This window comes from Sarcophilus harrisii, chromosome 5 (assembly GCF_902635505.1).
Source record: "Sarcophilus harrisii chromosome 5, mSarHar1.11, whole genome shotgun sequence".
Lineage (NCBI taxonomy): Eukaryota > Metazoa > Chordata > Mammalia > Dasyuromorphia > Dasyuridae > Sarcophilus > Sarcophilus harrisii.
The window spans coordinates 151,777,674-151,921,852 of record NC_045430.1 but is presented as its reverse complement, the minus strand read 5'-3'; the positions used below and the strand labels follow the sequence as shown (position 1 = coordinate 151,921,852).

At 35.6% G+C, this 144,179-nt stretch overlaps 2 protein-coding genes across 5 annotated transcripts; one reads left to right on the top strand and one right to left on the bottom strand.

Annotated features, from left to right (window-relative positions):
• Positions 1 to 91,348: 91,348 nt before the first annotated feature.
• On the top strand, positions 91,349 to 123,176 carry SLC26A3 (solute carrier family 26 member 3). The gene is made up of 19 exons (XM_031938763.1): positions 91,349 to 91,544; positions 92,061 to 92,207; positions 92,317 to 92,427; positions 92,648 to 92,766; positions 94,767 to 94,931; positions 96,644 to 96,796; positions 98,352 to 98,434; positions 100,775 to 100,922; positions 101,052 to 101,165; positions 101,270 to 101,347; positions 104,305 to 104,400; positions 111,488 to 111,594; positions 114,480 to 114,549; positions 114,651 to 114,743; positions 116,491 to 116,586; positions 117,418 to 117,651; positions 120,630 to 120,684; positions 122,781 to 122,923; positions 123,068 to 123,176. Exons 1-19 carry the CDS (start codon positions 91,421 to 91,423, stop codon positions 123,164 to 123,166), a joined length of 2,235 nt encoding a protein of 744 aa, XP_031794623.1. The 5' UTR covers positions 91,349 to 91,420; the 3' UTR covers positions 123,167 to 123,176.
• Positions 123,177 to 129,875: 6,699 nt separating this feature from the next.
• Positions 129,876 to 143,892, bottom strand: CBLL1 (Cbl proto-oncogene like 1). 4 transcript variants are annotated; one of them, XM_012550949.3, is made up of 7 exons: positions 143,594 to 143,892; positions 143,101 to 143,237; positions 139,024 to 139,191; positions 136,502 to 136,599; positions 135,841 to 135,924; positions 134,029 to 134,102; positions 129,876 to 133,466 (listed from the first exon to the last, which is right to left on the bottom strand). In XM_012550949.3, the coding sequence occupies exons 2-7, from the start codon at positions 143,111 to 143,113 to the stop codon at positions 132,431 to 132,433; spliced, it is 1,473 nt and encodes a 490-aa protein (XP_012406403.1). In that variant the 5' UTR covers positions 143,114 to 143,237; positions 143,594 to 143,892; the 3' UTR covers positions 129,876 to 132,430. The 4 variants fall into 4 exon arrangements, with proteins under 4 accessions (XP_012406403.1, XP_031794621.1, XP_031794622.1 ...); XM_031938761.1 differs by having other exon boundaries at positions 136,502 to 136,602; positions 143,594 to 143,891; XM_031938762.1 differs by lacking the exon at positions 143,101 to 143,237 and having other exon boundaries at positions 143,594 to 143,891.
• Positions 143,893 to 144,179: the final 287 nt, after the last annotated feature.

Below are 144,179 nucleotides of genomic sequence, written 5' to 3'. Positions count from 1 at the left end.
TAACATGCTTAACAACTATCATCTCATTTCACTTTCATAACATCCCTGTAAAGTCAATCTTGTTATCATCCTCATTTAATATGTGAAGAAACTAAGTCTTACAGGTAAAGTCAGTCAATCAATAAGCATTTATTATGTGCCAGGTTCTGTGCTAAGTGATAGAGATATAAAGAAAGGCAAAAGACTGTCCTGAGAGGAGTAAGGAGGTAACCAAGAGAAGAGCAGGATGGAGAAATCCAGAGAGTGCAGCTGGGTAGACATGAAGAAATGGCCAACCTGGGCATCCTCTTTAAAATCCGAGAAAGGAAGGGGATCCAAGGGGCAGAGGATACTGAAGAAGTGAGAATTCCAGGCTGAAGTGATCTTAAAGGATAAAACATTTTCTGGGGAAATACAGAGGAATACAGCCATGTTTGGTTGCCTTCCTGAGGATCACACAATTCTTACCCAGTATTTAGAAATGAAAGAGAATTTGAAGGTCCTCTAAACATTTTACAAATGAGAAAACTAAAGTTCAGACAAATGGAACAACTTGTTCAGAGTTATAAGGGTAGCAAATGATAGAGTCAGGATGACTATGAGACAGCCAGGATTGAGTTTGCTATTGGTGGAAGTGATGGTCATTCAGCCAGTGAGAACCAGATAAATTCACATTGATAAAGGACATATCTTATGGGTTCGGGAAGGTAAGGTGAGGGTGGGTTCCATCCCAGTGGAAAAGAATGCCCCCAGATGAGGGATCTAACAGCAATTTGACCTGGTTGTAGCCAGGACCTGTGGGGAACAAAATGATTTTGAGAGGGAGTGAAGAACTCATTTTCCTATGATTTACATCCCTAGAATGCAAAATGTGGGAAACGGGTGGCCTATGTTCTGGTTCTATAATGAGAATGTAACAAAAATCCAACAAGAGCCCTATATTCCCCAACCTCACTTTCCCCCAAGTTGTCCCATGGTTTAAGGTTTTTGCATGAGCCAAGAAGGAGTTTTGAAAAATAGCCATGACCTTCTGCTTTGGAAATTGCCTCCTTGGTCTGCCATTGTGGAAATTGTCTTGGTCTCTCTGTGAGCCTGATAGTAATTACTTTGCTCCAATTCTACCTTTCAAAATGTATGAATTATTTTGTCAGGCTAAAAGGTTAAGGTCTAATTACACATGCTTTATAATAACTTGTAATAACAACATAATGAAATTTTAGAGCTAGAAGTAATCTTAGAGGTCACCTAGTCTTTACCCTTACTTCTCGCTCCATCATTCTGCAGATGAGTTAAAGGGGAAAGGTTAAATGACTTGTATTACATAGGTCACTCTGCAGATTAGTGACAAGACAAAAGCTAGAGCTAGAAGAAGGAAAAGAGGGAGGAAGGGAAGGAGGGAGGGAAGGAGGCATGGGAAAGAGGGAGGGAAGAAGGGATGGAAGGAGAGAGGGAATAAGGGAGAAAGAAAAGGAGGAAAGGAAGAAGGAAAGGAGGAAGGACAGAGAAAGAAGAAGGGAGGGAGAGAGGGAAGGAGAGAGAAAGAAGGAAGAGAGGGAGAGAGAGAGGGAGGGAGAAAGAAAAGGAGGGAGAGGGGCAGGAAGAGAGGAGGGAGGGAGGGGGAAAGATGGAAAGAAGAAAGATGGAAAGGAGGAAAGGAAGAAAGAAGGAAAAGAAGAAAGAAGGAAAGGAGGAAAGGAAGGAGGACAAGAGGAAAGGAAGAAGGGAAGAAAGAAAGGAAGGATGAAAGGAAAGGAAGGAAGGAAGGAAGGAAGGAAGGAAGGAAGGAAGGAAGGAAGGAAGGAAGGAAGGAAGGAAAGAAGGAAGGGGAAGAAAGAAAGAAAGAAAGAAAGAAAGAAAGAAAGAAAGAAAGAAAGAAAGAAAGAAAGAAAGAAAGAAAGAAAGAAAGAAAGAAAAAGAGAGAGGAAGAAAGAAAGAGAGAAAAAGAGAAAGGGAGAAAGGGAAAGAACTAGTAGACTTCAGTCTCTTACATTTAGGAGGAAAGTTACTTTTAGATACAAAACTTGAAGTTCATTGATATAACAAAGTAGAGATTGATTTGCTCCGTGTAGACAGATAAACTGGATAATTCAGCTCACAAGAGCCATGAGTCAGGACATAAATTATCCAGATTGAACATTGACACTATCAAATTAAAATTTACATTCTCAAGTTTTTGATGACTGTGTCACATGCATAATGGACAATAAGTACACAAGAGCCATAATATATTGCCCTTCACAAATTAATCAATCAATAAACATTTAACAGGCACTTATGATATGTCAGGAATGTGTTACAATGGCAGGATATTGATTTGGATTCCAAAGTAAAGGTTATAGGAAGGAATCTATTGAGAAGAGATCCTATCTGGTGAAGATCACTGCATAGTCATATACATGTGTTTTTTTAGCTTAGAGATAGATAACAATATAATAAGTAGTCAGAAACACTGTATGTCTCTAGGCTTAAGAGTAATATATAAAGAATTGTTTTTTTTAATTCTATTCTTGATATTTAATGTGACTTTATATCTTTCTGTCTTTAAACTTAGTTAAACCTCTCCCAATATAAACTATATATGCTCTCTCACGGATTTCTATGGTCTGTTTATGTTTCCAATCCTTAAGTCCTATCACCTTGACCCCTAAAGAAGATTACATTTTTTCCCAGCCAGTACCAGTCTCCTCAGTAAATAAAGTACTCACCTCAGGGGATAAAAAAGGAATCCTTTCTGGAATGTTACGTTCCTGAGACAGTTCTAAAGATTTGAGGGTTTTGTTTTGTTTAAAAACAAGTAACGAATCTTCTCTAAGCACATATCCCTAGCCTTTCAAGAAAAATTTGGCAAGAAATCAGAACTGGGGGAGGTGGGAATGGATGGATTATGTTAAACCAACTCTATAATTTTGTTTTCCAATTTTCTTCTTTATCTTTTATTTTGAGATTTTTTTTGCTGTGAGCTTTTTGGTGTAACAACAAGGATTCACTGAGAAGTTATAAACAATAGTCTAGAGGCAGATATAGTTCAGGATAATTTTTTTATTAAAGCTTTTTATTTACAAAATATATGCCTGGGTAATTTTTCCAACATTGACCCTTGCAAAATCTTCTGTTTCAAATTTTCTCCTCCTTTCTCCCAACCCCTCCCCTAGCTGGCAGGTAGTCCAATACATGTTAAATATGTTAAAATACATGTTAAATCCAATATATGTAAACATATTTATACAGTTATCTTGCTGCACAAAAAAATCAGATCAAGAAGGAAGAAAAAGAAAAACTGAGAAAGAAAACAAAATGCAAGCAAATGACAGCAGAGTGAGAATGCTCTGTAGTGTTCCACACTCTGTTCCCATGATTCTCTCACTGAGTGTAGATGGCTCTCTTCATCACTGAACAAGTGGAACTGGTTTGAATCATCTTGTTGAAGAGAGCCACGCAGGATAATTTTTTAAAGGTAGCAAGTTTTCATTTATATTCATTCATTGATGAGCCAGGGGAGAAAGTGGCAACCACTCATCACATTAAGAGGCTGCTGTAGTAAAGTTTGGTTCAAAGAAGAAATAGGGCTGAGGAGACCCAGAGGATTATCTTCCAGAGCCTGGATAATGACAGTGAAATCAAAGGAAGGGGATGAAGTAAAAGGAAGAGATGTGGCTGAGAGCCTCAGGTCTGCTTACTTCTCTATCCTTTGCTCATCACAGTATTTGAGAATTCAGAGAGACCTCAGGGACCATTTCCAACCTACATAAAAGGAATCACCACCTAAAAAGTAGTGACTTAGTCTCTTTGAGAAGACATCCAAGGAGACAGAATCTATCACCTGTCCATTCACTTTAAGATGGTTCAAATAGTTAGAAAGTTTTTTCTAGCATTAAGTCTAAGTTTTTCTCCTTGTAATTTTCATTTGTTGGTCCTGGTTCTGATCTCTGGAATCAAAGAGAATAGGACTTAATTCCTTCCTTCAGATAACCCTTCGAATACTTGAAGGTAGTCATCATGTCCACCCTGTCCTCCCTTTCTCCCAGGTCTTCTCTCATCCAGGCTAAACATGCCTAATTTCTCTAAGTGATCCTCATAAATCACAGACCAGAGGCCTTCTACCATCTTGGTTGCTCTCTTCTGTGCATCCTCCAACTTACCAGTATCTTTTAAAAATACAAAGCCAGGGATAGCTAAGTGGCTCAGTAGATAAAGCATTGGCTCTGGAGTCCGGAGTATCTGAGTGCAAATAAAACTGTGTGATCTTGGATGAGTCACTTAAACCCAATTGCCTCCAAAAAAAACCCAAATCTCTAAACAAACAAAAAACTATGATACCCAGAACTGAACACAAACTCCAGAAGAGATCTAATGAAGGCAGAGTAAGATTGGGATATAGCTTCCCTATTCCTGACAGCTATACCCCAAATTGCAACATTTTTTCATTCAAAAGCTATATTTTTTTGAATAATTGATTCAGGAAAGCTGCAACTACCTAGAGGAGGATACTACATTCATACTGTTGACATCCAGAACTGAATGTTCGTACAGAGTTGAAAATAACAGAATTGCTCAATTCATGGTGTAAGTTCACAAGTTGTTATCTAGTATAGTACATGTATTGAACGTGCAACATATATATATTTTGTTAAGAATTAAAATCATTATATTCTGGTCATAATATGTAATGAGTAATTTTTTGTTTGATTAGTCTTAGACTGACTGATACCTAACCCTTTTAGATATGATTTTAATTTGAGATTCCCATTTTATAATGAATGCTAAAGATAATCAACAAATACTAATCATATTGCCAAGAAAGACATAAAAATGTGCAATATATTCTGTCCTGGCAGCCCTGCTCCCTCCCAATTTATATTAGTTTCTCCTCCCCACATCAGACTATTTTTACAACCCACTAAGCTCCCTGCATATTCTTCAGAAAGGATCATTTTTACCCCTGTGAAAGCTAAAACTCCCCTCTCTCTCATATCTAGTGAATTTCTGTTAATCAATTGAGAAGCATTTATTAAGCATCCATTGTATGTCAGGTCCTATGCTAGGTGCTGAGGATAAAAAGAATTAATCATTTCCTACAATCTTGCATATAGTATCTAAAACCAAACTTAGCCAGCTAGATAAAATAGGATGATTCTTTGCCAGTAAATATCCACTCAGCCTGGGCCATTCTATCATTATAGCTTCATTCTTCTGAATCTTACTTTTTCCAACATTAAAGGTTCACTTTTACAAAGCAAACACCCCCAGGAAAGGTCAGTTAAATGTTATCAGTTAATTATTAATTCAATTTTAAAATATGTATTATCCTACTATGGGCAAAATACCAAGTTAAGCTCTTAGGACACACACAAAGTCTCTCTTCTTCCAGGATCATAGTCAGTGTGTGTTAAAGAAGAAATCTGAATTCAGGTCTTCCTGAGACTAGCTCCCTAAGCATCATACTGTGCTGTATCTCACATGTCCCCTAAATTCATATGTTATTATGATTATCTTCCCCATTTGCCTCAATTTCCTCATCTGTAAAATGAGCTGGAAAAGGAAATGGCAAATTACTCCAGTATCTCTGCCATGAAAACCCCAAATGGGTCACAAAGAATCAGACAAGACAGAAATGACTGAACAACATTATGATGTATATCATCATCTTCAGTAACCCTTGCCACAGAAGCACAATTTGCCAATTTCTGATCTAGAAGCTGATTAGCCTCTAATCTTTGAGCTTCAGTTACTTGTACTCTGACCATGGTAAATATATATATATATATATATATATATATATATATATATATATATATATATATATAACACTTATAGCTACACCCTTATCAAAAAAAATCTCCTTCCTTTCTTAGTAGGTGTTTGTTAGCTCAGCACTAGCTTCTGAGAGTTTTTGTTGATTTTTTTAATTCCAATTATTACTTCCTTGAATTTGTGCTATAGGTTCTAAACTAATTCTGACTTTCTCAGGCAGACAGATCACAGAGGGGAGTTCCAGAGCTGTGAAGTGTCTTTCCAGGATAAAACAGGAAATAATGAAATCCAGTGATAAGAACATTAAACTGAGGCTCAATTTTCCCAATATCTGGCTGTGCAGTGTTGGGCAACTTTCTGCCCAACTGAGGAAACAGGTAAACAGGGGTGACTTTCCCAGAGTCACACAGCTAGTAAATGACTGATGATGGCATGGATGATACTCAAGTTCTACAATTTGGTGCTCTAGATTTCAGTTAAGAGAAATAAAAATACACTAATAATTGCCTTTTTACCCCTCATATCTACCCAGGGCTATTACTGGCAATTGTGGTGTTTTTGTTGTTGTTTGTGAGTTGCTTTCAGTAGTGTCCAACTCTTTAAGACCCCTTTGGATTTGTTTGTTTGTTTATTTTTTTGGCAAAGATCCTGAAATGATTTACCTTTTGCTTCTCTGGTTCATTTTATAGATGAGGAAACTGAGGCAAAGAGGGTGAAGTGACTTGCTTAGGGTCACACAGCTACTAAGTATCTGGTCCAGCTTTGAATTCCAGTCTTCCTGGATATCATTCTATCCATTGCACCACCTACTTGCTTGAGGTATGTATCCTCCACAATACTATGCATCAAGGACCAAAAAAGGCACCCACAAAATGCCACCAGATCATCATTTCCCATTTTAGCTAATTATCCTAACTAATTGGGTTCTAGGTTTGATTTTGTTGTTGTTGTTGCTTTTTAAAAATCTTCTTTTTAATTTTTTTATTTTTTAATTTAATAAAAATTTTTTAAAAAGAGCAATTTTTAATACCAGAAGACGAAGATAACTTTCAGATCTTCATCCTAGTTACAGATTTGCACATGAGTTAAATTCTTAACTAAGCAGCCAGTTTTTCAAAATAGATAAAAACACAGTGTGGATAACAGCAATATGTCCTTTTAAACAAGTTCATAGATTTAATCTCAGGACAAAAGTATAATGGTGATGAGACCCAGAGTTGAAAGGGACCTTAAATGGCATCTACTCCAGTTTTACAAATGAGGAACTTCAGTCCCAGAGTACAGTTCCCTCCTCAGGTCACACGATGAGCTAGTGACCAATGGTCCTACAAGTCATAACAACTGACTTCTAGGTCTCGGTTCTGCCAGTTTTGCCATCAAAGTCAAGCAGAGATTTGAGAATTATCTCATTGAAGCATATCTTCTACTTTGATGAACTTTGTCCTTTTTGTTTCCCATGAATTTAGGGTTAGAGAAATAAGATTAAAATTCTGGACTTTGAATCGGGACACCTGCATTATAAGCCTATTTCAGATACTTATCAGCAATATGAGCTTGGGAAAGTCACTTACATTTTCAAAGCTTCAGTTTCCTTATCTGTAAAATGGGGATGCTAATTGTATTATCAGTTTCACAAAGCTGTTGTAAGGAAAGTATTTTGCAAAGCTTAAAATGCTATATAAATTTGAATCCTTATTGATGGCTATCTTGAGAAATGTGTATGTATATGTATAGATATATGTATGTGAACACATATCTATCAATAAACAATTATTGAAGTATTTACTATAGACTAATCTTTATCCTAATTACTAAGAATACAAAAAGAGGCGAAAGACCACCCACCCCATCCTCAAGATGCTTATAGTCCAAACTGGTTAATTGGTGTAAGGATTACTTTTGAGTTGGAAACTCAAGCAGGATTACAAATGCTACTTAGTGCATTACATCAGATCAAATCCCTTTATAGTTTCTCATATAAAGACAAAAAATTGAATGTCATATTTACAAAGGTAAAGAAAAGAGAACTGATTAATTAACATTGAGTTCAGCTTGTTCCACTACCAACATTTCTACTATATTTTGGAATTTTGTTCCAGAGCCAAAACTTCAGCCAGACCTGATCAGATCAGAGGGTCTTTAACCTTCTTTGCATCAGAGACCCCCTGTGACAATATGATGAACCCTATGGATTCCTTCTGAGAAGAAGACTTTTAAATTCATAATAAACAAGATTACAAAAAAAACCAAGTAAATTGAAATAAAGATCCATTTTTTTTCCTATCCAGTTCACAGATACCCTAAAATCTGTCTGCAAATCTATAGAAAGTCTGTAGACTCCAGGTTAAAAAATTCTCCATGAGGGGCAGTTAGGTGGTGCAGTGGATAGAGCACCAGCCCTGAAATCAAGAGGACCTGAGTTCAGATATGCCCTCAGACACTTAACGTGTTTTGGCTGTGTGACCCTAGGCAAATCACTTAATTACAATTGCCTCAGCAAAAATAAATAAAAGAATAAAGATAAATTCCTGCATTAAATCCAGAATTTTAGAGCTGTAAAACACCTTAGAGATCAGACTATTTTGTTCAGTCTTGCCATTTTACTGATTGGAAAACTGAGCATCCAAACTTCTTCATAACTTGGCGTACTCCTTCCTTACTCATCCCTGCATTATCTGCATTCCAGGGATGTTAGCTTCCTTGCTGGTTCTCCCACAAGATTCTCTATCTCCTAATTGCATGTATTTTCATGGGCTGTTCCCTCTGCCTAAAATCTCTCCCTCCTCAATCACTTTCCTGGTTTCCCTACCTTTTTTCAAGCCCGAGTTAATACCCCACCTTGTACAAGAAGCCTTTCCTGACATTGCTAATGATAGTACCTTCCTTATTTCCAATTTATCTTGAATCTTTCTTGTACAGTTGCTTTTGTGGTGTTTCCCCCATTAAACTGTGAGCTTCTTAACAATAGGGACTCTTTTCCCATATTTTTGTATTCTGAACACTTAGCACAGTGCTTAGGGAATATAGTAGGGACCTAACAAATTTTAGTTGAATTGTTCTGTCTCCTACCTCCAAAGTCACGGTTAAACAACAATCTAATTAAATTAAATAAATAACTCAAAAGTAATAGACCCGTTCATCTCAGAACACAACATTCTCATTGTTCCACAGTTCCTACTTCTAAGGAAAAACTCTTTTCAGACTCAAATCTGCTTCTTCTTTTTGCCCCCCACCTCCCAGCTCATGAGAAATCAGATTAATATATAAACACTTATCTGCCAGAAATGTGAAATGATGGGGGCCAGCAACAGCATCTGTCACAATACTTGCTAGGAAACTGGCTGCTTGCTTGCTAGCTGGGGATAATTTTAGTTTCTCAGACAATGAGTAAAAATTGAGCTGGATATTACTATTACTATTACTGGCTTTACTGTTTCTGTGAATGCTATGAGATCAGGATCGCCATCTCTAGCGTCCTGAGAGTTCTCCAGAGTTCTAGTTCTCTATTCCGGACTTCAATTCATGCACCTGTCTCTGAAACCCAGCTCTGAAAAGGAAGCACTTCCCAAATGCTCAGAGGCATGAGGTCCCACTTGGCTGTTATAGCTCTGTCACTGAAAATAGCAGGGGTACAGCTACAGCTCTGTTGACCCTGGACATCATTTCTCTGTTTCTCCCTCCCTTTTAAACGCCTTGGGCAGGGATATTAAAACTTGTTAAATCATATCCATGAATCAGTTCAATTCAAGTTAGGGAAGGAGGGAAAAAGAATAAGCATTTAAATAGTTCCCTACTAAGTGCCAGACAGCAAAATCAATTGAAAATTGCTTCAGTCTTAACCTTAGGGAGTCAACTCTTCCCAAGAGACAATCTTCCCTATCCTTAAATAAGATTATCTAATTTTACTTGTTATATTATCACAATCACTGGATTATTTCCTAATCCTTAAATGATTGTGTTATATCAGTCAGCCAATAAACAGCTTTTAAGAATCACCAGTGTACCGAGGGGAAGCTGGGAGGCACAGTGGATAGGATACTGGACCTGGAATCAAGAAGACTCATCTTCCCGAGTTCAAATTTGACCTCAGATACTTACTATGTGACCCTGGCCAAGTCATTTAACCTTATTGCCTTAGTTTTCTCATCTGTAAAATGAGTTGGAGAACAAATAGCGAACTATTCCAGAATCTTTGCCAAAAAAAATCCTCAAAGGGGGTCACAAAGAGTCAGACACAAGTAAAAGTGAATGAACGAAAACAAAACTATATATCAGGCACTGTGCTAAGCACTAGATCTAGTTATATAATAATGGCTTAAAGTTCACATCAGTTTCCTTATAAGCAATTTGAAATAGGTAAGTTAAATATTATTATCTTCATTTTATAGTTGAGAGAACTGAAACTCAGAGAAGTTTAGACATTTATCATAGATCCCATAAGCAGAGATATCAAAGATAGTTTTTCTGACTCCAAGTTGGGTGCTCTGTCCACTATCTTTTCTGAGAACACCTTGTGAGATAACATTTGGTCCTTTATTCAACAAATAGTCACGAAGTGCCTACTAGTCACAGGAGATACAATGAAAACTACTATCCATCTTCTGCTTTTAAGGAACTTGCAACTAAAGAAAGAGAAATAGACAGAGAGAGAGAGAGAGAGAGAGAGAGAGAGAGGGTAGAGGGAAAGAGGGGGAGGGAGGGGGGAAGAGAAGGAGGGAGGAAGGGAGAGAGGGAGGGAGGGAGGGAGAGAGAGGGAGAGACGATGTGCATACTATTTGATTCAGCAATACTACTATTGAGTCTATATCCTAAAAAGATCATAAAAAAGGGAAAGGGAATCACATGTACAAAAATATTTTAGCAGCTGTTTTTGGGGTGGCAAAGAATTGGAAACTGAAGGGACACCAATCAATTGGGGAAAGAGCTGGACAAGTATGGGACATAAATGCGCTGGAATACTATTGTTCTATAAGAAATGATCAACAGGCAGATTCCAGAAAAATCTGGAAAGACTTAGATGAAATGAAATTGAGTGAAGTGGGAAGAATGAGAAGAGCACAAAAACCTGACCAACTATGATAGACTTAGGTCTTCTCAGCAATAAATACAGTGATCTAAGACAATTCTGAAAGATCTGTGATGGAAAATGCCATCCACATCCAATGAGTGCGACCAACACATACAATTTTCACTTTTTAAAGTTTGTTTTGTATTTTTTTCTTTTTTGTGTATTTTCCTTTTTGTCTGATTCTTCTATAACAATATGACTAATACAAAAATATATTTAACATGATTATACATATATGACATATCAGATTGTCTGCTGTCTTGCAAAAGGGGAGAGAAGAGAGGGAGAAAAAATTTGGAATTCTAAGTCTTGTAAAGATGAATGATGAAAACTATTTTTACATGTAATTAAAAAAAATAAAATTATATTAAGTGGGAAAATTTTTTTTAAAAAAGAACTTGCAAATTCTTTAAAGCCCAATTAATTCTAACAGTCATGATTACATAATCAATGATCAATCTCATAGAGAGAGTTGTTCCTCCTTTGGATCCTTGATAGTAGGGACTGTTTGATTCTTTCTGTTTATGACTCTGATACCGAGCATACAACAGGCATTTAATAAGTGCTTATAGATTGATAGAATCCATTCTTTTTTAAGAGGCCTGTATTTTCCATCTCTGTCTCTGTCTGTGTGTGTCTCTCTGTCTCTGTCTCTGTCTGTCTCTTCTCCTTTTCCTCTCTCTTTCTCTGTCTCTCTCTTTCTCTCTCTCTCTCTCTCTCTCTCTCTCTCTCTCTCTCTCTCTCTCTCTCTCTCTCTCTCTCTCTCTCTCTCTCTCTCTCTCTCCTCTCTCTCTCTCTCTCTTTCTCTCTCTCTCTCCCCATCACTCTATTTCTTTCTTCTGACAGTTGTGTCCCTGAGTACTTTTTTAACATTTCAGATTGAAAGATCACAGGTTAATAGATCTAGAGCTAAAAAGGGATCTCATAAGCCATATAGACCAACCCCTCATTTGATAGATGAAGAAAATGAGGTTTAAGGAGACTAAGTGATTTGTCCATGTGCCAGCAGAGAGACTAAAGGCCTGTTTCCTAGAGACCTCCAAACACTGTATTTTACCTGAGTCCCGGGCTCCCTGACTCTCCACAGCTGCACTGTTTTGCCTACAGTCCTGGCTCCACTGATCACTTTGGGCACCCAAGACTGAGGACAAACCAATCAGACCAGAAACAAAGGCCCCCTTCCTTAAGAGGGGAGCAGGGGACAGATGCTTCTCCTCCTCTCCCTGGTTTAGTTCATGGTATCCAATTCATGGTATCCACACTGGGTGCAGCAGAGAAGATTTACTAAAAACAACACAGCTGAAAAGGTGATAGCCAAGAGTGAGCAGCTGGGCCTGACCAGTTTTGGAGATTCAGGCAGCCAATCAAAAGAGGTTACCCCAACCCACGTAGTAGGGAACATAGTGGGTTCCATGTCAGGCAAAGTGGGTGTGCTCAAAAAAAGGAAAACATTCAGGTAGGTGAATAGAATATTGGACTTGAAGTCAGGAAGACCTGAATTCAAATTCAGCCTCAGAAGTGACTTAATTTCTCTCAGGCTCATGTTCCTCATCTCTAAAATGGGGATAATACTAGCACTTACCTCCCAAGATTATCATGAGGATCCAATGAGATGACTTAGGTAAAGCCTCACTAAGCCAAGTCAGCAATCATTGGCTAAGTTCTTGCTAGCTTCTAGCACACTGCTAGATAGGAAAAAGTTCAAAACAGCCACTGTCCTCAAGAAGCTCTCATTCCAGTGTGGGAGACAACGTGTATATATAAGATAAGTACAGGAGAAACTGCAAGTAAGCTCAGAGGGAAGAGATTAAGCATTGAGGGTGACCTGCGAACTTAAATGCTGTCATCATCATCATTAATATCTGGATTCTACTTATAAACAGATTCTACCTGGAGTTAGTACCCAAACTCCAGGCTTTGCCTACATATGTTTAAGTCTTTAGCCAAGTTTTTCTTTAGTTTCTTCCTAGTCAGTGGCACTCAGGCTAATAACACAATGTTCCCAGAAGGCCGCAGATAGATTCAAATAAATCCTTGCTGGTCCTTCCAAAGTCCTATTCGGCTAGAGAACCAGAGAGGAGGAGATTTTGAGGGAGAACTATAATTTAAAAGGAGTCTAAGAAAAAAAAGAACAAATAATAAACTACCCTACTAAATCCCTGTTTTTTGCTCCCAAGAACAGGAACAAAGATTATACCTACCTATGACAGACAAAGAAGTAGCTCCTAGGTAGCAAAAACAGGAAGACTTCTGAAATTATGTTTATTTCCAATTATTGCCACAAAATAGTTTTGATTCTACTGTGCCTCTAATTTAATGAGTAATTATGAATCTGTCATCTGAGATTGTACTTATAATTATATACACAATTATATACCTAAGGGATGTTGGCAAACTGACAGATTTTTAGTGTCAAATAATTCTACATCTCTTAGAAATATGTGACTGTAAAATACAATCTATTAACTTTAAGTGGATTGTTTTGGATAATTTGCCCCAGAAAATCATGCTACTATTAAAATCTTGTTAATTTAGTCTATTGGAACACTATAATTATTTTATTCTGTTGATAAAACCAATAGGATCTTAGGTTCTATCCCAAAGAGAGCCCAGATACCTTTGCTCTCTCCTATAGTCAAATGTTTTATCTTTAACCAATTGCATTCTTCCTCTTGATCGAAATTGGGACTGAGTAAAAGTAGAGGGAGATCAGTAGAATAAAGAGGAGGAGGATAGCTGGAATTTATATAGCACCTTAAGATGTACAAAACATTTAACAAGTATCCCATTTTATCCTCATAATAATCCTTCTGAAATAGTTACTATTATTATCCCCATTTTACAGATGAGGAAACCAAGTTAAAAGTTAAATGACTTGCCCCATTCATACAACTAATAAATGTCTGAGTTTAGATTTGAACCAAGGTGCTGCTGATTCTTTGATACATCCATCTCTATGCACTGCTTCACCTAGCTACCACTGGAAAAGCAATTAAAAGGGCATATAGGTAAGTGATGCAAGGGACAGAGTACTAGCCCTGGAGGACTAGTCAGGAGTTAAAATATAACCTCAGAAACTTAGTAGCTATGTGACCCTGGGCAAGTTACTTAACTCTGATTTTCTCCAAAGAAAGAAAGAAAGGAAGGAAGGAGGAGAGAGAGAGAGAGAGAGAGAGAGAGAGAGAGAGAGAGAGAGAGAGAGAGACAAAGACAGAGAAACAGAGACAGACAGAGAGACAGAAACAGACAGAGAAGGAAGAAAGGAAGGAAGGAAGGAAGGAAGGAAGGAAGGAAGGAAGGAAGGAAGGAAGGAAGGAAGGAAGGAAGGAAGGAAGGAAGGAAGGAAGGAAGGAAGTGTGTGGAGTAGAGATAAAGAGAAGAACTTCCGAGAATGTTTAAATTCCTTTCCTGTATTTTAGTTTCTCTAGGTTTCTGTGACCTGCATAAGTATGTTGAGTATTAGCCAATATTCACTTAGATTTTAGATATATGTATTTAAAATGATGACATTTATTGCTGTTCAAGTTATCAATGTTTAGACAACTAGGTTGCCTGATGTATGGTACCTCCCGGAACCAGGGAATCTGCTGTTTTTAGGCATGCATAACATCCAATTAAGGGGGGGGGCACCTATCCCTTAATGTTCCCCAACCCATGATGTAATCCTTTGTAACTAAAACCTATAAAAACTGTATATCTTTCCCTAGTTCTTTAGCCCTTCTATCGTGAGCTCTCTCTCTCTTTCCCTTCTCATGGTGGAATTGCTCATTCTCATGAGAATTTATTAAATAAACAACTTTTCTGATTTTTACTTCGAGAAGTCTTTGAACTTTTTTGCATAGGATTTTCTATCCCTCAAGGAAGGAAGGAAGGAAGGAAGGAAGGAAGGAAGGAAGGAAGGAAGGAAGGAAGGAGAGAAGGAAGGAAGGAAGGAGAGGAGGAAGGAAGGGAGGGAGGGAGGAAGGAAAGAAGGGAGGGAGGGAGGAATAAAAGAAGGAGGGAGGGAGAGACAGAGAGAGACACAGAAAGACAGAGACAGAGAGACAGAGAAAGATACAGAGACAGAGACAGAGAGAGAGTGAGCGACAACGAGAGAGAGAGAGAGAGAGAGAGAGAGAGAGAGAGAGAGAGAGAGAGAGAATTGAAGTACATGCCATGGGGAATTTGGACAGTGGGGAGTTTATAGAGTTACATTTGTCACAGCCTGAATCCCTGGGAAACAGTCTGAAATCATTCAATTCACTCCAGATAATAATTAAAGTACCTTAAAGCATCTTCTTTGGGTTCCTTCTCAGTATCATCCTTTCTCTCTGTATTTTTTTTGGGCACCCTATGAAGCAAAGTTTCATAATCTCTCAAACTCTTGATAGAATTTTCACTATAAACTTTTCTTTGTGGGATTTCCTCATAAACTAACATTTAAGCCAGTTCTCAAAAGAAAGAAGTCCATCTTCACCTTCTTTCTCTCTGTCACATAGATTTTTCATACATCCTTACATATCACAAATGAAGCATACGTATCTTAGCTTCTTCCTGACTCCAAAAGAAAAGGAATTTCACATTAAACTACTTTCTGATCTGATTCTTCACAAAAACATTTCTCAACTAATTTTTTAAAGTACCAGCATACACTATTAAATCTGTCTCCCAAAGAGATCATAAAAAAGGGAAAATGAACAAAAATGTTTATAGCAGCTCTGTTTGTGGTGGCAACGAATTGGAAAATGAGTGCGTGCCTGTCAATTGAGGAATGCCTAAATAAGTTATGGTATATGAAGGTAATGAAATATTATTGTTCTATAAGAAATGAAGAACAGGTTGAATTCAGAAAAGCCTGGAAAAACTTAAAAGAATTAATGCGGAATAAAGAAAGCAGAACCAGGAATATATTGTACACAGGAACAGCAATATTGTATGATGATTGACTATGACAGACTTCACTCTTCTCAGCAACTCAGTGATACAAGAGAATTCCAAATTTTGGACAGGAAATGTCATCCACATCGAGAGAGCATATTATGGAGACTGAGTGCAGATCAAAGCTGTTTTCACCTTTTTTTCCTTCTGTATTGTTTTTTCCTTTCTTGTGTTTTCCCCTTTTGTTCTGATTTTTCTCTCCCAACATGACTGACTGAAAAATATGTAAAAAAATGAATGTACTTGTATTACCTAAAAAGACAAATAAATTAATGAATGAATGAACAGAGAGGTAAATAAACAAATAAAAATACCATCGAAAACCTACTTTTTTTCCCCCAAGTGTCTATTTTAGCTTTCACCTTAGACAATGGTTACAATAACTGCAGCATCTGTGGGATAGTTATTTGAAACAAGACTTATGTATATGTCATTTAATTTGAACTTCAAAATAGTCCTGTTAGGTACTGTTATTAGTTTTATTAGTTAAATAATAAAAATGAGGAAAGTAAGACTTAAGTGAATTGTCTAAGATCACACAGCAAATAAATTGTGAACTAAAATCCCAGATCTTCCTAACTTCTACTCCAGCCCTCTACAGAAAAATCAAATTGATGTCAGACTACTATCCTAATAATTTGGCCCAAATGGGGAAATTCAGGCCCAGAATATGTTTTAGGACCTCAGAAAAATCAGCCTAAAGATACTGAGTCCTGTTACTGGGGGGCAATAACTGAATGGCAAAATACCAATCTAGAGGCTATCTTCAATCTAGAGCAAAGCTTCTTAAATTCTGGGTTGAGACCCCATATAGGTTCACATAACTGAACACATGGGCTCACAATGGGGATTGCCAAATTATGATTTTTTACCAATAAATATTTGATTTATGTGCCTAGTTTCTATATCTACATATTGAAGTCATGTAAAAATTTCTTGGGTGAAAAGAGGTCACAAGTGGAAAAAATTAAGAAGGCTCGTATATAGGAAACCAGAAAAACCAGGTGAGTTTAAAAGCTGTCTAAAAATCTACTATCTACTGAATAGATAATGAGAATACAGGATCTATAGGCTGGTAATTTTCATGTTTTCAGGGTAATCCTGTAATATGGGTTCTTAGTTCTATCTTCAGAGCTTATATAGTTATAATTATAATGACAATAGTAATAAGCCAATTTTATATAGTGTTTCGAAGTATACAAAGCATTTTTTAAAAATTTGGAGACACTCATACATATGGTCTTAGAGAAATTATTTCCAAAACATGAATGCTATGCATTCTGAGATTGTTTTGCCTTTCAAGGAAGGATGCCAAAAACTAGATTTTTAATTCATTCTTAATAACCTCAGGTCTATACAGTCATCATAAAAGAAAGATGAACTTCCTTCTATGACTATGATATATTTAGTTCCTCAGTGTAATTAAGGTGGCCACAAGAACATAGCTATTTGCCCAGAATCACAAGTAAATAAGTGTCTGAGGCCAGATTTCAACTCAGGTGTTCCAGGCTCCAATATGCTATCCATTGCACCACCTAGCTGCCTCTTGGAGTTTACAAAGCAAAATTTCAACCTCACATTTCTGAGATGTAGGTACTTCTTATTCTTCCCATTTTACCTTTGAGGAAACAGAGGCAAAAGAAGTTAAAGAACCTGGGCTGGGCTTTGCCCACTATTACTAAGGCTAGATTTGAAATCAGTTCTTCCCTACACTAGGTCCAGTGCTTGTCCACACCAACACTTAGTTGATTCCAGAATTGACTCAGGCTATGGCATCACTTGAAAAAGCGTGACCTCTGGTCAGATTTTATTCAAGAGCCCATATAAGCCTGGGCTAACTCAGAGGGAAAGACTAGGCTTTCTGGAACCATTTGCCACTACAGCATTTATTTTCTGATATTTACTACTATTATTATTGATATTTCAATATTTCATTTGAAGCTATAATCCCATTGAAATAAGTATGGCCTTCTCCAGTACTCATCAAAACCAGGCAATATTCTTTCACACACTGAAATTCTGTTTCAAGTCCTTCCATTGAGGATCTACCCAATATGTTGGAAGTCATATCTGGTAAATAGTTCATGGGTACCAATGTAGCTTGATCTCCTTTTCTGGTTAAATGTTCTTTTTGTTTTTTAAAAAATCTTATTTTTATTTATACTCTTTGTTTTTATAGCATCTTCATTACCACATATGCTTTTCCCTCCCCAGTAATTCATCTCTTATAACAAAAATTTTAAAGTGTAGTTCAGAAAAACCAACATATCAACAGTGTCTAATAGAACGTTAAATATTTCTTTTTTTAATTATAGCTTTTTATTGACAGAACATATGCATGGGTAATTTTTCAACATTGACCTTTGCAGAAACTTCTGTTCCAACTTTTCCCTTCCTTCCCTCCACCCCCTCCCCTAGATGGCAGGCAGTCTTATACATGTTAAACATGTTAAAGTATATCTTAAATACAATATATGTGTACATATTTATATAATTCTCTTGTTGCACAAGAAAAAATGGATTTAGAAATAACCTGGGAAGAAAAACAAAAATACAAGCAGTCCACACTTGTTTCCTACTGTTCTTTTGCTGGGTGTAGCTGGTTCTGTTCATCACTGATCAATTGGAACTGAATTAGATCCTCTCATTGCTGAAGATAGCCATGTCCATTAGAATTGATCCTCGTATAGAATTATTGAAGTGTAAGATGTTCTCCTGGTTCTGCTCAGAATGTTAAATATGTCATATCCAAAGCACAGAAAAGGAAAAGAATCATAAGAATATAATGCATTTTTACATAAACTTCTAAAGGGGAAGCCCACCCAATGCTATCCCCCTCCTCAAACCTTCCTTTTGGCCTATGCTACTGGATAATGTTAACACTGATAATGGTACTCTCTCTTTATTGGTGGAGATCAATGGCCCAAAGTTACTAAGTCCTTACCAACCTAAGGACTTAGCAAGTTCCCAGGGGAGCTGGTTAATAGATTTTCTGCCTCAGAACAGTTTCCACATTGAAACCATGTGGACACTCTATTTCAATGCTTCTCAAACTATGGGTTGTGACCCCATATGGGGTCACTTAATTGAATATACAGGTCATGAAAAGTTTGGCAATAGAAAAAGGTATTAAATAATCCAACAAGATTAATCCTTTATGTAAAAATAAACAAGCACATCTATTTTATTCATAATATAAATTAGAAGTTTAAAAATAAATTTCTTTATGATTAATTACCCAAAAATATTTGATTTGTATACTTATTTCATATACCTATATATCTGGGGGTAGAAAAACTTCTCTGGCAAAAAAAGGGTCACAAATGGAAATCCAATTGTATATTGAATTAAGAGACTCTGCTCTATTGCACTTATTCTAGTCAGGCTTGACCTCCCTCATGTCTAGGGTTGCCCAAATAATCATATAACCAAGAGTAGTGCTCAAAAAAAATTTGTATATGAGGGAGAACAAATCAGAACAAAAAAGAAAACAAACAACATTCATTAGAAAGTGGAATTGATCAATACAGTGAAATTATGATATCCAGTGACTTTCTGCCTTAAGAAGTAAGAAGAGCTTCTTACTTAAATACCAGTTCATCAACATTTTTCTCTCCACTCAGAGCTGCATGGTAAAGAAAATGTCTCTGAGGAAACTTGCTTCAAACCACAGCAAAGGGACCCTACTTCCCCACTATTGCAATCAGAGATTCTCAAAATCCTGGCTACAGATATTGGGGATAGAACAAGTATCTCTGAGGGGAGAGATGTCTAATGGCAATGAAGTCTCATTAGTTTTCTCCTGACAATTGAGAATATGTATAGTTTTCCCAAACTCTTTGCCTTTTTCATCTTCTGTTTGTTTCCCTGATTGTTTGAAACAATCTCAGAATGCATGGCATTCATATTTTGGAAATAAATTCTCTAAGACCATGTGTATGATTGTTTTGCCTTTCTAGGAAGGATGCCAAAAAAAAATTAGATTTTTAATTCATTCTTAATAACCCCAGATCTATCCAGTCATCATAAAAGAAATATGAACTTCCTTCTATGACCATGACATATTTAGTTCCTGAATGTAATTAGGGTGGCCACAAGAACATAGCTGTTTACAATTTTATGGATAAATTCATTGAGATTATCCTTGATAAATTAGTATTTACTTGGGGGCAATGCCTGTATGGGAAAACTGAATCAGTTATGGCTAATTCAATTTCAGTTAAATCAATAGTTTGATTTTCTACATGACTAGTTAAATTTTAAAATTTCTATTAAGCCCCTCCTACTTGCTAGACAGTATGCTAAACTCCAAGGATACAAAGAAAGACAAAAAGCAGAGCCAGTTTTCAAGAAATTCAGTTTAGTAGAGGAGATTACATGCAAAGAACTATAAGACTTGAAGGAGGGGAGGGTAAGGGCTGAGACAAGATGGCAGGGAAAAGACAACAACTCATTGGCGCTCAACCCATCTATCATGCCATAAAAAATTCCTGGAGCAACAGAATCCACAAAAGGAGGGATGAAGTAATTTTTCATCCAAAGACAAGTTAGAAGGTCAGTAGGAAGGTCACCTGGGTGAATGTAGAGCACAGGTCTGGCCCCAGCAAACCAGGAGTGGGCCTCGGGAGCCCCTGAATTATAGCAGCAGCCCAGAGCTCTCAGCCCACAAAGCCCACAAGAGGATCAAACAATTGGTGAAAAAGTTACAAGGGGTCTGTTGCTTTGCCCACAACTGTTTGCAGTCCTGGACGACAATCCCAGGGTCCAGAGGAGCACTAGATCTTGCATTCACAGGGAAGCAGGTGCATTTGCCACAGTTTCAGGGCAGAAAAAAGTGCTTGTGTTTGCTTTCAGACCAAAGCACAGGCCATTGCCCGGTTGATAAGCGATCAGAAGATATGAACAGTTTTCAGATGAAGTAATCAAAGCTATCTCTGGCCATATGAAAAAAATGCTCTAAGACTCACATGAACGGATGCTGAGTGAAATGAGAAGAACCACATCATTGTACACAGCAACAAGATTATAGGATGATCGATTCTGATGGATATGACTCTCTTCAACAATGAGGTGATTCAGGACATTCCAATGGTCTTATAATGGAGAGAGCCATCTACATCCAGAAAGAGAAATGTGAGGACTGAGTGTAGATCACAACATAGCATTTCCACTCTTTTTGTTGTTGTTTGCTTGCATTTTGTTTTCTTATTCATTTTTTTTCCTTTTTGATCCGATTTTTCTTGTGCAGCAAGAGAATTATATAAATATATATATATACATATATATAGGATTTTAACGTATATTTTAACATGTTTAACACATATTGGATTACTTGCTATCTAGGGTAGGCAGTGGGGGGAAGGAGGGGAAAATTTGGAACACAAAGTTTTGCAAAGGTCAATGTTGAAAAATTATCCATGTACATGTTTTGAAAATGAAAAGCTTTAATTTTTAAAAAATGCTCTAACTCACTATTGATTGTTTTTACATGTAACTGGGAAAAGTTAAATACTAAATAAAAAATTTTTAGAAAATATACACAGGACAAATTGGAGATAATTTCGGCTAGAAGACACTTGCTTTCTTTTTTTTTAATTGCTTTTTATTTACAAGTTATATGCATGAATAATTTTACAGCATTGACAATTGCCAAATCTTTTGTTCCAATTTTTTCCCTCTTTCCCCCCACCCCCTCCCCTAGATGGCAGGATGACCAATACATGTTAAATGTGTTAAATTATAAATTAAATATAAAATAAGTATACATGTCCAAACAGTTATTTTGCTGTACAAAAAGAATCAGACTCTGAAATATTGTACAATTAGCCTGTGAAGGAAATCCAAAATGCAGGCGGGCAAAAATATAAGGATTGGGGATTCTATGTAATGGTTCTTAGTCATCTCCCAGAGTTCTTTCGCTGAGTGTAGCTGGTTCAGTTCATTACTGCTCTATTGGAACTGATTTGGTTCATCTCATTGCTGAGGATGGCCAGGTCCATCAGAATTGGTCATCATATAGTATTGTTGTTGAAGTATATAATGATCTCCTGGCCCTGCTCGTTTCACTCAGCATCAGTTCTTGTAGGTCTCTCCAGGCCTTTTTGAAATCATTCTGCTGGTTATTTCTTACAGAACAATAATATTCCATAATATTCATACACGATAATTTATTCAGCCATTCTCCAATTGATGGGCATTCATTCAGTTTCCAGTTTCTGGCCACTACAAAAGGGCTGTGACAAAAATTTTTTGCACATACAGGTCCCTTTCCCTCCTTTAAGATCTGTTTGGGATATAAGCCAGGAGTAACACTTCTGGGTCAAAGGGTGTGCACAGTTTGATAGTTTTTTGAGCATAGTTGCAAATTGCTCTCCAGAATGGTTGGATATATTCAAAATTCCACCAACAATGCATTAGTGTCCCGGTTTTCCCACATCCCCTCCAACATTCTGCATTATCTTTCCCTGTTATTCTAGTCAATCTGACAGGTGTGTAGTGGTATCTCAGAGTTGTCTTAATTTGCATTTTTCTGATTAATAATGACTTGGAGCATCTTTTCATATGGCTAGAAATAGTTTCAATTTCTTTGAGAATTGTCTGTTCATATCCTTTGACCATTTATCAATTGGAGAATGGTTTGATTTCTTATAGAGTCAATTCTCTATATATTTTAGAAATGAGGCCTTTATCAGAACCTTTGACTGTAAAACTGTTTTCCCATTTTTTGCTTCCCTTCTAATCTTGTCTGCATTAATTTTGTTTGTATAAAAACTTTTAATTTGATATAATCAAAATTTTCTATTTTGTGATCAGTAATGATCTCTAGTTCTTCTTTGGTCATAAATTCCTTCCTCTTTCACAGGTCTGAAAGGTAAACTATCCTGTGTTCCTCTAATTTATTTATAATCTCATTCTTTATGCCTAGGTCATGAACCCATTTTGACCTTATCTTGGTGTATGGTGTTAAGTGTGGGTGAATGTCTAGTTTCTGCCATACTAGTTTCCAATTTTCCTAGCAATTTTTGTCAAACAGTGAGTTCTTATCCCAAAAGCTGGGGTCTCTGGGTTTGTCAAACACTAGAGTATTAAAGTTATTGACTGTTTTGTCCTTTGAACCGAACCTATTGATCAACTAATCTATTACTTAGCCATTACCGAATGGTTTTGATAACCGTTGCTTTATAATATAGTTTTAGATCTGGTACAGCTAGGCCACCTCCATTTAATTTTTTTTTCATTAATTCCCTTGAAATTCTTGACCTTTTGTTTTTCCATATGAATTTTGTTGTTATTTTTTCTAGCTCATTAAAATAGTTTTTTGGGAGTCTGATTGGTATAGCACTAAATAAATAGATTAGTTTAAGTAATATTGTCATCTTTATTATATTTGCTCGCCTTATCCAAGGGCATTTAATATTTTTCCAGTTGGTTAGATCAGACTTAATTTGTGTGGAAAGTGTTTTGTAGTTTTGCTCATAAAGTTTGTGATTTTCCCTTGGCAGATAGAAGACACTTGCTTTCAGTGGAACCAGGAGAGACTTCTTGGAGAAGCTGGGATTTTAGCTGAGATGTTGTTTGTCCTTCATTCTTGAGGAGCACCATGACATCAGGGAAGGGATGCCATGACATGCAAGTGAAGTGGATTTAATTGAGGGAGGGCTATGCAAGGTCATCAGCCTCACATTCCCTTCTAGAACCATCTGGGTCCAGTGGCAAAATATAGATCAGGATGACTGGACATGACTTGGATACAGCGGGAAAGTTTGGCCTTTTGAAGCTAAAGTCTTCAGTAGATCATAGTTTGACTAACACAACACCCAATCAGTGATTAAGGCTAAGTAACAAGGAGCCACTGGAGATTATTGAATGAGCCAAGGAGGGGTTGTTATAATTAAACAACTAGCTGAATAATAGTTTTTTGGGATACCTTTTAAGTCCCAAATTTTCATACCTTCTCTTTCCTCTATCCATATAGGATATCATACTCTTATCTGTGCATGCTCTGCCTAAAGTTACAACAAAAGAGGTAACTAGTGTAATGGACAGTTCATCATAATTGAAATCAGGAGACCTAGGATCTCAGTTTTCTCATCTGTAGGGGGTTGGACTGGATAGCCTCCCAAAACCCTTCCAACTTTAAAACTATGCTCTGTGGTCTACATTTATGATTGATATATAACTTATTTATATATGTATATATCCAATATATATACATATATATACAAGCATATAAATATATACACATATAAATACACACTCACATATATGCATATATTGCCAACACAAATAATGCAAAAAAAAAATGCTACACAGAAACTTCCTTTTCTGCTATGAAGGACTTCTAAAGTCAAGTCCTTGGGGTTTGGGTGGAACCTCGAGATACTTATTACACATGAGAACATACTGGTGATTTGCTTATATTTACAATATCATTGCCTAATCTAATTCTTCAACACTAAACTCATTCAAAATGTGGGTGGATTGTATCTGAAAGATAAAGTAAGCAAAAACTAGAGTCGGTGACTGATTAATAAGTTAAATTTTCTTCCTAATAAAAAAATCAATTAAGTCAAGCAATAACCCTAATTAAAGCAGAGCTTGGGAGTCATATATTGATTGTTTCTCTGATTGTTAGTCAGAAGTCTAAATTCTACGCTTACATATTAACTAAAAGTTGTTTTTTCCTCCAACAAGGACTGTTATCTATACACGCTGCCAAATTGTATATTTCTTTAGATACTAATAGTCAATATTCATATGATAACAAGATTTATATAGTGTTTTGAGCTTTACAAAGTACTTAATATATTATATATATGTATATAAGATCTATATCTATATATACTTTATATATGTATATGCCCATATATATGTATTTATATCTTATTTGATCCTCAAACCAACTCTATGAGGTACTTAGTATTATTATTTACATTTTATTGATGAGGAATCAAGGGTCAAGAGAGGTCAAATGGCCTATTCAGAATAATAGCTAGTAAGTGTCCAGGTGGCAGGATTCAAATAGGTTTTCATGACTACAAGTTCAGCATTTTATTCTTACTGCTACCTGACTTTGACACAAATTAACTAATTCATTAGATTACAAAAGAGTCTTAATTTCAATTTGTCAAACATCAGCAAAAACTGTCAGCATCTACCAGATCAATGGTTTTTTTATAGCTAAGCAGAGTGAGTTTGTTTTCTTGATTGACTATTGTGACATATAAAGCAGGTAATAACTTGGTGAGTGAGTCAGGAGATGGGTTCTAGTCCCAGCTTTGAAACTTATTAACTACTTGACCTTGGGCAAATCACTTCTTTCAGCCTCAATAATCTAATCTGTGAAAGAACTATAATAATATTTGCACTAACTGGTTCATAGACTTGCAATGAGTCAAGTACTCTATGTAACAAGATCTTGGAATGGGGGATAACACTAAGCTTTCCCTGATTCATTCCTATAAACCTTGACTCAGGTATAAATGAAAGACAAATAATTTTGTATTTGTCCCTTCCTCGGAAAGATCAAAGGATCAAAAGAGCAAGAGTAGAGAATGTGAGAGGATATTGGCATTTGGTGGATAAGAATCAGAAATCAAACTAAGAAATGAAGGGTTTCCGAAAAACAAGGCTCATCCTACACCTTCAACGAGGCCAAAAGTCAGCAGAACTTTACCCTGCAGAACAATCCCAGAATGGGATTCTTATGAGAATGGCTTTGGTCTTGGATGATGTGAGCAGAAAAAGACAAGGAAGTCCCCACATCCCTGGTCCAGACAAAGGATTTCTAGGAACATTTCCTCCTGGTTGTGAAGTAAAATAATACCTACAGAGCAAATGAAATTATATTTTTGGCAGAAAGGTTGCAATGCACGTTCTAACAGGGTAGTGAGACCCATTTCCCAAATCAATGAAGAACAAGCAAAGGATGATATTGGCTGCCATCTTCTGGGAATCAAGGAGAGTTGCAGGCCAAGAAAGGGGGTGGTCCTATATGATTATTATTATATGTCAATTCATCAAGGATCTGTGATTTCATCAATGGGAGAATTTTTTCCTCCAACCTAGATCGCCATTGATTCTAAGTTAATAATAAACCAGAGTTGCCTGAGGCTCAAGGAAATTAAATTATTTACCTATGGTCACACAGTAAGTATTAATGGCAAAATTTGAATCTATATCTTTCTTACTTCAGAAATCCAATATTCATAATGCTATGATTATTCTTATAGTAAATGCAAAACTAAAATATCATTATCAAAGCCATGTGTGCTCCACTTGATAAAAACCTAGACAATTAAAATTTCTATTTATAAAACTCATACCTCAGAGTATATTTACTCAATCATTTGCATTTAAAATGAGTATTTTTTCACTTCAAAAACATTTTACAATCATGTAATTTTTATCATTTAAATTGCCTATGTGTCAGGGGATTCTGAGTATCTTTTGTGAAACTTCTCACTTCTCAGTCTTATGACTATCTTGACATTCCCCACCCAGATAACCTGTGGAGTTCAATATCTGACACCATCACTTCTACCTCTCCAGAGTGATAGTAGCCAAATCCCCTTACAAGAATGCAGAATCATAGGCTTAAAACATGAAAAGGTTTATATAGAAGTTAAGAAAAATCTAATAGAATTGATGTCATAAACTGTATAAAGTTCCAATTAGGAAATCTTCCTCAAAGATCTACATAGTCTCAGTCAATCGGACTGAGCCTGACTCCAACTCCAAATCCATTTGGACGTTTTTCACCGAGATGTAGTTTACTTGTTCCTAGTGACTAGGACTCCTCAAGGGCACCAAATGTTCTCTTAGATTCTTGCTACATATCTGCTTGTTAGTCAATTTTGTTTTGTCCTTTATAGTTCAAAGATCATTCTCCCTGGTAAAGAAAACCAAGACAAAATGAGAAGTAGACAAATAATGCTTTTTCTCTGTCACCTACTAACATTCATCCATCCCCTCATCATCATTGGTATGCCTTATATTTCCTTTCATCTCTTATTCTCATGTAGCTAATTTAAAAACTCTTTGTTGTCCTAATTTTCTTCACCAATCTCAGCTCATTCTGAGTGTTAAGTCTTCTCCACATTATTTTACATGACCATGATATGCTTTTGTAGTAATCTTCATTGCCTTTTCTTGTTTCCATCTTCTTTATATTTTTCTTTAAAATTTGAGCTGGTCAATGAGATCCCTAGATATCCACATGAATTTTTTTTTAAAACACCCCCCCTTTCTCTGCTCAGGATTTCTACTCTTTATGTCTTTAGCATTTCATTTTTAAAAGTTTTCAATCTCCCTATGGCTGATTTCCCCTACAGGATTTTAAGGTATGGTAGTTTTCTGATCCTTTCTCTGAACTTTCTGAAATCTGCTTTTCCAAGTATACAATGAATATCAAACTTTGCCCAGTTTTCTTCTCTTCTATAATTTTAAGAATGGTTATAGATATGATGCTAAATTGCAAAGATATCACCTTATTGACAAAGGTCCAAATTGTCAAAGTTATGATTTTTCCAATAGCAACATATGGCTATGAGTGTTAGATTATAAGGAAAGCTAAACTCAGAAGAATGGACACTTCTGAATTGAATTGAATTTGAACTAAATATGAATTTTGAATTAATTGAATTGAGCACTTTCAACTCTCAAAAGTCAAATCAGTCAATACTTAAAACTAATTCGATTTATTCAGTGAAAGATCAAATGTTGAAGCTGAAGCTTAAATATTTTTGGCCACATAATGAGGAGGCAGGACTCATTGGAAACTGATCAGTACTAATATTGGGAAAGATTAAAGGTAAAAGGAAAAGGGAATGATAGAGTATGAGATGTATAAATAGCATCATAGAAACAATAAATTTGGACAGACTTTGAGAGATAATGGAGTTTAGAAGGACCTGCTCTGCTATGTATGGTCCATTGGGTCATGAAAAGTCGGACATAACTGAATGACTGAATGACAAAAAAAAATCTGTAATAATACTTCTATAGTTTATGCCAGAGGGTTGTTGGGTTGTAAGTTTTGATGGTGTTATGAAGATATAAAGTTTTGTTGTCATTAAAATAATACCTAATTTCAAAAAGAAAGAAGATGGAAATGGTTATTGCTCCTCAAAGTTGCCATTATCTGACTCCAAAATGAAGTTCCTTTTTGTTACAATAGATCTAGAAGAGAAATTTCTTTTATTGTTTCCTATATCTTTTGTAAGATGAAATTATTGTTAACATGTCAATAAATATTAGGTGCTTTGCTTTAGGTAAATACTTGGGTACAACACTGGTTTCTATTGCTTCCATGGCAGACATTCATGAACTATTTCCTTTGTCTTTCTAGGTATCCTCCAGCAAATGATAATATTGGGGGTTTTTTTCTGCCTTCATTTCTCTTCAATATATTAGAATTATTCTCATCTGGGATATATGCCTTTCAATAGAGCTTCTTGAACTAAACAAATGACATTCAGAGACTAGAATTTTAAGCACCATTAAGGAAATAAAGAAGCATTTGGAGAATATGCAAGCTGGTTAATCTGTCCACTTCTAAGAAAAAAAAAAGGCAGATTAATAGACAACTAGAATGGCTGATGAATATCCATGAGTTTAGATCCTGATACCAAGAGAACTCTACTAATCCCTATGTTTAACTTCATTTCACCTGCTGATGGTCAATGTTCCAATGATAGCTGAAGTTTATTTTTCTCATTTTGATGCATTGGTATGAAGTTCCAGCTTCTTCTTTCTACTCCATATAAATCCACATATTCCCTAACCAGTATCCATACTCAATCTTGTAACTTTATCCTTGGCTACAGTTATATGTTTGCAGAATTGTAACTATGGTGAAGTGACTTAAAAATCCTTGAAAGGATTTCCCATAAGCACCCAAAACTTAGAAGGCACAAAAATAACTAAAATAATTGTTTTTTTTTAATTATGCAACTTTTAAATTTGTTACATTTACATTTTAACATCACTATCATTCCCTCAGAGAGATTCAACTAGATTAACCTAGGAAATTAGATTATATTATACTTTTTTCCTCTCTAGCCCATCCCCCAAAGGCCACAAGCCAGATGAGTTCATCCTCAGATGATGATCTTCCTAGTAACAGCCTGAAAAATATCCCAGAGTCGCTGTCTCTTCTCCCCTCATGGCTGATTTGAGAGCATGTGAATGTTTATTACCTTGGGTGCCAAAACTGCTAGTTACAGCCCTGGGTTTCTTAATTTCCCTGAGCCAAGTCAAAGCTTATATCCTGCTGTGGCTGAGTATGTACACTAAATTGGTTGATATATTATTACATATATCAAATCAAGTTGGCTCATACATTATTAATAAATTGCATATTCATCTGAGTGTGAAGCTTTGTTTCTCTTCCTTGAAATCTTTGATTTGTACACACTCTGACTTCATAGGATCATATGATATATCATATGATAATATGAAATATATTAAATCTGGAAAGCAGCTTAGATGCCTCTTACTTTTACAGATGAGAAATTGAGCAAATGGTGATTTGCACAATTTCTTACACGTGGTGTGAACTGGGATTAAAACTTCTTGCTGTTGCTTACAGGTGACATTCAATCATCTGTCTCTGTGCTTTTGCCCAGATTGGTTTCTATACTAGGAATGCCCTCCCTTCTCACTTCCACTTTCTCTTCTTTTAAAGCTCAATTCAAATACCATTTTCTCCATTCTTTCAGGTATGCCCTCAACACACACACACACACACACACACACACACACACATGCTTATATTTGTGTACTTTGTTTATATTTTATATTTTATAGTTACTTCTCTGCATATATTTTGTTTCTATGAGAAGATAAGTTCCATGTGGGCAAGAACTGTTTCATTTTTGCCTTTGTATCTTCAAATAGCCTTTGTATCTGGTATAGCATCTGAAACATGAATGAATGAAAAAAGGATTGATTAAATCCTTATTATATGTAAGGCATTATGTTAAATGCTGGATATAAAAAATATAAATAAACTGATTTTGGCGACTTCAGCAGTCTCAAATTAATGCACATTTCTTAGTGACCTTGAAGATGCTTTGGGAATTTATCCATGGGCAAAGTTTTAGTTGCAGTTTAGTTTCTGTCTTGCCCTTCATAGACAGACATTGTTCCTGATTTCTCTGGTTCCCCATGTTTATTTGTCCTATGTGTTATACTTCAGGACTTGTCTCATCTGAGAGATAATCTGTTAAATTAATCTAAGACTCTGTTAATGAGTGCTAATAGCTTTAGGTGTTGACTTTCCTGGGTCATAGTTTGCTTATTCACTTGAGTTTTCTAGACACAGAATCTTTTTTTTTTATTATTAAAGCTTTTTATTTTCAAAACATATGCACAGATAATTTTTCAACACTAACCCTTGCATAGCCTTGTGTTTCAGATTTCCCCCTCCTTCTTCCTACCCCTTCCCCTAGATGGCAAGCAATCCAATATGTGTTACACATGTTAAATAAAGTATATGTATACCTATTTATACAATTATCTTGCTGCACAAGAAAGATCAGATCAAAAAGGAAAGAAAATGAGTAAGAAAACAAAATGCAAACAAACAACAACAAAAAGAGTGAGAATGCTATGTTGTGATCCACACTCAGTTCCCACAGTCCTCTCTCTGGGTGCAGATGGATCTCTTCATCACAAGACTACTGGAACTGACTTGGATCAGTTGAAGAGAGCCACATCCATCAGACTTGATCATCGTATAGTCTTGTTGTTGCTGTATATAATGATCTCCTGGTTCTGCTCATTTCTCTCAGCATCACTTCATGTAAGTCTCGCCAATCCTCTCTGTATTCATCCTGCTGGTCATTTCTTACAGAACAAAAATATTCCATAACATTCATATACTATAACTTATTCAGCCATTCTCCAACTGATGGGCATCCACTCAGTTTCCACTTTCTTGCCACTGCAAAAAGGGATGCCACAAACATTTTGGCACATAAAGGTCCCTTTTCCTCCTTTAAGATTTCTTTGGTATATAATCCCAGTAGAAACACTGCTGGATCAAAGGGTATGTACAATTTGATATAGACACAGAAATGTAATCTAATTGATATTTTAACTTTCCAACATTCAATAGGGGAACTATTTTTGGCAAGGAGACTTGCCTCTCAAATAAATCTACATTCCTCCATATGCTAGCCAAACCAAACCTCAGAATGGATATATATAGTTTGGGAATGGAAAAATGCCCTGCATAATATAGTGTATGTTTCCCATTGGCTCTACCCCCTGTCTACTTTCAACCATACTCCTCAATGGAGCCATGAACTAAAAGGCATGCACCTATATTTTGATCTGTTATATTAGCAATGCATGGTAACACAAAAGAACATTTTCCCTTAAAGTGATTCCTCAGAAACTTCTTTCCATAGATTGATAAATACACTGTCTCTACCCCATAGGTCAGAAAGCCAGGTACATCATTATTACCCCAGATCTAAAGATAACTACTAGAATTAACCTTATAACTCTGTTCATCACTGACCCCTGTGCCCTGTTAACATTTCTCTTTCCTTTTAATATTACTTCTTCCTTTTCCTATCTTTATATCTCAACTTTTAATAATAGATCAAGGATCTGTGATTTCATTGCTATGGGAACTCCCACCATGGACAATTGGTTGGTCTCAGGGAAATTAAATGACTTGTTCATGATCACATAGCTAGTAATCATTAAAAGTGGGACCAGAAATAGGTACTCAGCAACTTAATCATTGATTCAGAAGGACCCTAGAGAAGTTCTTTTCGAGAAAGCAAATGGGTAGAATGAAGAGTAGTTATCTTTACATATGGCATTCTGACTTTTTTTTTATCTCATTTTTTTTATTTGTATGATCCTTTTCCTAATGGACAGTTTTTTATATGAGCAATATAATATTGAAATTTAGATTTTATGTAAAAAAAAAAAAGAAGTGGGGTCATAAACTTAGAGGTGGAAGGAACATCAAAAAGAACCATTGAGACCATTTCATTTTAAATGGAACCGGCCAATGAAATAGACCCAGTTATGGGAGCAGGGGTCACACAGGAATGGGTGACGATCCTGCTTCTAGAAGTAAGTGATGAAACAGAATGGAAAAGCCTATTTCTCCACCTCAGAGCCTGTTTAGGTATACTCTGTTTTCTGACTACTTACTACAAAGTGGTTGAAATGGGATACAAAAAGTCACTAACCGATCAAATCTCTCATCTCTCCCTGGCAGTTAGAGGGCAGAGGAAGATGTGTGATAAGTCTCTGGGTGGGATTCCTTCTCCACCTGTGTGGTTCCAAAGTTACATGAGTTTTATCAATTAGATGATATTGGGTGATTGATATTGAGAGGAAACCCTGGAATTAATACAATAATATTTAAAAAGATCCTCTAACACTCACTCCCATCCCAGGGAGTACTCCTATAATCTAAGAGGAAAAATGTAAATGCTAGGGAGAGATTCAATTAGCCAGGAGAAATAGGAGTTATATGTTCTGAATGGACCCCTCAGTTCTTTATCATCATACACTGCAAAAAAAAAAAAAAACTCACCAAATATCCACAGGGCATCCCCCTGTGCACACTCCCAGGACTGGGCTTTTAACCAGGAAAGTCACATACAGATGCAAAAATTAGGTCCAGACAGGTTAAGGAACTTGCCCAAAGCTACAAAAGTGGAGATTACAAAAGAGACATTTAAACCATAGGTCCCTCTACCTAATCATACCAACTCTCAATTCAATCTTTCCTAACCTTTAAGTATTTCAAATTGTCAAGTAGCTTTCAACCCAGCTGCCAGAAGATCTATTTGGATGTGGTATGAACAGATATGGGCATTTTGTGAGGAACAATGCAAATTACTTTCATATAAGTATGTATTTACATAAAATAGCACTTTTATAATTACAAACTCTTGTTACTATAAATTATCTAAACTGATGATAAGCAGCCAAGTTTTATTCTACAGATGAGGAAATGGAGGCTGGAAGAAGTTAAGCAATTTTAATAATTAAGTAAAGCTAGTATATGGCAGGTCTGAGATTGTAACTAGCTTCTAAGGTTTCATTGTTACATTCTTGGGCAATTCTATGAGCATCTTGGAGAGAATGTACTTGACATGGATCCAGGTATTTCACTTTTCTCTCATAACTTCACTAAACAGGTGAAAACAAATTTCACTTAGCTTAATTAACAGATGGATAGATAAGTGTACAAATGAATAAAGAAGCATACAAATAAAACTATCCTGTTAGTAGCTTGCATAAAAGGGGGAAAATTATTTTGTTTCTAAAATCAATTTCTGTTACAAAATCAAAAAATTTGTCTTTTTGGTGAGTTTTTTTTTAATCTGTCCCTAAGTAAATATAATTTTTCATGTTTCAGAAACTAAATATGGAAGATATTCCTCGAAAATATCTTTTAGACAACAAATCCCAACCTAGGATAAAACATATTAAGGAAAAGAATAAATTTCTACATTGTTATTGTTCTTTGATGATGTGATTTAATTTAAAATATTAATTAAAAATAAATTAAAATATTTAAAAATTGATCATGTGATTTAAACTATTAAAAATAAAAATTAGAAAAATTAAAGAATTAATTTAAAATAAAATAATTTAAATAAAATATGGTTATAGGTATGTATACCTATTTACATACATACATATTTAAATTCCTCATTTTAAGAGATTTACATTTTATATGGGGAACCTAAGGTCTGCTACTTAGGTTCCCCATATAAAATTCAGGAATTCAGATACTTCCTAGCTGTGTGACTCTGGATAAGTCACTTAACCCTATTCACCTCAGTTTCCTCACCTTAATCATTCCTCATCAGTAAAATGAGCTGAAGAAGGAAATGTCAAATCATTCTATTACCTTGTGCCAAACAAAGTCATGAAGAGTTAAACATAACTGAAAAATGATCTAGCCACAGCAATAGAATATTTTATATGGTAGAGTTGAGCATTACAAGACCTCATTCCCTATTATTGTTCGGTAAGAAATGACCAACAGGATGAATACAGAGAGTATTGGAGAGACTTGCACGAACTGATGCTGAATGAAATGAGCAGGGCCAGGAGATTATTATGTACTTCAATAACAATACTATATGATGATCAATTCTGATGGGCCTGGCCATCTTCAGCAATGAGATGAACCAAATCATTTCCAATGGAGCAGTAATGAACTGAACCAGCTACACCCAGAGAAAGAACTCTGGGAGATGACTAAAAACCATTACATTGAATTCCCAATCCCTATATTTATGCCCACCTGCATTTTTGATTTCCTTCACAAGCTAATTGTACAATATTTCAGAGTCTGATTCTTTTTGTACAGCAAAATAATGGTTTGGTTATATATACTCATTATGTATCTAATTTATACTTTAATGTATCTAATGTATACTTTAATATATTTAACATCTACTGGTTGTTTTGCCATCTAGGGGAGGGGTGGGGGGAAGGAGGGGAAAAATTGGAACAAAAGGTTTGGGAATTGTCAATGTTGTAAAATTACCCATACATATATATAACTTGTAAATAAAAAGCTACGAAATTAAAAAAAAAAGACCTCATTCCCTTGAAACCCTGACCACAGATGCTTGTCTTTAGTGTTCTACCTCTGTGGTCTGGCGTTATAAAATCTGTTGGTCAAGCAAGCAGCAATTAAACACTAAGCTTATACTAGGCAAGAGGTAGTGTTCGGAAGTAGATTAAGACTAACTGGTCAGGAAGACCCAGCTTCAAGCCTTGCCTCTGACACATACTGGGCATGTATCCTGGGCAAGTCATTTAATCTTTCACTGGTCCCCAAGCAATTCTCTAATAAGTCTATAAATTGCATAGAAGTTGCTAATCTTTTTTGAAAGAGCAATTTCCTTTCCTAAGAGTTTTGTCTTTTGAAATCATAGGTAGTCTCTATTTCTATTTTATTTGTCAAGCATTAGGGATATAAAGAAAAAGCAAAAATAATTCCTGACCTCAAAGAGCTTACATTCTAATGGAAGAAACCACATAAACATAGTTACTTTCAAGATATATACAAAATAAGCTAGCTAGGTAATCATGGGAGCTAGTGATCAAAGATAATAATAATACATATTTATATAGTATCTTAAAAGGTATAAAGCACTATCTTCACAATAACCAATGGAAATAGGCAATTCAAGATCATTATTTCTCGTTTTACAAATGAAAACACTGAGACAAAAAGAAGTAATTGGCCTAGGTCACTCAACTAAAAAAGAATTAAGTTGGGACTAGAATTCAGGGTTTTTGAAGCCAAGACCAAAGATCTTTCCATTATACCTTGAAAGTTGGATAAGGAGGTTTATTTGGCCTGGATTTGGGTACTGAGTATCATTTGAAGCTGTTATAGTAGAAATCTATTATTCCCCAATTGTGGGAAAAGTACTTATCGTCCAAGTACTCTGACCATAAGACTGGAAAATACCTTCTATATAAGTAAGCTTTTCCTAAACAAGGAATTAAACCTTCCTAGAGACTTAATTTGTCTAGGAAAATGAGGCTGAAACCACTGATAGTCTCTGCATAGTTTAACATATAACACTTTGGTATCCAAATGGTCTATATCCCAGCTTCTTAAACTGTGATTTTTTACCTTATACGGGGTCTCGTAAATGAATGTGGGGGTCATGAAATTATGATTTAGTATCAGTAAAGTTTGATTTGTGTATTTTAAATAACTATATACCTGGGGTTACAGAAAAATTTCTCAAGTGAAAACAGGTCACAAGTGGAAAAAGTTTAAGAAACCCTGATCTGCATCATCTCAGACTTGTTCTCACTGCCATTTTTAGTAAATATATTCTTCTGATAGAATGTTGTTGTTCAAACATTTTTCAGTCTTTTCTGACCCTTCATGACCTCATTTGGTGTTTTCTTTGCAAAAAATAGTGGATTGGTTTGACATTTCCTTCTCCAGTTCATTTTATAGATGAGAAAAACACAGTTAAGTGACTTTGCCCAGTGTCACACAGCAAGTAACTGATGATTGATTTGAATTCAGGAAGATGAGTCTTCCTGACTCCAGATCTATCACTCTATCCACTGGGCCACCCAGCAGCTCAAAACAGATAAGATTGGAACCATAACAAAGATGAAAAACTGAAGGAGAGAGAAGTAAATGATTTTCCCAAATTCACACTTTACTAGGGGGCTTAAAGCCAGGTTCTCTGACTTCAAATCCAAAATGCTTTCCAGTGAACCACATTGCCTCTGCAACTTTCCTTCCCCTTTACCCACACCGTCAAATCACACCCACACCCACACACACACCCCACCAAGATCTATGGCAAGATACCTTACACTTTCTGGCCAACTCAGTCTTTCATAAGGAAAGTGACTAGGCCGGATATTCAGTAATAAGGTTTATTGAGTAGGTTCAAAGCTGATTAACTTGTGACCAGGAAAGAGATAAAAGGACAATTTTAGTATAAGGTAAACACTTAGAAAGATATTCATATCCTGATAAAGTTAACATGACAAGACATTTTTGCATTTATGATTGAGGTCATTCTCTTCCAAACATTTCAGAAAGTATTTCCTAGCTCCAAAGCAGAAAAGGCTTCTTCTGGAGCAGAAGTTCTTAATTGTTGTGTATTGATGATCCCTTTAGCAGTTCTGTGAAACCTGTGAATACCTTCTCAGAATAACGTTTTTAATATATAAAATGAAATATATAGGATCAAAAAGGAAATCAACTATATTGAAATATGATTTTCAGAATACCTCCCTCTGTCCCCCACCAAAAAATCCACAAATTTGTGGTCTCTGGATTAACAAACTGTGTTTCAGGTTCTCTTCTTTCAGTATTCACTTTCAGAACCAACTATAAAATCCAAATGACTGTCAACCCATGAAAATGGCAACTACTGGATTACACATATTTAATCTATATCAAATGGCTTGCTGTCTAGGGAAGGGGGAAGATAAGAGAGAAAGGGAGAGAAATTTTGAATACAAAGTTTTACAAAAATGTGTGTTGAAAATCATATTTGCATATATTTGAAAAAATAAATTACTATAAAAAAGAGAAAGAAAAGAAAGGAAAGAAGAAAGGAAGAAAGAAAGAAAGAAAGAAAAAAAGAAAGAAAGAAAGAAAGAAAGAAAGAAAGAAAGAAAGAAAGAAAGAAAGAAAGAAAGAGAGAGAGAGAGGGAGGGAGGGAGGAAGGAGAAGGAAGGAAGGAAGGAAGGAAGGAAGGAAGGAAGGAAGGAAGGAAGGAAGGAAGGAAGGAAGGAAGGAAGGAAGGAAGGAAGGAAGGAAGGAAGGAAGGAAGGAAGGAAGGAAGTAGGGGGGAAGGAAAGAAAGAAGAAGGTAGGGGGGGAAGAAGGTAAGGAGGGAGGAAGGAAGGAAGAAATGGCAACTACCAAAGTTTTCTACAAGTAGTACAAAGAAAGTGACCCAAGATAATGCTAGAAGAGAGAACTAGGGTACAGGGGTATAAAGAGCTGAACAGTCTAGTGGACTGGGGTGTATAAGGCTGCCCTGCTCTGAGGGGGAGGGAAACAAATTCTCCCACCCCTCACATGATAAGCCCAAGTTTGTTTTTCCTCCAGGGTTTTATGAGCCCACAGTCCAACCTTCGAACTTTTAATAATTTATTGGGTTGAATATAACTACTTAGAGGATAGGGATTGAACATGTGATTTCATTGATATAAAGAAGTACCAGGTGAGGGAATTCTTTCTGTCAATGCAGGTTAGCATCATCTTGGTAACTTATAGTTACAGAAGGTTAACTAGAATAGTGGATCAAAATCCAATAGAAACAGAGTCACCAATCTGTACATAAGGATCCTGCAGACCTTGTGGCAACTTAATTTTAAAATATATTAGTTATGTTTTATTGTATTTTGTTAAATATTTCCTAATTACATTTTAATCTGGTTTGAGGAACACAGAGCCTCATTCATTGACACTCTGGCCCTAGTGTACTGAGAAGTAAAGTGACTTGGCCAGAGTAATACAAGCCAATACAATAATACAATACAAGCCACACTTGAACCCAGGTCTTCCTGTTCTGAGACCAGATGTCTATGTATTGCATCCTCACTGGCTCCCATAAAGTTATGAAGACATAGTAGTTTTTTAAAAATAATATTTATCTAACTGAGAAGGAATCTTATAAATTCATATCAATAAGACAGTTAAAAAGTCCTTAGATGTGCCTACTATGTGCCAGGCTGAGAAAATAGACATGATTGACATAGTTTTTGCCTGTCCATTCCAGAAACTAATTTTTTTGCTTCCCTACAATCACAGTATAAAAAGAAACCTCCTTGGTTGGTACAAAGCTTTCCTGGGGTCCAGTCTGACATATCAAAGTCAAAAGGCTTTGCTAGTATTAAATTAAACTTATGACCGCTCCTGAATGTCTCCTGGGATATTGTTTTAATCAAGACAGCTACTCAGATTCCCAATCTAAGTGCCAAGGCACTTATCTTTTGAAGCTGTTTCAAAGTTAACCATTAAATCATTAGGCCATTCAGAGCCACTCCTAGGATTGTTTTGGAGAAAAGTAGCAAACTACATACACACAATCTTCTTTCAAAATGGTTCTCTATATCTGAGGCCCCAGGGTTGATAAGATATTATTTAGGCAGAGTAACTAGAGAATCTATGTAATATTGATGGTATCATCTGCTCAATGTACCCCATCTTATGCAGGGCTCTAATTCTGCCTATTAAAGATAACATAAATTCATTAACAAGCATTTATTAAGTACCTATTAGGTGCCAGACACTGTGTTTGGCAAGATTACAGAGATAAAATAAAACAATCCCTACCTTCAAGGAGTTTAATGAAGATTTCTTTTCTCCCTTTATTTTTTTCTTCCCTCCTCTGTCTCTCCCTCTTTTCTTTTAATTTGCCTCCTGTTCTCCTTTTTTCTCTCCTTTTTCGTATTTCTAGGCCCTCAGGGAATAACCAGGCATACAGCTTTAGTTTCTTTGTTCAGTCATTTCAGTCACATAAGTCTCTTCAAGACCCATTTGAAGTTTTCTTGGTAAAGATAATGGAGTAATTTACCATTTCCTTCTCCAGGTTATTTTATAGATTAAAAAAACTGAAGAAAACAGGGTTAAGAGACTAAGGCCACACAGCCAATAAATATCTAAGATAGGATATGAACTCAAATTTTCCTGACTCCAAGCCTGGCCCTTTATTCACTGCCCTTCCTAGATGCCTAGTGTGCTAAGGGATGAAGGAGCCATCATGCTGATACTGGAGGCACATTAGGTTTAAATATGACCTGGGTTCCAACATGGGGAGACATACTTTCTCCACATGTCCTGGGATCCACATGTCCTGAGTCCCCTTTCTTTTTCTCTTGCCATCCTTCCCAACCAGTTCTTCAGAGATTTTGGATTCCTCTGTTCTCTGAACACCTGCCACAACTCTTATCACAAAAATGGCCCCAAGTATCAGGATTTCTAGTTACGGTTCTGATCTCAGGTAGGAAATCTGACCAAAAGCCTTTTAGGAGCTACAAAGAAGGCAATGGCCAATTTTAGGCAACACCTGTGCAGCAAACTAGTGCAAACACAGTTATGATGAGGCTGTCGTTGTTCCTGCTATTGTTCAGTCGTATCCAACACTTCATCATCTCATGGACCATAACTTGTTGTTTGTCCTATGTTCTTGAAGAGGACTATGACATCAGGGAGTGTTGTGACATGGAAGTAAAAGTGATTTAAGTGAGGGTTGTACGTGCAAAGTCACCAGCCTCACTTTCCCCTCCAGAGCCATCTGGGTCCAGTGGCCAGATAGAAATCAGGATGACTAGAGAGGATCTAGGATGCAATGGGAGACCTTGGCCTTTTTAAGCTAAGGTCTTCAACAAGTCTCAGTTTGACTGAGGCAACCTCCATTCAGCAATTAAGATGAGGTAACAATTGAGACAAGGAATTAATTTCCTCTTTCACGTAGTGCAAAAAAAAAAAAAAAAAAAAAGATTTAAATAAGTCAATAACTAAATCTGGGAAGGGAAAACTCTCAGGGTTTTTGGACAAGACAGAAATGATTGCAAAAATGATTGGACCACAACATTCCAATACCATCCATGGAGTTATCGTAGCAAAGATACTAGAGTGATTTATCATTTCTTTCTCCAGGGAATTAAGACAAAAAGAATTTAGGTGACTGCTAGAAAGAGTTTGGGGGCAAATTTGACTCCAGGCCCAACTGTTCATCCACAGACCCCCTAGTTGTCTGTGACAAAATAATTCTTTTCTATTTCTAAGTGTTGGAATTAGAGTTGGAAGGACCTGATTTCAAATCCTACCTTAGATACCTCACCTACTTCTGTGTGACCCTAGACAAGTCTCTTAATTTGTATCCACCAGTTTCCTCATCTGTAAAACCTTTATCTCCTAGGGCTGTTGTGGGGATTAAATGAAAATAACATGTAAAGGACCTCACAAACCTTAAAGTGTTATAGAAATACTATCTCTCATTATTTTCATTTTTATTCTCAGTTGCTATACTATAGTTTGCTTGAGTGAACAACAATTTGAATAAATTATTAATCAAGCTGAATGATGAATGAGATGTTATAGAATTTTTATTTTTCTCAGATTGGATCTAGTAATTCACCATCTGATATGGCTAACCAAACTTTTCTTCCCCTTGCCTCTGTCTTCAGTTAATACTCTAAATATTGCAGATAGCAACAAGCATAGCCAGCTAGGTAGCACAGTGGATAGAGCACTAGACTCAGAGTCAGGAAGACCTTGATTTTAAATCTGGCCTCTGATAGTTACCAGCTATGGGATCCTGGGCAAATCACTTAAATTCCTCACTTTCCTCATCTGTAAAATGATCTGGAGAAGGAAATAGCAAGTGGGGTCACAGGCCTGAACAACAACAACAACAGCAACAGAGGTGTAGCTGTGACCCCAAGCAGCCTGTATTTGGCATGGAAGCCCAGAGACTGAAGGACACTCCAAGAGACAGGTCCAATTATCTGGAGCCTCTTCAACAAACAAAATGAACAGAATGTTATCAGTGATGCCTAAAGCTTCATAAAACACTGGGTTTACATAAAATACTCATTTCAGCTAAACCTTCTAAATGTATGAGTTACCCAATGATTAAAGGTCAAAGGATCAGCATTTTGAAGGTCGTTGACTCACATAGCTGGGGTCTGCATGGAGAAAGTGCCAAAGCACTTGAAGAACAAGATAAAGTCATATTAAAGACTATAATCTCTTCCAGCTGCCTCATTTTTTCCCCCAAAGGAAATTTCAGGCAAATAATCATTGCTTTTCAGTTGAAGAGCTATGTATTTTGCTATTCACAAAGGCTAATGGGAAACTTCTGAAAGATTTGCTTTAGGGTCCAAGATGCTAAACTATAAGAATAAGAAATTATTAAATGTACATTTTAACAGTCTTCCTACTTGGTAGAAATTATACACAGATATCTCAAGCCAGGGCTAAATTGCTCATGGAGAATTCAATTCAATTCAATAAGCATTTATTTATCATTTGTCACAGGAGCAATGCACCCTTCTAGACCCGGGGAGATAAGGCAGAAAAATAACACAACCTTTACCCTTGAGCAGTTGACAATCTACTAGGAAAGCGAAGACATGTATTCCCAAAAGGCAAAAGAGAATTTTAAACAAAGTGCTCCAGAAAAAAAAAATTAAAGATTATTCTCACTTTATCTCCCCTATTAGAATGGATATTTCTTGAGACCAGGGAACAAGTTTTTTCCTTTCTTTATGCCTAGTACTTAGCATTGTACCTGGCACGTAGTAAGTGCCTAATATATGCCTGTTGACTGACTGATCTGGGGACTAAGGAAAACTGATTCATGGAGGCTGAGGTACTGAGCTGGATTTTGAAGAAAAAAAACAATTTCAGCAGGTGTTGATAAGAATATAATGTATCCCATATAAAGGGGACAAACTGAGTGCAGAAATACAACAATGAAGGGGAAAAAATAAGGAAAAATCAGTTTAGTTTGCTCTATACATAAAGGGAAATATGCAAATTTCAACAAAATAAATCTGGAAAGTTAGGTTTAAACTAGATTTTGGAGGACTTTAAATGGCGAACTAACGTATTTGTGCCTTGTTTCTCTGTCGGGGGACTGCCTTATACATTATTTTGGCTCAAAGGCTATACTACTAAGGCAAAAGTAATAAGTGTTTGAACTAGGGTCATGGTGGATTGAGTGGAAGGAAGGCATATATTCTATAAACATAGAATAAAAAGGACAGGATCTGAATGATTGAATATTAAGTGAGTCAGGAAAGTCAGATACAGCTCTAAATTTTAAGCCTGGGTGACTGGAAAACTGTGGTATATAAGTTTGGAAGAAAGATGGGTTAGGAGATAGAAAGATGGAATTCGGTCTTGGACATTCTAAGTATGTCATATTAGTTGATATTAGAGACAAATAACTCATAGGCAGAGGGACCAGAAGTCAAAAGAAAGATAAAAACTGGATGCAAAAAGTTAGGAGGCTTCTGCCCAGAGGTTTATAATTTAAGCCATGCTAACAAGAGAAAGAGCCTGGATGGAGAAAAAAAGAAAGTCTAGGACAGAGCCTTGGAAAACATGGACAGTGAGAATGGTTGGAGGATGATTAGACACATACACATGATATGGCTATGTGAGAAGCTCCAAGACACAGTGAATAGTGAGTCAACCACAGAATAAGGAAGACCTGGATTCAATTCCCCTACAACTATTCTGTGTTCCAAGGCAAATTATTTAGCTCTCCAGTGCCCCAAGCAACCTTCTAAGACCACAAGGTGTATAACTGTTGGGTATATGTTTTGGTAGAAGAAATTTCTACACCAGGGAAATAATAGGTCCCAACCAAAGAATTTTTTAAAGTCTGGTGTAGTGCTAGGTGCTGGGGTTACAAAGATGAAAAATATAGCCATCCCTGACCTCAAGACACTTACATTCTATTGGGGGAAGTAAAATGTGTGCGTATAAGAATATATAAAATAAAATGTCATGTTCCCATCCCTCTCAAAAAAGAAAAAAACATTTTGGCTGCAAGACAACCCTTGGAACATATGTGGAGCTAAATAAGCTGAATTCTCTTGACCACTTCCAGGTTCATATGTTCAGCACCAAAGGCCACTGTGATGGTTCAGCAAGCCCTTAATCCTTATGTCAATAGCTGGGGTCCACGGGAAGATTCTGTGTCAAAGAGAATCAACTACTGAGCCAAGAACAAGCAGCCTACTCCTCTCTCTCTACTAAACTTGAAGGGACTCCTTGACAACTCTCCCTTGAACTTTCTGTGAGAGAAGGGAGTGCCCCAACAGCTGTAGGTGACTCAATAGGAGCAACCTGAGAAGGATACTTCCAACCTTGGAGGTAATCTTGTGAGTTTGAGACATGACAGACTCCTGGATCGTTCTGCCACTTTGGGCTGTATCCTAGGAGAGGCTCCCAGCAGATACAGCAATGTTTCACTGATGTGATTATCACTACTAAAACCTTGTCCTTGAGGAAATTGATCAAAAAATTTAGAATCCAGTTAGCAATGAAGTGGCTATTCAGCAGACCCACAAAATATCTTGAGTTAATGTTAATGAATGATTTCTATTTTAGGCATTTCTTTTGTGGAATATAATATATATGTGTATAGCTCTTTCTCATAGCTGATATACATTGCACACTCAGCACATTTCAACTGCCTTTTGGGAAGATCCTAAACATGAGCCAATCTAAGCTTTAAATGATTTTCCTTGGGATTCTGGATTATAAACATAGATGATATTTTTTAAAAGAATATGACCCTTTTCTTTAGGGTTTAGACTCTTCTAGAACTAAACCCACCCAATGTGTGAACACAGACTAAGGGTCCTTTCATTGGAAAAAGTTTCCCAATTTACCTGAGCTGTCAGGATATGATATCATGTACAAAGCAATTGGGAGAGAGAAAGGTAAAAAATTCTATCATCAAGGAACATAAGAAGGAAATGATGTTTGAGCTGAGGCTTAAAGGCAGCTAGAGAATCTAAGTGTCATAAGTAATGAAGAGCATTGTAGCATTAGGCATAATATCCATATAATAATATATATCCAATATCCAAATAATAAATATAAATGTACATTTACTTATTTAATATTTTGATATATAAATATAAATTTATATTTATATTATACATATATTTTATAAAAAGGTAAATTAGAAGTAGGATATAGAATGCAATGTCTAGAAAACAAGTGATCTGGTTTGACCAGAATTAAGTGAATTAGATCACTGATTCAATCAGAAAGATTGAAGATTGTGAGGAGCTTTAAATGATAAAGATGTTTAATCTTATTCTAGGAACAATGGGAAATCACTGAAGCTTCTTGAGCAGGGGAATTATATGATTAGACTTGTATTTCTGGAATATCAAATTGGCATCTGTATGGATTAGAGTGAGTAGAGATAGGAGGTAGGGACACTAATTAGTAAACTATTGCCATAGTTCAGGTGAGAAATGCTAATATACTATCTAGAATGGTGGCTTTTTGAGTGAATAAAGCGGATGGAGACAAGATACATTGTGGTTGTAGAAATGACAAGACTTGGCAGATGATTGAATTTGTACAGAGAGAAGGAGAAAGAGTGAAGAGTAGAGAAGAACTCCAATTTCTAGAGTGACTGGAGAGACAGTGTGCTGGACAGAGATTAGCAAGGTAAGAAAGAATTATTTCAGTTTCAGGGGAAAGAAGGGGTTCCAAAATGAGCGCCAAGGCTAGGATGATATTGTATGCCAGAATTAAAAAATATAGATAATCCAAGAATAGATTGGAAGTGAAATGTTATAGAGTTAGAAAACAGATAGAACTGCTGTATTCAATTTAGTATAAAAGTCAGGCAGTTAGGTGAAGTAATGGATCTGCATTTGAATCCAGCCTTAGACACTTATTATCTGCATGACCCTGGGCAAGTCACCTAAACTCTAACTGCCTCATTTTCCTCATCACAAAATGGGAATAATTAAACACAAATTCCAAGACTGGGGCAAAGATAAAATAATAATTTCAGAATTGCTTAAAGCACTAAACAAATATATGGTATCATCATTATTAAGCATTAGGTTGGCACCAGGAGAGATATTAAGTTTATGCAAGGCAGAATCTCTATTTTCATGAAGTTTGCAATCTAGTAGGATACATACACAAATCTCTCTAATATCTGTAGATGTTCTATGGAGTTTTAGTAGCTAAATAAACGGAAATATATGAAATAATCTGTTGCGCAAATTGGTTACTTAATTCTTTCAAGTAATGTCCAGGAAAAAAATAATTTGAGAAATTATGGAGGTCTTGCAAAGATGTAACTAAGATAGGAAAACTTAAAGGGAGCTGCTAGGATATATACTCCTTTTGTATGAGGTAGAAGTGATTATAGCACCTGGCTATCAAATACAATTAAATAAAATAGGAAGTTATCTATTAGATTTTTTTTCTTTCCCATACCCCAAATGACAGAGAACTCTTTCACATGAGCTTTTCTCTTCTTCTTTGTTTTCCACTCAACAGAACAGTGTTCCATATTAGACAAAGAATTCAACTTGGAGTTGGGAAGAATTAGGTTCAAATTCTGCCTTAGTTTCTAGCTGGGTGACCCTGGACATTTAATCTTTCTGATTCTCAGTTTCCCCCTCTATAAAATAAAGTGATTGGGCTTGATGGCCTTGGAGATCTCTTCCAGTTCTAAATTTACAATTTTGTGATCCTATGAAACTGTGAAGTCTGAGGTTTCTCCTTGAGATCTCTTTAATTCTTAGAATAGATGATAAAAGATTGAAAGGTAGAATGGTGACAGACTCTGTGTGTATATTTGTGTTTGTGTGTGTACTGGGGGGGAGGGGTTGAGTGTGTCTATATGAAGTTTGAACTTTACTCAGTGGAAAAACAGAGTCACCAAAATTTTGTGAGCAGAGGAAAGAAATGGCCAGGCGTGTGCATAAGGAAGAAAAATTTGAGACAGTGATTTTAAAGATGGATTGGAGGTAGGAGAGTAGAAGGGGGAAGAACTATTAGGAAGCTACAATAAAAGTCCAGGCAGGTGATAATAAGGATCTGTACCTGTTCTCAAATAATGGTAAGGGATATGCAGAAGTAGAATTGACAGAAGTTGGTAAGTGGATATAAGAAGGGAGGGGAAGAAATATTCAAGGAAAACACTAAGATTTCAAACTTAGGAGATTGTGTGAAGAAAGGCTTAACTAGAAGAAATAGAAAAAGATGGAAGAGCAGAATTTGAGGGAAAGAGAATAAACTATAAGCTCAGTAGGGAGCATGTTGAGTTTGAGGTGCTTGTACAGGGAGAGATGCTCACTAAATGCAGTTGGTGATGTGTTTCTGGAAATTTATAGAAAATGGAGAACGTCTGGGCTGCATCTGGACTGAGCTCACGTCTCAGCTCTACCACAAGCTGCATGACTGAACAAGCTATTTACCTTCTCTAAACCTCAATTACTTTGCCTGTAAAATGAGGTGGTTGATATTTAAGGTTCAGCTCTAACAGGTCAAATGTCTATAAAATGATCACTGAGGCCAAGAAAGGAAGTGAGATTGACAAAAGTAAGAGAAGAGAAAGAATAAAGTGAGATTCAGAACCTTGGAGGATAACAAATTTAAGGTATTAGAAAAAAGAGGAGTAGCTAGTAAAAAAAAAAAACTTAAAAGAATTAGCAAAGAGGTAAAGGGAGAACTAAAATAGTATGCTGTGTCAGAAGGAAAGGAGAAACTATCCCATTGGCTCTGGAAGCAGAGAACCTGGGTATACATTCTGCCTCTGATGCCTACTGCCTGTGTAACTTTGGGTAAGTCTTTTAACCCACCCTGGACTTCAGTTTCCTCATTTTTAAATAAAAAGTTAGCCTAGATGGCCTCTCAGATGCCTTCTAGCTCTACATTTATAATTTATAAGGAATAAAGAGAAATAGGATGGTAGTTGGATTAAGTGGATGAGGTAGATGAATCAAAAGAAGGCTTTTTTTCTTTTTTAAGAACTGGAAAGACTAATCACATTTGTAGGTAGATACTGAAGATTTATGAGACAGAGGGAATGATTATTGTGAAATTCTAGAGGAGAAAGAAAGGTAAAGGACAAAGGCTCTAGTAAAGGGATTTACCTCTTTGAAACAGGTGAAAAGGAGAGAATGAATGAAGATTCTTAGAAGTTTTAAAGGACAGAGTTGAATGCACTGCTCTTTTGTGGTGTCAGGCTTCTCAGTGAAATAGAAAGTGAAGTGGTATGTTGTAGAAATAAGGTCTGTAGGCTTTGGAATTGAAGAGGGAAGATGACAAGGTTTAGAATAGACATTGTGGGAATGAGATAAAGAGTCAAAAAGAATGGTCTTTTAAGAGTATTATTAACTTTTAAAGTCAATGATTCCAGATACCATTGATAACATATGTATTTGAGTAGAAGATAAATTTTAAATATCAGGGACACAAATCTCAGATTAAAAATTCCGGGAAAGTTGCTAAATGTATGTTTCCCAGAAGTTTATTTGCTTGTTTGCTCGTTTTCAAGTTACTAATTCTTGAATCTTGTTTTCCGATAGGAGACATACACAAATCACTCTAACACCTGTAGTGGTTTTATGGAATTTCAGTAGCCAAATAATTGGTAATATATGGAATAATCTGCTGCACAAATTGGTTAGTTTATTATCTCAAGTGATTTCCAGGAAAGAAACAGTTTAAGAAATTATCCTCAAATCAACTACAAGCTAGAAATTTTTTATTTAACTGAAAAGCTAAAGTCCCTATCAAATCTCTACATAGTCAATTCTTTAGTAAGTTGTTGATGTTTTTCTTATTGTAACTGAGCTAATCCAAGGAACATGCTCCATGAATCCCAAAGTTCCTAGGGAATCTCTATTGCATGATCCTTGGGACAATCCCATATGCCTATTCCTGCATATATTCCGAAGTAAAAATGAGTCTCTGAAGAAAAAAAAATGCATTTAGCCAGATAGTTCCCTGATACATGATGCCTAGAATTCAGTCATGAGTGCCATTTACTGTGCCATTCTCATTCAAAGATGACAGTCTTCTGATAGCACAAAAACCTTCACAGTCAAGCTATTTCATAAAGATTAAAATAGGAAAAGACAAGGAGCAGTCTGATTAAATGTACTTTTTTCATATTAATGAGATCAGTCTCATGCTCATTCCAAAAATATCCCAGTTGGATATTTCATTGTAGTGTGTATATATCCTTAGGTCCTTGAAGACCATGCAAGTGGAACATAAACCATGAAAAAGCTAGAAAAAGCTTCAAATATGGTCCCAGCCACAGACTGTGTCTCCCATCTGAAGATCAGACTAATTCAATAACAAGGGACCCATCAGCCAGTTGACCACTAGTTGTTGAATTCTTTGAACAACCCAGGAAAAAAAGACAGATTCTAAATAGCCCTCGGTCTTTTGCTTTTGCAGTTGAAGTGGCAGAAAAAGGGCAGAAGCTGCTAAAAGTCACATAATCTTTTTGACCACCCATAAACATGAATTTGGCCTGCTAAATCAGTGAGATCTTTGTCCAACCCCTGAATTGATACACAAGAGGAACTAACCCACTTCAATATATTATTACTATAAATTAAATGATCAATCATAAAGAATTTGCAGTTAAATGGTTGGACAGCTTTCACTGAAGAGATAATTAAAACAGTTGACAAAGTTAATTTCATCATGTAACCAAAGACAATAAGAAACAATTTTGCGAAACACTCGTTCATCCATCTTGATGAACACCTCACAATGAGCTTGATCCATAAAGATAATAGTAGATAAAGCACCAAATTTGTTTCAGAGAAGGAAGTAAAAAAATTCTATGGAAAAAACTAGGTTTTTTGCTAAGTAAAAGAGGGAAGTGATTGGATATATGAAGGGAAAAGGAACAGAATGCTTGAAAAGACCATCTTGTGAAATGTCAAAGACAGAAACAAAATTACAAACTATATGAAAATATTCATAGTAATACTTTTTATGGCAGCAAAGAAGAAGAAACAGTGGCAAAAGAAAGTAATGGAAAATCTATGTAGTATAAGTTGATACAGAGTTATTGAGTAGAGCAGAAGAATTTATGCATTGTAGTCCAGTCATTCAGTTTTATCCAACTCTGCATGATCCTATGGGCCATATTGCAATGGGATTTTCTTAACAAAAATACAGGACTAGTTTGCTATTTCCTTCCCCAGTGGATTAAGGCAAACAAATTAAATGACTTGAGCAGCTCACACAACTGATAAGCATTTGAGGCTGAATTTGAACTCAGATCTTCCTGACTCCAGAGCCACTGCTATATCTACTGATATATATATATATATATATATATATATATATATATATATATATGTATGTATATATGCATTATGAGCATATGAGCATAGCAATGCATTATGAGTTGTTTTTTAAAAATCACAAGAAGGAATTCTGATAACAATAAAATGATCCCAGTGAACAGATAATGGAAAATTATTTTCCCTCCTCTTAGCAGAGAACCTGAATGTTACCAAAACAGCATTATTATATTTTCATACATGTTACTGCATAACAAAGACACTGTATCATTTGTTTTTTTTTTTTCTTAACTATTTTTCTTTAGTTCTAGGGACAATTCAATGATGGGGGAGGGGAAGGAGAAGAAAATGGGGAGATAGATCCAGAAATAACTATGATATAAGAGCAAAAGTCAACTGTAAAAACATTTTTAATTTGTTATATGAGCCATCTTATATAACAAATCATTTTAATAGAAAAAAGAGAGGAAAAACAATGAGCAAAACTAATTAATATATTTTTTTAAAATCTAAAAACATAAGCAATGTTACATACCTGTAGATCTGGCTCCTCTGTAAAGAACTCTAGGAAAGTATCTTCTCATAGCCTACTCTGGGTCCATATTTATTCTTTATCCTTTTGCAATATTCACTTTTAATTACAAAATTTATTCTTTAAAAAATAATAAATATTTATTAAGTTGAATCTTCAAGCCTCTCCTCTTCCAAATTTTTTTCATTCTGTTGAGGGCCATCCTCCTAGTCATACAAGCCTGCAATTTAGAGGATCATCCTCAATCCCTCATTATCTCTGACCTCCTATCTCCAATCTCTTGCCAAGTCCTGTGAGTCTACCTTTGTGACACCTTTCACATATGCTGCACTTATCTCTCCTGCCACTGAAACTGCTAGGAAGGAAGGCTCTCATCACTTCACTCCTAGACTATTGAAAAGACTTCTGGTTATCCTCATCTTAGGTCTTTTCCCACTCCAGTCCCATCTTTCACAAAGGTGTCAAATTGATCTTTCTAAAGTCCAGATCTAACCATGTTACCTTTCACTCCTACCCCAAACAACAAATTCCAATGGCTTCCTATCACCTCTAGAAGAAAATATAAATTCTTCTTTCTCCCCTCTCCCATATATTTTGTAATATAGTGAAACTAGTTTCTTTGATGTTCCTTGTACAAAATTCTGTCTCTCTTAATTCATTGCTCTTCCACCATGCTGAAATTTTCTCCCCATCATGTCCCTGCTATCTCCCTGGCTCCTTCAAGTCCCACTTAAAATCCCATTGTCTATGAAAAGCCTTTCCAAATTTCTCCTTAAAATTAGCCTTCCCTCTGTTGATTATTTAATCTATCCTGTAAATATCTTGTTTCTACATAATTGTTTGTATGTTGCCTCCCCATTAGACCATGAACTATTTGAGAGCTGGAACTAGTTATTTATTGTTTTGAAGTTTTTGTCTTTCTTAATAATCCCAGTATTTAGCACAGTATTTAGCACAGGCACCTAGTAGGTGCTTAATTGATGGTAACTAACTAGCTAAATTGAATTCTGCAGCACTTTCAATGACTTCCAAGCCTCTCAGACAAGCATATATTTTATAATGCCAGGATTCTCAAAGTGATATGAATCATAGAAAACCATGAATTCCAAAGAATTACATTTTAAAATAATCTAAAGAGCAATGGATATCTGATAGGAGTAACTTAGCTAGAACACATGACTAAGATAATCTAGACATGAAATGTATAATGAAAGAAATGGATGATCAGAAAAAGTGGATCATTCATACAGCAAGAGCAAGGGATAATGTCTCAAACACTCCCATGGTATTTACAAGATATTCTTTAAAAACAGACCTAGAGGGCACCCTGGGTAAATCCATTCTAAAAACCCAGATCATGGTGTAATTAACAAAGTAATGGATCTGAAATCAATCACACCTATGTTTAAATCCTTTCTCAGATATATTCTTGACATATGAACTTGGTCAAGTCACTTAATATCACTAGACCTCAGTTTTCTTTTCTTTTTTTTTTCCTACTTTATTTTAAATTTTTTTTTATTTTGAAAAATTTTCTTTACAACATTATCCCTTGCACTCACTTCTGTTCCGATTTTTTCCCTCCCTCCCTCCACCCCTTCCCCTAGATGGCAAGCAGTCCTATACATGTTAAATAGGTCACAATAGATACAATATATGTATGCAGAACCAAACAGTTCTCTTGTTGCACAGGAGGAATTGGATTCAGAAGTTAAAAATAACCAGGAAAGAAAAACAAAAATGCAAACAGTTTACATTCATTTCCCAGTGTTCTTTCTTTGATTGTAGCTACTTCTGTCAATTGAAACTGAGTTAGAGCTTCTCTTTGTCAAAGAAATCCACATTCTATCAGAATACATCATACAGCATCGTTGTTAAAGTATATAATGATCTCCTGGTTCTGCTCATTTCACTTAGCATCAGTTCATGTAAGTCTCTCCAAGCCTCTCTGTATTCATCGTGCCGTAAACCTCAGTTTTCTAATCTGTAAAATAAAGGGTTTAGACTCAATGACTTATGAGGGCCCTTCTAACTTTTGAACCATGATCCCTTTTATTTACTGAAGAACTCAAACAAAAATCATAAAGGATAATAAGACATGGATGACTAGTGATCTGTACTCATGAAGGAAACAATCATAATGATGAGATCAAAAAATACATCAAAATATTGTCCAAACTTTTCACTGGAATTGGATCAAAATCTGAAATCAAAGAATGAATCATGATTATATGATAAGGAATGATTACAATGCAGACCAACATTCCCTAGTCTTTCCCTCCCTTCCTCCTTACTCTAGGTTGGTCAACCAATATAAAATGGCAAAAATCCTAAAATCCATTCCCTGACTTCATGTAATTTGAGTCACAAGAGTATAGATATCCTTAGGACCAGTATATTGAATAAAATGCTAGACTCAGAATCAGGAATACTTAGGTTCTAATCCCACTCCAGAATATTCATCTTGTGGCCTAAAGAAGTTATTTCATCTCTCTATATTTCAGTTTCCTAATCTTTAAAATGAGATTGGACTCAAAGAGATTCTTTTTAGTTCTCAGTCTATGATGCCATAACAAAAGAGCCAATCTGACTAGTAATTGGACAATTGGAGAGAAAAGAAACCTAAACATTTTCTACCCACTTCTCTCAGGAAATAAAGATACTCATGTGGTGGAATATAGTAGGTCAAAACAACTGTTTTCTGAATGAATGAATGAAGTTACTATAATGTATATTTTAATTGAATTAATTACCATTCATTTCTTCATTCAACAATATTACTAAGCTACTATATATATCCTATTATGCCATGCTTGATGTATGGGGAAATTTAAAGATAAATACTTGGTTCTTGACCTCAAGGACCTAGGAAAGGTAAATAATTTACAAGCAACTAATAGATCAGCAGGAACAAATCAATCAAAAAACATTTATCAAATATCTACTAAATGCCAGATATGGTTTTCTAAAGAAAAACTGACAGTCTTTCTCCTAAAGGAGTTAACAGTCTGTCAGAGGAGACTACATGTACATAAAGACATATTAAAAAATAGATACAAGATCATTTGCACTGTAAGGCCTTAGCAGCTGGAAGAATTAGGAAAGAATTCTCATTGCAAAAATTGGTGCTTGAGCTAAGAGTTAAAGAAGGTCAGGGATTTTAAATTGGAGAGGAGAGAGTAAGAGTGCTTTAGTGTTTTCATGGGGAAGGTAGAGGACAAAGACAGGAGGATGAAGATGAGTGACTCTTAGTAGCTGTAGATATTACTGGTGTGCCAATTCTTATGTCTGAGCTTCAGTTTCCTTGTTTGCAAAACAAGAATCGTAATACCTGTAGTAACTTATCTCATGGAATAGATGTAGGAATCAAATTGACTGCTTTGAAGACATTTTGCAATCTTTAAAATATGATATGAATTTGTGAGTTCCCATAAATGATATCTGATTAATAACAGATTACCACAGTAATTGTTACATAAGAGCTCTAAGTGAATGGGGCAAACAATAATATAATTTAATTGAAGAGAAACATAAGTCAATTCAATAAATGTTTAGCATTTCCTATGTACAGAATATTTTGCTGAGCACCAAGGAATTACAAAGTCCTTATTTCCTCTCCACTTTGATCTTTACACACTCTGCTATGCGTATATCACATTCTTTTTTTTTTTTTTTTTTTCTTTTTGCTGAGGCAATTGGGGCTAAGTGACTTGCCCAGAATCACATAGCCTGGAAGTGTTTAAGTGTCTGAGACCAGATTTGAACTCAGGTCCTCCTGACTTCAGGGCTGGTGCTCTATTCACTGCGTCACCTAGCTGTCCCCATATATCACATTCTTATTTATATTATGGTTATCTGTGTGTTTGTCTACTAGGCAATGAACAATTTGAGGGGAGAGACTAAAGAATGGAGGAGGGAGGAAGTCATGTTATTCACCCTGGTTTTCAAAAATTGTTTTGATATCAAAAAAAAAATAACTAAAGTCAAAATGATAATTCAAGAAAAGAAAAAAAATTTGGAATTTATTATTATAAGACTGTATCTCCACATTTTTTGCTGATAGCAGGACTTAACTGTGCTGATTCATATTTTGCACATTCCTTCCTGACTTTGATGTAGACACTTGAAGTATTCAAATATAGCCTTCTCAACTTCCCCAAGGTCCAGAGGACCTAGGCTACAAGAGTTTAAAGTCCCTCTCCACAAGTCCTTGAATAAAGGGCATTCAATAAACACTAACTCAGTGGGTGAAATTTGGACCCAATTAGGTGACTATTTAAATACCTGATGCCAAGGAAAGTCATCTCAATTTAATGCCAACATGCAGAGAATATCGTTATTATAATAGTTCTCTTTTTCCTGGGAGACTCTTGTCTTCTTATTTATAATTTTACAAAGAGTGGTCAATCGGGCCTTTAGAATGATAAAAGATGTTTACTTCAATGTGGCTCATAGTCCCTGTCAGTTGGACCCAGGTGGGAGGTTAGACAGAAAAATATTAAAAACTAAGGATCTTGGCAGATGAGATAATCAGAAAGAAATTGCATGATCCAGTAGTTAAAAGCTGATGATACATAGTGATTTAATAAAGAAGTAAAGGTGGACACCCAGACCAGATCCCTGGGCTTTACAGAAACCAAAGGAAGGAGACTTGGGCAAATAGTCTTCCAATTTATAGGAAATTCCAATAGTTTGATCATCTAATTCCTTCATTAGCAGCATATCCTTACCTGCTCTTTGTAATAATAAATGACAGGAGGGCAGCTAGGTGGTGCAGTGGATAGAACACCAGCCCTGAAGCCAAGAGGACCTGAGTTCAAATCTTATCTCAGACTCTTAACGCATCCTAGCTGTATGACCCTGGGCAAATCACTTAATTCCAATTGCCTCAGCAAAAATAATTATAATAAGTGACAGATTTTACACATGGTTGACACTTTCAAGTAAGTCAAGGCCTTGATTTGGTAGAAACATTTTTTTAAAATATTGGATCAGGCAACCAGAACTAAGTACAAATAAGGCACATAATCTTCTTGAATCAATCAAATCATTATGTGAGAAACAGATTCATACCCCGAATACTTTGTAGATTTACTTTGTCTACCATACCTCAAAGTAGAGGAACTTAAATTTGAGACAATGGACCAAAAGGAAGATTGAGCTGTTGAAGAGAAGGGAGATATTAACATTTTTGGCTCTTTAGAAATTGCTAAAAGGAGGATCTAAATTGAGGAATGTCCCAAGAAAAGATCAGCTCCTTCCACAACTTTCCCTACAAATAACTGTCTTTTCTCAGGCACTATAACAAAATCTGTTAGCTCGTTACACAAATGGTTCCAGTAAACTAAATTTTGCCTTAATCACATTGAGGCCAGTTAAGAGACATATGTTAATCAAAAGTAAGTTAAATATAGTTTAACATATTTAACATGTATTAGACTATCTGGTATTTAGGGGAGGGGATGGGGGGAAGGAGAGAAAAATTTGGAACAGAAAGTTTTGCAAGGATCAGTGCTAAAAAATTACCCATGCATATGTTTTGTAAATAAAAAACTTTAATAAAATTTTAAGAAATAATAATAACAAATAAGAAAATAAATTAAAGAGCCCAATTTCTACTTTGACAATAGGAATTTTTATTCTCTTAAAACTAAATTCTGAACTTTTTATCTAAAATAAAGACCCAAAAGGAAGAAAAGAAAACTAAGGGAAATTTAGGGGTCATTATATTCTCTCTAGACTGAAAACAAGTGAATTTTTATACCAGAGTATTATATTTATAGTTAAGATGCCAAAAATTAAGTAGTGCAAGAGCCATAACTTTCAGTTTTTGATGAATTTGTGTTAACACAATTATCAAGAAGCAAAAACAATCCAGTAGCTATGTGTGTGACTTCATCAATATAAATATTCCCCACAACAAAGCAGCTTACAACCCATCCATGCCTGCCCATCCTTTACAACTTTTCCATGAATTTTCATGAGTTCATTCTGGGAGTGGGAGAGTCAGAGATGAGGAATGCTTATGTCCTGGTGGTCCTCCTCTCTTTCTCCTAACATCATGAGGGCCACCACCATCCACTATATTCCTGTTCTTTCGATTACACATTTCCCTAATGTTAGCTTTTGCTAAAGAGATCATTAAAAATGGAAAAGGACCCATATGTACAAAAATGTAGCTGTTTTCTCTGTGGTGGCAAGGATTGGAAATTGAGGGAATATCTATTAAGTAGGTAATGACTGAACAAATTGTGGTATGTGAATGTAACAGAATACTATTTTTCTATAAGAAATGATCAGATGAAAGACTTACATGAATTGATGCTGAATGAAATAAGCAAAACCAGGAGAATACTGTACATAGCAACAGCAAAATTATGCCATAATCAATTCTAATAGACTTAGCTGTCCTCAGCAATGCAATGATCTAAGATAATACCAGAGAATTCCAATAGAATCTGGATTCAGATAAAAGCATACCATTTGACTTTTTTGTTGTTTTTTTCTTTCTCATGATTTTTCCCTTTTGTTCTGTCTTTTCCAATGTGGAAATAGGTTGTTTTTTAATGATAGTTTTTGTTCTTGTTCCTCTTCAAAATTCCTTATTGATTATGCATTGCAAACTGATGGCACCCACCAATGACCTCTGCATGATATTGTTATTTTCTATTCTTTGTACACTGATGTGATCCATGCCTCTATAACCACACAATTTTTGTAAGGCATTGGTATTAACAACAACAATCCTTATTTCTGAGAAATTTGTGAGTCCTTAAAGAAGATTGGCACTTTCCTTTAATAATCAAGTCTGCTCTCTTCTTCCTGTTTAATCCTACTCATCTCTATTCTGTCTCTTGTAAATATACAAAGTGACAGACCAGTGAAGAGTATGTAAATAATGGGATTGGTCAGGGTCTGAGTACAAATGCAAAACCTTCTGTCTGGTTGAGAAATCTAGTACTCTGTGACCTTTTCCTTTCTATAGCTTCATCAACTAACATGTTGATGCCTTTAAAAAGAGGTGGTCAAAGTCAATAATGATATTGATAACCTAGAACATTTTCTAGGAGGCATCCTCAAGCCCTTCCTTACATAGACAGGTATTTGTGTTCTAGAAGTTCCTCCTGAAGCATGTTGTTTCTATAATTCCTTCAGGATTTTGTCAATTTTTTCCCTAAGGTTTTTAGGTAACCCTGTGGAACAGAAAAGGGCTGTCTTTAGTATTTCTTCACATTAGTATGTTGGCCTTTTCCTCTCCAGTGACAGACCTTCCTTCCCTAGATGCCAGAGTGATCATCCTCACAACTTATCAAAACATTTAAATTGCAGAAATTTATATATATATATATATATATATATATATATATATATATATCCAAAGACCTATATGAAAAAAAGGAAGTTCATTCAAAAGGTGTAAGTGGGAGAATTTGTATTTTTGAAAGCCATAAAAAATAAAGTTCCAATGGTAAAATTTCAGGCTACAATGAATTGATAAAATAAATTTTGCAAGGTCAGAAGGATTGTTTCATTACTCCAGAAATAGGAGCTAGATAAGGTTGTCATTAATTCTGACTATTTCTAAGATTTGTTGGATACACAAGAGAATATTCTGAGAGATTAAAAATCTGAAAGAATAGCCTTATCAGTTATTTTAAAGTAGATTTGAAGCCCTGTAGTTAATTAAATGAATAAACTATATAGAATTCTCTGAATAGTCTACTAAAATCTACCAGAATACTCTGCCCTTCTGTAGTACATAAAGAATACTCCCTCCTCACTCCAGCATAAACCACCACTAAATTTCAGGAACTATAGTTAATAGTGTGAACTGTTTTTTACTTAGATTTAGTTGAATGACTACAGGTGAAATCTGCAGTGTCATTCAAACTAACAAAGTCATAACAAACTAACATTCAAACTAGTGTCAAAGGTTATGGCATAGGGTTTTGTTTGAAAATACTGTACAATCCAGGTTCTCAACAAGTTAAGCAAAAACAAATGAAACGCCTTCCTTGATAAAAGTGGCCCTGAAAAATCTGACTCCAAGACAAAAAACCCCAACAACTGATAACTGATAAGAAACAAAACATCAATAAAAGAAAGGTTTAGTAAATCATAGGGTAATAAATTTACATGGTGTTCATTAAACTGAGTTTAATCTTGAATGCAGAAGAACTCATTAATCAAGGAATGATGTGTTTAGCCTTTAAAATGTGGGGTGATTTTTTCCAGTTCTGTGTTGTACTAATATGCTTTCCTAGGAAGTGTTATGTAAGGTGTTTTACATATAGAGAGAAAGAATGGGCAGGTAAGTGGTAGTCCTATCTATAAAACGAGAGAATAGGACTTGTTGATCTCAAAAGTGTCTTCCAGATCTAAAATTCTACAAATCTCTTATCACATTTCACTTTTCTCCTAGATGTGGTATCAAACACATACTATAGCCCTGAACTGATATTCTTTCATAAAGGAGATTATTTTGTATTGGCTCCAAAGGGACCTCAAAATACACAGATTAGTTAGTTGAATTTTAACTTTTGGGCAAATTTGAAGAATCCAAAATATAAGACAGTGTTAAGAAATATGACGTACGAAGGAAGGGCAACGTGCTTTTTATGTCTTCAGGCTCATTAAAGGGATAAAAGAATAGGGGGACAAGGGGGACCTTAGAAAACAGGGATTCGACTTGTTTCAAATTTTATTTTATTTTTATCAATAACCAAAATATATTTTCTCCTTTCTACTTCCTACCCCACAAATTGAAGAAAAACAAAATCCTTGTAACAAATATACATAGTCAAGGCAATTCAATGATTTATTTTGCTTGAGTATGTATATTCATTTCAATTATATGTTTCATTTTGGACCCTAAGTCTACCACTTCTTTGTCAGGAGGCCTGGAGTATGCTTCATTATTTGTCCTCTGGAATTATGGTTACTTATCATTTTCAACAGAGTTCTTAGATCTTTACAGAGTCTCCATATAAATTGCCCTGATTCTGCTTATTTTACTATATATTGGTTCATACAGATTTCCTGGGTTTTTCTGCAATTGTCCTTACATAGCACAATAGTTAAAGTCATAACATAATTGTTCAGCCATTTCCCAGTTGATGGAGACTTCCTTTGTTTCTAGTTCTTTAATAATACAAAAAACTATTAAAATACTTTTATACTCTTTCTCTGGTCTTTGTGGCATAGTCCTACTTCTGGTACTGCTGCATCAAAGAGCGAAATTTAGTAGCTTTTCGATTATAGTTCCAAATTGTTTTCCAGAATGGTCAGTCTGATTCACTGTTCCACGAATCATACATAATATATCTATTTTCCTATAGCTTCTAACATAATTTGTCATTGTCAACTTCATCAGAGTGATAGGTGTAAGCAGTAACCTCAAAATTGTTTTAATTTTCATTTCTCTATGAGTTGTTTAAAGATTTTATTTTTAAAAAGAAAATATTATTGATATCTTTTATTTTATACTTCCTTTTCCCAGAGAGCAATTTATTATAACAAAGAATAAGGGGGAAAAACAGTTCAGCAAAACTAACTCATATGGAAAAAAGTATCATAATGTTATCCATCCATAGACCCCACCCCTTATCTATTTGACTTTTAAAATGTATTTTATAAAGTTTTAAACAAAAGTCTTTTTTTAAAGTTGTAATGGAAAGCAGGGAGCATGTTTTGAGAACCACAGGGAATAATGTCAGAGAAAGGACTTAAAAAATGGGAGTAATGTGAACTCCTTGAGGGCAGGGACTTTGCTTTTGCTTTTCTTTGAATACCCAGTGCTTAGCACTGTGCTTGTCACCTAGTAGGTGAGTTATAAATAGGTGTTGACGTTTTAACAGAACAAATAGGAATTTCTGTCATGGGAAAGGACTAGTTTCAAGATCACGGAATCAATTTGTTAGAAGAGGTCACAGAAGCCAGCCTGTATCTAACAGAGAAGCCCTTCAACTTAAGAGAAGAGGACAACATAGAGCTGAATTCATTCACCAAGAAGTCAAGAAGGAGAGAAAATGGAGAGAATGACTATTGCAGAGGAGAAGGCCTGGGAGAAAAATTGAGGGGTCAAATGATTGGAGATCTTGATGTGGATGAAAAATAGTGTGTATAAGGAAAGGGCTCCTTTTGGAGAGAAACAGGGAGAGAGATAGAGAGACAAAGAGAGACAGAGACAGAGAGAAAGCCATTAGATTATGGTGAGATCATTGGATTTGGAGATTCTTAAACATGGAAGTAATTCATTTGGCAAGATCAAGGGTATCTTTGTATGTGGTTGAGATTAAGTGGAGAAGCAGTTCATGGGAGTGGTAATGAGTGGATGGAGTGTTTGAGGAAGAGTCAATACATATGTGGAAGACCCCTAATAAAAGGACAGAAGCTAAGGAAGAGAGAAAAACTGTGAGCCAGGTACATAACTTGTGAAAGAGGGGGGAGTGCCTTGGAGATGTGTAAACAGCAATTACTAAGATTTTGGTTGATAAGAAGGAGGGAAAGTTACTGAGTGATGAAGGTAGGAAGAGAACCTAAAAGTGTCAATGAGGAGCAGAGTATTCCAATTCTCCCACTTCTACCAATGAACCTGGGGAAATACATGTGAATTTAGACATAAAGTCAAGTAACATCAAACCAAGCTTTTGCTGTTGTTCAGCCCTTTCAGTCATATCCACTTCTTTGCGACCCATTTCAGTTCATTTCACAGCTGAGGAAACTGTAGCAAACAAGATTTAGTGACCTGTCCAGGATGACCCAGCTAATAAGTGTCTAAGGCTAGATTAAAACTCAGGAACATGAGTCATACCACTTAGTTACCCCAAACCAAGGTATCTAATGCATTTTCTAAACCAGAGAGGTAAAATATATTGCTTACTCAAAATTCTGGGAAATAAAGGAGTTTTCTGCATAGGTACATTGGTATGGTTGTTCGCAAATAATCTGCCATATAATTTTTCAAAGTTTCTAATTATCAGGAGCTTTTGAATTTAAATATGACTTGGAAAGTAGTCCAGTTCAGAAGAGAGAGAAGAGGAGGTTGCTTATTGGAGAAACTGAGATATTTCTGAGTTTAGGGTTACTGATACTCATTTCATCCTCCTGTCAGATTTTGTTTCACTGTACTTGAATTTCTATTGTAGTTTTCCCATAGAGACATAAGCACTCTCAAATGATTGTTTTCTTTGCCTCGGCAAAAGGAGGATTTTTTTTTTAAATCTTCTATAAAAGAGTCTCTATGGAAATGATTTTATGATATGATCATAAAGAAATTAACTTTCTGAAAGGAGAACAAAGAATAATTCTGTTCAGTGTTAAATGGAAGTCATTAGTTGTAGAAAAGTATAATTGCATAATAAACACAGTGCTGGACTTGGAATCAGGAAACACTCAAGTTCAAATCCTACCTTGGATTCTTACTAGGTCCATAATCATGGGCAAATCCCTGAATTCTGAATCTCAATTTTGTCATCTATGAATTGATGAAAATAGTACTTACCTAATAGAGCTGTTGTAAAAATCAAATAAGATAATGTATATATTTCACCATATTTTCACCATAACCATTTAAAGTTAGGCAATCAGCATTTTGTCCCAGTTCATCAACATGCTTACACTCTCCAGTAGTATTCTTCCTCCTTCTCCTTTTGTCAGCCAGTCTTTTGCATATCCGACACTGATATTGCTTTAAGGGTCTACCTTAAAGTGCTCTGTAAAAATCAATTACCTATTTATTTGGATTACTTATAGTCAAATTGAAGGATGAAACTGATAAATACAAGTCAATAACATAACATTATAAGACAGAAAAAATTAAGTACTAAATTGTATAAAGTAAGTTTCAGGTATATTTAGAAACTCTTTCAGAATTATGTGGTTTCTCTTTGTAGACTCAGCACCCAGCACAGTGCTTTGTACAATGTACTAATAAATTCTGGTTTGATTAGATTGGGCTGATATAACTGTAACAAGAGAGAATCTCCTTTGATTTAAGTTAAAATGATATTGAGCCAGGATCCTTAGTTTTCATGGAGGGGGGAGGCTCGAGTTGAACTTTGAAATATAAACATTGGATTGGCAGAAAACAAGAAGAGCCCATTTGATATGAAAATATTTATGACCTGTGGGAGACGATAAAGAGATGAGTCTGTCTGGAATAGAGAAGGATGTGTGTGCCCCTGGGGAGTTCAAGGCAAAGGAAAGAAGCCCTATGGCAATCTTAAAATCAAAGGACTATTTTTATCCAGTCATGAATGTTGTCATTCAATCATTTCAGTCATGTCTGGCACTTTATGACTCCATCTGAGATTTTCTTGGCAAAGACATTGGAGTAGTTTGCCATTTCTTTCTTCAGATTGTTTTACCGATGAGCGTACTGAGGCAAACAGATTGAGTAACTTATTCAGGGTCACACAGATAGTAAGTATCTGAAGTCACATCTGAACTTAGTTCTTTCTGACTTTTTAGACCTGATCTACCATACTATCTACCATTTTATCATGAATATTGTTTTAATAACTCATTTATTGAAAGATGAAGCATTATGTGCCAGGCACTTTGTAACCTATTTATATAAAACATTATATCATACTTTAAGGTTTACAAAATGCTCTCCTCATGACAACGCAGTGAAATAAGTTATGTAACTGTTATATTGTTATATAGTTCAGTTTTAGTGTTCTAAACCTCTCCTGAATTTATTTATTCTGTATACATATTTGTATTTATTCTGTATACATATTTGTACACAATTACGTATAACCTTAGTAAGCCCAGAATACTTCTAAACCAACTACCTCCGTTCATATTATTTTCTCAGCTATAAAAGTTTTTAACCTTTTTGTGTCATGTATTTTAAAATAATTGATAAACAGCTTGATTTCAGTTTGACATTAGTAAATACAACGATATAATTTTTTTTCCATCCAAGTTCCTGGGCTCCCTGAAATCTATCCACAGACCATCTAGGGTCCCTTGTTCCTAGGTTAAGAATATCTGCTGTAATAGAATGTAAGCTCCTTGAGACAGATCATTTCCTTTTTTAAAAAAAAATAACTCTAATACTTAATAAGTGTCTCAGACACAATAGGAATCAAACAAATGCTTGCAGTTTAATTGAGACAAAAAATTCCCTAGAAAAGTTCATAAGGAAACAAAGAATTGACTAAATGACTGAACAACAGCAACAATTATTATTACTATTTTACAGATGAGGAAAGTAATTCTCAGTACAATGAAATGATGTAGATACTTAGTGGTAATTGTTGTAGCTAAGGATTTTGAATCAAGGTCGCCTGACTCTACATCCCAGTATTTATTGCATTATATCCCATAATATTTTTCACCTCCCAAAGTAAATGCTAATTCTTATTAAAGCTCATCATTCACTGCCATCTTTTTAGGGTTGTAAGAAGAAAAATTGGCAGCAATAAGGTTATTTCATTATTAGGTGAGGGGTACTAACAAGAGCTGTGAGATCATCAGAATGGTAGTCACACAATCAGGGAAATGGAAGGGACCTTCATCTAATCCAAATTATACCTTAACAAGAATATCTTCTACAGAAAAGATAATGATGAATGTTGGAGGGGAGATGGAAAAACTGGGACACTAATATATTGTTGATGGAGTTGTGAACTGATCTAACCATTCTGGAGAGCAATTTGGACCTATGCCCAAAGGGCTGGCAAACTGTGCATACCCTTTGATCCAGCAGTGTCTCTACTGGGCCTGTATCCCAAAGAGATTATAAAGGAAGGGAAGGTACCCACATGTGAAAAAATGTTTGTAGCAGCCATTTTTAAAATGGCAAGAAACTGGAAACTAAGTGGATGCCCATCAGTTGAAAAATGGCTGAATAAGTTATGGTATATGAATGTAATGGAATATTACTGTTCTGTAAGAAACAATCAACAGGATGATTTCAGAAAGACTTACATGAACTGATGCTGAGTGAAGTGAGTAAAACCAAGAGAACACTGTACACAGCAAAAACAAAATTATGTAATGATCAACTGCGATGGATTTGGCTCTTTTCAATACCAAGCTAATTCAGGCGAGTTACAATAGACCTGTGATGGAAAGATCCATCTGCATCCAGAAAGAAGACTATGGAGACTGAATGTGGATCACAAGATAGTATTTTCACCTTGTTATTGTTTACTTGCCTTTTTTTTCCTTTCTCATTTGTTTTTCCTTTTTGATCTGATTTTCTTGTGACACATGATAATTGTGGAAATATGTATAGAAGAATTGCACATTTAACATATGTTGGATTACTTGCCATCTAGGGCAGGTAGGGTGGGGGGGAGGGAGGGAGAAAAAATTGGAATACAAGATTTAGCAGGGGTGAATGTTGAAAACTATCTATGCATATGTTTTGAAAATAAAAAGCTTAAAAAATCCCTTACGAAAATCTAACAAGATCTTAGAAGCTTTTCCTTGAAAACCTACAGCTAGATGGAATCTACAATCTTCCAAGGCAACCTATTCCAAATTTGGATGTCTCTAATATTAGAAGGACAGCTGGGCGGTGCAGTGGAAAGAGTACTGCATCTGGAGTCGGGAAGATTCATCTTTCTGAGTTCAAATCTGTGGTCTTACACCTCCTTGTTGTGTTGTCTTGGGCAAATCACTTAACCCCATTTGCCTCAATTTCCTCCTCTGTAAAATGAACTGAAGAAGGAAATTGTAATTCCATTCCAGTCTCTTTGCCAAGAAAATCCCAAATGAAGTCACAAAGAGTCAGACATAACTACGATTGACTAAACAACAGTAATTAGAAAGTTTTTCTTGTCATCAAGTCTAAATTTACTACTCTGCAGCTTCTACCCATTGATCCTAAATTGGATCAGAAATACATCTATTTCCCAACTTAGAATCTTTTAATACTTAAAACCAGATATCATATTTCCCCTGAGCTTTTTCTTTTCCAGATTAAACAGCCTCAATTCCTTTAACTCAGGGGTGGGGAACCTTTTTTCTGCCTAAAGCCATTTGAGTCTTTACATCATTCTTGGGTTATACAAAATTATCAATTTATAGAATTCAAACAGTGGGAGGCTGTTATACCTAGCTTTCAGCTCATCATCACCTGTAGATGCCTTGGGAAATAAGTTCATGGGCCTATACATCTTGCAGGCCAGACAATGCCCACTTCTGTTTTAACTTATTCTTATGTTACATGATCTCAAGATCTTCATCATTTATCTTTTCCAGCCCCAGATTCTGTCTAAGTTATCAATGTCCTTCCTAAAATATGACACACTAAACTGAGGTTAGATCTCCAGATTTGGTATGGCCAGGGAAGACTATAGAAGAATGATAGACTCTTTTTCCTTGGATATTTTACTTCTCCATGAAGTTGAAGATCACATATTTTTTTTTAAGCAGCTACATCACACTAATGACTTAGATTGAGCTTAAAGTCCACTCAAAGCCAAAGTTCTAGTTCAGATGAACATCTAGTCATATCACCCACATCTTGGATTTGTAAAGTTCATCTTTTGAACTCAGCTGTAAAACTTTACATTTCTATTATTATTATTATTATTATTATTATTATTATTATTACTAAATCTTTTTTTTCAAAACATATGCTTGGATAATTTTCAATATTCATCCTTGAAAAATCTTATATTCCGAATTTTTCCTTCCCTTTCCTCCACCCCCCTCCTCTAGACAGCAAGTATATGTTAAACATGAGCAGTTCTTCTACACATATTTCCACAATTATGCTGCACAAGAAAAATCAGATCAAAAAGTAAAAAATGAAAATGAAAACAAAAATGCAAGCAAACAACAACAAAAGGAGTGAAAATATTATGTTATGATCCATACTTAGTCCCCACAGTCTTCTCTCTGGGTACAGATGGCTCTCTCTATCACAAGACCATTGGAACTGCCCTGAATCATCTCCTTGGTTGAGAAGAGCCATGTCAGTTAGAATTGATTATTGTATAATCTTGCTGTTGCCATGTACAATGATCTCCTAGTCCTGCTCACTTCACTTAGCATCAGTTCATATAAAGACTTTATATTTCTAAGACTGTTAAATTTCTTTTTCATAGAATCACAGATTTAAAGCTGGAAGAGACCTTTGGAATCATCTATTTCAACCTATTCACTTCAGAGTTGAGGAACTGAGGCAGGAAAGTTAAGCTAAGGCAACACAAGTAACATGCTAGTGGCAGAATTCAAACCCAAGTCCTCTGGCACCAGATCCAGTGCTCTTTCTATATACTATGTTGCCTATTAATAGGGCTGGTCCAGTGTTTTAACCTGTCAAGATCTATTTTTATACTATGATAAAATGTTTCATATGTCCCTCCTTGCATTCTATTATCTCAGGGTCAATATACAATAACAAGAATAACATGGGGAAATGTATTGCAATTCATAGCTAAAACCTACTTAATCAAAATTCTTTTGATCTATTACTCTAGAAAACTTGTCAAAAGAAGGAAATAAAGTTAATCTAGTTATAATCTCGATTCATAGTAATTTTTTGAACAGTAATGCTGCTACTGTATACAATGTTTTCTTAGTTCTGTTCATTTTGTTCTTCCTTATTTTATGCAAGTCTTTCCATGTTTTTTTTTAAATCAACTTGCTCATCATTTCTTATAGCAGAGTGGTATTTCATCACAATCACATGCCAAAACTTAGTCAGTCCGAATTGGTGAGCCTACCCTCAATTTGCAATTCTTTGCCACCACAAAGGGAGATGCATATCTAGATCATTATGTTCTTTTCTTTTTTTTTTTTTTCCTGATCACCTTGGGAAACAGACCTAATAGTGGTATTGCTAGGTCAAAGGGTATGTGCAGAACTCTTTGGGCATAATTCCAGAGTGCTCTCTGATGTGGTTGGATCAGTTCACAATTCCACCAACAATGTATTGGTGCTCCCACAAAGGGAGATGCATATCTAGACCATTATGTTCTTTTCTTTTTTTTTTCCTGATCACCTTGGGAAACAGACCTAATAGTGGTATTGCTAGGTCAAAGGGTATGTGCAGAACTCTTTGGGCATAATTCCAGAGTGCTCTCTGATGTGGTTGGATCAGTTCACAATTCCACCAACAATGTATTGGTGCCCCAATTTTTTCACACCCCCCTCTAACATTTGTCATTTTCTCCTATTATCATTTTAGCCAATCTGATAAGTGTGAGATGATATCTCAAAGTTGTTTTAATTTGCATTTCTCTAATCAATAGTGATTTAGAGCATTTTTCACATAGCTGTATGTAGCTTTGAGATCTTCATCACAAAACTGCCCATTCACATCCTTGGATAATAAGAATGAGTCATAGTCTTATAAATTTAACAAAGTTCTCTATATATTTGAGATACAAAACCCTTATCCAAGAAATATCTCTAAATTTTCCCACCATTTTTTGTTTTACTTCTAATCTTGGCTATTTTTTTGTACTTGGCTAGTTTTATTTGTAGAAAACCTTTTTAATTTAGTGTAATTAAAATGATACATTTCACAAGTCTCACAATTCTCTTTGTCTCTTCTCCTAACTATAAGTCTGCTAGGCAATATGTTCCTTGGTTTTTTAATTTAATTATAATATCTCCCTTTATATTTAGGTCATGTATCCATTTTGACCTTATCTTGTTAAATAGCATAAGAAATTGGTCTGGTTTTTTTAACCAAATACTGAATTATTATTCCAAAAACTTAAATCTTTTTTTTTATTATAATAACTTTTTATTGACAGAACCCATGCCAGGGTAATTTTTTTTACAACATTATCCCTTGCACTCACTTCTGTTCTGATTTTTCCCTCCACCCTCTACCCCCTCTCCTAGATGGCAAGCAGTCCTATATATGTTGAATATGTCGTAGTATATCCTAGATATAATATATGTGTGCAGAACCAAACAGTTTTCTTGTTGTACAGGAGAATTGGATTCAGAAGGTAAAAATAACCCGGGAAGAAAAACAAAAATGCAAACAGTTTACATTCATTTCCCAGTGTTCTTTCTTTGGGTATAGCTGCTTCTGTCCATCATTGATCAATTGAAACTGAATTAGATCTCTTTGTCAAAGAAATCCACTTCCATCAGATTACATCTTCCTACAGTATCGTTGTTGCTGTATATAATGATCTCTTGGTTCTGCTCATTTCACTTAGCATCAGTTCATGTAAGTCTCTCCAAGCCTTTCTGAAATCATCCTGCTGGTCATTTCTTACAGAACAATAATATTCCATAACATTCATATACCACAATTTACCCAACCATTCTCCAATTGATGGGCATCCATTCATTTTCCAGTTTCTAGCCACTACAAACAGGGCTGCCACAAACATTTTGGCACATACAGGTCCTTTTCCCTTCTTTAGTATCTCCTTGGGGTATAAGCCAAGTAGTAGCGCTGCTGGTCAAAGGGTATGCAGTTTGATAACTTTTTGGGCATAATTCCAGATTGCTCTCCAGAATGGTTGGACTCGTTCACAACTCCACCAACAACGCATCAGTGTCCCAGTTTTCCCGCATCCCCTCCAACAATCATCATTATTTTTTCCTGTCATCTTAGCCAATCTGATAGGTGTGTAGTGGTATCTCAGAGTTGTCTTAATTTGCATTTCTCTGATTAATAATGATTTGGAAACACTCTTTCATATGAGTAGTAATAACTTCAATTTCATCATCTGAAAATTGTCTGTTCATATCCTTTGACCATTTGTCAATTGGAGAATAGCTTGGTTTCTTATAAATTAGAGTCAGTTCTCTATATATTTTGGAAATGAGGCCTTCATCAGAACCATTAACTGTGAAGATCTTTTCCCAGTTTGTTGCTTCCCTTCTAATCTTGTTTGCATTAGTTTTGTTTGTACAGAAGCTTTTTAATTTGATGTAATCAAAATTTTCTATTTTGTGTTCAATAATGGTCTCTAGTTCATCTTTGGTCACAAATTTCTTCCTCCTCCACAAGTCTGAGAGGTAAACTATTCTATGTTCCTCTAATTTATTTATAATTTCATTTTTATGTCTAAATCATGGACCCATTTTGATCTTATCTTGGTATACAATGTTAAGCGTGGGTCCATGCCTAATTTCTGCCATACTAATTTCCAGTTATCCCAGCAGCAAAAACTTAAATCTTTACATTTGTCAAACACAATTTTTCTATGATTATTTACTACTGTGTATTGTGTATTTATTCTGTTTCACTGATCTACTTTTCCATTTTTTTGGCAAGTACCAAATAATTTTGATAATTATTGCCTATTAATATAGATAAAATCTGGTATTGTTAAACTTCCTTCCTTTCCATTTTTTAATATTTCTTTTGATATCCTTGCCCTTTCATTCTTCCAAATGAATTTTGTTGTTATTTTTCCTTGCTTAATAAAATAGTTTTTTGGTAGTTTAATTAGAATGGCATTAAATAAGTAAATTAATTTAAGTAGAATTGTCATTTTTATTATATTGGCTCTGCCCACCCATGAACAATTAATATTTCTCCAATTATTAAAATCTGACTTAATTTGTATTAAAAAACACTTTATAATTATATTCATATAGTTCTTGGGTTGTCTTGACAGGTATGCTCCCAGGTATTTTATGTTGTCTACAGTTTTTTTTTTTTTAGTAGTCTCTTCCTATCTTTTCTTGAAGGGTTTTGTTGGTAATATATAAAAATACTGATGATTTATGTGGGTTTGTTTTATATCCTGGTATCTTGCTAAAATTATTCATTATCTTCTCTAGCTTTTTAGTTGAATCTCTAGGATTCTCCAAATACCCATTATATCATCTGCAAGAGTGATAGTTTTGTTACCTCATTGCCCATTCTGGTTCCTTCAGTTTCTTTTTCTTCTCTTATTTCTATTGCTAGCATTTCTCATGCAATATTAAATAAAATTATTGACAATAATTCCTTTCTTATTTTACTTCTGATTTTATTGGGAAAACTTCTAGCCTTATTTCCATTATAAATAGTGCTTTCTGATAATTTTAAATAGATATCCCTTATCATTTTAAGGAAAAGCCCATTTATACTTATACTTGCAACTCTTTGTAATAAGAATGAGTATTGTATTTTGTCAAAAGTTTTTTGTACATCTATTGAAATAACTAAATGTTTTCTATTGAGTTTGTTATTGACAGTCGGTTTTTTATTAAAAGTTTTCCTTGTGTTAAACCATCCCTGCAGTCCCAGTATATATCCCACTTGGTCAGAATGCATAACCATTGTGACATATTGTTGTAGTCTCCTAACTAGTATTTTATTTAGAATTTTTCATTCATATTCATTCATGAAATTTATTTATAATTTTTTCTCTGTTTTTGCTCTCAAGATTTAGGTTTCATAAAAAATAATTGATAGGACCCCTTCTTTGCCTATTTTCCCAAATAATTTAATTATGGAATTAGTTGATCTTTAAATGTTTGGTAGAATTAATTTGTAAATTTATATGATCCTGATGCTTTTTCTTGGGAAGCTCCTTTATGGCCTGTTCAATTTCTTTTTCTAAAATAGTTTTATTAAAACAGTTAGATGGAATAGTGATGGAGCACCAGCCCTGGAATTAGGAGGATCTTAGTTCAAATCCAGCATCAGAAACGTAACACTTTCTAGCTTTATGACCCTCAGCAAGTCATTTAAGCCCAATAACATAAAATAAAATAGATTTATTTAAATATTCTATTTCCTCTTCTATTAACTTGCCCAGGGTCACTCAGTAATTATCTGAAATAAGAGTTACATCCAGATCTTCCTGACTCCCAGTCCAAAGCTCTATTCACTATTTAATGCTGTTTTTCTTTCTTCACATCAAAAGTTTTTTTCCCTTCTTATTTCATTCAAGTCCTTCAGCTTGAGTTCTCCTAAATTTTTCTGCCCCTAATTCAGACTCGGGTCTTCCTTAAAATGCCCACAAACTCTCCAAATTTCCTTTACAATTCCTACTCCTCCTGAATCTCATGTCCTTTTTTTCTTCTCCCATACAACCTTTCTTCAGTGAAGCCCCATGAAGATTAGTCTGAGGGGATGTGAAAAATATATTATAAAGGTAATAATTCTGAGTTAGGAAGATTGACTATGGAGGCAACTATTCAATAATCTAGGCAAGAAATGATAAATACTTGGAACAAGGCAATGAAAGTGAGTGAGCCACTTGGCTGAACTATTTTGCACTTCATCATGCCCACAGGAAACTCATCATCCTGCAAGATCAAATCAGTCTTGATACTCATACTTCATAAGTATCCTCTACTTCCAAATCCTCCATTTAAGAAGTGTTCCCACATCAGCATTTACAACCTGACTACATTATTTTAGACTTCATATTTTGACCAGTGCCAGGTACTTCCCCTTCCTCCCCTTACGCCCTTTTCAGCTTCATTTATTTACATTGTCTTTTCCCATTAGATTGTAAGTTCCTGGAGAGCAAGGACTGTCTTTCCTTTTCATATTTTTCATAATTTTAGCCTCAGCATTTAGCACAATGCTTGGTACATAATAGATACTTAATAAATGCTTACTGGCTTACTGTTAAGAAATGAATCTGAGACACTGCAAAAGAAAAAAGATCTGGTTGACCAACTGGAGATGAAAGGAGAGAGGAGGGGGGAGAAAGGGAGAGAGAGAGAGAGAGAGAAAGAGAGAGAGAGAGAGAGAAAGAGAGAGAAGAAGAAAAGAAGAGAAGAGAAGAGAAGAGAGGAGAGGAGAGGAGAGGAGAGGAGAGGAGAGGAGGAGAGAGAGAGAGAGAGAGAAGAGAGAGAGAGAGAGAGAGAGAGAGAAAAGAGAAGAGGAGAGAGAGGAGAGGAGAGGAGAGGAGAGGAGAAGAGAGGAGAGGAGAGGAGAGGAGAGGAGAGGAGAGGAGAGGAGAGGAGAGGAGAGGAGAGGACAAGTCAGAACAGGACAGGACAGGGCAGAAGAAGACAGGAGAGTAACTTCAATATGACTTCAAACCTGGGACATTACTTGAAGGATGGTGATATTGACCAAAAACTTGAGAAGTTGAAAGGATAGCTGGTCTGGGAGGAAAACCAAGAATTAAATAGTTGAATACTAAACATCTACATAAAGATAGTATGATTGTTGTTCAATTGTTCAATCATATCTGACTTTTTATTAACCCCATTATGGGATTTTCTTGACTAAGATAATGGAGTGGTTTGCCATTTTCTTCTCCGATGGATTAAGGCAAATGGATATTAAATGAATTGCACAGGATCGCACAGTTACTAAGTATTTTGTAACCAGATTTAAAATTCTTGACTCCAGACCTACCATCCTAGCCACTGCCCCATCCTGCTGTCTCTACACAGAGATATAGGCAACTAGAAATATGGGCTAGGGTTTTATGAGAAATCATGGCTGAAGATGCAGATTTGGGAAGAAAGATAGGAGTGAAAAGGGAAAGGGGGAGAGAAATGAGACATGGGGAACAACAGTTCAAGAATGACTGGGAAAAAGGAATACAACGAAAGAGAAAAAGAATGGCCAAAGATAAATAAGGGTAACCAAAGGACAGTTTTAAGGGAAAAAGTCAATAGTATCAAATGCTGCAAAAATGAATAGAGAACAAAAGTCTTTGGTAGCTGGCAATAAGAATGAAGACATTAAAATTCAGTTCTCTTCTGAAAATACAGAATTTTTCTTCTTTTTCTTTCCCCTCCCAAAATCTTTAAATACATATGAAACCATTCCTTTATGTGGTGACAGTTCAAATAAAAATGTTTCACAACTCAGAATATGGTCTTAAATGACCAGTTCAATCCTCCTATCCCATTGCTGCATACATTGTTTTACCAGAAGTTCTGCCTCCCAAATGAGTAATGCTGCATTGGGAGGAGGACCATAGCTATTTAAAAAAAGAGAAAGAGAAAGAAAGAAGAAAAAGAATTGTACTTTGACAGCTTGTTACAATATTTTAAACATATAAATTTATTCTTTTATTCCAACATTGCTGCATGAAACATCATACTTTAGGAAATAGTCCTATTGAATTGAAGAAGCCATAAGCAATAAAAGAAATGTGACTTATCCTTACAAATTGTATCAAGAGCACTAGGTGAATTTTCAGCCTGTACATAGTGTACCAGGAATAAATGTTTGAAAATCAAGTCTTACCACTCCCTACCACACCCCACCACACCCATTTGTACCTGTAAGGAATTTTTCTTCCATCAATTGACATTAGGAAGCATGGGTTTTAAAACTATGTTCACAATGGATCTTCTCTTAATTTCTCTTTATATTCTTCCCTAAAAATCTTATAAGTTTTAAGTTTGGGCAGAAAAAATGATATTTGACACTTTGGATTATTTTACATATTTTTTTTCCTAAACTCTATTCTAGATTTTGGGTTGTCAATCCATTTCCTTCCATCCTTCTTTTTGCTAAGAGTGTTTCTTGAAGAAATGTGACCAACAGAGAGATTTCTGCCTCTTTATAATTGGAATTTGTTCTAGAGTTAACCTTCATGGTGCAGACAAAAGTAGCAAATTGTCATATTTCCTAATGGTAGTGTATAAATAAACAGAATGAGTTGTTCTTTCTACATGGCTTGCACCTTTGAAAATGGACTTTCAGAAAGATAATCATTATTTGGAAGTCAAGGATCAATGTTATCCCTGATAAAATTATGACTAAAAGTAGGTACTGTTTATTCTAGGTAGCCAAATCTAGTCAAAACACAGGAAATCTGATTCAATACTGCACAAATGAGATTGATCAAACAGAAATGTAGGACACTAAATTGTACATAAGAATCTCTTCAGACTGAATATTGACTTAGAAAACCACATATTAACATTATTGATATTCTAATGTATTTTTATTTATTTTGTTAAATATTTCCCAATTCTTACATTTTAATCTGGTTTAATCTGGCCTATTCATGAGCATTGTGGCCATATATTTGACATCTATGAATTAAATATAAAACATTATCAATTGAGTTATATCTTTTAAGCACATAAAGCTCAAAGGAAAATCTACTTATCACAATGTAGCAGATATTATTGATGATCTTTGAATTCAATGATTTTGAAAAATGGTAGAGAATAGGAAATGTGCTACAGGACTGGAAACGGCAAATGAGGGGAAGAGGGGATGGGGCAAACTATCAAATGATGAAGTTGACTTTGATTCTTGGTAAGACCCTAGAATATCCTGGAACTACTAAGGTATTTTTAAAGGTTAGTGGTAATTATGATGTGACTGCATAGGTTCATCAATAATGGGTCCTTGGGTTTTTTCCAATTAAGAAAATATATGCTTATGATATGTTTTAACTACAGCAAGACATTTAAGAAAGTTTTTCATGATACAAGATGGAGGACTGAGAGCTAGATGATAGTATTGGTAGGAGGATTTATACTGGTTCAGTGAATAGATACAAAATTAGTGATTAATGGCTCACCATCACCCTGGGAGTTTAGGAGAGTCTCCAAAATCCCCAAGGAATTTGGGGTTCCTACAGTCTTTAATCAGCAAGTTATTTGAAATCATGGATAGCGTTGTACAATATAGAAATTTACTAAAATGTCTTTTGGATGAATCAATAGATTTTCAGATTAAATAGGAGGGATAATTTGATTGGTTGAACATCTAGTACAACCCACTGTGGATAATAAGTTGAAATTTAATAGGAATAAACATGTTAAAAAATTAACTGCATAAGATCAGAATGGAGGAACCATTATAAGAAAATATGAAAATGATCTTAGCATTTTAGTGGATTGTTAAGTTCATTATGAATCAATGAATTGTGGCAAATAAAGCACAAATGTAGCCTTGTTCTGTATTAAGCATCATATCCAGAATAATGGAAGTTAGTATCTTACTGTATTATCGCCTAGCCTTACCACTTCTGTGGTTCTGGATTCTATCATTAATTTTTATTTGTCCCAATTTACAATTTCTACTTATGCCTTTTTATCACATTTATACCCCAATATACCATCTCTGTAGAAACTTCTCTTGTAACAAAGAAAAAGTTAAGTAACAGGCAATCAAAAAAGTGACCTTGTCTGACAATGACATCTTTCCATATTTATAGTCTCTTTATGTCTCTACTGTAATGCCTTTTTTTTTTTCTGGAACTGAGTATGGTCATTGCAATTAGTCTGAATTCAACAGCATTTTAGTGGTGGATTTGTGAAATTTAGTGGTGGATAGTGGTGAAATACTAATGGAATCCCCAAGGAGGGTAATGACCAAAAAAAAAAAAAAAAAAAAAAAGACATCATATACATAGCACCTGGGGTCACATGTCAACTGAGAAAACAATCTATAAGGAAGGCAATGACTAAAAAGAGATATTGATTTCTATATTCGTGGATCACCTACCAATTCAGAGAATAGATTCCACACAGAAGAAAAGGTTCAAGTTTTCTATATCAACTACAAATCATAGCCAAGGGTTTCCACCAAAGTGTTTACCTTTATTATTATTTGATAAATCCATATGGCTCCCTTTAAATTTATACCAGAGACCTAATGTCCCCTAAATTCATCAATGGTTATCTACTACAAAAAACCTACAGAGTTGTATATCTAATTCCAAAAACCCAATAGATTTTTGCATCCATTTTGAAAAAAATCTAAGCCAATTCCACCCCCCCCCCGAAAAAAAGCTAAGCTAAGGGGCGTCAAGGTCATTGCTTCATTGACCTAGTCACATTGCTGACTATTCCTATATATGTAGTACAACGAAGCCTCTGCAAACCATCAGGTCCCATATTCATACCAAAACAATCAAAGAAGCATTTTCGTGTTGGAAAAAAGAGAAACAAAAGAAAAATGGAGGATGGATGAATAAATTATAATACATGTATTTTTGGAATTTTATTACACCATAAGAAAGTTCAAATAGGGAGTAATTCCAAGAAACATGAAAAGAATTTGGAAATCAATACAAAGCAAAGAAAGGAGAACCCAAAATAAAATATACCTAAACAGAAACACATTTTAGGAAAGACATTTACAAACTAGATCACAATCAGATGCTATATGAAGAGCCTGGGGATGTTTGTCTTGGGGGAAAAAGATGTAGTAGGACTGTGACCAATTGCATTTAAGGATTTTAATGTCTTTCATGTGTAAGAGGAATTAGATTTGTTCTGCTTGACCTCTAAAAACATAACTAGGAATAAAGAATGGAAATTTTAGTGAGGCAGAAACATTTTCTAATAATTATAGTCACTTAAATATCAAATGGGCAGCCTCACAACAAAGTAGGTTCCCCATCACTTCAAGTAGAGGCTTGCTAACCAGCTACTGTCAAGAATGTCACAAGATCTTAGATCTTGAATTAGAACATGACTCAGAAGCCATCTATCTAGTTCAATCCTGTTCTGTATTGGTTAGCCTCTGAAATCCCCTTCATAAAGAGACTCCAAGGAACTATCCAAATTCTTTGTTTTACTGAAATTATATTGCCATTATCAATAAAATGGGTATATCATTAAATGAGACCTGCAAATCATTTCATTATGCAACACTTTTGTTTCAAGGGCAATTATTGAACCAGAACCTGGTATGTCTTGATCTGTGTGCCCTTGTACATCTCTGAGTATTTCGCTGATAGAAGTAGCTATGAGATGGAATAAGAACTAGATTGGAAATCAAAAGATTTGATTTCTATCTAGCTTGTTGATATATATCTAGGTAGCTTTAATACAGATATACCTTTGAACAGGTCAACTTAGATTGCTCTAGGTCTCAATTTTTTCATTTGAAAAATAAATCAGTATTCTAGATAGTTTCTATGGTCCCTTCCCTGTTATGAAATTTTTCTTATCAAAAATATTCCCTCTGATCCTCTAACATAATTGGGATATCAGACAAAACTACACAAGATAAAATGTGTGTGGGTTGGGGGAAAGGGGGAAATACACACACAAACACACACACACACACAGAGAGAGAAGTTTAAAGCAAGATATATAAAGATAGATATCTCGCTTTAAATTTCTGTATAGACATTGATAATGCAAATGACTTCGAAGTGATGAACGCCATTCACAAAGACATATCAGTCTTCAGTTTCACAACCTTCCAAGTAACTTAAGGAGCTGATTGTCATCATCATTTCCACTTTGAGACCAGAATCTCAAAGGTCAAGACCACAGTGCAGTCTTTCCATTGTTGTAAAAGTTAATGAAAGTTAGTTATTAAAACTGATGGTAAGGTCATTTCCCCACAGTCTTATGTAACCTATATATATAGAAAGTTCGATCCATATGGAAACAAAGTGAGTGGAAACACATTGCTATGTCCCTTGTCCTTCAAAAACATTGGCTCTATCTTTGGATTCTTGCTCTGTCTTTGATGACTTTCACTAAGGATATAACAGGTAGGAGTAGAATTTCTTTTACTCACATTTGTCTTTTAGGAATGATATGCCTCTGAATAAAGGTATAAAGTTTTAATCTTTGAAGTGCTTTAAACAGGATAAATAACCCTGAGCTATTTTTTTTTACAAAAATAATTTATTGTTAGATTTACCTCTTTATTCTATGCAGATTTATATGTGCTGTTAACATTTCTTTAACTATCCTGTATTAGACAGTGTTTGGGACAGTCAATCTGTATCTGTCAAAGAGAAGTAAATATTTGATCAATCATTCTGAGTTGAAGCCATGAAAACTGACAATTGGGATAGTTCCAGGTAAAAACAACTTTTTCAAACTTGTGAAGGTACTTACCTAAATGATTTTAATGGCTCTCTTGACTGCCTATTTAATTTTGTCTTTGTAACTAAACCATGGTAGGGAGATCTGGGCTCTGATCCCAGGCTTGCCACTGTCTTTGAGTAAGTGATCTTAACAAATGTCTTTTGAAGAACACAGAGAATAACAAATACTTTCTTACAATCTTGAAGAGTAGAATCTGTCTTTGTCTTTCTTCATATACCCAACACTTTGCACAGGGTCTAGATCACAGCAGGTACTAAATAAATGCTTTAAACAACATGAAGCTATTTGGGGGAAGTTTACTTTGTCTTGAGTCTTGAGTGGTGTTTGCCATGTAATCTTGTATAAGTCAGTTCATTCAGCTGAGCCCCAATTTTTTCATCTATATAATGAAAGGGTCAGGCTAAGCAATTTTCAAAGCTGTTTCTACCTCTAATATTCCATAATTTCAATGATGCTATAGTAGAAAAGCAAGTTGATGTAATGAAAAGTTCATTAGATCAGGATTTAGGAGATTAATTTGTGTCTCAATTCTGCTATCTTGTTATTGTAAATATTTAAATTTTCTGCATTACTTTCTTCTTCTGTAAAATAGGGATGATAGTTATTCATTCTTGGTCTGCCTGATTCTATTCATGTATATACTATGAGAATGTGTAGTAGTATTGCATTTGTACCAAGTACACCATAACAGGTTTTTAATTTCCAGGAGACTAGCAGGAATTTAGAGAATATCTCTCTATTTCAGAATTCATTCATCTTTTTGAACCCTGAGTGCTATTTCCAATGCTTAAGCATTGTCCATGGATTCTACTAGCAAGCCGAATTCACTAGAATTCTCTCTGGTAGAATGTAAGCTAGATTGTACAGTGGTTAGAGTCCAGGCCTGCAGTTAAGAAGACTTTAATTTAAATCTGGATTCAAACTATGACCTGGGCAAATCACTTAATCTCTGATTGCTTTGGTTTCTCTCATCTGAAAAATGAAACTAATAGTAGTATTTATCTCCTAAGGTCAGTGAGAGGATTCAATGGGATAAAAATTATCAAGTGCCTAGCACACAGTAAGTGCTATATAAATGTCCTCCTCCTCTTCCTCCTCATTATTATTATTTATCCTTGGAGGATGACTGCTGCACTTTTGCCTTGGTGGTTCCCATAGTACCTGAAACATAGTAGAGGCTTAATAGATGTTTGCCAATTGACTTGTTAGATGAAGAAAAGGAGGAGAAAAATAGGAAAAAAAGAAGAAAAGGGAGAAGAGAGGAAAAAGAAAAGGATCTACAAAATCAGAGTATGCAGAGTGCTTCTGATAATTGCCATCAAAGCCTGCCTAGGGCACCTGTGCCCTAAAGTGGTTGGTCTTAGCTAGTCTCAGAGAATGTTAGATAGACAGGAAAGCAACTGCCTTGTGACCACACAAACTCAGGGCAGTTGTCTTACACACTCCCAGTTGTCTTCCAACAATGTCCATGGCAGATATTTTCCTTTATATGTGATTACAAATTCCTTGAAAATAGAATCTGTATTATAAATATTGGTAGAATTGAAAATATTTTCTTATTAGCTTGAAAGGTAGCAATAAAGATTAGGGTATTTTTACTATTAGGTAGTCTTCCTAATCTTTTGCCCATTCAAACTTATCTCTTGAAACAAACTCTTTCCTCTAGTCGGTTGGTTTGGTTTTCTCCTTGGCCCACAAACTTTTTTTTTATTTGTTTATTTTTTCCTCTCCTTTTTTTTTCTCCAAATCACGTCCCCTTTGAGATTCAACTCTCGCCTGAATTTTCTATGAAACGTTGCCCAACTATTCTAGCCTCCATTCTTTATAATCATGTAGTGTTTTGCAGTATCACTGTATTGTTGTCTGTGTGTCCTATGCTTCTTGAGGGTATTGACTGTTTTTTGTAATGCCCATGACACCACACACACAGTTGGGCTCATAGAAAATGTTCAGTCTAGAAGAGAGCCATCCTTATAGAAGGCTCTGAGATTGAAGTAAACAGAGATGTTTAACATTTCACTTGGAGAAGAGAATTAATTATCAATTTAATTAAACTGAATTCTCCAAAAGCCAACAATGGTAATCAACTACTTCTGGGTCCTAGCCCATATGATCATAGAGATAAGCATGCAGGAGTTAAATATTCAAAAAGCTATGAGATAGATTTAGGATCCAAAAAGCCACAAAGCCAAAGATTAAATATATAATAGGGATAAATGTAAAGTTCTATACTTGGGTTAAAAAAAACTGCACAAGTGCAGGAAAGGTGTAACAAGATTATTTGTATGGAAAAGACCTGGCGGTTTTGTGGGATGAACATTAATGAAACGTGGCTGTCCTCCAAAAAACAAAAAACCTATCTAATTCAAATTTAAACTCCAGTTAGTGAAATATCATGCCTGGAACTAGAAAGGTCACATTATAATTTTCCTTAATTAGATGACATCTGAAGTACTGTATTCAAATATAAGTATCATATTTAAGAAAAGAAATTAACATGCTGGAGCATATCTGGGGATGGACATCTAAGGCACTGAAGGATTGATATTATATGACTGACAGAAAGAATTGAGGATGTTTGACCTAGAAACAAGAAGGGAAGATTTGGAGTTAGGCTGATAAAGGTTAAGGCACAATAGCTATTCTCAAGTATTTAGGATTTTCTCATCCTATGAATTAGACTGACTGAATATTTAATCTTCCTTGATACATATATCAAGTGGAATAAACTCACAAATTTTATTAACACAACTAAAGTGAAATCTAGGTTTGCAGCAGTCATCTGGGGGAATTTTGGCTACAAGTCTCCAGTAAATTATGCTCAATTTGGTTATCCGTAGTTCAAGAAATGTAATGATAATCAAAATCTGTTATTTCACTAGTGTCCATAACTCCTTTCACTCTCCCAGAACTGTCATCCAACACCTTAGTGGACAAATTTCACAAATTACTATGGCCAAAATAATTCATTAGAGAGTAGCCAGCCTGAGAGTAATGGGTTTTGCCAGACCCAACTAGGTTGGTTAGTAGAAATACAAATATATACAGATGGCTAAGTAGGACCTAAATAAATTGTTTTCTGCTGTTATATAGCCTTTGAGAGCCTCTGGTCACCTCTATCCCACTGTGAGACATCCAAGTAGAAAAGAGTAGTTTGAGGTTATTTTTGGTTTTTCCCTAAAGCTGAGGTAATCCACAAAATAAACTAAGATACATAAAGGTACTCATAGAGAAACAAGAATTAAATAAATTATATGTTTAATAGTCTTTTTTTAATAACTTTTTATTGACAGAACCCATGCCAGGGTAATTTTTTACAACGTTATCCCTTGCCCTCACTTCTGTTCCGATTTTTCCCCTCCCTCCCTCCGCCCTCTCCCCCAGATGGCAAGCAGTCCTATACATGTTAAATAGATTACAGTAGATCTTGGATACAGTATATGTGTGCAGAACCGAACAGTTCTCTTGTTGCTCAGGGAGAATTGGATTCAGAAGGTATAAATAACCCGGGAGGAAAAACAAAGATGCAAACAGTTTACACTCATTTCCCAGTGTTCTTTCTTTGGGAGTAGCTGCTTCTGTCCATCCTTGATCAATTGGAACTGAGTTAGATCTTCTCTTTGCGGAAGAAATCCACTTCCTTCAGAGCACATCCTCATACAGTATCGCTGTTGAGGTATATAATGATCTCCTGGTCCTGCTCATTTCACTCAGCAGGAGTTCATGTAAGTTTCACCAATCCTCTTTGTATTCATCCTGCTGGTCATTTCTTACAGAGCAGTAATATTCCATAACATTCATATACCACAATTTACCCAACCGTTCTCCCATTGATGGGCATCCCCTCAGTTTCCAGCTTCTGGCCACTACAAACGGCTGCCACAATATGTTTAATAGTCTTGAAAAAATAATGCAAGAATATTGCTTAGGCGCAGCGAGGCGGCACAATGGACAGAATGCTGGCCGTCCAAAGATAATAAAGGATGATAAGCGGCTATTTTCCCGAGAAGAGAGAAGCCTCAGGAAAGGCAGTAACAGCAACAATCCTGTCACGCAGAGCCGCAGGGCACGCAGGAACAATTAGGCGCCAAGCATTATTTTTCAGAGCGTTTCCCAGACGGAGAAAAGGAGACGCAGAGGATAAATTACGCCCCGGACGTAACTAGCAGGCGTCCCAAGCGGGATTCGGACTTGGCCGCTCCTGACTCTGGCTCTGTCTCCGTGGGGGCGGGGGGGGGGGGGGGCACCGCCGGGGCTGAGTAACAGCCGCGACCCTTTTTCGGCCTTCAGGGCCCTTTACAAGGCCCATTTCCGTGATTGTCTCTCGGCCGGCGTTTACGTAAGAATGCACGAGACACAGACGTCTCGTGGTCACGAAGCCCCTGGAAGGAGAAGCGCGGCCGAGCCTCCCCCTTCCAGCGGCTAGGATGTCCTGCGCCCGCCTTCCCCTCCTACCCGACGCTCTCGGCCCGGACGCTGGCCCGGACCGGCCGCCCCTCCTCCCGTTCCTGCTTAGTTCCGGCCTGAGCCAACACTCGGCCTCCGCCTCCCCGCCCCTCCCTCGTTTGCTGTGACTCTCTCTCCTGCGGCGGCTAGGTGGCGCTACGGCGCACGGAAAGCCGGGCTTGGGCCCGGGGCGGCTCGGGGGCCCGCGTTCGAATGTGGCCCCAGACACTTCCCCGCCGCGGGACGTGGGCGAGGCCCTTAGTTTTACGCACCTCAGCTTCCTCCTCTGTAACGCGGGCTGGGGAGAAAACGCAGCCTCGGCGAGAAACCCCAAAGGGGCCGCGGGGAGCGGGGTGCCCCCGGCCCGCCCGCGCCCGTAACGGTGTGGGGTCCGTGGCCGAGGCCTTGCCCGAGTTAGGGGCGCGGGAGCGCCCTGGCGACTTTATTGTGATTTGTCGTTCCTCTCCCAGCGCGTCGTCACCCTCGTTACTTTCCCAGGCACCAGTCACTGTGGCGGAGGCAAGCCTTGAACCCAGACCTCCGAGGCCAGCCTCCACGCCCTGCCCCGTCTCCCAGGAGCGTCTCCTTGTTCAGTCGCGTCCAACTCCTCCCCGCCCCGTCTGGGGTTTTCCTGGCAGAGACGCTTCCACGTCTGCCATTCCCCATCCCAACTTATTTTACAGATGAGGAAACTGAGGCACACAGGGCTAAGGCTTGCCCGGGATCTTGGTACAGAGGGTGATAAATCGAGACTGGTAGCAACATCAAACATCATCAAGTGTTTAGCGCTTCTTAGCAAGAATAACTAAATCATTAATTAATTAACTTTTTACTATTAACTAATTCACGAAATTAACTAATTAACTATTATTCCAGAATAAATTAATTGATCCATTAGGTTTAATTTGGTTAAATTAATTGATTAATTGAATTGAATTTAGTTAAATTAATTGATTGAAATTAAATTGTTTTAAAATAGAAAGCCCCCAGAGATCAGGCTAGGGGAAGTTCCATTCCTACCTTCTTCTACTCTGTTTCTTCCGGCTTTGCACAAGTAAACCACGGTTTCTGTATCCCCTCTCCCTTAAATGAGTTTTCCATGTTGTTTGTCCCTGAGCAGTTTGGCCAAGTCCCAAAAATTCCTATTTAGATTCTATTCTTCCTGGACTATAAAATCCCTAAAGGTGGAGATGGTGTCTTTTCTCTCCCTTGTGCCCTAAAAAGTGTTTGTTGAATTGTATTGAAGTCACTATGAGGTATTAAGTCTCAGAGGATTGAGGAAGGGGCAATGTGTACAAAATAGTGCCAAAAACATATCTTGCCCACTTCCAAAATTTGCCTATTATCCATTACCAGGATCATTTCAAGAAATCCACTGGAAGAATTAAGTAGAAGAGATAGGGCATGCTACAATATGTTCTCTGAACTTCAGAAATTAGAGCAGCTGTCAGAATGTTCTGCTCAGAAATAAAAAACAAAAAGGAATGATAAGATTTATAGCTGTGACTGAAGGATATCATAGGAACCCCAGGACAGAAGCCTATTAACGGCTCACAGAGCGGATTATCCAAAGGGTGTGTTGGGAAAAGAAAGACAAAACTGGAAAAGTGTGAGAAGATCAGGATAGTTAGAATTGTCCAAGAGGGAAGGATCCCAGCAAATGAAGCTCATCCTGAAAAGTATCACCAAATCCTAAGAACACTGGGGGAAATCTACTAACTCAATAAAAAGATGAACTTAAGAGCAGCACCCCCATTATGATGCAGAATCATAGATTTAGGGCTGAAAACAACTTCAGAGACCATCTATCCTGTCCAACCTCCTCTTTTGATAGATAAGAAAATGAGGTAAACTGACTGCTCTAAAGTCACATGGGGAGAAAATGGCACAGGGGAGATTCTGATCTCAAATTCAGCCCATTTCCTCTTTTACCAAGTCACCTCCAAGATTTCAAATCATCAAAGGAAATGGGGATGCCAGGGAGAGGAGCGCATTTTGCAGGGAAAACTGAAAGGAAGACGACATTCCTTTGGGGTGGGGATGGTAGGAGGAGGACATAAAATCCTTTATGAATTCCTGACTAAGGTAGGTCATTCTCAGGAATGTCAGAAAAGACGCCTGCTTTTCGCTGCTCTTTGGCAGGGGCACTGCCAGGGTGGTGCCCTCAGCAATGAGGGCTGGAACAGAAGCCAGAAACTTTAGAGGAAAAGATATGGCAGTGATATGAGGAAAAACAGCAGGTGGAATGTGTCTTGGTCTCTTACTCTGATCTTTGGATAAATTTGTCTCAAACCTGTCTATGATTTCAGAGCTCTATATTCTGACTTCTTTAGGATAGGCAGATGTGGGTAAGGAAGAGGAAACTTTTTGCAGGTCCACTTAACAGACTGGAGCAAGGGATCTGAGAGATTAGCAAAATGCCTTTACTTTATTACCTTCATCCTTTAGAAATGAAGACAGAACTATACAAGAGAAACTGTTGGAAAGGTTGTGGTGAGCAAGATACCAGAAACATGACTTAAATGAAATAAGACCCTTTTTTCTTTAAGAAAAATTTAAAAAGGGGATCTGTTCTTTAAATATATATAGTGAAAGTTATCAGAAGCAAAGCAACAAGAAGGTATAATTTGGTTTGGGGGGCTTTCTTCCCATTTGTGGAACATTTTACATTGATAAATGAATAACTTCCTCTCAAATATATAATTGGTGAATTCATCTTAAGGGTAGATAGGTTGAAAAACAGCAATAATAATAGCTAGCATTTTGTAGTGCTTTACAGTGTTATATCATTTGAACAGCCAAGTAGGTGCCATTATTCCTATTTTACAAATTAAGAAAGGTCACTAGTCATACAGGCAACCAGGTTGATAGACCACCAGATCCGAGAGTCAGGAAAACCTGAGTGTAAATGTGACTTGAGACACCTCCAAGCCACGTAATATCTAATATATGTTAAATATAGTAGAAATATCCAATTAAATCCAATTAAATAACACCTAAACAAGCCATGTAATATCTATCTGCCTCAGTTTCCTCAATAGCAATATGAAGATAGCAATAGAACCTACCTCCTTGGATTAGTGTAAGATTCAAATGAGATATCTGTCAAATAGTTAGCACAGGAACTGGTACTTCCTTCCATCCTAAAAAGGGGTAGAACTGAACCCCTAACACCATTCTTCTGAGTCCAAGATTAATGAACCTTCTTTCCCTTTTGTCTTTTATGCCATTGACAAGTTCAAATGCAGATGGTTATATATCTAAAACAGAAACAAATAAAGTAAAGGGATTCTTTGGAAAGAATTCAGATCTGGACATGGCTCTTTTCTCCACAATGAGGTGATTCAGACCAGTTCCAATGATCTTGTGATGGAGAGAGCCATCTGCCTCCCAGAGAGAGGATTGTGGGAACTGATTGTGGACCACAACATAACATTTTCACTCTTTCTGTTGTTTGCTTGCATTTTGTTTTCTTTCTCATTTTTTTCCTGTTTGATTTGATTTTTCTTATACAGCAAGATAATTGTAAAAATAGGTATGCATATTAGATTTAATTGGATATTTCTACTATATTTAACATAGATTACTTGCCATTTAGGAGAGAGGATAGGGGAAAGTGGGGAGAAATTGGAATGCAAGGTTCTGCAAGGGTTAATGTTGAAAAATTATCTGTGTTTTGAAAATAAAAAACTTTAATAAAAAATAGATAAAGGAAAGAATTCAAATCAAAAATCATACATGGGATCATAGACTGAGACTTAGAAGACTTTAGAAAGAATCAAGTCCAAATACCCCATTTTACAGACAACAAAACTGAGACCAAAAGAGGTTAAGTGTCTAAAATAAGAGTGGAATCCTGGTCTTCCTGATTCCAAATTTAGCACTGTCTACTATCTACTTTCCTTCTCAACTTGGGAAGGGCAGCAGAAGGGAAGCCAGAAGTCATCTCAGAAGCACACAGGGACTTGAATGAATAGCTAAGATTTACACAGCACTTTAAGATTTCCTGAGAATTCTCTATAATGATTTTATTTGTTCCCCACAAAAACTAGATTGGGCTAGGTTCTATGAGTATTAATTATTCCACTTTACAGATAAGGAACCTGTAGTTCAGGATGATTAAGTAAATTGATAGGATTCAAACCCAAGACTCTCCCCTTTCTTCCTAATCAGTGCTCTACATCTCTCAAATTTACCACCTCCTCTCTTTTCACAAGTTGGAGGAACTCTATTCTATCCTCTCACCTGGACTATTGCAGTAGTCCCCTACTTGATTTTCTTGTCCCAAGTCTCTCTTCTCTAATTCCTACCTGCCAAAGTGATCTTGCTATGGCTCAGGTCTAATCTCTTCACCTGATAAATTCTAGTGGCTCTTCACTACCTCCAGAACCCACTAGCAAGTCCTCTGGTTATAACTTGTCCCCTTCCTCCCTTTCCAGTCTTCTTTTACATTACTCTCACTCTAGTTACATACCTGTCCATCTCCTGTCTTCATGACTTTGGGCTATCTCCCAATAATGGAATGCTCTCGCTCCTCACTTTTAATTCTCTGAATTGCTGGTTTCCTTCACAAGGTCAGTTGAAGCATCATTTATTACATGAACCCTTTCCTCATCCCTGTAGTTACTAGTGCCCCCCTCCTAAAATTAGTGTTACATTCCTTTTCCAAACAGACTGTATATACATATGTGAACTCATCCCATTTGGCTCTGATATAACTGGAAGTAAATACTTTTTCTTAGTGAATCAAACAATCAAAGTTGAGTGTGAACATGGCCTGTAAATCTTGAATCAATCAAAACCATTATGTGAGACTAGATCATCCTATACTTTTCTTTCTTCTTTTTTCTTTTGAAGAAGCAATCAGGGTTAAGTGACTTGTCTAGGATCAGACAACTAGTGTTAAGTGTCTGAGGCTGAATTTGAATTCAGGTCCTCCTGACTCCAGTGCTCTATCCACTGCACCATCTGGCTGTCCCAACTTTCTATAAAAAGGGCAGTTTTATGGGGGAGGAAGAAAATTCTGGACATTTAGACTTAAAAGCTCTGGAAGAGAGAAGAGATCTCAAGGAAATTTCTGGTTCTTCAGGCACTGGTGGGAAGATCTAAGCTAAGGAGGGTACCAAGAGAAGGTCAACTTGCTCCATCCTCCTCCATCTTCCCCTCCCAATAATTGTCCATCCTCAGACACTGTCATATAATCTACTATTTCATTACCCAAATGTTTCCACATAAAATGGATTTTACCTTATCCACAAAAAGGGCAGGAGTTAACTAGAACTACAAATAAATGTAAAATTAGGCAGAGAACTCCACCCTTGGCTTGGTGTTAGATAATTTTTTATTACCAGAAACCTGAAACAATTATGACTGAACTCAGAACTTTTCATTTAAAAATCAACTCCCTTAATGCCAAAGAGAAGGAAACCAAGTGGACTTTAGCGGCCATTATATTGCTCCCTAGATTGAAAACAAGCTAATTATTGTAATACACTTTTATATGGCCATGCTCTCTCCTTGAGGGCAGGGAGTATCACTTTCGGCTCGGAATGATCCGAATTTAGCACTTAGCCTTCACTTAAGTAATGTGGATTGGTGGTTGATTTTGCACTTTCCCACACTATCTCTACAGTCAGAAGTCTAATTAGGAAGCAGAGCCGAGGGGCCATAGCTGAGTCAGAGAGGGTCAGCCCTGAGGAACTTAAAGGCGACTTGGAATGGTGATCAGAGCAATGGAAGTAGTGGTAAGGTCATTCCAGAATAGAACAGGGACAAAGCCTTGTAAATAATTAACTCAACAATCTTAGGACAGGATGTAATGTTGAATTCCTGGATTCGAAATTCAATTAAATTCAACAAGCATTTATTGAGTATCTATTATATATCAATCCCTGCTCTACGCACAGGTGATTAAAAAACAATCATCAAAATGTCCCTATCCTCATCCCTATAAGTCAGGGGAAATACAAAATGTCCACAGAAGAATGCATACAAAGAAAAAATTTGAAGGGAAACAAGGTCAACTGGGGGAATCCAGAAAGGTCTCATATGAGGTAGCCCTTGGCTGGATTGTGAAAGGATGCAGAATGACCAAGAGGCAGAGTTAAGACAGAGCTTTCCAGACATGGGGACAAACAGCCTGTGCAAAGATATGGAATGTTCTGTCTGAGGAAAAGTAGATATACTGTTTTTGTTAACATTTATAGCATGCAAAGGGGAATGATATTAAGGTTTTTAGTGGGGAGGGGAGCAGTGAGTTAGGGCTATATTGTGGGAGGTTACAAATTCCAAACAGATGAGGCTATATTTAATCCTAGAAGTAAGGGAGATAAAATGGAGTTTCTTAACTAAGATAATGAATGAATTTAGTTAATTTAAGATAATGAATGGCAAAATTGATTTTGCCACAATATGAAGAAGAATGGTTTAGAGCAAAACTTCTTAGACTTCTTAAACGGTGGGTCACAGCCCCATAAAGGGTCACATAACTGAATGTGGGGGTTGTGGAAAATTTGGCAACAATAAAAGGTATTAAATATTCTACCAAGACTAAATTCTTGATGTAAAAATAAACAAGCATTTTCATCTCATTAGTGTACAAATTTGCTTTCATTTTTAATAAATAGTAAAATTATATGTATATCAAAAAATGTTTTGAAATAATTTTTATGATTTATTATCAGTAAATGTTTGATTTGTATACCTATATACCTAGGGTCACATAAAAGTTTTATTGGGCAAAAAAGGGTTGCAAGTGGAAAAAGTTTAAGAAGCCATGGTTTAGAGAAGAGAGTCCAAGAGGGAGGTGACAAGGAAGCACTTGCTAGGTGGCTGTGCGAGTGGAGGGAAGGAAATAGATATTAGATGCTGTGAAAGACCAAGTGGTAATGCTTGTCAATTGATTATATGTTGAAGATATCTATATGGTTGCAAATTTGAATAACTGGAAGAATGGTGGTACCCTCAAACTGAGACAAGGAAGTTAAGAAGGTAAGGTTTTTTATTTTTTTAAAAGATGAGAGAAGATAATGAATTTGTTTTGATAATTGAGTCTGAGATGCTACTGGGGTATACAGATGAAGATACGTAGCAGCCAGTTGTTAATGCAATATTATAGCTCACGAGATAAATAATATAGATTTATTCTCTATAGGGATGATAATTGAACTCATGAGACCTAGTGGAATTGCAAAGGGAGAATGTAGAAAGAAAAAAGGAAAGGACAGAGCCCTGGAGTATATACACCCACATCCAGAGAGCAAGACATGAATAATGATACAGTAAATGAATCTGACCTAGAATAGTCGAAAAGTAGAATAACTAAGACAATTCAATGTATTGAAAACCTAGAGAGAGAGTATTTAGGAAGAGGAAATAGTCAATGGTAGTAAAAGCCACAGAAAAGTCTGAGATTGAATTTAGTAATTAGGAGATTTATGGTGACATTGGAGAAACAACTTTAGAGAAAAGAAGGTGATTCAAGTGGGCAAGAACTCTAAAAACCATTTAGTCTAGCTTTATTACTTTATAAATAGTACACTAAGATCCAGAAAGATTAATCACAGAATTTGAGAGTTGGAAAGAACCTTAGTAGATTAGTCCAACCCACACATGAAAGGAATAGCACTAAAATATATACGATATAATTGACTTATCCAAGGTCACAAAAGGAGTGAAGTCCAAAGTTGAGACTAGAATTCAGAAGCAAGAGTTCTAGGCGTCTGCTTTTGATTCCATACTGTGCTGCTGCCTCCTTCACTATTTATAGGGGTAATAAAAACACAATACAATGCAATATAACAATGTGGAATAAATATGAGGTCAGGAAATAGAACATGGAAAATAAATATTAGAGGTACTTAGATTCTTGGATGGTTCACTTTTTAAACCTTAAAACATTATGTAAAAATTATTATTATCATCTATAGTTTTGTTGGTGTGTACCAGATGCATTCCCTCTCCACCTTCTCTCCTGCAAATTCTTGTCCTCTTGAAAGTTTTTCAGATAGGATCCCCTCAACTTATACCTTTCCATCAATGGAGCATGTTGATTGGTCTTCATTCTCATTCTATGATCATATGATCAATTCACCTCTTTATCCAGTTATCTGTGACAACTTTGATGATAGTTTTTAATGCCTTTCATGTACAAATCAATGTTGGTAATTTTCTGTAGTCTACTTTTATCCATTATCCCTTTTTTTTTCATAAATCAAATTACATATAAAGATAGTAGGCTGGAGCACAGCAGACTGACGTTGAAGAGTAGATGATATGAATCCCAGTCAGATTCAATCTCACACCAGCTTTGTGATCTTGGATAAGTCACTTACCCTCTCAATCCCTAAACAGGATTTTAAGACTACAAGTTTCTGGCAAATAGCCAATCAGCAATGATGCAGAAATTTCCCTGGTGATTATCTCACTGATCTGGATTAAATGAAGAGGTGCTAAAATGATAAGGGAAATTGTGATTATAGGGAGTTTCTTATGCTAATAAATAATAAACGTAAAAGGAAAAAATGTGGAATGGGAGAAGGGATGAAGATAAGAAAACAATTAAGGTACATCATCCACTTAACTAGAATATGAAACTAGATTTAATAATAATAATAATTTAATTCATTGACTAGGATAAGAGCCAGATATGTATTTGCATGCAGCAAAGTAGAGAGTCATCATGGGGTCCATTCAACGAGAAGAGAAAGACTTAATTAATTGTTTTCAAACTATTGACTTAGTAGAGACATAAAAATGAGGGCTCATTCTATAACTAGATGCCAAAAGCTCAGACCCAAATATCTACCAAAAAAAAAAAGGTATTATAAAAAAAGGAAAGGAATTTATTTAATATCTAATTTAATTCACTAGGAAGGGGTGTAAATCCAAAAAAGCAGCAAGTAGAGTTTACTTCTGCAATACCAACATATAAGATAATGAAGGCACATTTTTTTTTTTTTTGAGCTTTGTGTAGAGAACTGGTTCCCAGAAATCCTGATCTTTTTGTTTTCTGAATTTCCATTTGAAGTGAAATCTTCAGTGATCACATGTCATTTTGGTCTAGTCATTTGGACTCTTTCTACTCCTCCTCTGTAAGATGAACATAAAATATAGCTCTCCTCTCTACCTTCACTTTAACTTTCAGAGACAAAAACAGGAAAATGACTTAAAAATCAAAACCGACACCTTTGAGTTCTATAGATGAAATATACTTTAAAAGGGAAAGTAAAAACAGTGGAACATCTCTGGCTTGAGTTTAATTCACAGAGTTGGATTTAATTCCTAATACTATGACTGGAAAGTTTTCTATTAAAAAAAAAAAAAGTCAGGACCTTTTCTTGATGAGAAGGTAAAAAATTGACTCAGTGATGAGCAAACTGAGTCCAATTTTTGTGCTTTTTGGCAATCTTTTTCAAAAGGACCTTGTTTGCTTACCCCAGAGCAGTGGGGTAAGAAGTGCTCACTGGAGTAAAGAGGAATATCACTGTGGCAAAACACAATCTCAGTTCCTTAATCCAGCTTCTTTTGATCTCAAAAGGTGGTAACATTCAGTTCGGAGTTCACTCATCTGTAAATTGCATCACATTTTCTCCGAGTTATTTAAGAAGCAGGTTTGGTTGTTTATTTTCAGGGCTTTTAACCAGCTAAAGGTAAGGAGAAGCATCTAAGACCAACTTCCAAAGAGATCTGCCTTCAGCACGAGACAAGAAAAGCAAAATGATTGAGCCTATGGGAAATCAGTATGTTGTGGCCAGACAAGTGTATTCACAAAATGCCTTTGGTGAAGAACATAAGAAGATGAAAAGATACCACAAGACAATTTTGGATCATTTCAGGATATGCTGTGGGTGAGCAATATCTTCAGTATTAGGCTTAATGATGAATGGGGGTCTGATTCCAAAATTCCTGAGCTTTCAGCTTCGTCGTTTTGGCTTTGACTCAAAGCTTCATTTTGTTTCTCATAGATATTTTTCTCTTTTGGCTTTCCAACTCTCCTACCACCTGCCAGAGTTGCAAGGATAATAATAATAATAATAATAGAACACCCTTTCAGCTCTCAATACAATCTGTCCAGAAAACCACTTTTACGGGAATGACTATCAATAGAGGCATGTTCCACTACCAGGAAGTCTTGCTAAGAGGCTGGGGAGATTAGGGGGTGAGGGATGAGGGCAGGAGAAGGCAGAGTTAAGGTGCAGGAGACAAAAGGGAAGTAGAACCTTTGACTTTATCTTTTGCATATTTACAACTTTGCTAATATGCTGGACCTTCAATTTGTCCATCTATGATCAGGGTTAGCTATATACTCAGACTTTAAATATGCTATGAACTATGGACTATCTATTTTTTTTTTATATTTTCAGGTGTTCCTCCCAAAAGGCCAAGAAAATTGCCCTTTCTTTGTTCCCTATAGCCTCTTGGTTACCTGCATATAAGGTAAAGGAATGGTTGCTCAGTGATATTGTTTCTGGCATCAGCACCGGACTGGTGGCTGTACTGCAAGGTAATCTTCTGGGAATTCTGATTACCAAATGTATGTAGACTTTGATGGGAGCTAGCTTAAGATTCCAGTTGTTTAAAGTAATAGAGCTTCCATTGTCTCGTATTTGCAGGTATGGCTTTTGCTTTGCTGGTGAACATCCCCCCAAGTTACGGGCTCTATGCAGCCTTTTTCCCGGTCATAGTCTACTTCTTCTTTGGTACTTCTAGACACATATCTGTTGGTAAGTGAAGTCATCATAGAGATTAAGAGTTCACTCTTCTTTGCTTTCTTGAATCTCATTTTTATTTTTCAACAGCCCTAAATCTGTCATTTTGTGCTCTATGGAAGAACAGAAATTACAGATGAAAATTTGTCTTAATTTTTTTTCAAATTATGTTTAAATGATAATTGTATTTTTAAGAAGCAGTTTCTAATCATAATTCATTTCTAATGTTAATTAGGTCCTTTTCCAGTTCTGAGCATGATGGTGGGAGCAGTAGTTACGAAAACAGGATTCACTGAAGACTCTGATAAAGTAGCTGCAGCTGCTGCTGTCACCATTCTAGCTGGAATTATTCAGGTCAGTGTTATCATGTGAAACACTACTGACCAATCAAACTTGGTCACTCGTCCCAGGTTGCTGTTTTCCCCTTAGGACATTCCAAAAATTGTCTTTTCTCTTCCTCTTTCCCCTGAGTTTTATCCCTATGTTACTTAACAGAATAATTTTAGATGGGTCAGTATTTTCAGAAACTGAGAGTTGAGTTTGCAAATACTATATATGAGGCAGAGTTCTAATTGGTAATTGGCACCTGGGGACAATTTAGAGCAGGGCACACACAGATCAATCCATCCAGTTGAGAATAATCATACAGATCTTGGAAGGAGACAAATGAGGGAAGGAAGTGGCAAGTTGGGGAACAGCATTAGATAAGAAGTTTGGGGCTCTTATGAAATTGAACCCTGGGAAAAGGGCAGAGTTATTGTGGAGCCATATGGCAAAGGGCCAAAGCAAGCCAGAAGACCACCATGAGGAAGAATCATTTCCTTCCCAAAGAAAAAAATTGGCATAATGGGGCAAATCCCCAATCACTTGGCCCTGATAGGAATAGAAATGAGATCCAGCATATAATTTTGAATATATTACTCATTTTGCAAATAAAGTTTGAAATTTGTTATTCAACAAAACACCCAGGTAAAAAAAATCAATAAAACAACTCAAAGAAGAGCCAAATTATGAAATGTTAAAGATGTCATAGAATCACTGAGATTTTACCCAAGACTTAAGGTAGTATTATTAGTGTCCTTTAAAAAAAATAATTTCTATGAATACATAAAATACGTAGCCCACAGAGAAAGTCATTTGAGCAACTCACAAAGACCATATTTACAAAAATGTCCAACTTTTTGTATCTTTGTGGAATATAGTTCATACTACTTGTCAAGGAAGTCAAATAAATAGACACATTGTAGACGAGCTCTCATTTGTCTAATGTTAAATTTGAACATCAACCCTGGCAATCTCCAATTAAGACTGGACATTCCAGATGCCCTAGGATGTATAGCTTTATACTTTTACTTGAATAGAGTAACTGGCTCAGAAGAGTTTCACACACACACACTGAATTGACAGTATCAAAATTGAATTTTTTGGATATCTAAAAGAACTAATATTTACATGACCTTGTCACCTAATTGACACAGTGGATAGAATGTTGGGCTTGGAATCAGGAAGACCTGAGTTAAAATATCACTTCAAACATTTACTAAGCTGGGTGACCCTAAACAAGTCACTAAAATCTTTATCTCAGTTTTCTTATCTGTAAAATAAGAATAATAATAACACATACTTTCTGGGGTTGTTGTGAAGGTAAAATGAGATACTATGTATAGTGCTTAGTAAACTTTAAATCATTATATAAGTGCTAATTATTATTATTATAAAAAATTTATTAGTGAAAGATATATAAAGGCATAGCTACTAGGCAAGTTCTACTATACAATTTTCCTCTTATTATCAATAACTTAATTATCAATAAATCTGAAGATTTTGAAGAACAAAAAAAGAATTGCATATAAAATCATGAAATGTGTTTAGTTTTTTAAAATGTATATTAATTTTAATTCCTGTTATTGCTTAAGAATGCTGAGATTATTCATCCCATTTGAAAATGGTGAAATATAACAAGGGAGGAGGGAAGCCTAAATTGGTACTATTCCCTGTAGTCAGAACACCAGGCTTTGGATTTTTATTTAACGAATACCTTTAATAATTATATAAATATATATGCATCTATTTGGACTTAACATACATTTCTACCATGTTTAATATATATTGGTCTATTCCCATCTAGGGGAAGGGTGGGAGAAGTTGTGTGTGTGTGTGTGTAGGGGGGGTTGGAACACAAAGTTTTGCAAGGTTAATATTGAAGAATTATCCATACATATTTTGGAAAAAATAAATTGCTTTAATAAAAAAAGAATATCTTTACATTCACAATAAATATTTGTTGATTGTTTAGGCTGTTGGGATAACTTGGTATTTAATATTGACAATGACTTTGTGACTTTCCTTTTCAGCTCGCCCTGGGAATATTACAGGTTGGATTCATAGTTGTCTACTTATCTGAGTCACTAATTAGTGGCTTCACAACAGCTGCAGCAATTCATGTTTTAGTGTCCCAGCTGAAATTTATACTCCAGCTCTCAGTCTGTTCTCAGACTGACCCTTTTTCAATTTTCAAAGTAAGTATTTCTGTAGTCTTAGTATTTTTCCCCCAAGAAATTTCTTCCTGCCCTAATTTCCAATGTTTTTTCTTTCTTCCCCACGCAAGTAGAAAGCTAATAGAATTAATTTAGACCAAGGAATATTAAGTAGTAGAATAAACAATGATTCTACAAATCATACTGAATTAGATACTAATGAAAAAGTAAGATATATTAGAAAAAGCATTGTAGTCACTGGAGTCAGAAGACCTGAGTTCCAATCCTATTCTGACACTAATTTCATTCATGACTGTCAGCAAGTCATTTAGTCTATATTGGCCTCTAATGGGGATAATAATACTTATGTTATCTACTTCATAGTATCGCTGGAAAGTCATTCGTAAACCCTAAAATACAAGTCTGGGTAGCTATTATTAGAATAAGAAAAGAAGAAGAGCTGAAGAAGGCAATTTTCAATTATTATAATTTATATTCTTACTCTTGGAATATATAATTATTAATAAATCACTACTCATTAATAACAGTAACTTAAAACCACATCTCAATCTCAATTCTTGAGAATTCTAAAAGTGAGAGAGGGAGAAGTCAATGTGTAATTATCACTTTTCAAATCCTTATAATTTCCCCTATGTTCTTGAAACTTTATTATTTAATTCAATCAGTCAGATGAAATGTTGTTTGTTTTTGTTTGTTTTTAGTCATATTCATCTCTTCATTATTTGAAGTTTTCTGGGCAAAGATATTGGAGTGGTTTCCCATTTCCTTTTCCAGCTCATTTTACAGATGAGGAAACTGAGGCAAACAGGGTTAAATGACCAGAGTCACATAGCTAAGAAGTATCTGAGGCCACATTTGAATTCATAAAGATGACTTCCTGACTCCAGGACCCAGCACTTTAACCACTGCACTGCCTAACTGACAGATTCATACTGCTAATTTAATCAGATTAGAAATATTTCCTTCCAAGTATCAAGTTCCTATTCGTAAATAAAAACAGATTCACTTTGAGAGGTCTGGTTCAACCTTTAGTCTTCTCCTTCGAAGGACTATTGAATATGTTCTTGAATCATCCTTTATACTTTAGTCAAATGTTAAGGATTCAAGACTAAATTTTAGTTTTGATCAAGTAGAACCTCCATAAACTAATCCATCTACTCTTTTTCCATTAAAACTAAAAGGCAAAGGACTCCCAGGAGATGTGAGTTCCTAATAAACTATTTTGTGCTCATATTCTATCATCTAAGACAGTGGTTTCCAAATTTTGGAGACCAGAGGATGGAGAAGTGATGACCTGGGTGTGTTAAAGAGAGAAAATGGAAAGATACACTCTCAGAGGAATTGATTGTGACTCCAATTTTTCATAGGAGAATACAGAATAATTGTGTAACAAAGAAATATACCTTCAAAGGCATGAAAGCAGAGGAAAAAATGTAAAAATTTTGAGGCATGTCCATGGAGTTTTTCTTCTGTCAAAACGATTATCAAAAGAAGTACTGGAATTCTGCTCCAGGATACTTATTTAGCCTCACTTTATGATTCTTATGTCTTCTCCTGCCATCTACATAGGAATTGTCACCTAAGAGTACCGAATTAACATGAGAGCACATTTGTTCTCAATTTGTTGTCTCTTTCCTCAAATAACTTGTTTTTCTGTCTTTGAAAAAAAAAATATATATATATAATTGTATTGGGTGAATATGTAATTCCAGAGATTTTTTTTTATTTTTTAGGTACTAAAATTTATCTTTACACAAATTGAGAAGAGTAATATTGCAGATCTTGTGACATCTCTCATAGTGCTGATAATTGTGTTCATAGTTAAAGAATTAAATCAGAGATATAAAAACAAACTTCCAGTACCCATTCCAATCGAACTCATCATGGTAAGTGTTTATCAGAAACCTTCCTTTCTTGGAACTAGTGCTTAAAATTGCTGCTTGTTATTTATATACATTCTCTGTATTTCTCATACATACTTGTATGACCCTGAGACATTAGCAAACCCAGGATCTTATGAGTTCCCTATATACAAAACAAGACTATGGCATTGGGGAACATCAGCAGATTGGAGGAAGTCAAAGGACTTGAATTAAAATTCTGAGTCTACTACTTGCTACCTATATGACCTTGGATAAATCATTTTTTTCTCTAGCTCAGTTTCTTCATCTACAAGAGGAAGGGGTAGTACTAGATGACTTCTAAGGTCCTAATCAAGATCTAAAGCTATCATCCTTGTACAATTCAAAGTTTAATAATTTTTTATGATTTTGGACTCTGTCCGAATAGAAATATGGATGGCAAAATTTAGAATTAAGGGAAAAGTCTATTTCCATATCAGTTCATTTTTTAATTTTCAAATTTCATCAAGTTCTCTGTATATCAGCAAAGTTGTTCTTTTTTAGAATAAGTTTTGTTTACAAGAACAACACTCTTTATTCTGGCATCTCTTTCATTGGTCCTATTCTATCAACTCTCTTAATCTTTTTAATTTGGGGCCTTCTTTGTCCCTTCAACATATTTCTTGATACTGAGCTGCTAGCATGTAGGGACATACTACATGCTGTAAATAAATCAAAATGTGAGAGAACCATCTAATATTTGCCCATTTCCAATTTTTTGAGCTTCTTATAATCTATAAAATGTCATCTCTTAGAATTCAGGGACTATGTCTTTCTAATTTCTTGTGCACAATAATCAGGGCATTATGAACATTTAATAAATATGAAAATATAGGAAGGATTCAGTATAGATATTTTTCCATACCAAATCACAGTTCATCTCTTTGTGACTTAGTAAAATCCTACTGCATTATGGACTTGGTCCTGGTTACATGACTAATAAGTGTAAGAGACAAGATTTAAACCCAGATATTCCTAACTACCTATCATCTACCTATCTATCTATTCAGCTATTTACCTTTCTTCCTGACACATATATATCCATATATCCATATTTCTGATTTTATTTTTATGTATATATAATCACTCTATCCACTATACCATGGTACTTCCTATTTAATAAATATTAATAATAAATCTTGTTGCAGTAGCCAACAAACAAAATTTAACAGAAATGCCTTGCAATGCCAGGATTGGGAGATAGAATTAATATGTGTATAGACTACCACTGCTAGCTATTAAGAACTATTTGCAGGTTAGGAAATTAAAGGAGGGAGTATTTGGAGGACCAAGTCAAAGGTCAGGGGAAAAAGAAAAGGATTTTGATTTAGCATACCTAAGAAATTTGATCTGGGGGTGGGGAGAGCAAGAATTTGAATCTTATTACAAGAAAGAAGTGGTTTTCTGCCTTTCCATGTATCACAGAGTAAAAATGCAAAGATGAGGGAAAAAAAGTAAAACCAAATGAGATAGAGTCTTTTATGTGAATCATAGGATTCTACCATGGGTAATTTATTGTTTTGTGGGGCTTTTTTTTCAGACAGTCATTGCAGCAGGAGTGTCCTATGGTTTTGATTTTGAAACCAGATTTAAGGTGGCAGTGGTTGGTAAAATGGAAAGTGGGTAAGTGTGTTCTTTTTTAAAAAATCCTTCCCAAGCATGATCCTTGGCTTAAACAGTAGGATTATTAACAGATGAATAATTTTAAATTGAAAAATATATTGTCAAAGCCCTGTCACAAGATAATTTCTTAGATCTCTTCCTCAGTTGATTATGAGGATTGGAAGGAAAGGAGAAATCATACAATTTTTTAAAAAGCATTTTTCATATACAAAATTGCACAAGGACATATTGGCCAGCTGGATGGGAGCCTATTTAGGGACCCATAAACAAGCAAAAATTGCAGTCATCTAAAGAGTAGAAATAGGCAAAATAAACCAGCTTTTCAAGAAGAAGAATCAAACAAAACTAGGTCCCATTAATATATTATTATAAACAATATAAGTGTTTTGGTTAAGTTGCCAAAACCAAGTTCTCCAAGTTCAAAAGAGACAAGTAAGAAATAATCTGTATGCTGCTTTGGCAATAGGCACAAAATGTCCTTTCTGATGTTCATTTTGAAAACACGAGCAAAACCATTCCAGCAGACCAAGGAAGGACCCACCTCCTGACAGAGAGGTGTTAATTTCAAGATGCACAATGAGACATTTGAGGGGAGATAGCTGCTATGGAAATTTGCTTTGTTTGAACACATGTATTTGTTAAAGATAGTGAGAGAGGGGAGTTGTTTTTCTTTGTTTTTGGAAAGGAAGGAAAAATAATTTTTTTCTGGGAAAAAGAAGCAAAAACAAAAAACAACAACAAAACCCAAACCCTAAAACCCTGGCAAAACATTTGCTACCATTGGAAAGAAATATGGAAGATGTAAGTCACCACCAGTAGAGTGGAATTGAGATGTGCATTATATTTTTTTCTGTTCATTTTGTTAAGATATATGTAGTTATCAATCTTATGCATTTTAAAATAATATTTAAGGTCAAGCATGACATAATGGCAAGTCTAGAAGCCAGAATCAAAACTATGAGTATTTTCTATGTCTTCCATTTGTCAGCTGTGTGAATTTGGTTAATTTTTTTTTTTTTTTACTTTTTCTGAGGCTGTTTTCTAATCTAAAAGGTAGTTGGTAATCACATATATATTGCCCACTTTCTAAGATTTTGGGCAGGATCAAGTGAAATAATATATGTAAACTGCTTTGTAAGCTGGTAGAACAATATATAAAAGTAAGGTGAAAATATTCAACATCCTTTCTGATTTTTGCTTGCTTTCTTCCTTTCCTCTATTCTTTTTTTTGGGGGGGAGGGGTAATGGTGGCGTGGCAATCAGGGTTAAGTGACTTGAACAGGGTCACACAGCTATATATATATATATATATATATATATATATATCTGAGGCTACATTTGAACTCAGGTCCTCTTTACTCCAAGGTCCATGTTTATCCACTGGGTCACCTAGCTACCCCAATTCTCTGAGCATAATATTAATAATCACTATTTGTGATTTGCAAAACACTTTACCTATCTCATTTGATCCTCAAATAACCCTCTGAGATAAGTGTAATTATCATCCCCATTTTATAGATGAAGAAACTGAGACATAGAAAGGTTTTGACTTGCCCAGGATTATACAGATAATAAGTATGTAAGGCAGGACTTAAATTTGAGTCTTCCTAACTCCAAGTCCAGCCCTATATCTATTATACCACTTGGCTGCCTACAACAATTTTGTGCAGCATCAATTTTCCTCAGCTAATTTCTTAGTGTTCTGTTCTCACAAAATATGGGATGATTTCCTCTCTATTGAGCAAAATTTTCTTGTTTTGTTCTTCTCAGAATTATGGTGTTTTGTTTCGTTTTGTTTTGTTTTTTAAGTAGCCCTCACTCACCATACATTCTATTATAGGGATAGCTTTTTGCAAGTGAGAAGCAGTATGGTGTAATGGATAGGGAAGAGGCCTTGAAAACCAGAGATCCCTGAGTTCAAATCCTCTGAGACATGCTGTGTGAACCTTGACAGTTGCTTAACCTTTCACTGTTCCAGGTAACTCTAAAACTCTATGCTGAAGAGAAAGTATTGGTTCATATTTATAATAGGTGTCTTCTCAACTGGAACTTGCCTACATGCAAAAAAATCATAGTTCTGGTTCCATACTCAGAGGTTTGGGTTGGTGGTGTTTTTTTTTAATTGAGTCTATAAAGGTGTAAATTTAATAGCATATTGTTTTGTCTATACTAATTGAAAAGTATGCAAGTTTCTCTCCCGCCTTTGGGTCACATTTAGAGTATTGGATCAATTTCAGACAGTGCTTTATAAGACAGATTCCAGTACTTCTAGTTTTGCCAAGTTTTCATGAACTCATGCTTGAGAGATAAGAACTATCTTAACTCTAATCTCAATTTCAGATTTAAGGCACCTTCTTTATCCTTTAAGAATAATTTGCAAGATATCATCGGGGATGCCTTCTCCATTGCAATTGTTGGATTTGCAGTAGCATTTTCTGTTGCAAGTGTATATGCTATTAAATATGATTATCACATTAATGGAAATCAGGTAAATCTAAAACTTATACTGGGCCTACGTAAAACACTTTAAAAAATATATATTTTTTGTTTTCTGGGAGTTGTTTTTCCCAAAACAGCGCTGGTCACTCTTAAAAGACTACCTTGTGTTTCATTGCAGGAGTTAATTGCCTTTGGATTGAGTAACATAGTTGGTGCATCATTCAAAGGTTTTGCTGCTAGCACTTCTCTTTCCAGATCAGGTGTTCAGGAAAGCACAGGAGGCAAAACTCAGGTATTTTAAGATCTTTGCTACTAACTACCTGCACATTAATTAATTGTAATATCACAGACAAGATGATTGAGTAAATTTGTGATGAGAGTCTCCTACTTTTCCAGATTGCCGGGTTACTATCAGCTATTATTGTTTTGATAGTCATTTTGGCTATTGGATTTCTTCTGCAGCCATTACAAAAGGTAATTCTTTCTCTCATTTTCTGGGAATAGAAGGGATTCCTTCTTCCCTTCATGAGCTAGTGCTTCATCAACTCAAGAACCAGAGGAGAAGAGGAGGCAGGTTAAAGTTCTTTTGCCTTAACAGATCCCAATGTTTGGATTAACCAGACACATTTTTCATTTTCCCCAGCAACTTTTTATAAATGTCAGGAATGCAAATACCTCACCTCCTTTATCATGTCAGTGAGGCTCAAGTATAATATGTCATGTCGAGAGAGGAGGACTCGCTCTTGGCACCAGAGTTTGAGTCAGAACTGAGGACTTACTGCAGTCAGTTCCTCCATTGGAGAATGGCGCTGCCAGCCACACCGCTGCCTCTCACGGACACTCCTCCCGCTCCCCAGGGATTGATTTGACTCCAAGACTGACAGATTCTAGGAACAGCAGCGAGCATCGCTGACCCCTTGCCCAAACCGGCATCCCAGACCTGAAACCTGGATGCCCTTCTACCCATTTTGCTGGGCTATGTTTCCCAAGGCAGATAGATGGCACAATGAATAAAACCTTTGGTCTTGGGTCAGGAAGACCCAAATGCAAATTTTTTCTCAAAAACTTACTAGCTGCAAGACTTTGAGTAAATCACTTTCCCCTGTTTGCCTCTGTTCTCTCATCTGTAAAATGAACTGAAGAAGGAAATGGCAAACCATTCCAGTATCTTTAACAAGAAAACCCCAACTGAACCAACCCAACAACAGCAATAATGTTCCCCTAGTTTCTCCAGCTCACTTCAATTTAATCAATATTTATCAAAGATTCCTACTATTCAAGGACTGTGCTAAGTCAGACAAACACATAAATAAAATAATTCCCTTTCCAAAGAAGTCTATATTCCTCCAGAGAACCACAACGAGGATGCATATAAGTAAATACTAAGCCCTGACAAAATAAAAGGAAGCAATTCCAAGGAACAAATTTCTATCAGAAAAAAATAATAGCAAATTATAGAAAATGTCTGATTTATAGCATACTATGTGACATCCAGTAAATTGTTAGCTATTTATAATACTAGTACATAGAGCATGGTATGACAATGCTTTGTCACAGGCAGCTAGGAGCTAAATGACGCCGTGATAGTGTGTTAGATAGAATAAGGAAGATCCTAATTCAAATCCAGCCTTAGACACTTACTTAGGCTTGTCTAAAGCTGTCACTTTTTCCACTGTGTCATCCAGTTGACCTGACTCAGGAATGTTCAACTCTGGGCAAATCAAGGAACTGCCATTGGTTTCCTCTTCTATGGAATGGGGAAATAATTTCTGGACTTGTGAGGATAAGACAAGATAGTCTTGTCTTGTAAAACACTTTAAGATTTAAATGAAACACACCAGGGAATATGGATGGGTTTATAACTAAATTTTTCATCTTTTTTTTATACTTTTGCTGAAATGTGGACTTAATCTAAGATTCCTGTCTTCTCAGTGTAATCTAGAGAAATTCCCAATAAATTAGGCTGTTTTAGATGAGGGTGCTGTGTAAGTTTTACTCTGAGGATATGGCGATCCTCTCCTTATGCTATGCTTATTATTTTTATTGACTTCTAAAAAGGTCAACAAGGAGAGCAAGGGAAGTGACATTTGGACTTAAAATACATCTTGTAAAATTAAAAGAATTAAATCCCTGCATAATATAGACAATAATAGGAAAACCTCAAAAGAGCCCAAACATAGATATATCCCTACATATATGTACATACATAAGCACATAAAGAAATACTAAGCCTTATTGCTTTTTCTGTAAACTGTATAACTAGGATCAATTAATCCCCCAAAAATACCAATTTAGCTGACATTAACTTTAGAAAAATTAATAAAACCTAACCCATTTTAACCCATTTAGTTCCCCTTCCATCTTCTACTGAGCAAGTAGAAGATTCCCTTCTAGAAATAATGTTCTTATGATTCTTTGATGTTTAATCCACCTAAAACAAAAGTATCTATTTTTTCTAACTCATGACACTGGGACATTTTATATAAAGAACAAGGAATAAGTTATTTCAAAAAAAATTTAAGTGGCTTCAATTATTCTTCCTTTTATTTGAGAAATATTATTGTTTAGTCATTTTTTGGTCATATCTAACTCTTAAGACCAAATTTGGGGTTTTCTTGGCAAAGATATTGGAGGTATTGCCTTTTCCTTCTCATTTTGCAGATTAGTAAATGACTTAATTAAATTAATTAAATGACTTGCCCAGACTCACACACAGCTAATAAGTGTCTGAAGCTGGGTTTGAACTCAGGAAGAGGAATCTTCCTGACTCTAGTCCCAGAACTATATCCATTGGGCCATATAGCTTCCTTGACTTGGGAAGTAATTAATTTAATTTAAGTCAATAATCACTACTAGAAGTAGTGAATGGTGCTAGGAAGATAAAGACCAAAATGCAAGTAATCTCTCCTACCTAAAGGAATCTATGTGGTTCTGGAAGAAGCAATACATATCAGGATAAAGAAAAACAAAATATATACGGAATAATTTCAAAACCTTCTTTATTCTAAGAACTTAAGAGGCTAAAGAAACAAAATTTGAGTCAGCTAAATTACACAAACAATCCTCTGCTCTAGAATGGCTAGTTTGCTTTCTAAAGATTTTGAAATTCAAAAGAAGGAGTATCTCCACCAGGATCATTGTAGTGGGCCACCTTGCTTTAGAGAACTGTGGGGCTCATTAGCAACTTATTGGCTATTAGGAGCTGAGATTTTTTATTGAAATCTCTCTGGAATCTCAAGGAGTGGCACAGATTGAGCTGCTGTACAGGGAAGGGCAAAGTCTCAAGACTAGGATGGCTCAATATATATTGGAAAAGCTGTGACAGGCTTTCTCCATCTCTTTAAAGCCCTGTCTTATCATTAACCTTCACCTTTGCATCTTGAAAATTTATTTGCTCAACAAACTCTATCTCCTGTTTTTCTTTTTACCAGTCTGTACTGGCAGCTTTAGCTCTCGGAAATTTAAAGGGGATGCTGATGCAATTTACAGAAGTGCACAAATTATGGAAGAAGGACAAATATGACTGTGTGAGTAGAAAATAACTCTGTATTTAAAAAATAAAATAAAATGATGGTAGCCTTTTATGTTGGTGAATATAAAATGCAGGCCAGGATTTATAATTTAAAGGGGATATTGGTTTAGTACATTAATTTGCTAGCTATCTTTAAGTCACAAATATTCATACATCTGAGGTTTGTATTTAGTTAGGGGTGGAGAGATCATATCAATTAGGAAATCAACTATATGAAATCATTCGATATATGATAATATTTGAATTAAATTTGAATAAAAATATTTGAAAGACTGGTTCTTTCAACCAGGATTATAATGATTATAATTATAACAGGGATTATAATTATTTTGTATATTATAGTTTTGTAGGCGCATACTAGGACCAACTTGCTTTGCATTTTGATAAATAGTATCAATAGTAATTTTGAGGGTCTTTCCAAACTAGGTCACCTTTTCCCTCATTTCTTACTTAGCCTTAAACCATGAGGGTGTTGCCTCAAATAAACTGAAACCTGAGAAGGATCTTAGCTTAAAAATACCAAGGTCTTCCACTGCATCTGGGGTCATCTCTAGTTGTTCTGATGTCTTGCCCCTGGACCCAGATAACCCTGGAGGAGAGAGTTAGGTTAATGACTCTGCACAGCTCTGCCTCATTTAAATCTAATTCATTTGCAAATGAAGACATCACCTTTCTGAAGGCATTGGTTATCTTCATGAATGAAGGACAAACAAATAGATCCATGGAATGGAAATTACAGTTAGATTTCAGGTCAATATAAGACAAAACTTTGTAGCAATTAGAGTTGTTGGATTTTTTCCTTTTAAGGAGAATGAGTTATTTTTTGAAGTAATAAGTTTCAGATATTAGCTGAATACTTGTCATGTATATCATGTGGGTTACAGAACTTGAAATAGCCATTTTAAAATATATTTTTATTTATTTCATTAAATACTTCTCAATCATATGTAAAAAAATTTTCACATACATTTTTTAAAATTTTGAGTTCCAAATTTTCTCCTTTTCTCTTATCACTCTTCTGCCCCCTCCTTGGGAAATCAATTTATATTGATTATACATGTAAAATTATGCAAAACATTTCCATATTAGTCATATTACAAAAGTAGACACACACTCCCAAAAAATAGAGAAAAATAATGAAAATTTTTAAAATTATGTTTTAATCTTCATTACAGGTTTATCAGTTCTCTCTCTGGAGGTGGATAGCATTTTTCATTATAGGTATTTTAGAATAGTCAGATCATTATCTCAGAGTAACTAAGTCCTTCATAATTGATCATCCTTACAATATTGATACTACATATAATGTTCTTCTTAGTCTATTCATTTCACTTTGCATAAGTTTATGTCTTTCCATTTTTTTTTCTGAAACCATTCTGCTCATGATTTCTTATACCACAATAGTATTCCAACACAATCATATACCACAATTTGTTTAGCCATTTCCCAAATGATGAGCATCCCCTCAATTTCTCATTCTTTGATAATACAAAAAGAGCTTCCAAAAGTATATATTTGTATAAATAAATCATTTTCCCTTTCGTTTGATTTCTTTTGGGTACAGACCTTGTAGTGATATTACAGGGTCAAATGGTATGCACAGTTTTATAGCCTATTGGGCATACCAAATTGTTCTCCAGAATAGACTAGTTCACGAGCTCCCCCACAGTGCATCAGTGTGCCAGTTTTTCCATATCACTTATAATATTTGTCATTTTCTTTTACTGTCATGTTAGTTAATCTAACTAACAGGAGGTGGAATTTTAGAGTTGTTTTAATTTGCATTTCTCTAAATCAATAGTGATTTAGAGCGTATTTTTTCATGTACCTATTGATAAATTTGATTTTTTCTTCTAAAAACTGCCTGTTTATATCCTTTGAACATTTATTTACTGAAGAATGGCTCTTATTTTTATGAATTTGTCTCAGTTCTCTATATGTTTGAGAAATGAAGTCTTTTATGAAAGAAACCTGCTGCAAATTTTTTCCCATTTTTGTTTTTCTTCTAATTTTGACTATATTCTTTTTGTTTATGAAAAAAATGTATTTCATATAATCAAATTATATATTTTACTCTCCATGATCCTTGCTATCTCTTATTTGTTGATATACTCTTTCCTTATCCATAGATCTCACAGGTATTTTCCCATATTCCTCTAATTTATTTATGCCCCTTTATATTTAAATCACTTATTATCATAATTAAGAATATTATATATTAGTATGATTGATATTACAAAATATACAATGTCATGTAGTTATTTATATGTTATAGACTGTGATAATTATTATTACCTCTTGTATCTAAATTATTTATCCATTTTGACCTCATCATCATATATGGTGTGACATGTTACTCTATGTATGATTTCTATCAAACTTCTTTCCAGTTTTCCTAACAATTTTCTTTTCAAATATTGAGTTCTTATCCCCAAAGCTTGGATTCTTGAATTTATCAAACACTAGATTATTATAACTTACTACTGCATATTATGAACTAATATATTCTACTATTCTATTTCTTAACCACTATGAAATTCTTTTGATGATTACTAGTTAGTAATATAGTTTGAAATCTAGCAGTGCTAGGCTGCTTTCCTTCCTGTTTTTTTTTTCTCACCAATTTCCTTGATATTCTTGACTCTTTGTTCTTCTAGAAGAATTTTGTTACTATTTTTTCTAATTCTACAAAATACATTTTGGTAGTTTGATTGAATAAATAAATGAATTTAGGTAGAATTGTCACTTGTATTATATTGACTTGGTCTACCCATGGATATATATTTCATCACTTGTTTAGATCTGTCTTTATTTGTGTGAAAAGTATTTTATTCATATAGTCTATGGATTTGTCTTTGGAGGTAGACTCAAGTATTTTATATTGTCTATGGTTATTTTAAAAGGTATTTCTCTTTATATCTTTTCTAGTTGAGTTTTGTTGGCAGTATATGGAAGTACTGATGATTTATATGAGTTGTTTTCAATCATATAACTTTGCTAAAGTTCTTAGGAGTTACACAAATCAACTTCCCATACAGGAATGTAAGCAATTTAACTTTATTGAATCCCTTATGATTTCTGTTTTTTGTTTACCTTTCTATGCTTCTCTTGATTCATATTTGAAAACCAAATTTTCTTTTCAACTGGCTCTTTTATCAGGAATGCTTGAAGTCTTTTATTTCATTAAATATCCATTTTCTCTTGAAGGACTATACTTAATTTTGCTGAGTAGGTTATTCTCAGTTATAATCCCAGCTCTTTTGCCTTCTGGAATGTCATATTCCAAACCCTCTGCTTCTTTAAAGTAATAGCTGTTAAATGTTGTATCCCAACTATGGCTCCAGCATATTTGAATAGTTTCTTTTTGGTTGCTTAAAATATTTTCTCTTTGACTTTGGATCTCTAGAATTTATCTATAATATTCCTGAGTGTTTTCAGAGATTTCTTTCAGGTCATGATCTTTTGATTCTTTCCATTTCTATTTTACTCTCTGATTCTAAGTTAACAGGGCAGTTTTCTTTGATAATTTCTTGAAAGATGGTGCTTAGATTCTTTCTTTGATCAAAGCATTCAGGTAGCCTAATAATTGTTAAATTATCTCTCCTTGATCTACTTTCCAAGTTAATTGTTTTTCCAATGAGATATTTTACATGTTCTTCTATTTTTTTAAACTTTTGTTGTTGTAGTTTCTTGATGGAACATAAAGTCATTAGTATGGCAAATTCCAGTTGCTGAAATTTTTTTAGAAATTATTTTCATCAGTGAGCTTTTGTGCCTCTTTTTCCATTTGGCCAATTTTGTTTGGAGGAGAGGAGAGGAAAGGAGAGGACAGGAGAGGGGAGGGGAGGAAAGGAGAGAGAAGAGGATGTCTGCTAGTTAGGGGGCATAATTTATCCTCTATGTCTCCTTTTCTCTATCTGTAAAATAATCTGAAAAATAATGTTTAGTACTTAATTGTTTTTGCGTACCCTACAGCTCTGTATGACAGAATTGTTGCTATTACTTCCATTCTTAAGGTTTCTCTCTTTTCTTGGGAAGGAATTTTAGCTACTATTTTAATGGCCAATAATGGTTTACTTTATTATCTTTCTCAAATAATATTTATATTTGTATATTTTTAACAGCTGCCTTCAACTAATGGTGGAAATGATAAGGGAACAAAGTAGGCAGATGATGAGAATGGCTTTGCAAGGCTTTGATTATACCATATACCCTTCCAAAATTAAGAATTCTTCTTGTGACATCAGGCAAGCCATTTTCAGTAACTCAGTCAATAAGCATTTGTTAAATATTTTTTATATGCCAAGCACTTTTACAGGCCATTATTTATGAATACGAACTTGATACTTGGAAGGAAATTATTTCTGATCTGATTAAATTAGCAGTATGAATCTGTCAGTTAGGCAGTGCAGTGGTTAAAGTGCTGGGTCTGGAGTCAGGAAGAGTCATCTTCATGAATTCAAATGTAGGCTCAGATACTTCTTAGCTATGTGACTCTGGTCACATTCTGTTTTATTTTCTTCATTATTTTGTGCTTCTTTTACCAAGCTGTTAATTGTCTTTTCATAATTTTCTTCCTCTGTTCTCCTTTCTTTACCTTATTTAATTATCTGACCTTCTACCACTACTATCTGCTTTTTTAAATTATTTTTAGTCCATCCAGGAATTCTTATTGGACTTGTGTCCAATTCACATTTTTCTTTGAGGTTTTCCTTGTTGCTGTTGTGACTTCATTATCTTCTGAATTTGTGTCTTGTCATCATAGTAATTTATAATCAGTATTTTTGTTAGTGTTATTGTTGATTACTTGTTTACCTATTTCTTGATTCAAAACTTTATGTTAAAGTTAGATTCTGTCTAGAGGAAGAAGGGTGTGTAGATTGTCTCATCTTTAGGTTTTTTCCATGCTACTGTTTTCATTCCTTATTCTATGGGTTTGAAAGTACTCAGTGCTTCCAAGCAGAGTGGGATCACTGCTCTCCTGGTCATATTCTGTTCCTTGCTAAGGAAGGGCCCCTGATTCCTTGAGATTGAAATTAATGATGTTCCACTGGATTCCTGTTCTTTTGGGACCCAAAATAATACTGTTCCTCAGGTCACCTGATTTCATGGCTCCAGATGTAACACAGGTTCTCAGGGATCCTGCTTCCTCCTGACCAATGACTCAGAACTGGATATAGTCAATGGATTACTAAAATAGCATCTGGTCCTGTGTCTAGTTCTACCACAGGAGTCCCCTATAATCTTTTTCTAATCAGTTGCTTGCCCCCTGACTGTCACTGGCTTGAGAGCTCCTAAAACTGCTGCTGTTTCTGTTGCTACCCGTAGTCCCACCCCTGGTGTTCTGTCCATGTGGGCTCCAGGCCAGCTCTAACACCAATGTCATAGAGTTCTCTGACCTCCTAAGTTATCTTGAGCTTACTTTGATCTTTTGTTGGCTCTGCCGCTCCAGAATTCAACTTGGGGAGTTATTTTAAGATTGTTTGGGGGGGAATGTTAGGAGAAGTCAGCTGAATGTTTTCTCTACTCCATCATCTTGGCTCCACCCTCAGAACTAAAACAGCAGTTTTTGCACCAAAGGCCAGCAGCATAAAATTCAGCTTCAAATATGGAATTGGAAAGGAACAATCTCCATAGACAGAGAGTCCTATAAATTATGAGGTTATAAATTGGAAGATCACTACCCAGAGGGAAACAGATCAAGGAAGAACTACTTAGGGTACTAACAGGAAGAAGTACCTGTGCCCTCTGAAAAATTCCTATTTTAATTACTTTAAGCATTAATAATGATCTCTAAATTTTAGCACCCTTGAAAAACTTCAGCCCCATCCTTCTTATAACTTTGAGGGGATTGGATCAGATGAGAAGGATCTCTTTAACTCATATCTTCAGGTTTTCCTTTGATCATAGGGATAATTTGTTTAAATTCCTATAAAGAGATTCTGTATTACCCTTAGATATATAATTAAAATCCTACTTTATTGAATATTTTATGCAAAAATTCTTTTTCCTTCCTATTAGAACAAGTAGTATAAAAATGGTGCATCTCACATATTATTTGCAGAAGGCCAATAGATTAATTTATTTTGCCTGACTATGCAATGTTTGTTTCAAGGCTTTGTTTTTCTCTTTTTCAAAGGAGATGGGGAGGGAAAATAAATACTTATAATTTTTTCAATAGTATTCTATTTCCAAATAAATTAAAGATAACTTTCAACCTTCCATCTTTGTAAGATCTTCTATTCCAAATTTTTTTCTCTTCCTTCCTCACTTAGTCCCCAAGACAATAAGCAATCTGATATGGGTCAAATATGTCCAATTCTTTTAAATATATTTCCATGTCTGTCATGTTGTACAAGAAAAATCAGACCAAAAGAGTGGAAAAAAAACAGAAGAAACAAACAAAAAGTGAAATTACTATGCTTCAATAGTTCTTTCTCTGAATATATATGGCATTTTCCATTCCAAGTCTATTGGAATTGCCCTGGAAACCCCCTCATTGTTGAGAACTGCCAAGTCCCTCACAGTTGATCATCCCATAATCTTCTTGTTATTGTGTACAATGTGTTCTTGGTTCTGCTCACTTCACTCAGCATCAGTTCGTGTAAGTTTCTCCAGGCTTTTCTGAAATCAGCCTTCACATCATTTCTCATAGAATAATAATATTCCATTACATTCATATTGAGCAGTTCCCCAGTTGATTGATAGCCACTCAATTTCCAGTTCCTTGACACTGTAAAAAGGGCTGCTACAAAAACAAATGTGGGTCCTTTTCCCTCTTTTAAGATCTTTGGGAAACAAACCCAGTAGTAACATTGCTGGATCAAGGTTATACAGTTTTAGAGCCCTTTGGACATAGGTCCAAATTACTCTCCAAAATGGTTGGGTCATTTCACAATTCCATAACAATGAAATTCTTATAACTTAAAACAAAGCAAAAGTTTTAAAAATAGCATATGGTTTAGTATTTGTTGACTTGACAAAATGAGAAATAATTTTGCATTTGTTCTCTTTCTTAACACTGTCTGATGGAGATTTATCACTCTTTTAATGCATGATTTGTGTGTTATTCTTTTTTTCAGTTAATTTGGATTTTTACTTTCCTGGCTGCTATTATTCTGGGACTTGGTTTGGGATTAGCAGCTGGTGTTGCATTCCAGCTCCTCACCATTGTTTTCCGGACTCAATTGTGAGTAAATATTTGGCATGCTGATCATGAATCCTTTCAGGCTTTGACTAGCCTAAATCAGAATAGATTTGTCATTTTTCATGGAGGAAGAAGGTAGAGTTTGATGGACAGAAATATCTGTAAAAATAAGATAGACCTTTACATTTTTCCCTCAGATTATCTGGAGATGATCCACAAAAAGCAGCTCTATTGCTTGACTTTGTAGCCCTAGCCTCTCTACTCTATGTCTACTTGGAACTTTGCCACTATTCCAAACATATCATAAAACTTCTAACCTATTTAACAGTGATAGGTTGAAGATAAGTAGAAAGAGAGTGAACCTTTGAATCAGAAAGACCTGGAGTCCAAATTCTGTTTCAGAAACATACTGACTATATGACTCTGGATAAATCATATAACCTTTGAATGTCCTTTGTTAAGACTATAATTTGGAGCAGCTATGTGACACAGTAGAGAGAACTGGCCCTAAAGTCAGGAGGACCGGAGTTCAAATCCAGACTTAGACACTTAATATTTTCTACCTGTGTGTCCCTGGGCAAGTCCCTTAACCCCAATTATTTCAGAAAAAGAAGAAAACAAATTTCAGAATGATTGCTATTTCTTCACCAATAGCTCCTTTCTTAGATACATTAATAGGTCCAAATAAATAATTATCATAAAGATAACTGCCTTATAGGATATTCTAAGGCTTGTTGAACATTAGAATAAATTACAGGGTTAGATTATGACTCCTAATACTGGAGAGATTTTAACAAAGAAAAGAATTGTTTTCCTTGGAATTTATATCATTTCTACATACAACCAGATGGTTGAATTAAAGGATTTCTGAAAGGCTTTCCTTCTAGTCCCAATATTCTTTATATAATATAATAATAATCTTTAGGAACCATTACAGCTCTATTACAGAGTATGGTAGCATCATATTTAAAGTTATAGAAAAGTGATATATCTACTTCAACAACAATACTATATGATGATCAATTCTGATGGATGTGACCCTCTTCAACAATGAGATGAACCAAATTAGTTCCAATGGAGCAGTAATGAACTGAACCAGCTACATTCAGCGAAAGAACTCTGAGAGATGACTATGAACCATTACATAGTATTCCCAATCCCTCTATATTTGTCCACCTGCATTTTTTATTTCCTTCACAGGCTAATTGTACACTATTTCAAAGTGCAACTCTTTTTGTACAGCAAAATAACTGTTTGGACATGTATACATATATTGTATTTAACTTATACTTTAATATATTTAACATATATTGATCAACCTGCCATCTGGGGTAAAGGGGTGGAGGGAAGGAGGGAAAAAGTTGGAACAAAAGGATTTGCAACTGTCAATGATGAAAAATTACCTATGCATATATCTTGTAAATAAAAAGCTATAATAAAAAAACAAAAAAATAAAATAAAATAAAAAATAATAACACTGAAAAAAAAGAAAAGCGATATATCCATAATAGATACATATATCTGCATTTAAATATTCACAAGCCTAAAATTTCTTCATGAAATATTTATTGGATGCCTCTTATTTGCAAGGTAACAACTGGAATAACTGCTTACATTTATAGATAGAAGGCTTCTAATAAATGGAATAATAGGTGCTGAATGGAATAATGGAATAATAAATGGAAATCTGTGTGACCTGAGCAAGTCACTTAACTGTGTCTGCCTCAGTTTCTTCATCTGATGGATCTTACGTGTTCTAAGAAGGATATCTTGAGTATGGAGGCTGGACTTCTTAGAACACGTAAGATCCATAGGATGATAACTGGGAGGGACCTTAGAGAGTCCATCGACTTACATTCTAAGGTCTCAAAGGTAGGAAGAAGAGGTAAGATCTGAAGCCAGATCTTCTGACCACCAAATCCTGTGTTCCTTCCACTATAGCATAATGCTATCAACCCCAATTTAAAGCTAAGAAAAAGTACTACATTAAGCATGATAGAACTCAAAATAACAGTAATAACTAAATTTTATACAGAGCCAATATATTATCTCATTTGCTCCTCATCAGAGAAGGTGCTGTGCTCTATGAGCAAAGCAAAATTGAACTATCTCAAAAGAAATATGAGATGCACAAAGTTAGAGTATCTACCTCAAATGTTCATAGAAACTATTTGCCCCCTGATTGTGGCAAAGCATTCCGAGGTTGTATTGGTCTGATCAGTCACAGTCAGACACACTAACTTGACTCTAACATAGTTTTGTCATTTTGGTCCTCTTTGAGAATAATAAAAAAAAAAAAACTAGAACTATGAGAGAGGTACAAAAAGTATCATTTTCTCTATATTACAGTTGAAGAAACTGAGGCTTAGAGAATTGAAATGATTTATCAAATAGGGAAGGATCAGAATCAGAAGCTGAATCCTGGTTCCACCTGACTGTAGCACTCTTTCTACTACACTATGTTATCTCTCTAAAGAAGAAAAATGCTTGCATTTTATTTTCTTACTTATTTTCTTTCCTTTTTGATCTGATTTTTATTCTGCAACAAGAGAATTGTATAAATGTGTTTATATACATATTAGATTTAACATATATTATTATATATATATAATATATATATAATATATATTATAATATATATATAAAATATATATATAAAATATATATATTTTAACATGTATCACATATATTGGATTGCTTGCCATCTAGGGGAGGGGGTGGAGGGAAGGAGGGGAAAATCTGAAATACAAGGCTATGCAAGGGTCAATGTTGAAAAATTATCCATGCATATGTTTTGAAAATAAAAATTTTTTTAAAAATAATAAGAAAAAGGGCCTTTTGTAATAAGGCATTAAAATATTTAAAATTTTATGCCACAGACCTAGATCTAATATGTCATATTGTTTTTTATGCTCATTTCTTTATAGCCCTAAATGTAGCACATTGGCCAATGTTGGAAGAAGCAACATCTACAAGAACAAAAAAGATTACCCTGATGTAAGAAATTTTGGTTTTGCTTGATGTATTTTTGATATTGACTTGTGCTTCTTTCCCTACAAGTTATATTCAGAAACTAACATCATGTTTCTCTCATTTAGATTTATGAGCCAGAAGGAGTAAAGATTTTCAAATGTTCATCTCCTATCTATTTTGCAAATATTAGTTTCTTCAAGAGAAAACTTATTGATGCTGTAAGTTTTAGTGTATTTTTAAAAACATCCTTATGTATATCTCTCATTATTCTTCTAAATTCCAGAAAAAATCATTCTTCTCCTTAACAAAATGAGTGATAGATTCCAATACAGACACAGTATATTCTAACATTTTGGACCTTTGCTACATCATTGTCCCCAAGGTCCATGTTGTGAGACTGCTTCTTAAGCAAGAATACCTTATTAAAAGATCCTTTTGGTTCTTCAGGCGGGGGGAAAGGCTTTTGGATGGGGTTCATGATGGAACTATCTTATGCTGTTCTATAACAAACAGTGTTATGTATGGTTTTGTCATTCTGAATTTTGTTGCCATCTCCCTAGCCAATTCCTTGTGGAATCCAAGCAAATTCCAAAAGTAAGTGATCCCAAAACAACAAAGAGGTATTGCATATTAGAATACAGCCCTGCTACTAGTCTTAATGACAATATATATTAAGTGATTGTAATGTGAAGGGTATAGGACTGAAGATAGAACAGGTGAGACTCAAATTTGAGAAGTGAAAGGAAGTACAGTGATAACTCTAGGAATCTCCCACCATCACCATCATTTTGTTTTATAGTCACAGATGAAGAATAGTGGACACTAGGCAGCACAGGCTAATCTTGCCGAGTTCTGATCTAATCATGATGAACTTTAAGGTCCCTTCTGTGAGGAACCTTCTTAGATTCCATCTAAAACTAAACACTATAGCCATAGAATATGAATCAGGTGTATCAACATACCAGGGGAAACATTCCCATTGGCCTTCCCCCAAGGAAGCAAACATAAGGATCATCTATCCTTATATCTCAATTTAAGTATTGAGAGGGAGAAGAAGTCAGAGGGTCAATGAAGATAGATGTTTATGACTATAACACTGAGAAAAGTTACCTGAATATGCTGGTTTTGTCGATTCAGATGAGGCTATAGTTATAAACACTTATATACATATTCACACATATGCATATATATATATGTACATGTGTATATCTATACACATGTCTATAATATATCTATATTATGTATATAGCTTATATACACATATTATAATATAACCATATAAGAAACAAGAAACCTAAAGTAATAAATCAACATTTCATTGATAAGTAATTTGTTCTTTTTTTCTTCCCCCACCCCAATGAAAGCCCCAATCCCTTTGTATCTTAGTAGACAATTTAGTGAATTGCTATGGTCAAAATAATGTACTACCTAGTTATAATGTCCAGCCCTCCACACCTAGTCATCTACCTTCTGGTAATGAATTTAAAATTACCAGGGTTAAGCAGCAGCCCTTTTAGTCTAAAGGCAATCTGTTTAGGATGAATGAAAGTACTATTTAATTTAAGTAGGATTGTGGCATTTGAAGCTAGAAGAAATCTTGTAAATTATCTTGTACAACTCCCTCATTTTACAGATGAAATATATGGAAATCAGCATTTTGATAGTTCCACAGACTATTACAATAAATAGGTGCAAGAGAGGATTAGATAAATTTATAGACAGAGGGCACAGATTACTAAAATGTCAGGTTACTGTTCCAGAATACCAAGCTGAATAAACTATTGCTTTGTTCCAGTATAGTATTCAGTCTTCTTAAGAACCATTTAAAAATATATATAATTTGGCACTGTCCTTATTACCTGTCCTTATCCTTCAACCCAACTGAAATGAAAGTATTTATAAATGGCTAACATGAGGAACACAATATATGTTGGCAGGTATGTAATCCAATAATCTATTTTTCAGGTCGGTTTTAATCCAGCTAGAATTTTGCGAAAGCGTAATAAAGCCCTGAAGAAAATCAAAAAGTTGGAGAAGAAGGGACAATTGCAAATAACACCTGTAAGTTCCTTTGTCATATGTGATATGTAGAGTTGTATGTTTTAGCTGAAAGTTTAGTGGATATGTTTCAAGATTTTAGCCCCACTAACCTGCATATTCCCAAGCTGATATCAATGGCAAGATTTGAACTTCAATCTTCTTAATATCCGGCAGCTAAGTGGACAATGAATAAAGTACTGGATATGGAATCAGGAAGACCCATCTTTAAGAGTTTAAATAAGGCCTCAGAACACTATTAACTGTGTGATCCTGGGCAAATTATTTAACTCTGTTTCCCTTTATCTCCTCATCCTCAAATAAGCTGGAAAAGGAAATGGCAAAGCACTCCACCATCTTTGTAAGAAAATCCTAAAAAGGGTCACAGACAGTCAGACATAACTGAACAAGAACCTCCTAATTTCAAGACCAGCACATATTTCCTTTCTTTCCCCTCAAATATCTATGCCCTCCTTCTTTATCTCATTCTCTTACAATCCCTACCATTCTTCAAAATTCAGCTTGAGTACCAGTCTACATACAGCTTTTCTCAGTTCCTCCCAGTTGCTCATCTTGGCTCTTCCAAATTATTTTGCACATAATTTGTTGGTACCCATATATGTATGTTATCTCCTTCCTCAAGACCATAAGCTTCTTAAGGGTAAGGACTGTTTCATTTTTGTCTTTGATGGCATTGTTCCTAATCCAGCATTTGGCATTTAATATGTGCTTGTTGACTGGCAAACTACTATTAGCCTAATTTTTTTTTCTTGATCCCGGATGAGAAAAACAGAGCAAGTGATTGTATGTACATATGTATGTATATATTGTTTATTTTGCCTTTTCACCCTGCAGAAAGGATTTATATATACTGCTGATGGCTTCAAAGACTCTGATGATGAGCTAGATAACAATCACATAGAAGAATTGGATCAGCCTATCCAGACTACAGATCTACCCTTTCAGATAGATTGGAACTCAGACCTTCCTCTCAACATCGAAGTTCCCAAAATCAACATCCACAGTCTCATTCTTGACTTTTCAGCTGTATCATTTGTTGATATTTCTTCAATGAGGGGCCTTAAATCGGTAATTTTAAGTCTTTCTTTCTTCTTCTTTCCAATTTACCTATTTGGGATATATATATTCTCCCCCCAAAAAAAAACATTAAAAAATTACACCATAAAAAACCCACAAAATTTATGGGGAACACAGGGTTTGAATAACAACACTAGTTTTTTGTATGTTAAATGTTGAAGAAACATATAAATACCACAATAGATTGTGGCTAAGACTACAGCTAGACCTATATATCCCAAGCTGCACAAGGTCATGGCAGAAGGATGAAAGGAGGTAGGGGAATCTCAGCCCTTCTTTGCCCATACAGCTCCTACTAAAACAGAAGACACACTATAAATATGGCACTTTACCTTGATAAAGACTTGAATATTGTTTGTGGAAGTGAATATCACAAAGTTGTAGTTTGCAAGTTATTGTGAAGTGATGCCATTTTCTACATTCTCTTACTCTTCAAAGAAATAAAACAGAAGCAAACTTGAAATTTGATTTATGCTCAAAATGTCCCTAATGTATGGATTTCATTGAATAAAATAGCAGAACTGACTCTCTGCGTGTGTATACACAAATATGTTTTTAATATATAATAAAGCTAAGTCATAGATATAGATATAAACTTTGTTGCCAGGGTGATCCAAAATTGTTTTTATTGATTTTAAAAAGAGAAACATCATAGGATGAGAACATTTGGCAAATGAACAAATGATTCCTCTCTCTCCTCTAGAGTAGCTTTCTTTTGAGTGTATATGATTTTGAGAATGGCTAGCTAGGTGGTGCTGGGACTAGGATCAGGAAGACTGAATTCATATTGAGTCCTGAGTTCATATCTACCTCACACACTGACTGAACAGCTAATTTGTTTCAGTTTTCTAATCTGTGAAATGAGCTGAAGAAGAAAATGGCAAACCATTCCAGTTTTTGCCAAAAACAAAAAAACAAAAACAAATAGGATCATGAAGAGTTGGACACTACTGAACAACATAATTTTGAAAAAAGCAGAATGGAATAAAAAGATAGAATTGCCCTGGGAAGTCTTGCCTATGATTTATCTTGGCTGTGTGACCCTGGCAAACCACTTAAACTTTTCAATTCTCTGGAAATTGGAGAGAAGTTACTAATTTGCATTAGTGAATAAAGTTTCTTCCCAAAGGAGTTTCCTATAGTTCACTGAAATCACAGGTCTAGTGGTTTTCTCTTTAATTTAAAGGGACGAGTCAACCAAGTAAAGGTCTTAACAAGGAATGTTGCCAAATACATTGGAGTTGAGTAAATGACCCACTTCAGTTGTTTTTTTTTTCAGTTGAGCCCAACCCTTTGTGATCCCATTTGGGGTTTTCTTGGCAAAGATACTGAAAGGGCTTGCCATTTCCTTCTCCAGCTCATTTCACAAATGAGGAAATGAAGGGAAACAGGTATCAGAGACCACTTGCACACAGAAAGATGAGTTTTTTTTAACTCCAAGTTCAACACTCTATCCACTATACCACCTAATTGCCCAGTAAGGGCCAACATAGGACAAAAATGGAACATTTAATATGACACTGGACAATTAACTTTTTTCTCTAGGCCTCAGTCTCCTCATCTCTAAAATGAAGTGATAATACTTAAACCTCCCCCAGTTGTTGAAGGATAGATACCTGGTAACCTTTAAAAAGTCAAATAAATATGTGTATCTCCATCCTCCAGAGACTCCTATCCTTGCTTCTTGCCCATTATCTCAGGAGACTTCCACATCTTCCCCTACTGTTTAGCTCTCCAGGGTAAAGATCAACAAACTCCAATTCCCAACCTTTAACTGTCATGATCCCAGGTAAAAAATATCCTAGTCATTCCTACTGTACTAAGTGCTACTGCAAGTAGAGGAGGCTTGGTGAGGCTCTGTGAAAATGTGGCTTTTTTTGGTCTGTCGTTTGTATTGTTTGAGCCTGCATTGTGGGGACTCATCTCAGATTCTGAGATATATTTTCCTTTAAGTGTTTCTTAGCACTAAAGAGGCAACACAGATAGCTTAAAATATATCTAGGATCAAAGAAAATGTTACAAATTCTTCTTTTTTGTGAGGTTTCAACCCATCTTGTTTATGAGTCAGACTTATATAGAGTATCAATAGATTTGGATTCATTCAATTTTACCTTACACATAAGGTTAATGTTTGTTTGGGCTTATCCTTAGGCCATGTTTATATTTTTAATATTTCTCACATCTAGAGAATGGTACTCTATACCAAGAGGTTTGTCATTCTGTTAATGATAATAATGCAATGAATGATGCATGACCAGAGAAAGGAAAAAAAACATTTTGGAGAGAATCCAATTTAGCCCTAGTCATGGCTGGATGTATATTTTATTGCAGTTGTTGGTAAGACCTCTCAGCCTAAGGATGAAAGAAGTTAGAAGATATAAAAATGTTTAAGATTAGAGTAGTGATTACAGTTGATATTTATGTAATACTTGGAGGTTTACAAAAATGTGTTAAATGCAACTAGAACTGTTGAATCAAATTTAGGGATCTCAGAGGCCATCCTGTCATTCCAACAACTTCTCATTTTAGACTTGAGGAAAATGACATTGAGAACAGAAATAATTACATTTGATAGTACTAATCAAATTTCATGGACAGGGATGGTGAAAATTTCATAAGCTACCGAATTTTTTTTGTAGGTCTCTACTTGTTTTTAATTAATATGCAAATCTTTCATGAGCTGCCTATTTTTTAAAAAAATTATTTAAAAAAGAAAATTAATTTGAAATTTTTCCATATCCTATGCCTACAAACTAGACACTATTTTTAGTTTCTTATAATTAAACAGAAACACTTTTTTCCCATTAGCCATTTTCCCTCTCCCTAGCCTGAAAATTTATCCCCTGGCTATTACCTACTAATTTAGCTACATTCACTATGCAAAATTTCTTCTAGCAGTATATCTCCCAAAAGGTAGAATCACCATTGTTCTCTTTGTCTCTGACATCAAATTATTCTCTGTTTCACAGATTTTGCAAGAATTTCTCAGGATCAATGTGGATGTGTATATTGTTGGGACTGATGGTAAGTTGTCTTTCTTTTTTTCAATCTTCATCTAATTGTTTGTACTGCCTATTCTGAACACAATTCAAAAGAAATATGTGCCATTCTCATGGGAGGAAAACCAGAAGGGCCTATATAATAGCTGATCCTACAAAATCATTAAGGAAATTTTATCCTATGCTTTAAAAAAAAAACAGCATAACTTAAAAAAAAAAAAGAATTTCAAAGGACCATAGAGAATAATGAAAAGGTTCATAAATAACAACAGATGTGAAAGTTGAAATTCTTTAAAATAATCATTTTTTGTCATTTTTTAAAATCATTATTTAGTATTTTAAAGCAAGCCTACTATGTGAACAGAAATCAGAGGCTATTCTTTTTGTTGCTGTTGCTGTTGCTGTTGCTGTTGCTGTTGTTGTTGCTGTTGTTGTGGCAATTGGGACTTGCCCAAGGTCACACAGCTAGGAAGTGTTAAGTGTCTGAGGTCACATTTGAACTCAGGTCCTCCTGACTTCAAGGCTGTATGGCTATTCTTAAGAACATGAATATAAAATTTATAATGGTTTATTATCTAATTAAGTACACAGATTTCAGACATTCCCTATTTGCAAAAGCAGGTCTTGCTCCTATGAATTTTTCCTTTGGGTTGCTATGACCTCAAATTCTCAACTCTAATATCAAAGATGTTTTCTACTGGGAAAAGGCAAAGACAATAACTCTTGTAAAATATCATTATAATACTCATAAACCTCAGAGCTGGTGGGCCTGGTTCTTTGAGGTGAGCATTATCACTGGCACTGTCCCTTCCCAAGAGTAGAATGTATCCCTTCTTTTGAAAGGACAAAGATAATATTTGCCCCAAAGTGTGCTGGCTTCTGATTCAATCCTGTTATCACTCTTACTACTCAATTATAAATTTCTTGAGGACAGGGAAATTAATTTTCTTTAAATTTTCCATGTTCCCTGGCTAACATACTGCTCTGCATACAACAGGTACTCAATAAATGCCTATTAAATAAATCAATGAATATCTTAATTGTGTCTAGTAAGTCCCTAGGTACAGTTTTCTAGTTCGAGTCCTAATTTAGAAGATAAAACAGACTAACATGCAAAAACAACACTCTTTGCCCTTAGTCAAGTCTGACAGAAGTCTTAAGGGGAATGCAACCTCTCACCATAATGCTAAAGTTTTCATTGTAATTAGTAATCCCATTCCATATGCTACTAATTGATCAGGGCATGCAATTACCATGCTTACAAAAACAAACCCCCTCCAAAGACAAGGAGTCAAAATGCCAAACAATGGATTTGGCTCCTAATTTACTCCAGCCTTGGAAGAAATGGGGCAATAAGGTAACCAAATGAGATTGTTGCAGCTACAAATGATAAAAGTAGGGAGGCAGCAAAGAATCCTACTGTAGTGTCAAACAAGTAGAATGTGTTTTGCTCTTTCAACTAAACCAAAAATACAAGCCAAAAGCAAAATTCAGTATTAAAACCATTCAAGTAGCATCTGCTTCACAAAATAACTTATTTCAGTTATGAAATTAAAACTCTTCTCATAACTTCATCCTTACTGTCATATGAATAAGAGGATTTAACAAATATGCCCATGAAAGCAGCTATTGTAATAGTAGACTACCAGTTTGGAGTCTGGCTAGCTATGTGGTGAAATGGGAAAGCATTTTGGACTTTGGGATAGGAATTCTGGAAAGGAGTCTGGAGTCTGCTGTGACATTTATCAGTGATAATATTGTGGGTAAATCATTTATCCTCAGCTATCAAATGCTGTTTTCCTAATTTGTAAAATGGCAATAATAATACAACACAAGGTGAATGCGAGAAAAGTACTTTGTAAGCCATAAAACTTTAGATAATAATCTGGCCTCAGACACTTAACACTTTCTAGCTGCGTGACTCTAGGCAAGTCCCAATTGCCACAACAACAATAGATAATAGATAATGTATTGCAAAACATTAGCAAGGCCCCAAAACTTCAGCTGACATCAATGACAAGAGATATTTTCAAACAGTGTCTACATCTAAAGCCATCTTAATAAAAAGACTTTGCATTCAAACTCTTGTTTTTCTTATACATTTTCATTTTGTTTGTTCAGATGATTTTGTAGAAAAACTTGAACGGTGTGCCTTTTTTGACCATGAAGTCCAGAGTTCAATATTTTTCCTGACAATTCATGATGCCATTTTGCATATTTGGATGAAAAAGAACGACATTATTTCCAAGTTCAACCACAGTCAGGTAGGTTAACAGTCCCTAACAATTTTTATTTAAAAGGTTGCAATAGTATCCAGGAATTAAATTTGACCATTTTTAAAATTATGTATTTTAAAATAAGGGGAAATGCGTGCGTGTCTTATAACCTAGAACTTCTTTTTATCTCAGGAGAAAGAAATGAAAGTTGATTTTACTATAAACACAAATGGAGGACTATGCAATAGGGACTGCCAGGTAAGGTTCATCTGCCAAAGAATTGACCGATAATTCCCACATGAAGTAGTTTTAGGGAGGATGGATTATCTTTTACTACAAACTTCAGGAATTCAGAAGCAGAAATGCACTAAAGAAAACAAAAAACAAGTCCTTTGGATTTGTGCTTCACTCTTAAAACATGAGAAGGCAATGTTGCAGAGGGGATGGGTCACGGAACTCTTAATCAGGAAGCTCGGAGATAAAACTCTGGCTCAAAGTCAAATTTCGCTGTGTGACTCTAAGCAAGTCATTTAATTTTTCTGTACCTCTGTTTCTTCATCTGTTAAATGACAATACTAACTCACAGGGTTACTGTGAGGACAAAATGATATGTGTAAATTTTTAACATACAATCTACAGGGAGCTATTGTGAACACTAAAACCAATTCATTCCAAAGCAAATTGAAAGTAATGTCACTGAATTTCATATTATAATCTGTATCATTTATATATCATTTTTCAAAAGGCTTGCCAAGTATTATCTCACTGTAGTTTTATAACATTCCTAAGAAATAAGGTAGGTATTACTATCTCCATTCTCAAGATAAGGAAACTGAAGAATTGGAGCTCCAATTAAAGATGGAGCTTGAACTTAAACGCAGATCACCTGCTCTATTGCAGAGTTCAAAAAGAAAATGGAACTTTGTAGAGTATGTGGAGAACTAAGATTATTAAGAAGTTTAGGCAGGACTATGTATGAGTGTGGAACATTTTATATACCATCAGACTCATTTGATATTTAGTTTTGCTGAAATGGTTTTTCCGCTTCTTTTTTATTTTTCACTTTGCAAGGGATAGTTCACTAGGCAGGAGTAGAAGGAGAAACCATATTCCAAAATGAAGACAAAAAAATCAATAGCAATAAATTTTAAGATTTTCTTTAAGTCAGCAGGTTTAGTAAATAGGTCTTATGAAACTGAAATTAAGGAAGAACTTGAAATTGCTCCCCATGGTGGCTGGCTTCTGAATTATCACCAAATTTAAATGGGGATGAGGTTCATCTGAAACGTCTAAGGCTTCAGAATTCCAGGAGATTGAACACTCAACAAGGCTTCAGAAACTCTGAGGTCTTACTACAAATATTCAAAGCAACCTCCCCACTTTTGAAAAAGGAATCAAAATATTAGCCCAACCACCCTCCCAGGCTTTCTCAAAGAGATATGTTCAAGATAAATGAAAACTTCAATCATTTAAAAAGAAAAGTTGCACATTACAGGTGGAAACTTAGAAGGGTTTTATGTGATATGCTTCAAAAGCAGAGTTAAAGAGAAAAAAATCATTACATATTGTATTGATTACAAATCTTTTGATAAATATAAATAACAGATACAACCAACATTGCCAGAACGAGCATAAACAGTGCTTCATCCCAGAACACCAAGGAGGGGACATACTTGCTTTCCATTCACAGTGATCATCAAGTCTTCCAGTGGCATGTGGCATTACTATACCCAGATTTATTGCCATAGAACACACCTTCCTCTTCAACCCCAAGAGAGGGAAGGGCTACACTACCTGGGAATGGACTGTCTCCTCCTGTAAATATCTCCCTTAGAATTTTTGACTTTTCCCTCAAGTTGGATTGCCCTAGGTACAGATATAGTTAATTAAGACTCAGCTAACCAACTAACAAACAGAGGCATGTGGTTAGGCCTAGACATTTAAAAAGAATAAAAAATGTTGCAGACATTTATTAATGATCCCGATGAAATTGGGATGTCTAGCCCTGCTGTAAACAGAAGTACAATGTTCAATAGTGAAAACTATTCAAATTCAACATGTTTTATATTAAAATAAGCTTTTCTTTCTTTCAGGTACCCGTGGAAACAAAATTATAATTAAAATTCAGGGAGATCTTTAGCAGACTGTACAGTATAGAAGAACAACTTTATATCCAGAAAATCACAATAAGTTCATACACTGTATGAAGGATATTTTTACTACATGGAATTGTTTCAATGTTTGGAACAAGATTGTTCTAACAGTATATTTTTCACATGTCTATCATAGAATGATATACTCTTAATTTTTTATATTATAGATTTATCTGACAAAAAAGGAAATAATTATGTACATATATATTTGTATTTATATAGTGCTGATTGGATTCTAATCCAAGTCACTGCCTTGTAAGGGTTTTTACAATTTACACAACTGCTTTGGATCCTGTAATTTATACAACTTTATAATAATACATTTACACAACTGCTTTGAATTCTATAATTTATAAACCTAAATCTTAAAATATAGCTTTGCTTTTTAAAGTCGTCCTTTCAGCTTGGTTTGTTTGCTATGATGAATACCTTTAAATTCTTAAAAAAAAAAAAAAAAAAAAAAAAAAACCCTTTTGTGGCCTATCTCCAAAGTTCCTTTAACTGTAATTTTTTTTTCAAAAAAGATTTCATGAGAAAAAAACTTCTGAAAAATTCCTAGAAGACATTGATCTATTAACCCTGGAGTTCATTCTGCAACTGAGATGTAGGCACACTTTTCACAAAATTAAAAGTTACTGACCAGAAGCAGTTAAAGACCTGGGTGACTTAGGTCTGCTTAGTCCAAACCTCTCATCTTACAAATGAGGAAATACAAGGTGGGTGAAATAATTTACCCACAGCCACAAAGGCAATAAATGATGAAGGCCACTTATATTCTAAATCCAATGTTATTGCTGCTATTTAAGCTTATTTGGTCTTCTTTCTATAGTAAATACAGCAGTAATAAAATCACAAAGGTATTTTTTTCTCAAGTAATTCTCAATCATTTAGATACACATTCCTAATTTTTGTTCCCAATTTTTAATTAATTTAGTTACTAAAAAGGGCTAAAAAACTTAAAATTTTAATTTAAAGAGAAATAAAAAGGAAATGGGTAATTCAACTGGAGATGTTACTTAGAAATTAAAAATAATAAATGATCAGAATTCTTTAAAGAGATTTTCAAAGGAAGAATGAATTAACATGTCTTTTAAATTGATGGAGGGTGACAGATTTACAAAAGAAAGCTGTCATCCAGTTATCCTGGGAACCACCATCTCTAGGGAAATCAAGTAATCAGTGCAGCTACAAGGCATCAGCACTAATTCTGCAAACCAAAATTACATGGAACGTGAATTTTAGTTCCCCTTGTCACTTTTTAAATCCACTTGACCTGATAAGAATTGTTTTCCTAGGTTCACCCTCAGAGATTACCATTTTCCCTGTTCTCTAAAACTAGGAATGAATGATTGAATGAAAAGCATTAAGTGCTTATTGTGTACAAAGCACTGTATTAAGCACTAGGAATATACAAAGAGAAAAGTAAAGAGGATCAGCTCTCAAAGAGCTCACATTTAAATGAGGGAGAAACACACATGGGAGGTTTTAGATGCAAGACAAATGGAAAAGAGCCCATAGTCCCTAGGGTACAGCGGCAGAGCAGGTGATAATTTTGAAGCATTCTTGAGTTCAGAGTCCTGCTGCCTCCAAGGCGGAGGTGACAGTTTGATTTGTTGGGCACCTGCTGCTTCCTCTCTCCTCCCCCAGAGGTTTTGCTACTTCAGTTAGGTTGGTTTGCCTTGGGAAGGGGGTGGGACAGCAGTTGGTGGGGATAGCTGGTCCCCATCTGCACTAGAATTGCCTTCCCTGAGGATGGCTCTAAGGGCTGTTTGGAAGCAGGGGGTGCTGCCACTGTATTGGTCTGCCCGTTAGTGGTACCTGATTAGTAGTTGCTTTTGGTACTAAGAAACAGCAGAATAATTTTTTTTTCCCATTTAATGGACCAAATATTAAAAGGCAATACAATTTAGTGGGGGAAACTACTGGGTTTTGTAGTCAAATGACTTGGGCTGGTCATTTGTATAGGTACTGACTTGTGGTATCACCATAAGTTAGTCACTTCATCTGCCTTGAATTCTCGATGTGTGGAGTAGAAATAATGCCTTACCTTTAGCATATTATAATGGCATAAGAAAATCATATTATAAACTTTAAAGCACTATAGAAATGTGAGCCACTGTCACTAACCCCCATCACATGCAGAAAATCGGTTAACATTGGGGAAGATGCCAAATTTAGATAACTTCATAGACCTATGGCTATTGTATTCATTTGTCTCATAGAAATACTAGAATTTATTGATGCAATTTTTAAAAACTCCATGTGGGAGAGAATAAGAGATGTTACAAGTAAGAAATAAAGGTGGAAACAAAGTTGAAGGAAAGAAAAAAGCTTAAATACTCAGGATGATAAACCAAAAACTTGGAGGCAAATTATTCCAATAGCTTCATTTTATGCATAAAATAATATCCCCAAAAGAGTGGGATTTGCCTAAAGTCCTTAGGTAGTACTGGGACTTCAACATACTTTCTTTGCATTAATGATGCAGTAGATAGAGCACTGGACCTAGATTACAGATGACCCAAGTTCAAATCCAAGCTGACTGTTTCACCTTGAGCAAATCACTTAAATTTCTCAGCTCCCTCAACTCTTAAATGGTGATAACAGCTACCTCCCAGAATTGTCAAGAATGTTTTACAAACCTTTGTTATACTCTAGAAAATGTTTTGTAAACCTTAAGATGCTATATAAATGTTAATATTTTAATTATCATTAGAAGCCATCTAGTGCAATCTTATTTTTACAGATGACTAAGAGACTGAGAGGGAATAACTTCTCTGGGATGCCATAACTAGTTAAGGCAAAATTTGAATCCAGCCTATCTACCAAGTAGTGCTGATTATATTGAAGAGTCAAGAGCATTTGAGAAAGGACCTGTGATTATAAAAAATAAAGACCATGAGTTGAGACTAAATGATGACACATTATTACAACCAGCCATTTCCTGGAAAGCCCAGTAATCATTAGATTTTTCATCTAATTTTAGCATTTATCATGCATGTGTCAATCCAAGTAATAACATCTCAACAGTTTAAAAGCAGCCCTGATCCAAGATAGAATAGCAACAGAGAAAGAGCTATGCATAAAGAACTGAATCAGTATGGGCCAGATTCTTATGATACTGAACACTATTTGCTAATCTCAGCTCCAGAAATAAAGAACGTGGAGATCAAAGGCCACTAAACATCCCTAATAATAATGTTCAAAATAATATCTAGAAATTAAGCAGAGATGATTGGCTGTTTAAAAAAAAAAAAAAAAAGGAAGAGAAAGAAATATGTATAAAAGAAAACCTTAAAAGTGAAAGTTATGAATAGACAATAGAATGAATATCAAGGGATATTATAGAACCCATCAATTCTCCACCTGGTGGTGGACAGCATTTTTCACCAGAGAACTGATGGACTGAGTGCAGATGGAAGCAATTTCCTTTTCTTGCCTTTTTAAAACATGGCTGATGCAGAAATTTGCTTTGTGTGACTTCATCTTTGTAATCGGTTTTGTGTTTCTTCCCTTCTCACTTGGTTGGAGGTTAGGTCAGGAGAAAATTTGGAACTGAAAATGAAAATCATAGAACCTATGCTATGTATCTTTATGTGTTGAATGGATTTTAATCCAATGTATGTTGAATGTAGAGGCATTCAAAATTCTCTTCAAAACAATGATAAAGGTGAAAGAATTTAGTTTTACTTTAGGAAATAAAAGTTTCCCACCTGATGTGAGACAAAAAACTTGGAAAAATCTACAACTTGGTTCTGAGAGAAGAGTAAAATAACTTCATTTTTAGTCCACTTATGTATCAATTACTTGTTGAATTATATACATTGTGAACATTTCCATTTAGCCATATTTACTTGACAAATTAGTTCACATACACAACAATGACCAATAGTTGGTCACTATTATATAACAAATCTGGCATAGAGAAAAAACCATTTTGCTATTTTGATTAATTGAATTGAGGAAGATGCTGAACTTGACTCTGATCCACTTTTTTCCTTCTAAGCAATTCAATCTATAGGTGAAATCATCCAAAAAGAAAAAAAATCAATCCCCAATGTTAACTAAATGAACACATTGGAGGGGATGTCCTTTATTCTTCAGTCCTATTGTCCTCAGTCCTCTTTGTGATTCCATTTAGGGTTTTCTTAGCAAAGACTGGTTTGTCATTTCTTTCCCAGCTCATTTTACAGAAGAGAAACTAAAGCAACTAGGGTTTAATGATTTGCCCAAAGTTACTCAGCTATTAAGTGTATGACACTGATTTTTAACTCAGGAAGATGTCTTCTGATTCCAAATTCAATGCTTAATCCACTATGCCACCTAGCTACCCTTTGGGCCACTATAGGAATGTTTAAAGATGAGGCTTTTAACAAAAACAACCATGAAGAATTCAGAAACATACAACATACACACACACAATCATCCCAGACATTAATCACAGCAAACTTTTCAATTCTAAATATAACACACTACATACAGTCACTTAACCTGTGGGTTTTAAAGGAAAAAAAATTTCAAACACTTATTTCTCCACACGGATACCACTGAAATATAATTATATATTATTTAATGACTTTGTGCAAGATTTGTGGGGTATTTTAACAACAAGTTTTTTAAATAACAGGTAAGCTGAAGAGGTTTCATTTCCCCCACAAAAAAAAAAAAACTGTTTTGAATAAATATATATATATATATGTACCAACAAAAGGTATTCATAATAACTGAATTGCTGCTTTTTATATTCAAAGAAATATGAATTCAGCCTCAAAGTTAAATTCAACATAAGAAGATTCTGATTTGTCCCAAGCATATTGCTATTTGGTAAAAACGCATCTAGGCAAAAATCAGTATTTATGCTTCCATTTTATTGTTTTTAAGAATTAAACTGCCACCTCAGTAGTCTTAAGAGCAATATAATGAAACATACATACATCTTAAGTTTTAAAGGCTTCCCTGAAATAAAGCTGGGTTTCACATGTTTAATCTTTAAAAAAAAAACTCTAAAGATTTTGTGTTACATTTTCACCCACCCACCCAATAAACAATAATCAGTTGTATTCAAGCCCAATATCATTTAAAAATTGTCTGTAACAACATATTCATTTGATATGGCTCCCTTTACTAGAAATATACACGTTTCCCAAATTTAATTGCAAATAAGCTACCACTGGAAAAAAAAAAAAAAAGCCTACTTCTACAATATGTGGGATTTATCATGATACTAAATTTGTCTCCAATATGTAAGCTAAGTGGTTTCAGACTGAAATAGTTTCAAATTCAATTCTAGGAAATTTCACATTAGAAAAATCATGAAAACTGACAAATCTTAAAAGTGAATTACACTATTTTGTGCGTGGGAGAATGTAACCTGAAGCAATAATCTTATTTTAACAGCCCTTAATCGAAAAAGGGTGGGGGAAAGGGCAACTTCAAAGGGATAAAAGGGGAATTTTGCTCAAGTCCATCTGTCTACCAGAAAAGGATGGAAGCGTTCAATACCAGAACTTAGCACTACTTCACCCTCACACTTCTAATAACAAGAATTCCTCTTTTTCCTACTAAGAAACATCACATTAATATGGGACTCTAACTGCTAATACGAAATTTTATTTTCTCAATAGTTAAGTTGTACCTGATTCAATTTTTGCATTATCTATTTCAGGTAAATGAAATAAAGGTCATTTGTATTAACTCTAATTTCAACTCTTAAGTTTGGGAATGCCTTTACATCTAATTAACAAGGTGAGAAAAGCTTTTCACCTTTTCAGCTATCTGGCTGAGCAATCCCATTAAAAACAGTCATACTTTGCGACAAAGGATAAAACCAGCAAACCGATAAGACTCCTAAGATGTACGTGCTAAATGTATATACTATGAAGTATCTACTGAATGATCTGTGCATACCATAAATTTTGTTTGTACCATACAGCACTGTATAGGAAAAAAAATCTTAACATGGTTTACTTATAGGACATTCAACTATATCCTAAGGAATGTTAACTCATACCTACTTAAGTTTAAACTAGTAATTAATAATCTAAGTTGGACTGTGAACAAGACCCTGTAATGCAAAAACTGACTCTAAAAAGGCACATTATAAAGTATGGACATTCATCTAACTTTACTGTCATTTTCTCTTTCCATATGTGGGAATGAAGCAATTTAATACAGCTCACTAACTCCATATTAAGTTGTTTAAAAATTAAGGTTAGATTGTTTTACCATCAGGACTCAATTAGTGATAAATTAGTACTCAAATTAGAGGGGGAAGCCCTATCAAAAAGAATGTAAAACAAGCCTGAGTATTTGTTTATATTTCCAGAATAATTTCCTTTACTGATATATTACTTCAACGCCTTAAATGATATTTAAACTCTAACTTGAAATTCTATAAACAAGAAACCACTCAAGCCCCAAACTAATCGCTACTTAGGAAAAAGGGATTTTTGGTAATCTATACTGTTCTAAATCTTTATCTTAGGACAAATAACCATCGTAGGACATACATATTTCAACTGAATGCTATAATTTAAACAATTCCTATAAAATAATCTGAGATTAGACTTATGAATGTGGTACATTCTGTGAGTCTAACCATTAGTAAACAAACAATTGCAATGGCATCACCAGCTTGGAGCCTACAAAATCTTACTTTAGCCCTGACTTTCTGAACAAGTAAAGGATTTTAACATCATTAATATGAACTGTTATTATAGTACTACAATTTCAATATATTTGGTGCTCCTGAGGTTGCCTAAAAATCAAAGGCATTTAAGTGAAGTGCAAAACATACTGTGCCTATGACTTTCAGTGCAGTGCCTTGAATGTGGAAGAATTGTACTTTACCATTAGCTGTCTGCCTTATAGTAAACTCTAGAAAATTTGTATACTCGTAGCATTTTATTGTAACCTTTGGGAAAATATTAGTGGCAAAACATATGGTTTTAAGAAACAGTATGCAACTCCACTCAAGTTCACATAAAAAATAGCATCTTTTACAACCATATTGAAATTTAATTATTTTACACAGGTTAACAAAATGTATCACAAGAAAAACTAAACATTGGATTTAACAAAAGCAATACTTCTGAAAGTGGTACAATGTCTGATTTTTTTTCCCAGGAAATAATATTACAAAATGATCAACTCTGGGGCCATTTACCACACTAGGGGCACAAAGTTGTTAAAATATACTTGTGCTCTACTGAGCCACTTATCTGCACTACAGTATACTTGAAATCAGTCCTAAGGTCAAGGCTTAAAAACATTTTAAGATACAAGACCCTAAGAGTGTTTTATGGCCACCTCTGTAAGAGGTGTTTTTCCTCCCTCAAAATGCATAAAGTCCCCTCCCTCCCTCCCCCAACCCTCACTATATCTTCAGTTCAAAACACTACTATCATTGGTAATATGGTCTATATCTTGTCTGATCAGGATGATGTGGTCCAGGAAGTGGGGCTTGAGAGGGTGGACCCTGCATTCTTGGAGGCGGAGGTGGCCCTCTTGGTGCAGGCCATATACCAGGACTCATTCCCCCTGGCTGTGTGAATGGAGGGCTTAGAGTTCCTTGATCTTCAGTGAATTGTGGTAAAGAGTTAGGATTATAGTGGTGAGGAGGGGGGGCATTTACAGGGGGTCCACCATGTTGAGGAGGAGGAGGTCCTGGTGGAGGATGATTCATATATGGTGGCATCTGGGCAATGATGTGTCCAGGGGGTGGGGTAATTGGTGGTGGAGCAGAGGTCATTGGTGGAGGAGGAGCTTGGCTATAAACCATATGAGGAGTACCTGCTGCCTGGGGAGGATGCTGCATTGGATGGCTTATTGGTGGTGGAGGAGGTGGTGGTGGTGCATAATGTTGCTGTGGAGGCATAATATGATGAGGGTGAGAAACCACTGGTTGACCCTGATATTCAGGATGATGGTGAGTAGGTGCTGGGGCTGGAGGTGGTGGTTCTCTGGCACCTGAATTTGAATCATCCTGAATAGGGACAGTTATTAAATTGCTGTGTTTTCTTGTTGAAATTCGAAAGGTTTCCTGACTGACTGAACGAGGTGGAGGTGGAGCCATTGACAACTCCGCAGGAGGAGCTCGAATATCCTCATGGGGTTGATTATAATGCTCATGTGGCACATGCTGCAAAGGAGGAGGTGGCATCATGATGTGCTGCTTTGGTGGAATATGGCTCATATGGTGCTTATCTGGAGGCATTATAAAGCGATCAGGAATTTCAGCTGGTGGTGGGGCAATAGGAGGATGAACATTTTCAATTGGAGGACGAGTAACAGGTTTTGCAGCTCTCATATGACGGTGGTTGATGTGAGCCTGTAAGTCTCTTTGAGACAAGTACGTTCTTTTGCACCCTTGAACAATGCTACACATGAAGAGAGAACCCCGCATACACTGCTCAATTCGCTGCACAGGATCATTACAGCTAAATTAGAAGAAAATACATTAGTTAACCAATAACAACAACCTCCAACACTGCACTTTATGCAGCAAACAAAATCCTACCTCTCATCAGATGCTATCAATAACTAAAAGGCTAACTAAATGGGAATAGATAATTGAAAAAAGGAAAACAGAAATGTAAATGGACTAGCAACAAGTAACTTCTTTCTCTCAGGAAGTAGAGGACCTTCTCTCAACTAGGAATAGGAAGAGAGGCAGTCTTTTCTAGATATTCCAAACTGTATTAACAATTTTTTTCTGGAACCATTAGCATCCAACCCAGAGGATCATAGCCAAAGAATCAACCCAAGTATCTTCATTCCCAATCTGACCTTAGGTCTTAAGAAGCCTAGAGTTTAAAATGCAGTACAGTACATCAGCATCAAAAGTGGTTTATCAGCTTAAGTTTAAGACAATCTAACCCTTATTAGCAACTTTTATAAGAAGGCTTTAGTGAAAGAACCTCAAAGCAAAAACACAATGCACTTCAACCATATCAATCACTATAGCACAAAAACTTTTGTTTTAAAATTTAATGTTCTTACCCTGGGCACATCTTATCTGCCTTTTTTTCATGCAAAATAGCACAGTCATAGCAAAAAACATGCTTGCATGGGATCTGTAAACAGAGATCATAAAGTCATCATCTTATATTAATTTACAATTTTTCTATGAAAAAAGTATATCAAATTTATCAAATGCCAAAGACATGGAAACTCTAATAGCTTCATTTTTCTGTACTATTTTTCCTAGATATTATAAAACAATATACAATTTCTTTAATTAATTTAAATCTATTTAATATACATCTTATTTTTCCCTCCAAAAAAAGTCCTATTTCCAACAAAATATTCTTCTCATTTATCTCACAATAAAAATACAGCAATCAATAACCAGTCACATACCAACTGAAAGACTATCTTATTCTGACAGAACAACTGTATTTATTATCCATTATTCCACTTTATAGTAAAACAAGCAGAATTTAAAAGTTATTATTTAAAATTATCTTTTTTTAGATGAAGAATTTAAGGAGGAGGAAAATATGTTTAAACTTCACCACTTGAAAAATGAAGACAATGTTTTGTTTGAACTCAGTTCATTAGATTATAAATTAGGCTTCAATAATACAAATCTTATATCCTGCTTTGCAGGATATATAATGCTTTGCAACATCATGTGAGAACAATATTGCTCTTCCATAAATAAGGGAATATGCAAGAGTATGTCTAAATCTAAATCTAAATTAGTTGTTAAATCTAAAACAAATTAGTTGTTATGAAACTATCCCATGAATTCAATTTAGTACAGTAGTTGAGCACAAAACTAAAGTAACTATCTTCTAAACGACAGAACTGACTTATTTGCCAGTCAATGTATTAATCTAGAGAAGAAAAGGTAGTGGGCCAGGGAATGAAAATGAAGGAGGAAGATAGACAACAAGAGGAATTATCAGGGATAAAAGGAATGAAGGAAGATGAGTTCAATTCATAAACCATAGAAATGAGACTCCAAGAGAATTTCAAAGTCACATTTTGTTGAATGAAAACGAAGTAGAACAAAAAGAGGTCAAAGAGATTCTGGTAGTCACTAACAAATGTTATAAATAGCATTAAAGATAAGAGACGCATAAGATACTATTATAAGCTAATAATGAAAAAATATATGCATTATAGGAATTAGGAGGTAAAAGTAACATATCTTTTACATCAATCATAATAATGTAGACCATCATTATGGCTGAAATGACAGAAAATCTTAAATGGAACTTAAGCAATCTAAGTCTGGAGTCAGGATCATTTTCTCTCAGTGAGACATAGTGAACAAGGTATTGAACTGCAAATAAAGCATGACACTTTAAATGATGCAAGGCTTTAATGTCTATGTAATAACAGCATCTGTTCAAAAAAATAATCAAGTTTCTATTAGATTTTAGCAAAAATTGGGGAAAGAGCCATCAAAATTAAACTTGGTTTTTAACACCGGGTCAAATGTCCCCTTAGTTGGTGAAAATTCCATGTCCATTCATGGTGATAAGCTTTGTTGGGATCAAGTCTTTGGTAGAGGAAATGTGAGCACATGTAATTTTGTGACTGAAATGGATTAAGCCATGAACAAAATGTGTGCCCACAGGCAGGACATCCTGCAGAATCTTATAGAGGGAAGGGAGAATGATGGTAGGATTTAATTGTACCATTTACCTGAGGACTTAACCCAGAGGAACCAAGTGCCTAACGAAAGCTCCCCTAGAAAACTTCTCCAGTGCCTACTCACATAGGGAAGGGCAAAAAGTATATAGTTAGTATAGGGCAGATTTGATATATATCAGGTAATCCATTTAATTCAGTAATACTTACCATGCGCCCATAAATTTTAATAGGTAATCCACACTTATCACAGAAATGAACTGGAGTATCATCCTTTTCACCTAAGATGTTTATCTGTTGAAATGACATTATTATTAAATTGTCTTCTTAAACTAGATTAAAAGTGTCACTGATAGTATCTAATATGCTAGGGTCTATTTTACAAATGCTAATTTAAAAATTAATTTATATGAATGTCATGATAGCCATTAAAAGAAGAGTTTCTTGTGGAACTATTGTGCAAGGGACTATATTTCCTTTTTCTTTTTATCTTAACCATCACCTAGTACTATACATTACACACAATAGAAATGCTGGTTAAATAAAGGAAAATTTTAATTTATATGTAATTTATCCCAAGATTATCTGTTCTTCACAATATTTTAAATTACATTTATGAAAGCATAGCACAATGGATAGAGGATCACTCTTGGAGTCAGAAGACTTAGCCAGCTAAGTACTGCCTTTGACAAATACTATCTGATTATGGACAAGTTTCTCAATCTCTCAATGATTTAGGCAATAATCTAAATTAAAGACAAACTATTCACTTGATAAATTAGAGTAATATTTACACCGAGTTCCCCAAAGATTATAAATCACAACAACAACCAAAAAAAGTACACATCTATGTACATATAAGAAGTTGTACCTGAAAATCCCAAAAAATGTGTCCAGGAAACCTTCGTTGATTTCCAAACATGTCACCCCCTTTACAGTCATACCGTTCTTCTTCATTATAATCAAATCCTTCTGAGGAGAAAAAACAAATGTTACCTACAAATTTTTTAAACTGAATTAAGTCACTGATGAAGTACATCTAGCAAACAACTAGTCAAATTCTTTGATCCCACTGATCATACATACTCCATATAAAATAACACATTTAAGGACAAGTACAACCCTCATTTGTGACAGCATGGCACAGTGATTAGAAATAAGGTAAGAGATCATTTAACCTCTCTTGTGCCACGTCATTCTCTGGACTATAAATTACAGAGTCATGTAATGGTCATGCAGAGACTGCATGGGTCAAGGAAGGAATTCCCACGCCAATGAAATCACAGATCTGGTCTCATGTTATACTTTTATAATATTCACTGAAGTCGATATATATTTTTGTATATATACAAAAAAAGATATATCTCAGAAACAATCTGTTTTTCAAAAGGAAAAACTAAGATTTTTTTATTTTTTTTTAATACAAGAACACTTTTCAGGGATTCTTCCATTCCTAAGTCCTAAGTTCCAAGACAGAATTATTTAAATAAAAGATTATTCCACTTTTCATTTCTAAAATGAAAATAATAGCTTACTAGAAAAATTCAAATGCTACTATTCTTTTTTAATTATAACCTCTGTGTGATAAGAGGGGAGCCAGCAGGGTGTAGTGACTAAAGAGTTACTCTTGGAATCAGACGATCTGAGATCAAGAATGACGTATATAACCAGGGCAAGTCAGTTAACCTCTCAAGTGTCCGATTCAATTTTACAGACTCTTACATTACAGATGGGTTGCCATTAACTCCACAGCTTTGGGATTTCTCTGAACCTTTACATACACTCCCTTTCCCAGGAAATTCATCACTGAGAAATTTTGGTATGTTGCCAGATTGAATCTTCCTGGTATTCACATCTCAACAAAGCCCACTTTATGCCTAAAGGTCAAGATCACGAGTTCCAAAGCATGTATTTAGTGAGCTCACTCCATCTTCTTGAGTTTTCTCCCCACTTTCTATTAACCCAGTTTATGGACTTCCTGGAACTCACCATTTAGGGCCCTTTCTTTTTTAAACTTCCTTCTGTCTATAATCTTCCTCCATTAGATTGTCTGTTCCTTGAGGGCAGGGACCATCTTTGCTGTTATTTGTATCCCCAGAGCTTAGCACATAGCAGGCACTTAATAAAAGTTCATTTACCACATGGAACATGTATCTTTTCCAAAATCAAGAGCAATTTGATGTCACATATACAACTGCTCAATATAGGACAACTTTGGAGAAACATCAAGGACAAGGGGACTCAATTTGGAGGGCTTAGTTAAAATAATCATCTCATTTCATTTAAAAACATGTAATTGACAACACTACTGATTCTAATTAGAATTCAATTCAATTGAAGGGCAGTTGGATGGCATAGTGGATAGAGCACCAACCCTGAAGTCAGGAGGACTTGAGTTCAAATTTGGTCTCAGACACAACACTTCCTAGCTGTGTGACCCTAGGCAAGTCATTTAACCCCAATTGCCTCAACAAAATTAAAAAAAAAAAGAATACAATTCAATTTCAGAAAGTGAAGTTAAGAGAAGATTTCTGTCATGCCTTCTGGAATAGAAACTAGAAGGATAACAGCCACAATATATACATTTCTAAATTAGTTGTGAGCTTGGCCTAAATAGCCTCCAACAAATAAAAACAATAAGCATGGAAAAGTATTAATGAGGGAACTTACTAAAGGTGGTACAAAGGCACTACTATTAAGCTGAATTTAAAAAGGAAAAAATACACTAGAGTACAAAATTGGAGCATTCTTAACAAATGTAATCCAGTGATAATAGTAGATTCTTGGAAAGTTTCTCAAAAGTTTCCCAAATCTACTACAATTACCACATTCATAAGTCTCATACCAACTATGATTTAAAACAAAAGCAGGACTAGAGGGCAATAAGTATTTTTAACACCAACTAATCTCTGAGGCAGCCAATAGCAAAAACTTTTCAGACTATATAAACCTACCATTGTCCTTTGTGTATCTATGACATCAATACAAAAACCATGTTTTCTCATCTGGGAATTGCCTGATCAAATCAAGTCCTCTCTCAGGGGTTATCTTATATATCATTAGGGAAAGACTGCAGCTCAGGTTGGGAGATCATTGTCTTTGAGTGTTAAGATTAAAAAGTACATATATGGTATAAGTTGAGAGTAGAGAGAAATTCTTAACAGATTCAGGATTTTGTTTTTAAACTTCAACATATATAAACATTAAAAGGCAAAGTAAAAAAAAAGAAAAAATCAAAATAAGAGGATTGGAAAATATAAAATGGTATAACAATAAGAGAAGACAATGGAAAAGATTAAAATTGCATGGGCTGTATTGTGGGAATTATATATAGGCAGGACGTTACTAGATAAGAGACAGTAATGTGACAAGCAGCTATTTCAAATACATTACCTTCATCACCAGGTTGTGTCTTAGAAGGCATCCTATTCATAGTCCTTGGAGTTCGAGGAGCAGGTTTGGCTTTGTTTGTCTGTTTGGAGATTAGCTTTATAGGGATTCGTCTTCGAACATCAAGACCACCCAACGATCCAGAACTATTAGTGCCTTGCAAATCATTGTCTATATTAAAATAAAAGTGACTTCTTTTAGTTTTCTCTCTTAAAACATTCTGTTAAAAATATGAAATGACCTATCAAATACCATTATGCTTTAATGTCAGAAGTCCTGATTCTAAAAACCATAACATGTTTAGTTGCAATTTTTTCTATTTTCTGTTCAAAACTTTAGTATTTTATGAGATGCCTGAATATTGTCATGACAATTCCTCACCAATTTGTTAATTCCATGAGAGAAGAGATGTCTTAATTTTAAAATTTTGATTTCTCTTCCAGCTTCCACTAAATTCCTATCCCTAATACCTTATCATGATGCAGAGATGATGCCGGGTTTTGTAAGGCTACTCCAGTGGAATGAAAGATCCTATACCAAGTTGGAAAGACTTCAAAGATAAGGTCTCTGATAGGTTGTCATTTAAGGACCAGCCTTGCTAAGTTTGTAAACATTAATTACTGAACAAATGTAGTCATTAGGTGAGGAAAGTCTATGGCCACAGCAATTCATCAGCTATCTGCATCGGGTATAGCAGTGACCCCCTCCCACAGAAATGAAATTCTGGATGTTTTAAAGCAGACAATATTTTCCTATAAATAGTATTTTAATATAATAAATAATATAAGAATTATTTTTCCTAGATAATAAAATTTTTCCTAGTACAGATCTATGTATTTGGCAAGTGATTAATATATTTATAAAATAAAAACAGAATTTTTAAAAGGGATGTGGATACAAATACTAGATAAATTATTTTCATGTGCAGGCATTTTATTAAAGAAAGGTAAATCATAAAACATTAAATAGTAAAGTACTACCCTTAAATAGCGGAATAACTAGGAACCATATTCCTGTGGTACAAAAGGGTAAAAGAATAAGGTATATCTAAAAATAAATATAATATTAAATAAATCTAAAAATTTAAAAATGAGGTATATCTAAGATATAAGGCATTCCTACATCTATACCATAGCTCAGACTTGCTGCTAAGCAATATTTTTTTCCCACCCAAAAAAGTAGGTTGAGAAGTACAATATGACTATGAGGACAACAAAGTCTAAATCAGACCAAAACATGCTTCTTTGCCCCCACAAATCACTTATTTGCTCAATTACCTGGAAAGGTCAATATTAATAGTTTAAAAAAAAAAAAAAAAAGGGAGAGGAGGGAACCCTTATCTCCAAAACACATTTATTGCATAGGTAGAGAGATATGCACTTCTAAATGTGTATCACAAACATCATTTCCCAGAAATAACTATTTAATGCTGAGATTTATGAAAAACAAGTTACTTTTTACTTACAAAACTAGGCTAAATTTCAATTAATTAAAATTTATTTTTTCAATTACTTTTGTTAAGTACTTCAATAAGTTATTGTGCTGTTTAAGGATTTTTAGGATAGCTAGCTAAAACTGTTCAAAATGGATTTAGGTAAAGCCTTCTTGAAAGCATTAACTTTAGAACTAACTTCCAAGATCATATTTCTAGGTTTCTTATAAGTAAAAGCTGATGCTCAAATCTACAATTCAGTCTTCTAATCAATAGGAATCTATGAATAGATGGAGGGGGAGATTGAAAATTTAAACAGTAGACTTCAAGAAGCATTTATTAAATGCCTGCTATAAGCTAGGGACTATGAGTAAATATAAAAACAAATGAAAGCCCCTGCCTTCATGGGAAGGGAAGAAGGGGAACAATATTAATCAATAATCAATCCACAGATATTTATTAAAATGCTTTTTATTATACAGCATTTAAAACATACACAGATAAGTAAATACAAAGAGAAGGTAAGCATCAACAATTGGAAAAATAAAAAGATTTACTAAAGGAATTCCAAGAAGTAAAATGGCAACAAAATATTTCAAAATATTTTTCATTACCAATTTCTTAGCATTATTTTATAACAACCATTCCTTAACAAGACATGGTTTCAAAATAAGGTGGGACATTACAACAAGAGTGACTCAAATAACAAGGACAAGAGGAAAAAATAATGTCAGACACAGTAAAAAAAAAAAATAAAAATTCTAACCAAAAGTTTCAGTTTATTTCCATAACACTTTTGATAAAAGTTCATTCAAATCAATTTATTTCATTTTTACCTTTCACTTTTGCTACTTTTCCTAGTGAAGGCATTTAAAAGCTTCCACAAGAGCCAAAAGTCAGGTAAAAAGGACTGTTGGCATTAACTTTTTGATTTGTTTTTTTTTTCCCTTGCTTAAACCTAATTCTAATATTAAAAATTCAAAATTATGCTTTTCTAACAGTATATATTGCTATCTCTTCACATCTAAAGTGAATATTACCCATAGTTTAAGTTTTATATGAAGCTGGAAAGCCTCAACTAGTGTGTCTGTACACAACATAGCTGAAAAAGTTCTCTGGTTATAGCTTCAACTGGTAAAGTCCTTCAGTTCTCTATTGAACTGCTATATCTTAAGTTGCACTATCCCTTAAATTGGAGCTCATAAATAAAACTTGTTTACTACTACTAAATTGTATGTTTTCCCATATTTTCTAAAACTAAGGTACATTACAAATAATGTACATTTCTTGCTATAAATCAGTAAGTCAAAAGCACTTATTGAATGCTTACAACGTACCAGGCACATGTGCTAAATTGGAGGGATAAAAAGAAAGGCAAAAACCAGGTCCTTGCCCTCAAGGAGCTCACATTCTAATTAACTTTTTCTTGCAAAAACTTTGATAAGGAGCACATAACTTGCAATAAGAAAACAATGTTTGACCATTCTATCGTAATTTTTCTCAAGCTCAATTTAAAAATATTAAGATCATCTAAAACATACGACCCCCATAAAAATATCTGCCTTTCAACAGACGTCAATATTTTACTGCTTTTGGGGGAGGAGCTCAGTGGATACCTGAATGGGCTCCGAGTCAGGAAGAACCGAGTTCAGACATACATACATACATAACACACACACACACGCGCACGCCATGCGACCCTGGGCAAGTCACTTGTTTGCATTAATTTCAATGGAGAAGAAAAAGGTAATCCACAAAGGGACTGACACAGCTTCCCAACAAGGACTAAATATACACAATTTTGCTTTCGAGACCACAGACCCCACAAGCATCGCTTACAAAGGGCCCAAGAAGCAATGTTAACAAAGTGGCTGAGGGGAGAGAGTTGTTGATAAACCAAGAGTCGAAAAGGAGGAAGCGCCCTCGGTTTTAAGTTCCCAACCGCAAAAGGCCCCAATGGCAAGGTTCAGGGAAGAGAAAAGGGGAGTAATGGTGGGGTACGGTTTGGACTTCATACAAAGACTGCGCTAAAGTGGAACCTGAGATCATATCCGGCTCCTTCACCCTACCTACAACACTCACGGGACCGACAACAACGAAGCGGCAGGACAGCCGTAGCATCCGCCCGCGACTACGAGGAAGGAGGAAAGGGCAGGAACGCTAGCCTGGAGTCTCTCTACTACCACGGAGCCAGCGTTGGGCTCCCTGAGGTCCCCTCCCTTCCCCAAAGCCCTAAACCGGCCGGAAAACAGTCCCGGCCGGCACAAGCCGCGAGACGCCCAAGATAGGGGGAAGGAGAACAGAGAGGGAAGGAGGCCTCGAGAAGAATACAGCGCCCCATCCCCCCCCCTCCCCCCACGCAGCCCCGGGGTCCCACACCGGACCAAGGCAGCGCCGAGGCTGCAGCGCAAGGGGAGGGCGGGGATGTGAGAAGGGAGGGGTGTAGGCCGAGAGATATCAGGCCCCAGCCGGGCACGGCCGAGAGGAAGGAAGGAAAAGAGAGAATGGGAGTAGGTGGAAGTCCTCCCTCGCCACTGCAACCCATCCCCTCAGGACGAGCCCGGTTCCGCTACGCCAGCCGGGCGACGGCGGGTCTCGGGCCGGCCGAGGGGTCCATGTAAACGAGACCCCCCCCTCCACCTCCTTACCAGTGTGGTCCATGATTCGGCTCGAGGTGCACTCTGGGAGCGGAAGTCAGCGGCACCCGAGTCGCCACGGGCGCGTGCGCAAAAACCCGACTGAGCCCAGTCAGCGGAAATGAGACGAAGATGCCTTTTGCCGGGGACTGGAAAAGGAAAAAGTTCGCAGGAGTTTGGAACGGGACAAGGGAGAAAAGAAAAGGAAAGTGGGAGCGCACGGAAACGGTTTCATGGCAGAGGAGGTCGCCTGAGCGCCCCTCTAGCTCCAGAAACAAAGGTCCATCCTCCAAGATCAAACCTCTTCTCCCTTTGGCGGGAGAGAGCGGATGGAGATGGACGGGGGCGGTATTTCCTGGTCGAGGTACTTCAACTTCCGACAGCCTCCGCGGTTTCTCCCGACCTCGCGAAGACTGGCCTCCTGGGACTTGTAGTTTGAATAATGCCCTCCCTCCCCCCAACCCCCCATCATCACCACACACATACACACCTCACCCCCCCTTACCTCCAGCCTCCTCTCCCTTCCCCAGAGTCCCCTCCAGCCGGCTGTTCTCCGTGCGCAGGCCCAGCCGTTAGCGCTTCTCAGCTCTCCGCGTTCCTCCCTACCGGCGGCGGCGGAAAACTCGAACGCGTCTTGAGAAGGCGTGGTTGGACGGCCCGCCGGCCCGAGGGTCCCAGCGACTGCGTGCCGAGATCCAAGCGGGGAGCTAGGACTGGGTGCTTTTGTTTGCGTTTTGTTTTCGCCTTGGCCGGTGGGCGAAGCCCTCAGGAGACCGTGCGCTCCCTCATTCCATAACTAAGTGAAAGTTTAAAAAAAAAAGTTTATGTAGTTGTTTGGGTTTTACTTTTTCCCCTAAAGAAAGTCCTGGGGGCGCTGCGTCCCCAATAGAATTAGCTTCAGACTAGGAATAAGGGAGTTTGGAGCGCTTGGGTATAGGCGCCTCTCCACCCCCAACGCCCCCCCTCCCCATCTCCTCTTCCTCCATCCCCCACCGCAGTGTTTTTCTTTTCTAAAATATGATCGTTGTCTGGGAGCAGGTTACTTGCGGGGCTTCTGGAGGCAGCCTTCGTTTCACTTCAGAGTCATAATC

What these genes read in the sequence shown, in the direction of transcription:
- CBLL1 (XM_031938761.1), bottom strand. An exon ending in GACACAACCTGGTGATGAAG is followed by an intron (nt 136,603 to 139,023) that starts GTAATGTATTTG and finishes TTTTCTCCTCAG; the next exon opens with AAGGATTTGATTATAATGAA. An exon ending in ACATTTTTTGGGATTTTCAG is followed by an intron (nt 135,925 to 136,501) that starts GTACAACTTCTT and finishes TCATTTCAACAG; the next exon opens with ATAAACATCTTAGGTGAAAA.
- SLC26A3 (XM_031938763.1), top strand. Translation starts at nt 91,421, where the DNA reads ATGATTGAGCCTATGGGAAATCAGTATGTTGTGGCCAGACAAGTGTAT. An exon ending in GCACAGGAGGCAAAACTCAG is followed by an intron (nt 101,166 to 101,269) that starts GTATTTTAAGAT and finishes CTACTTTTCCAG; the next exon opens with ATTGCCGGGTTACTATCAGC. An exon ending in ACAAAAAAGATTACCCTGAT is followed by an intron (nt 114,550 to 114,650) that starts GTAAGAAATTTT and finishes TCTCTCATTTAG; the next exon opens with ATTTATGAGCCAGAAGGAGT.